Genomic DNA, 126,833 nt, shown 5'->3' with positions numbered 1-126,833 from the left:
CTTGGCAAATAATTCACTCCTATGATGTCACAAGCTCAGTCATCTTTAACTCTTAGTCATCACAGCAGTTTTACTCGGGCAAAAGATACATGTTAACATTTTTTTTTTTTTTTTTTTTTTTAACCCCCAATCATGTCAATACATTGATCGCCACAAAAGAGAATTGCGATTTATAACTGAATCAAACACCACCACCCTATCCCACAATCTCTACTACTGAATATAATCTACATGTTGTTTATACTGGTGTTCCTAATAAAGTGGACAGTGAGCATATATTTCCACCAAATACACATTTTGTTTAAACTGATATTGTATTTGTTGCTTGTTTAGATGTTCCTTCTGTTTTATTACTATACTTACAGTGCAGAAGAGGGCATTCACTATGACTACATATAAATAAATAACACTCACTAGTACAATAGATGTTAAATGACCAACTTTTTAGGTTTCTTTGTTCTGCTGTTCTGTCCTCTTTTTTTATTTTAAAATGCTTTTAACATTCCATTCGCTGTTCTCTCCTGCAGGCTCAGTCTCTGACTCCTCCGGATTACAGTCTGCGCTGGTCTGGTCTGCTCGTGACCATAGGCGAGGTTTTAGAGAGGACCGTGCCCAACGTTAGCCGTACAGACTGGCACCATGCCTTCACCGGAATGTCCCGTAGACAGATGATCTACAGCGCTGCCAAAGCTCTGGCGGGCACATACAAACTTCAGCTTCCCCGAAGGATGGTATAAGATGATCTAAACAATCCGACTCTGCTCTCACACCACTGCCTGACGGAAAGCGGCGCTTTTGTGAGCGTCTCAGTAGGGAAAGAGTCATCGACTAATATTTAATTCGAGACATAGAGTGCAGCGGAGTTGCCCAAGAATTCTGAGCAGGGTTGGTCCATCTTTTATGCACATATATTAAAACAAGTTTACCAACATTACAGTGGTGTAATAAGACTTCTATATGTGATAGAATTTATTAGACCCTGACAATCTCATATGTGGTTAGAGGTTATCGATGGGTTTATAGATACTTTGGAAAAGGAGCATGGTGAGATCAAACTGAAATTAGGACCTTAATAACAGACACGTTCATGCGAAATTCAAGTACAAATACCAAATACTGGTACCAGTTTCTTTCTTGATACATGAGCAAGTGTGCCATGTAACATGACAGAAAAAAACAAAACAGTTTAGTTACTTCTTTTGAAACATTCAGGAACAGATAAACTACTTTACGAACAAGGACAGAGGAAATTGATTCTGATCTATAGACTAGCTTTTGTTTATACCGATTATTCATCTATTCTATTCATAGTAGATTATATAACTACCAATCGTCATTGGTTAGACAACAAAAACCTTACAAAAAAAATTTGTTTGTATAAGATGATTAAGATGATCAAATATTTTCTAGCCAAAAACAAAAAAAAACCCTGCTTTGGTTATGCCCTGAATGTGTTTTCTATTAGATGTCTCAGTGGCCTAAAATGCTTTTATTTTCATATTTTATTTTCTTAAAATGTATTTAAATACATGAATTGGTTTCCATTTTGCCAGTTGTTGTATTTTATTGGCTGTTTTACCATGAGTAGAGTACTGGCTATAAAGCATCAAAGGTCTTTAACATTTGTAGACGTTTATACTGAGTCTTTGTCATCCAATTTGTCCATTTTGAATTATTGAACTCAGGATTGTACTTTTTGCCCATTTTAAAGCACAAATTGTGCAGTTTGTATAGAGTTAATATTCATTTTCTTTTACCAAAGGGCATGTAAACTGCTTCAGTGCAAATGTTTTTAAAGAAAAAAACAGATTTTGTTTTTCTTAGACGCTGAACGTCTGTCTGATGCATTATGTACAAAGTTGGAACTGTTCATTACATTTTTGTAAAATCCTAAATCAAAACACTTTTTTCCCTGGCGTGAAGGGTGGGTATTTTAACTTTTTGTTCAAATTGTGGGCTTTCCTTTTAAAGTAGATCTTGTATTGCATAGAAAAATATCGAGTACAATTTTAATGAGAATGGACGATCACTTTGCTCTGTCATGGCACCTTTTGCATATCTGACGCTGATATTCATGTTCAAAAGAAGACCTGACGTTATTTTTGGCATGTTGGGGTGTTTCACTTCTAATCCCGAAGAGCTAATGTAATAAAACCAAATTAGTTTTTGAAACATATCTAAACGTTAAACTTGTAAAATTTTGTGAAGCTTAGTGTTAGTTGTTCAGATTTCCTGTACTATTACTAAGATGGTCTAAACCCACTCAGAGTGATACAGATTCCTGGGAAATTTAAATATCTCTGTGTATGACCTCTGAGATTTTGTTTTGAGAACATGTGCGGTTATGTATTGTTGTTTGTCGAGGCCAAAATCACTGTAAGAATCAGGTTTATGATGTGTGATGTGAAAAAATGAAAAGATCTGAGAGCATGCAATGAAGTAGAAGAACAGATAATGCCTTTAAACATAATGCCATGTTGTTGTTTTTTGTTCTAAAACATATTTGGAACTCCATTTATTGTACTTCCTAAAGGTGCCTTCTGTCTGCAGAAGAGTAAAGAGATTTTCTGTAAACGTGCCTTATGTGGTTATTTTATTGGATTCTGTAGCAGTGTAGAATACCTGTGCCAAATCGGGTAAAGGGGAGCACATGTACTGTATCAGTTCAAGGTCAGTCTGTCTTTACTCTAATAACAACACAGCATGTAAAGATAAAATGTTGAGGTGAGCTGGACAAATATATTTTTTTAGACATAAAATGCTCTAGAGAAAAGCTTTCACGCTTGTCAGATTTCTGAGCATTTGAGTGGTTTGTACCACACCAGGTTAGATTTGCACATACTGTACTACACTTGGGGTGGTTGTCCTGATAGAAGCTGAACCTTTGCCTCTTACAGTAGTTTCAAGTCTCATGCACCCTGGAACCAGTATGCTTGGAAAACCTTGTTCTGTATCAGTCGCTGATCAGTTTTCCCACAACATTATGCTACAGTACCACCGCCATGAATCAGATTCAGAGATCAAGAGTATCTAGTATGCCTTTTATATGGCTTTTTTTTTATAATAAAAAAAACAGTTAATATTCATTAATAATTAGTTAATTAAAATTTGCTCTTGGGGGGTGGGGGGGGGGTTACTAACATCTGAGCTGTGGATCCTATCAGTATTATGGGTAGATTTGTGCAGGTTTATCACCTATAAGCAAAATTGTCCAGTTTAAGTTCCATGTCGAAATGCTATAAAATATGTAAAAATTTCAATGGGGTGAATTTTTATGTTAGGACCTGTATACGGACTAGGGATGGGAATTACCAATCACCTCCCTATACGATGTTATTACTATACCTAGGTTACAATTCTATAGGTATTGCAATTTTTTTTCTGTACAGGGGTGCGTTTCCCAAAAGCATCGTTAGCCAACTATGGTCGCAAGTTCCGTCGTTACCAACATAGTTCAACAATTCGGTGTTTCTCGAAACCATAGTTCAAACGAACAAACAGCGTCGCAAACTTACGTGGTTGGAACTACAGCCTTCGACCTGTGGTTAGAAGCATAGTTCCCTGCCGCGGCTGGGTGTGTTCTATTTACAGTTCATGACCCTACGCACTATAAGTTTCTAAATATTTTCCCAACCACTTTGAGCGATTTGGACAACTTAATGTTTTGGTGCTCAGGTATTAGGTTATTCATTTTTCGGTTATTTTAATTACAAATTCACTTTGAAACGATTTAACAGCGATACCATCGCAATTATTCCCCTTTCGAAGTGCCCTACGAAAGCATTATTTATGTTCCGGTTGGAACACAGCCTTGGTTTCGATTGTGCGAAGAAAAGGTGAGTTTTTAAGTGAGTTTTTTTGTTGTGCTCTCAGAAGTAGAAGTAGAATATGGACTATTCATAGGTTAAAAAAATAAAAATTTTATATATATATATATCCTCATCAGAAGTGTCATCTTTCTCATCCTCATCAGCAGCACCAGAAAGACCCCCTCTTTCTTATCAAAAAGCGGGAAATTTTCCTCGACTGCAATGTTGTGGAGAATTGCAGTAACTACAATTACATAGCAGCTTTTGGAGGGGTTCAGTTTCAGGCCACCACTGGACTTGCTTTTTTGGTCACACTTGCAAAGTCCCTTCACTTGTTTCTGACTTCCTCTGGGCTTCTCTCATAACCATTTCCAGAAGCATTAATTTTTTGTGCGATTTTATTCTATCTTTTTTTTTTTTTTTTTTGTCACAATTTGTAACTGTGTTTTTTAGTTTGGAGAAAAGCAAGATTTGATTGATTACCACCTCCTCCAAAAGAACTGCAAGCTCTTTTGTAGTAAATTGTGGTTTTCGTGTCATTTTTTTCACATCAACTCTCATTAAAACATGGTTTTATGTAAAGGGACTTATATAGGAAATGATTTTGAGCAAAATAGGTAACAGGTGTTCACAACACAATCCCAGCATTTTCAAAACCCATAATTTCTTTTTATTTTAACTGTACTTATGTATCAATACCAAATAAAAATGAGTTCAAATGAAATATAACTAAAGGTTTTAGACTTTGTTATTCGAAAAGAGCACATTAAAACTGTGTATGCCTATATAAGTTTTATTGTACAAATAATGAATGTTGCGTTCATGAAATTATTACACCACTTTTACATAACGTCACTGCGAAAGCGCATTGAATGCGAGCCGAAGAGAGAGAAAAAACACTTTACAGTAGGGGGCGATATGTGCTTATGGCACTACTCCGCCATAGTATCGAAGAAGAAGAAGAACGACAGATTAAACCAATATGGTACTTTTTCAAGCATACGTTTCGGTGTCTCACTATGGGATACGCCCCTTCCGCGTATTCTTCAGAAGCCCTATTACACTACGCCAGCCCCAATTGGCTGGCAGACGTGACGTTGTGTCTGGGAGTGGCCTCCCCCCCCTCCGTATAAAAGGGCAGCACAACGTCACTTCGCTATTCAAAAACCTCTTCTCGCTTCACACCAGAAGCCTATCTTTCGAAACGACTGGTCACCACACCGTCTTTCGCCTAGCTCCTTTTATTGACACTCCAGTTGATTCTAGGACCGTTTAAAAACAATATGGCTGCAGCAACGCAGACCGCCAAGGCTAGAGAGGGAGGAGACGTGCGTATTTGTGTTTGTGGGAACAAGATTTCGAGCAAAGACACACACCAGGTCTGCTTGTCGTGTCTTGGACTGAAACATGCGCAACTAGCGCTAGATAACCCGGGTTCATGCGAACACTGCGCACGCTTCACCGCGAAGAGCCTTCGTCGCAGGCTAGCGCGCCAAGCTAGCCTGTCGGGCCTCGACCCACTCCTCTCACCTAGCCCCACTCCAGCTGCCACCCCACGGGTATCCATCCCTGTGGAGCTGCCCACCACGGAAGCCTTATCCTGGGGTGAACAGCTCGACGTCTGCGCCCCTCTACCCAGTGTGCTCAGCACTGACGAAGAGGAAGGCGCGCTAGACTTCGAGGAAGAGGGTCAGTCCGACTTTCTCCTTTCTGAGGAAGAGGAGGATCTCGTGGACTCCCCTTTCCTTCCACCCGTGCACTCAGCACAGCCTCTTGCCGCGACAGGAGCCGCTGAAGCTACTGTATGGACGGGGCACCATACCCGCTCCTGAGCGTCGACCTGCAGGACGTGTGCAAACGCGCCGCGGGAAAGCTGAATATTCAGTGGCCGACTGTAGTGGCAAAGACTGCAAAGTCTCGCTATGAAGGTAAGAGGCTGCCGAGAGCGAAACGGGCGGCACGGCAGCTCCTTCCAGTCTTCCCAGAGCTCCTGGAGGAGCTCGCGGTGACATGGAAGGAAAAACCGTTTACAAGCAAGACGCCAGTGCAGGGGGGATCTGCACTCAACGTGGAGGGCATGGCCCGAGACACACGGCGGCTGCAAATCCGTCGTTGCCGTCGAAAACGGAGCGCTTCCAGTCAAACATGACGGAACGCGCATACAAAGCAGTCGCGCTCTGCGTCAGAGCTCTAAACGCGACCTCTCTGCTGACCGCGTACCAAGCGGAGCTGCAGGACGAAGCCTCGGCCACACCAGGTCAGACACAGTGGGAGGAGATCTGTATAGTGACAGATCTCTCTCTGAGGCTTCAGAGGTGCGCGGTACAAGCCGCGGGGAAAGCAATGGCCACGATGTTCATTCAGAAGAGAGGCCGGTGGCTCAACTTGGCGAATCTCTCCGACAGAGAGAAAGAATCTATCTTGGATGCACCAGTGGTGGCCGACGGAATCTTCGGCTCAGCACTCACCCTGATGCAAAAGAGATGTGAGGAGAAAAAGAGGGATGACGAGGCGCTACAGCTTTGTATGCCCAGGAAGGCACAGGCGGCACCCCCCCCGCCACTTAGGCAGACCTTCGCACAGGTCACAGCCCGCCCTTCCCCCAGTTATCGCATCCCCAAACGGCAGAGGCCGAACACAAGTTCAGCTGGCCAAGGCGGAGTCGCAGAGCAAAGATCTCCCTGGCAGAGAAGAAACTATCCGCCAGCGGCAACTCAGACGGCACAGCCTGCTCCTCAACCCCATCCTCATCCTCAACCCCATCTTCAGGATAATTCATTCCCAGGTGAGGGGGGAGTTGAAGCATGTCCTTCAGGAGGAGATTTCCTCTCTGTTGAACAAGAGGGCAATAAGAGTGGTTCCACCAGAGGAGAGCCACAGCGGGTTTTACTCGAGTTATTTTCTCGTTCCAAAGAAGGGAACCCAAGCCCTCTGCCCAATACTAGATCTACGTGCGCTGAACGTATACCTAAGGAGATACAAATTCAGAATGCTCACGCATTCTACACTCCTACAAATGGTGCGCCAGGGAGATTGGGTCACATCAATCGATCTGAAGGACGCATATTTTCACATAAAGATATACCCACCACACAGGAAGTTTCTAAGATTTGCCTTCCTTGGTGTGGTATACGAATATCTGGTGCTACCATTCGGCTTGTCCCTCAGCCCCAGAGTATTTATAAAATGTACAGAAGCGGCGCTTACCCCCCCGCTCAGGGAGAAAGGCATTCGTCTCGCTACTTACATAGACGATTGGCTTGTGACAGCTCGCTCGAAACAAGAAGCGAGAGAGCACACAGCGATACTTCTGGAACATATACAGAAACTGGGGCTAAGATTGAACACAGAAAAGAGTGTTTTAACTCCCACACGGTCCATAGTGTATCTGGGACTGTCGCTGGACTCAGTGAACTTCAGGGCGCGACTATCGGCAGACAGGGTGAAAAGATTCACCTGTTGCATGACCCACTTTCAGAGGGGAAACAAGGTTTCCTTTCGTACATGCCTCAGATTATTAGGACTGATGGCCTCAGCCCTGATAGTTATCCCGCTAGGGAGATTACATATGAGGGAATTCCAGCGCTGGGTAGCGTCCCAAGGGCTGGACCCGGTACGTCACTCACGGAAAAGGGTAAAAGTGACGTCAGAGGCAGTTCTAGCACTGCGCCAGTGGAAACACCCGAATTTCCTGACTCAAGGGGTATCCATGGGTGTAGTTCGGCACAAGAAGATAATAACGACGGACGCGTCGCTGTCCGGTTGGGGGGGCATTCACGAGGGCAGAATAGTGAATGGGAGATGGGGTCAGCATATGTCCAATCTTCACATAAACTATCTAGAAATGCTAGCTGTTTTTCTGACGCTAAAGCATTTTCTTCCTTTTCTGAAAGGAGAACATGTTCTTGTGAGAACGGACAACACGACAGTTGTAGCCTACATAAATCGTCAGGGAGGCCTCAGATCACTCCTTCTGCACACGTTAGCACGCAGACTGATCTTATGGGGCAGTGTCAACCTCCTATCCCTGAGAGCGACACACGTACAGGGTGTGATGAATCGGGGCGCGGATCTGCTGTCCAGGGGAAATCCCCTCTACGGGGAGTGGAAACTGAACAGCGAAGTGATCGAACAGATCTGGAGCATGTATGGCAGAGCGACAGTGGATCTGTTCGCGTCCCAAGACAATGCTCAATGTCACCTGTTCTTTTCCCTGAAGGACCAGAGCGCGCCCCTGGGAATAGACGCGCTAGCACACGAGTGGCCTCGCACTCTTCTATACGCATTCCCACCGATAGCGCTCATATCACCAACACTCTGCAGAGTAAGGGAGGAAGGTATGAGACTAATTCTAATAGCCCCGAGATGGCCGGGGAAACACTGGCTTGCAGAGATTATACATATGCTGTACGACGAGCCGTGGTCTCTCCCACAGCGCAGAGACCTTCTGTCACAAGAGGAGGGGGAAATCTTCCATCCTCATCCGGAACGGCTGGCACTATGGGCCTGGCCTGTGAGTGGTCCAATTTAAGTAAAACTGGTCTACCCGACAGTGTTATCAAAACCATACAGAATGCCAGGGCGGCATCAACTAGATCTCTTTATGACTGTAAATGGAATGTATTCGAGCGCTGGTGCGCAACTAGACACGAGATTCCTTTTCAGTGTTCAGTGGCAGTGGTTCTTTCATTCCTTCAGGAAATGATAGACAAAGGCAAAGCGTTCTCAACCATAAAAGTGTTTCTGGCTGCTATATCTGCTTGTCACATTGGTTTTGATGATAAAACAGTGGGACAACATCCTTTGATATGCAGATTCATGAGGGGCGCGTGCCGCGCCCTGCCGGTCTCTAAACCTTTTACCCCATCATGGGATTTGGGGTTGGTGCTTGATGCATTGTCTATGTCCCCATTGAACCACTAGACAAGGTTGATTTCAAGGCACTGTCTTTTAAGACTGCACTATTAATAGCTTTGGTCTCAGCGAAGCGCGTGAGTGAGATTCATGCTCTTTCTGTGCATCCAGCATGCTTACAGTTCATGTCCGGGGATGCAGGAGTAATTATGAAACCTAACCCGGCATTCATGCCTAAAGTCATTAATGCGATAAACCCTTTTGAGTTAAGGGCCTTCCATCCACCTCCTTTTGCTTCATCAGAGCAGCAAAAGTTAAATACGCTGTGCCCAGTGCGCGCTCTGCGCATCTATACAGAGCAGACCAGAGGTCTAAGGGAGAGTGATCAGCTGTTCGTTTCTTGGATGAAACCTCGTACAGGGAAGCCGATCACTAAGCAGCGTTTATCACATTGGATAGTGGAGGCGATTTCGTTGGCATATTCCAGCAAGGGTCTAGAACCCCCAACTGGCTTACGCGCGCACTCGACAAGGGGAATGTCAAGTTCCTGGGCTCTTTTTAAGGGAATCACATTACAGGATATATGTAAAGCGGCGAGCTGGTCATCTCCGCACACATTTGCCAGATTTTACAAACTGGATGTTACAGCTCAGACTTTAGCTCATGCAGTACTGAGCATAGGGACAGAATCTAAAGACTAAACTCGTTCAGCCCTGAATGCTTTGGGTATGGTTGGCAGAAGACTTCAAGACAGGCTATCTGACAATACGGGAGTTAGGATATCCCATAGTGAGACACCGAAACGTATGCTTGAAAGAGAACAATAGGTTACTTGCGTAACCCCGGTTCTCTGATAGCATTAAGTGAGGTGTCTCACCAGATGACCCTCCTTGCTGTGTGAAGCGAGAAAGAGGTTGCTTGTTTTGAATAGCGAAGTGACGTTGTGCTGCCCTTTTATACGGAGGGGGGGGAGGCCACTCCCAGACACAACGTCACGTCTGCCAGCCAATTGGGGCTGGCGTAGTGTAATAGGGCTTCTGAAGAATACGCGGAAGGGGCGTATCCCATAGTGAGACACCCCACTTAATGCTATCAGAGAACCGGGGTTACGCAAGTAACCTATTGTTTTACCGATGGAAGTGCGACACAGGTACTATGGTGTTGGGAAACAGTCGTGACTAGTTAGTTATTTTCTTCAACGTTGCATCGTACCACGGTGGTTAAGCAAAGAGCTACATCGTTGTACGGGAAACGCACCCCAGATCGGTTATATGTCTCCAGTCACGGCCAATCAAACCAAACTGAAAACCAGCCAATTCTGGTTACTGACCAGTTTATCTCTATTATAAATTTAAGAATAGTTTTAAAAAAAATCTATTTTGAAGTCAGTGTGGTGGTACGTAAATCACCACACACAAAGGAAAAATTCACATTTCATGACTGAAAACCCCTCCCCCCATCTCTAATTCAGACCTACCAAATACAGGTAGGGGGAAAAAAATTTTTAGTTACGTATCATGATTCTTGTTTGGCTATTTCAGTTATTGTTATTTTCAGTTATTGTTATTTTAAAATTTAAATGTGTGCAGCTGAGGTAAAACATTTCTGTTCCTCTAGAATCCTACAGGTGGAGCACTCTGAACTATTCACACTGCATTTGCCAGGTGGCTCAGTGTCACTTGTGGTAAAAGCAAATTATTTGCCAGGTTTGTTTAGAAGTGTAACAGAATCTGAAAACAAAAATAAATATTGAATAAGGATCTTTTATAAAATTGCAATACAAGTCAAATCGGCACCCAGGTATCGTGATATTGTATGGGGTGACCCATGGTGATTCCTGTCCCTACTACCAAACCACACAATATTTCATTTCCATGTCCTTTTTAAATCCACTCCACATTTTAATCTCCATCTCAAGCAAGCTGATACAATCAATAAGCACCATGCCTGATTCAAGAGAACTTTCATTGCTGAAGGTGTTTAAAATCTCTTGTTTTAAACATTGTCCTTCTTTTTCCTGTATTCTTTTTTTAGACTTTAATGTGCTTATGTCCCGTTTCGGCTGTGGTGCAGGCTGAACGTAAAATGGTCTGTAGCACAATGAAAATCTAAATTGAGTCATTTTTATAAGATGTACAGATATAATAGTATCACTATATAAACTGCAAATCGCCCTGAAGATATGTTTCCGAAAACACAAATCACTCGAGGTCGTTAAGTGAGTGACATTTCTAATCATAGTTCTTGCTACTCTTAAAGCCTCGAGGGCAATGCAGATAATGAATGATGTTTAGTTCACTCCTCAAAACGTTTGCTCGATTTAGGGCAGTGTTCTAACTGGGACAGTCCAGGAGAGGTTTTAGGTCCCTAGTCTCAGCTGTTTTTATGTGCTTTGGAGTCTTTCCAACTCTTTAATGCATAGGGCACTTCAGCTGTCTTTCAGATGAGCTACAGGTTTTTGTTTAGTTACATAATTCTTTTCCATCATGCTGGTATCAGTAACTGATGGTAGTAATCTTTATTCTAACATTTATTTCACCTAATAGTGTAGCAACTTCTTGATGTGAAGAACCCTGTCTGTACAAGAGGATGGGTTTTATTCATTCTTGTTTTGTTTGCATCAATTTCTTTTTTTTATTTGATTAAAAAAATATTAAGTTTAGAGTTTTGGGCACCAGAACTCTAAGACTTTGGGGCACCCTATATGCAAACACGCATACAAATAGAAGAGACACTATTTTTTATTATTTAATTTTTTAAAAATCTCACCAGTACATATTGTTTAAGTAGATGATTGAATTGGGACTAGGATCCCTCTGGACTATTTCCCAAGCAGGAGGTTTTTAATTTCATGCGGGTATGAGCAGGCATTCAGATATAAAGCTCATAGGACAATCTGACCACAATGCATTTACAGCATTAATTCATCCTTATTTTTAATTAGCTAATACACTGTATGAACAGCAAAAAAAAACTTCAATAAAATCACACACTCTAATATTACACTGAAATACCTTAAACTTTGGATTCCTTTTGCAGTCCTTGTTGCATAGTTTGGACAAGCTGATTTTTATTTTTATAGAGTTGCATTAATGTTTGTCTGAGATCTGAGATGATGGAAAATTTAAATTACTCCGTCAAGTATATATATATATATATATATATATATATATATATATATATATACACAAACATATTGAATATCTTTATATATTCATAGACTGTTGAAATATCATTATATGTATAAGTAAAGTTAACATATAATCACACAAACATGAAAAAAGTATTCCATACTTACCGCATGATTGTACTCTAACTAGAATTAGAGAAAGATGCAGAAAATTTCGTTTGCGCATGCGCAGACAGCGTATGTAGGACGGATTCACAGGTAGAATAAATGAACACCGGCTGAAAGATGTGGTTATTGTTATTGCAGCTGATTGGTCAAACGGAGTCATGTGATTATTGTTGCTGCGTCTGATTGGTGAAACAGTCATGCGGTAGACCTACCGGCTGCATGTGTGGTAGTGATGGGAAGTTATCAAAATGAACGAATCTTTTTTGAGTCATTTCGTTCTTTTAATCAGAAATAAAATTAAATGTTGCATTTTCAAAAAAAAGACCCCCAACACGTCTACATACACAAATTTTGGCTATAGTTCCAGGATTGAAAATATTATAATGCACCTAAGGACATATTATAATAAACAGAATGAGTAGCTCACCTCTCATATCTTCCAGTCCGAGTCGATCGTTCTTTTGATTCTATTGCACCGCATAGCATCTATGGAAGTCACGTGACAAAAAAAACTAACGACTCGGGACTTGAAGACTCATTGAGGAGAACCATTCAATTCTGTTTCCTGTGTAATGCAGTTGCATCGCGTGTATGGGAGTCACGTGGCAAAGGAACGAACGACTCGCGAAAGAGTCGCGTTTCTTCTTCGGCCTTTGGTAAAGTGCTCGGCATATCATCCGGGGATTGCTGGTTCGATCCCCAGGTGATGCTGTTACCTCTCACAGCCGGAGGTCTAGAGAGAGCTGATTGGCCGAGCTCTCTCAGAGGGTGGAGGGATTGAGAAGTACTCCCACATTAATCACGGCTTTACAGCCAATCAGGGGCGTCTGTGAGCTCGGGCATGCAGAAGGAGCGTCTAGCGCTTTCCTTCGAGTGTGTTACTCCGCCCCTAACGGTGCAAGCAGTTCGAAAAGATGCAGTCAGCTGGCGTCACGCGGTTCGGAGGAAACACGTGATAGTCTTTGGTCCTCCTGGCTAAATGGTAGTAGTAGTAGCCTTAATGTGGGAGCCCCCTAGTGACTGGGAGGAGTTGGCCATGACTAAATTAGGGAGAAAATCAGAAAATACTCCCCCCAAAAAATATATATATAAATTCTGTTTTCTGTGTACTGCTCTTGCATTGCGTCTATGTGAGTCATGTGGCGAAGGAACGAACAACTCGGAGTAGAAGAGTCATTTAGAAAGAATCGCATTTCTCCTTGATAAATCTACTCAAGTAAAAGTAAAACTACTCATACTCAGGTCACATCAGACAGCAAAACCACATGTTTACTGCTTTTTAATTTCTGCATGGAATTTTTATACAAACCTGTATAATAATAATCATATCTGCATTATCTTAACCTTCCTCATGGATTTAAAATAGTGTTTGTGATCAGTATTCACCTTGGTCCACTATTTAACAAATGATTAATCCTGGATGAGGATGGCTGGATATCCCTCACACGTTTTTTTTTTTAATGAGGGATTTGAAATAGCCAAGGCCTTTAAACCTTTGGTAAAATCCATCCAATTATTTATGCCTTTCCATAAATCTGTCCCTGAGGACTTTGGAAAGTTAGCTCCCCAAAGGAGCTGAATAGTCTCCAATTTAGCTAACTCAGCTTTTACTTTTAATTAATTTTTTTTTTTTTTACTTGAAACTGTTTTATTTGGGCTGTTCTGCAGGTCCCATCTGGTCTTTATGAAGCTAGGGGTCTTTTACAGGTTCAATGTACTGCTGTATATCATTTTATAAATGTCCTAACGAGCAGCTGCATAAGGTAAAGTGAATCATGCACCAAAGTAAATTGAGGTCCTGTCCTTTGGCCACTTCTTATATTCCATGTAACTTTTTTTTTTTTGGCAGGGTCAAAGCAAACAGAAGGTTGTGTTGAAGGACGGAGCATAAAAGCATTAATATTTGCACACCTTTAGGCAACTCATGAAGCGGCCTAAATTTAGTCAGGATATGGTACAACAGAATGATACACAGGGAGGGTATAATAGGGAGTAGTGGCCAGAGGATCATTACCTTTATGATCTAATGTCAAAAAAGCTTCACAGATGACCTTAACCAGTGGGAAATGCTCTGGACATTATAGAAGAAATTGGGCATCCTGGAAGGCCAGACACAGCAGCATGAAGCGAGCGGAGATAACCTAGCGCACTAAAAAAGCTGCAAGGGAAAGAAATAGATGCAGCGAAAGGTATCTGATAATATACTGTACAGTAGTGTAAATGTGTGAGGGTTGTTTTGTGGAAATTGAATGGGGACCTTTGATATTAAATAACTCTCTTTCGTCTTCCCTCTTTGCTCATGAGAAATTTCTGCTTTTTCATCATTACATTTCAAAATTGAGTCTTCTGATGCATCTGGAATATTTTTGGAAATTGTAAGGTGACTTTTTTGCAAGAGTGCTTCAAGCAGCTGATTAAAATTCCTTACAAATCTACAGTAATAGATGTGTCAAGGTGGGTGAATGATTCCTTGATGTAGGTATTTAAACATGTACTTTAATGCATATTTTATGCTTTACTGACTGTTAATTCCATCATGTTCAAGAATTCTTCTACAAACCTAAAACGCAATGTGACAGCTAGATATGACCACTTTTTACATACCTACAAAAATTAGCTGATTACGGTATTATTTTTAAGAAGTTAATACTTTAGGCTGCAAAATGGCGTAGTGATTAAGACTGTGACTGGTTTCCCCCGGGTACTCTGGTGTCCCCCACAGGAAAAATACATATTGATTAGATTAATTGGGATTCCCAAATTGCCCATAGTGTGTGTGCTTTGTAATGTATTGGCACCATGTTCAGGGTGTACCGCACTTGTGCCCAAAGTCTCCATGGTTAGGCTCCAGGCCTGCAGGATAAGCGTTGAATGAAAAAAAAAACGATTAATACTTTAGCTGTTTTTAACAAGTTTTATCTGGTTTGCTCACATTTCTTACTGAAATATGAGTCAATAACCAAGTTTAACCAATAACCAACTTTTGAAATTTCAAAAGTTAAAAAATAACTTTAATTTGAAAACGCATTTGAGGCTGTACTTTGACTTTTAGTTTTTTTTAAAGAGTATTTTTACTCTTTGCACACTATTATAATTTTCTGTACTTCTGCAACATTAAAATTCATAGATTCACAATTCACACTCGATTCTGATCATGGTACATCGCTTTTAAATGAATATGGATTATTTGGTCATCATCGAGTACTTTTAAGCTTGATGTTCTTAAAACAGAAAGAAATGAAGCATGATGCAGCAAATGCCAGAACAACAATATCTCCTTAATGGTAAGAGTAATCACCCAGAGGGTTGTGCATCACTTCTAACAGTATAAAAAGTTTTAAAGAAAATAAATGGAGACATTAAAATAAGTGTGGAGCTGAAGTGAAGAGGCATCAGCGAAAGAAAGCTTTCCATTCCAAGGGCAAACATCAGCATGTGGCTGAAAAGCTGCAGGAGAAAAATAACTATTAATGTAACATTCTTTGTTGGTTTGCTTTGATGCTATAAAGCATTGTGGTCTTACTGTACAGCTCCAAGACCAAGGTCCCTGGTTTGATAATGAGCTCAGGAGCTCATGCCAATGGGTTGGGTTGTCTACACCAAACCGCCCTTATATGTGTGTATGCAGTTTGCTCTATGATGTCATGGTGTAGCATCCATTAATCCCAGGATTGGTCATGACCCTGATTGGGGTAAAGCAGCACTTGAATGAATCATCCTCTCCACTGGATACTGGCAGAAGTACTAGCTACATGCTAACCACACCTACCCAGGATACCAGCTGTTCCCATACCTTTCCATGATAAGTGAAAAAATTACAGCATCAACACCACAGATGTTTTTACCAAGCAGATGAAATACTCTCTTCAAGTCCTAAAAACTGAAAACCGGATTTTTACATGTAATGAGTCTATTTTCGAGCAAGATGTTGTCTCACCAGCTTGCAGACAACAGGCACCCCGTCTCAGATTCGTGTCTTCTCTACTGCAGTAAATGAGACCTCAGGAGCATCATTGAAAGAGATGTGGCTGGCAGATGGAGTTTCGCTTCATATTCACCCATCTGTCAGTAAAAGTGTGAGTTGTGTAAATCCACTGACTGAAAGAGAAGCTCCAGGTGAGACTTTTTGGTCTCTGAAGGAACGAGACGCTTTCAGTCTTGTTCAGTCAGCTCAGTGAAGGTCAAACTGAAAACTATTTCTGAAATTTTCTTTATAGCTATTTTATTCTGACATCTCATTTCCTTTCTTGTCTCGCTCACGGATACAGTTCTTGCCACACAGGAATAGCGCTCGTACTGGATGAAATGATGAAATTTACAACATACTGGAGATCGTTTTGTGTGAATATTTCATAAATGCAATTAAATTATACTTTGATGGCCAGACATGTGATAGATGAATAATATGCTGCAAGGTGGAAAGTAACAAAATACTGTACATTAGTGCAAATGTCATATATTTGACACAAATGTAACATAAATTACATAATGACATCACAAGGGAATTAATGCAGCAAGTCATATGTAGTACAGGGGTTACAATGGCTTTGTGGTTCACACTGTTGCCTCGGATATCTAGGGCTTGGGGTTAAAATATCACCTCTGGTTTGTCTGTGGATGTTCTCACCGTACCTGGTGGGTTTCCTTTGGGTATTCCAGCTTCCTCTGACAGTCCAAAGATGTGATGTAGACTGATTGGTTTTAAATTGCCTGTAGTGTTTGATTGTGTGGGTGAGTGTGTGTGCTTTTGCTCGATAGGTTGGGGTGCCAGAAACCTCATAACCCTACGCAGGGTCAAATATTATTTAAGACTAGACTAGCTAATGATTGGTCTAAATGTTTAAATTTGGATAATTTCCACCATACAATGTGGCCTAAAAGTCTGGATCCAAGGTGTCTTTTTGGTACTTATTCTGAACATTCATGGACACTTATGGACACTGCACACCTGCACGTTCATGCACATTTACATATTTACATATTTCTATTTTATTTCTTTGCTCGTTGCACATACAGTAAGTCACTTTCAATAAGACACTTTCATGCATATTTGAAACCCCACCCCGGCCATTTCTATTTTAATTTCCCACTTCACCTCAACGCCGAATTTTTCCATATTTGTACAGCTAGGGTTTCTTATAAAAATGTATTATATTGTATATGTTGTCTTTTATAGATATATTGTTCTTATCTTAGCTAAATTTATTTTCTACAGTATGTTATTACTTTTTCTTCGTATATATTTCCTATTAATAATCTTTATTTTTTAAGGTCATGGGCGATTGTTTAAGCATTTCACAGCAATCGTACTGTGTATGACTGTGTATATGACCAATAAAATTTGACTTTGAATTTTGAACAACAACAAAAAAGTAAAGTATACATTGCAAATGTTGAAACTGACAGCCTGTGATTTCATGGCACTGACTGTTTCTTAATGTATTAGGACTGATGCTCTCACACGCAGACGAGATTTCCTCCTTTAATCAGTTAAAATACTGACCTTTGATGAGAAGAAAAAAAGTTAAGTGATGGGAGGTCTAACTTTATTCAATTCCCTACTTATTATGCAATCTATTGAGTATGGATGCTATCTCTTACTCACTCATTTATTGTCTGTACTGCTTTATCCTGTATTTAGGGTCACAGGAGGCCTGAAGCCTATCCCAGGATACGAGGCGGGGTACACCCTGGATAGGGCGCCAATCCACCGCAGGGCACACGCATACACTCACTTATGATGGTATTTTGAATCTAAAATAAAAAAAACCATAAAATTTCATTATGATTCATCTTGACTCCAAGTACATTTAAAGCATTTTTAAGGCCTCTAAAAGTGAAATAAGAAAGCACAAACTGCATTTAAACATTTCATTCCGACTGCAGTGCAGAAGCGTTGAATAGAAACAGAATAGATTAGGCTCTGTCCTTCTCAGATTGCAAATGCAAGAGTCTCACTGTATGAGAAAGTCAGACTCAGCCAGCAAGGTTTTAGACATCTTTAGACATAATACCTCAGTGGATATTAATTTTGCTCCGTTTTGATCTGTTTACATGCTAAATATGAACATCTGTCAAACAAACAAACTGATCGAATTCAACACTACATGCAAATCTGTGCAGATGTTGATGAAATATTAAGATTTCACTTAAGAGGAGGATCACTGACCATGAGTTCTGCATAGTGGACTTGTGCTTAACATTGCCATGGAAACAAGCTCAAGAGCTGAGCTGCGTTCACACATACACACACACACACACACAGCTCTGCAGTGTCGTCAAGCAGTGTTTCCCTCAAACACATAAAAGAAATGGGCAACCCGTGGCTATTTTTCCGTTATGTATGCCTATGACGCCTATGCGACAAATTCCAGTGAGAAAATGTATGCAGAAAGTGACCTGTCACACAACTCCAAGCTCACTCCTAATCCCTTGAGCATGATCACTTACTCAGGAGATAAGTCGCCCCTTATCTGAGGATGTCAGGAAGACTAAGTGTCTGTAAAACTAAACGCATCAAATAAATCCATCCCTACACCATCTGGACACGAAAGGATGCCATAAAGATGCTGATATGTTTGTGTAGCCATCAAAGGTTACTCAGAAAACTTTATCAGGATGGAGGTAAACAATTTTGGATTATACCCTGTTTTTATAATATTTTATTATAGAAATACACTATGTCACCAAATAAATGTAAATACCGTCCTACCACACCCTTATTAGTGTCTTTCCCAAACTGTTGCCATAGGTGTTGAAGCATACAGCTGTCTGAAATGATTTATGGATGCTGTAGCATTAAGAATTTCCCTTCACTGGAATTAAGAGGGATGAGGGTTTTGCTTGTATACTCCTGTGTCCTCCCCAGAGACCAAAGACATGCAGTATAAACTGATTAGCCTTTCCAATTTTACCTGTATGATTGGCGAGATATACCCTTTATGGCCTACCAACCCATCACAGGACACGAAGCATATATCCCGCCATGTGCATGAAGTTCCTTCCTACCTGGACGGATGGATAGATGGAGTTAATAGGCCCAAACCACAAGAGTGATCTTCAACCACAGGATGAAATGCTAGTTTTCAGCTTTATCGTGTATTGCCTTCTAAAACGTGCACTCCATTTGAATTTTGTTTCTCTCCACAAAGCTAAGCTTGAGCCTCTGAGACCCAAAAAATACAGGCATTTGTATGTATTCTGATTATTGGACAATAGAGGATCAGAGGCTTTCACTGGCTTCTGTGTTTGAACAGCACACTTTGCTTCTGTTGATCTGAGAGAGTAAACTGGCTTACTTTCTCTCTGGCTTCACAGAATGTAAGACTGAATCGGTAATATATCTCCGTCTGAATGGTTAACCTGCAGGATTTTCATTTGTGTGCATGCAAAATATTTCACTTACTCACGCACTATAGTGCTTATCCGGCACAGGGTCAGGGAAAGCCTACAGCGTATTTCAGGAGACTTGGGGCTCTAGGTGGGGTACACTTTGGACAAGGTGCCAATCCGCGGTGCGAATTAGCTTAGTGCTAATCTGCATATCTCTTTAATGTTGAAGGAAACTGGAGCACCTGGCGAAAACCTGCCAAGCATGTGTAGAACATAAAATTTTTAACATTTTATTAATTAACCTTAAAGAAGATGAGCTGCTAACTGACTCTTAAAGGCATAAGGAATTTAAATTTATTTTCATTTTTGTATAATATGCTTTATTCTAATTACATTATTGATTACATTACATACAAACACAGACTCTTGGTTTCAAGTTTAATGTTATGTCAATCGTATCACACTGCGATAGGCTAAAAGGTGTTGCTCAAATTTATTTTGGGAAAAATTCCAGCAAGATATTACTTTTACCCTCATTCCCTTTACACACAGTCCTTCATGTCTGCAGAAAAAAGATATTCATTTGGTGGGCTGAACCTTTCAGTCTCACATAGAGATGGAGGAAGCAAGCACATTTTTTTTCTGCCCTTATGGTGTTCACTCCCAATGGTGGTAATTTAGCCAGCAGCTACTTCTCCACATTCTGAGTGTCAGATCCGTCTGGCAGGCTGGAGGCTGCGACCCTAATGCAGGCGTCCTGAATGATCTCACCCTGTCAAATAAACCTCCCCGAGCACAGAGAGATAGAGGATGTCTTTGACTCTAATAGCTTTTTGACCTTTATCTATAAATGATTTTATACTTACAACCAATTGCTAAATTCTAAGCTGTTTCTTATGACTTTGATGGCTTTAACTGAAAATATAACCTAGTGTTGTCATGGCAATGGGAAAAAGCAAGGGTAGTAAATAGTCTAGTCTGGTAACCATCGGGTAATGCAAAAATAAAAATAACGATGACTCTTCCATCCAGTACACTGACTGTCGCCATATTGCTTAAAAGTAGAATTAGGGATTTTTAAATTGGAACATTTAGTGAAGATCTTTACCAGTTAAGTATCTACCAGCTTACGCAGAGAGAGAGAGAGAGAGAGACAGAGAAACAGATCTTTGTGCTGCACTGAAACACTGTCAATACAGAAGCTTGTTCTTGGACTAGCAGTAAGTGCTGCAGGTGAGGCAGTCGCAAGATTATATCTTTGGAATTAACCCTGAAGTAAAGGTGCTGTAAGGGACTTTGGTTAAATAAAAAAACCAAAGTTTGTGGTACTTTTAGTCACTGAATATTGTCTCACACTTGCACAGAAAATTCCATTCAAAATGACATAATTTCCTGTAGTCTGTCAGCAAACAATAACCGTATTAATGGAATTTATTGGCCGCTAACTGCTTCAAACCTAATTCTGAAATAAATTTTAAAGATGACATACATGTTTTTTTTTATCATTTTATGTGACTGTATCTTTCTCTCCTTTCTCATAAATATACATGTACAAATATTCATTTATGAGATTTTAAAAATGGCATATGCTCAGCAATAAGTGGACAGTAGAAGAATATGTGACTAAGGCCTAATCCAAGTACACAGATACTGTATGTTTTAAAAAAATTCCTTTACCTCACCTGTTCTCCAAAAAAAAAAAAACTTTATCCACATGAAAAAGAAACAATACTCAGTCGATGCACACAAACCATCTGGTGGCAATTGTGTATAACCGTACCTGTAAAACCATGCTGACCTATCATTTGCCTAAAAAACTTCTCCTTTCTTGGAAACCCTATACAGTTTACTTTATACTATATATATAATATTTTCAACTTGAAAGGAGTTACACATGTGCAAACACACATGGTCACCATGTTATAATAAACAGTACACACACACACACACACACACACACACACGCAGATGTTGACTGTACGAGTGACGCATGCAAACTGAGACTGAGCATGGGAGACGATTACCCATAATCCCGTAGCACATGAGAGAGAAGGACCATTGGCTCAGTCATCATGTGATGCTTGGCAGAAAAATGCATGCATACTATTCGTATATCAAGACCTCACTCGTTTATTAAGTTACAATTTATTTAAAATTTTTGCTTGTCGTACAAACACTCACAGACCAAGTTACTCACAGTCCAAGGTTTGACTTCCATGGTTTATTCTCCTTATCTTGTGGCTGGTGCAAATTTAAAACTACTTTCACCTCTGTTAATTAAACTATGGGTCGCTAACTGTCCATCACTAGCTCAGTGCTAGGTTTCAGAAGGATATGTATTAGCGGACCGAAATACCTGATTAAATAATCAAACAAATTTGAATCTGTTGGTAATGAATAGTGTTTGTAGAACTGTTGTGATTTGAGATTGTGCTGTTGCACTGAATATCAGTACAGCTGTGCTGATAAACAGTACAACAGCACTCCCTCTTGTGTGACATAGCATCAATATAAACATTAGAAAATAATGAAAATCTTTCTTATAGTACCTTTGAGGAAGGTTTAATATACTTACCTTCCTCTTGTGCTTTCAATCACAATAACATAAAGAGATGGAATATGATCCTTAGGGGAAAGATAAGAGCATGAATGCAATTAAATGCACTACATATTTTTTTTACAGACAGAATTCCTCAGTGAGATCCATCAGTCCCTATGCATTTTTTGCCTGTATGTTAAGCGATATGATTGTGTCCTAGATTTTATAACCTTGTGTGCTCCCTTTTAATGTGTTAACTTTCTTTCATGCTTATATGCTCTCTCTCTCTCTCTCTCTCTCTCTCTCGTGCGCTCTCCCTCATTTGCTAGTGGACAGAAAAGATGAGTTGATGCTGATGCTGATTTCGGGCTGGTATACAGGGCTTCGTATTCCTGTGGAGGAGACAGAAGGTCACAGTTCGAATCTGCAGATAAGATTCTGGGCAAGTGGGCAAGGAAAAAATACTCACATGACCTGATGCATTGAGCTCTTGATAGACCCTGACACTTTAAAGCAACCATAGCTGCAGAAACACCACTGCTATTACAGGTCATTGCACGTTATTACTGATCAATAGGAACAGAGTGCAAATGGACATGGACAAGAAATGGTGTACGCATATACTGTATGTGTATACAGTATATACTGCATGTTGAGGAAGGAGCAATCTGCCTCAATATCAAAAGTATTGCTAGCTAAGTGTGTTTTTCTCACATGGTGAGAATTAAGCTTTGATCAAGATGTTAGATAGCTACAATATGTGACATAGTGAACCGGAAATAAGCCTAAGCAACTCAGGCATCAAAATATTGATGCTCTGGTGCTGCATTCAGAAATGAAATCTAAAAACCATTTTTTAGTTTTGGATGTAATCAGATTTGAAAATGATAGAACTTGGCTGCTGATTGAGATACCTGTAATAGAGAAACATATGTGGTTTAAAAAGAGCCTGAATCAGCTACTGGAGATAAAATCATATGCAAGTGCAATTAAAATAGTTTGAAACTAAACACGACCTATGCAAGGTTTATAACCTTGTAAATTTAAAAATGTAAAGTGTGATTTATTAGCAAAAACATACTATGGTGGCCAAAAGTATTAATACAACATGTATTTTAGTTCTCCATGTGCATACACCAGTTGGTGAAGAATTAACTGAAAACTAGTTAAAAACTGTCTATGTGAGAATGGTATTCTCCTTCTGAAGTCATGGCCTGGTCATCTCCAGACCTAAACCCAGTAGAAAACTGTTGGACATTGGTAACTAAGGCAGTAGCAATCATGAAATCCCATCTTCTCTGCATGATCTTGGATGAGCAAGTAAGACCACAGTACTGCAGATGTCTTCTGGACTTCTAGAGAAAAACTAAACTAAAATATCACAATTTAATTGCAGAAAATAATGAATGATTCTTGTTACTTTACTTGTTATTATTTTCAATAACTGAGAATGTCATTAAAACACTGAATTTTACTTTTTCTTAATACTTTTGGTCAGCACTGTATTCTAGTGGGAAAAAATGGCAACGAAAGGAAAAAGAGAGATGATGAGCATGGTCCAAGATTACTGTACACCGTTATAAATGACGATGCTCATTTAACCAAACCATGGCTTGTGTGATGTGAGCCGGTAAGGTGCAGTGGCTCATGGAAATGAATTATCTTAGGAAATCTGAAGTGAAATATAAATATTATAAATGTCAGATCTTTCTATATATGAAACCAAACAGAAACTCAAATGTCTCTTCTTCTGTACAGTGCAGTTTGTGAGGATTTATTTTTTTCTCTTTTCTAATGGAAAAAGCCATTATTTGTCTTGTGACTTATTATTTTAGTCTGAAGGCTAGTTTTTTTCCTTTAATTAACATGCATTCTCCCAAAATATAATGCTAACATAATATGGTACAGTATACCGTATTATATGGTGATATGTGACCTTTACTGATCATTTTGATTTTAATAATAAAGCAGCTTCATAGGCAGTGTATGATTGCCTCTAATTAAAAGTTTGCTGATTGTTTAAATTACTTTAGCAATGAACACTTATGCTAAATCTAATACAAAAATAGACAAACCTACAGAATGTTATATTACAAAGAGATCAATGGAATAATAGAACAACCTTCATTTATAGCTTTTATAATTACCAACTAATATGAATCAGGCAGCAGGGTTTTATTGTCCATTAGCTTGAAAATGATATTATTCTAAGCCCTTATCATCCTAACACAACACTTTCATTATAAATTAATGATGTTTTGACCTGAAATTAATTGACGTTTCACTCACTGGGAGATGAGCTTGGTAATATTAACAGGGATGCGAAGAGATGAGTCTCAAATTCTGCAAAATGGACACGGTATGCATATTAACTATAGGAAGTCCCTGATCATTTTCCCTTACTGTAGACCCCATTAATTTACTGCATACCTCCTGGTCCCTCTGCTGCAGAATTTATGAAATCAGTTTTGATAATAAGGCTTTAATATTTAATATGCGCATACACACTCCACAGTAGGGGAGCGTATGAAGTAATTCTTTTTAATCATGAGAGCCTGTATATGACGCAAGGAACAAGGCAGAGGGGTAGAAAAGAACATTTCTGAAGTCTGTCCTTAGAACTTTTCAATTAAGGAAAGTGAAAAAAAAAGGGACTTCCTTGGGCGACACAGAAACGTGAAAAAGCCCATGCTGATAATTCCTGACAACCAAGAACATCACATTAAGAGGCTTTTTGAATTAAAAGAGTTTTGCATTAAGGTGGAATATGATCTCCACAGTGTCGTAGACACAGGACTGGCATGCATGCAGAGCATTAAAACAAGACAAAAGCCACCTCTCCACCAGAGGAAACACACACAGTTCCTTTATCAATGATTCACACCGTTAGCCTGGAGGAGAATGTGAACAAGTATCCATCATGATATCTCAGGCCACTGCACAGGGCTTTTTTGTCCAAGTGCACTCACAGAAGTGCTGTTTCAACTTTCTCCGATTTTAATAGCCAACATATATCTTGGTCTGTCTGTAGATTTCTGGCTGGCTCCAAATCCGTGCATGTATCTGTCTTTTCATCCTAGCCTGTAGACATAAACATAAACTTTGCAAGGCATTGAGTTTGTGCTCCTTCAAAACATTTTATTCCCTTTGGAAGCCTTTTAGGGTTATTATCTTCTTAAAAGCTCAATCTTACAGACAAGGTTTAACCATGCGGCAGAAGCACTTAGTTGAAGTCAGGACGGCATTAATCTTCACACGACTAGCCCCCAATTACTGGCAAAGTTTCAGATGAGAGATTTTTAAAAACTTTTTGTTATGGCACTTATTGTAATAAATGATAATTAAACTGATTATGTACCACCATTAACCATATGTCTCCTTTTTTTGGGTAGCTCGGTAGCACAGCAAAGTAGCATTGCTGCCTCACAGTTACTGTACTGTAAGTGTGGAGCTGTTTCTTGCCATCAGTAGCATTGCTGCCTCACATCATGTGAAATGTGGATACTACACCTATCTGTCCATCCATCCATCCATCAATCCATCTAGGAGCGTCTGGAGTCCAACCAGTAACCGTGGAGGCAGATAGTGACCATTATATTTATTCCATTTTGTATGAACATGGTAAGACTTACAATAAACATTTTTACACTATGGCCAATTTGAGAATGACAGTTAGCCTAATCTGGATGTTTTTAGACTGTGGGAGGAAACCAGAGAATATTCAAACTCCATGTAACACCCTTGATATTAACATAAATTTATTATTTAATTAGTTGTTACATTATAAAGAATAACCCTCAGTTTGTACTTAGTGAAACCTACTTAGTACTTTCCCTAACCTTTATGTTTAATTTTTTAAGGAGTTCCTTAAAGCTTATTGAGTTCACTGTGCAAGTAATATAATGTACAATTTTTCAAACACAAAGATATTTTTATAAATTTAAATGATTAGCTTGTTACATTGATGGGAAGTGACCTAAACCCCCTAATCCTAACTGACAGAAAAGAACTGTACTGTAGTGGCTGGACTAATATTAATTTAATTAAATGGCCAGGCAGTTGGCTGACTCACACATAGCTCGATAAAAAGGAGATTTCACAGGCCAGTGGATACATGTTTAAATTCTGGCTTTATAATCATGAATTCAGTATAGGGGACAGAATTTCCTTTAGGCTTTGGGGATATGGCAACCTGAACACAACAAAGAACTGCAGTAAAAAAAAAAAAAAATGCAGACTTTGGAAGTAAGGTTATATTGGTCTATGCACAAATTGAAAGGGGTTTTCTTTAAAGAAAACTGTAAGATTTGCTGTATAGAGATTTGCTTTATAGTTGGGTGACGGGAAATTACAGTAAAACACAAAGAGAACACAAAGAACTTTATGATTCATAGAAGTGCTCTGATAATTAGATATCTAAATCTGAAATCTATTTTCAGGAACACTGGGTAAGAATTAAAGAGACACATCCGAATCAGTAAGCCAGTTTGTCACAGGGTATCCGGCAGACATATATTCTGCAATTTAGTGAACAGCTGATGCATATTCATGGGAGCTTTGTGATGCGTAAGAAAATCTGAGAATCAGGAGGAAACTTCATATGGACACCAAAAAACCCCCACACACATACACAATAAGCTGACCTAAGCTAATACTTTAAACTAAGGACCGGAGGAGGCAGCAATTCTAGAGTATACCTGCTGCACCAATTTGCCACCCAGATGACATCTTATTAAAGCTAAAAATAGAACCGCAAACCATGGAGGCTGATATGCCTGCTAGAGTTGTGCAAAACAGATGGTAAGAAGTTTTTGAGCCCACATACTGTTGCATGAAGGCCAAATTTGACTTTCTGTTATAAAAGTGTCAGTGCACCAGGTTGGTATGTTCGCCTCAAGATCACTTGCGCTCTTAGCTGTATCCTGCTGACTTCCATCACCACCCCCAAGTCTACTGCACAGAGGGGTGGAAATGAGATCACTGGCTCTAATGCATGGATGAGTACTACCACCTGCTTTCTTACACTGTTTCTGATGGTACTCTGTAGGAGAAACACCAGGAAAACCAAAGCATTAGGAATTAAATCTGACAACTAACAAGTTTAGCAGGCAATGATCTCCAGTCCAGCAGAGGGAGGAACAGAGAGTGCTACCAAGGAGAAGCCCATTACTAATACTACGAATGCAGTACACTCATATGGTGTTGTTTAGAGCACAGTTACTATAGGTCAGGTTCTATGTTCAGTTTGCACTTCATAATGAGCCATGATAACTTTTTTTATTCCACCTTATAGATGTACTCTGGCCGATTTTCTGTTATTTTTTAATCTTTATACTGTATGCTGGTTTTTATCACCAGCAATAATTTTGATTCACTCGGCAGTACTGGAAACAAAAAAAACTGTTAAATCACGAACTTACAATAAATGTTTAAACGACTGTATGCAACTTTATAATGCAGATTCTAAATCATCACCGTTAAAAGTTAAGAAGATGAGAGAACGTTCTTTTAAAGCTCTCCTTTCTAAATAATACAGCTACCTTGAAATTTATATTCTGGATTTTCAAATAACATTTATAAAACAATTTATTCCACTGTTCAATAAAAAACTAATTAAACTAATAAAACTAATTTGAACCCACAGTCTCCAGATGATAAGGCAAAGATTTTCTGTTGCCCCACCCAGGAGTCCATACCTGTTTTTTGTCCCATTAAAAACACTGAAAGTTTTGGTTTGTTTTTATTCTGTGCTGATCAGTGTCAGTCTATGCATTGACTCTTGTGTGGTGCTACAGAAAATCATTTACATGTGGTGGGTTTTGCATTCTCATGTTGATCATGGCAATACTAACTAATCTCATAGCAGTCTAGGCAAATAGTGCTCTTGACAAAAGATTTTTCCAAAATCCTTGTTCTGTTTGACCAAATTGTTTGTGCTTGACCAAACAGTTAAAAGTTAAGTAATGTGAACAAAACTAAAACAAAAAAAACGAAAAGCTGATCATTTAACAAATTGTTTCAAACTTAAAACAGTACGTTAGGTTAAATGTTCTACAGCCGAGAAAACGTAAAAATGTTGCCTTAACATTTCAAGTTTTATCACCGTTGAAAAAAATTTTATGTTTAAACACCCACTTCTAAGATTCTACATTTCATGATAATGTTTTTGTCTGCATTAACAACTGCCCATAGACATACGGTGTGGTCCATTTAATTGGATATTTAGACCTTTCATTCCAAATTATGTTTTTGAAAATAACTTGGATATAAAAGAGAATATGTGAAATGTTTACATGATCTTAACATTTTGTTAGTATTTGTTATGTTTACTTTTCAGTTTCACAGTTTTTTTTATTTACAAGAGATTTAATATGTGGAAAATCTGACCTTTTGTACAAAGCAGTTAACATGATTAATATAACACACTTTCTTGTATTTAAATACAGACCTAGAAATAGTACATTTTGGATATTAAATTTTACGTAAACCTAAAATCGTTTATTAACTGCTACAGTTTATTTCCAAATTTAAATAAACGAGAAAGAAAACTCCCAGATTTTCAGTATTGTCTCATATTTCTGGATGCCACACTATATTATAAATTAGTTTTCCACATTTTTCTCATTATTGGAAAATACAGTGGGTATTTAAAAACAAACACACCCTCTGGTTGCGTTGCAGCCAGAAATGAAGTCAGACACACTTTTTGTTTTATCTAGCTGTATTTACTAAGTGCAACTTTTAACATCCAAGTAAAAGATATAATACCAACATGTCAGGGAAAAAAAGGAACAGAATCACTAATATGGAAAAGGATTAGCCCTCTCATAAAATGACGTGTAAACTTAACCAGGTGAAGGTAATCACCTTCTCAGTGTCACACAAAGCTATTTTACCTTTAACTGTGATCAACTGTGGTCATTTTGATTAACACAGCATAGAAAGCTGAAGCATTTGACTGCAAAGCAACAAAATGTGATTATTTTAAAGGGGGTGATTCTTTTCTATACCCACTGTATGTTGAAAATCTCGTCTATTCGGTATAATATGAACTCTACAGCTTTAATTGATAGCTTTTCCTTCAATATTGCAGTTTAATTTAAAACATGAGGTAATTTGCAATTTAAGTTCCTTTGTGTCTCTATTTTAAAGACCAGTTTAAGTTATCTGGTTGGTTCTGCATTTTGGTTTAAAATGAAAGAATAGTAATAACCCCTAGATAGTACCCTTATGCAAACATAGCATCATTTGTGTAACTGTGATTTATATGTTATTTACATGTGACTATGTGAGTGACAAGATGTTGAGTGATGGTTAATAAGTGAAAATCTATTTATTTATTCATGTTTTGTAACTGTTTTATCCTAATCAAATTCACAGGATGAATCCCTGAAACACGGAGCGCGAGGCAGGAGATTACAGATGGCACTGGCACTGCAGGGCACCATTCACACAAACACACACACACGTTTTTGGACAGTAGTAGGAAACCTTGGATCCCAGAGGGAAAGAAACACAAACAAGGGAAGAACCGCCACACAGAAAATAACCCAGCTTCGGCTTAAATGGGGAACCTGGAGCCAAAGAATGTTACCCTCATAAGAAAAATGAACATGTGAAAACACATCTGCAATATCTGGAATTTTAAGAAAGCATCCTTTGCAATTGGTTAAACCTAGTGTTATGTGCTAAAATGCCCTCGTTCCATGGACCCCCTGAACAGAACACATATTACAATATAATTTTATATCTTTATTAGAATAAAAAATATTATCTCCCTATTATAAAGAGCCCTCACATGCCATATAATAAGCCCTAGCTATTATTCACATTAATTAAAAAAAAATTAAAGTGGAAGTGTAGTCTTGCGAGCGGGCAGGCAGGCAACCAAAATAGAGTACAAGGGACAAACCACCAAACAGATTATTTTTTGCAAAAGCACATTTGTTTTTAATCTAATAATTTCTAATCATATTTCTAATTATTTATGCCTATACATATACAGTATATAAAAAAATCCTTAGGGGCCGTGCTACATCGTTTTAACATCTTTATATGTGAACTGTGAAAAGATTTAGAAAAATTATATAAAACAGATTTTAATACATAATATATGTTGTATAGGAAAACTATTGCATAAACTCAACCAGTTAAAAACATAATAAATATTTAATCATAATTGTGGTTCAGAGACATCAGGTCACAATAAACACATCACTAGAGATATTTCGTATGCCAGTGTTTCATTAATGTTCACAAAGGCTGTCACATGACTAGGGCTCATAGGAATATAATATTATTTTCATAACATTGAGTGTGATGTGAAAATACACCATTTAGTTAATACTAGTCTCTCTCTCTCTCTCTCTCTCTCTTACACACACCCACACACACTTATAACAATTGAGCACATCCACTACACATGTAGGATGTTTTCAGTAGATGGGATGAAACCAGAGAACCCTGACGAAACGTGTATATTGAGAGCATACACTTTTAACAGTGGTCATTGTTGCAAAGCAGCTTTACAGAATCAGAAGAAAATTAAGTAAATTAGTATGAAATATATGAGAAAATTCAAATCAATTAAATATTTTTTAAATAATGTTGAAATAAATCTAAATGATCAGATTGCAGATCAGATAAATGTAAATCACGTGTGAAATTCAACTGATCTGTATATATACTGTATATATTATAAATACTGTCTGTACAGTATATGGGTTGTGGGAATGTTTCCCAGATCCTAAAGAGAATAATATTTAAAAAAAAAAAAAAAAAAACGTCCATGAAGAGATGAAAAGTCATGGCACCCTGCCTCCCAGCATGCATTACAAATCGATCAGTCACAGCTTGATGTTTATTCTATATGGGTTTAGTATCACGAGGATAATTTCGGCACAAAAACGCCATTTTTACGTCCTAACCTCAGGGACTCCCTTTCTCTGGGGAGAAATCCGTCATTCTCCAGTTCTTTAATTCTCTATTTTATGTTTCCACGATCATATTTCAACAAGTAGGAGGTCTACAGGCTGGTAGTTATTATTATTTTTATGTACACCATGGATGGATAAGCTCTTCGCCGTGACAGTGGCATGTGAACGTGTAATGACGTAAAAACGGGGACCCCCGATTTTTTTTTTCCAGGTGCAGAAAATCCCGCGCCGTCATTCGCGTTTTTCATTGAGCAGCTCGCGCGCACACAGCGGAGGCGCGACTGTGGGGGAGCGCGCGCACACGCACGCACACGCGCGCACGCTTCATGCGGACGCGTTTGGAACGCCCGAGAAGCGTGTGCGCGTGTTTCTCGTCATTTATTTTATTTTATTTGTTTGTTTTTGTTTTCTTTCTTAACGATAAGATTGATCCGGTGAAGCACCAGTGCGTCTCCGTGCGGCGGAGCTGAGGGCGGTAGAGGTGACGGTAGAATGGGCGATCCCCTCCGGTTTCCACTGTAACTCTGGAAATGGAGCCCACATTCCCGCGGGGAGACAAAGGTACGAAACCTGACGCTTTGGTTCATTCCTTATTATCACCGCGCCCGCGCGTTCCAGACAGCGCACGCGACAGCTCCGTGTCTACCTCCGCGTGTCCACTCTTGTGGCTGCACTTGTTGAGCGAGCGTGAGCACGATGAGCCTGAAAGCGCAAGGTTACTGCAGTAGGTGCACCGATGGGGAAGAAATGCTCTGGAATGCGTGCTACCATTAACCAACCGTTCCCTCGATAAAGATACCTTCTGCTGCTCCTGCTGCTCCTGCTGCTGCAGGTTTGATTACGTTATATTACGTTGCCATGGCGACAGGAAGGTAGACTAATCATAATAATAAAAAAAAAACCCAACAAAGTATTAGCGTTAGGGCATGCGCTCTATCTTACCAGCTGGACTGTTTGGATTACTTTGACTAGTGCACTAATGCAGCAGCCTGCACTAACTCATCACAGTTTATTTTGACGATTAATCGACTGCATTACATCATGATCAGTGAAGAGGTAGGCTATCCTGGGATCCTGTATACAGTCTGGACTCTCTTTTTATTCTGCAGTGAAGCTTTTCCTTTTTCATCAGTCTGAAGGCGTGAACCTGCAGTTCAGTCCATGTATAGTAATTCATTATTCGATTATTTTTTTATTTTTATCTTTTTTCCAAACCTGGTGTTAAACTAACCCGCAACTTATCCTACAGAAGCAGGTAGATCACATTTCTCAACTTTTTGTAAATTACAGTATCGGCACTTGCTTTATTTTGAATTGTGTAGATTGCTTATTGCCTGTGTCACATATCATGCAAAATAATGTTTCCGGCCACTGCAGGTGATGCTATTTGTTGCATCCATACAGGATCTATTTATGGATACACACAGCCAGCTTTTGTATATAGAAAGAAAGGTGGTGTATCTCATATTGCAATGACTTACAACGAGTGCTGTTATAAGTACTGTTTTGAAACTGATCTTGAGGTTTTTGCAGTAACAGGATTCCATCACGTACTTCATATAGCACTGCAATGGCACTTTATTGCATGCAGTACTGCCGACAACACCCTTAATGTGCATCATCTGTAATAAAAATATACAATTAGACTGTCAGACTATCTCCAAGACTTTTTGATTGATAGCAGGGACTTCACTTTGACAGATCATCATAAGAAAAAAATATATACATTTTGTTATGTGTTATATGTGCATGGAAAATAGGAGCCTTCTGGCTATTAAAAGGTGTCAGGGCCTTAAGCAGTGTATGTGTTGAACAAGTGAACTATCACTGTTATTCCTATCTCTGATTTTAAGCTCGCCTTTCTGCTTTTAAAGCATTATGTTTTTTCCCTGAAACCACTGTTCATACAGTGATATGACATTTTAAAAAACATGTCCAAAACCAATTTCATGTTTATAACCATAGGGATTTAAAACTTGCGCAGTCCTTTAAATTTTATACTTAGAAAATATTATTGTGTGTCTCACTTCATCATTAATTCAAATAATCAGAGCGTAATAACATTAATTGCAGCTCACTGTTTGAGTGTTATTAATGGTGCACTCTTATTAAAGCCTGATTCTGAAATGAGAGTATTATCAGGAATTATGTCATTCAATTTTTTCACACAGTCTAATATGAAAATGGAGTGGCTGAATTTCAAAACTAAGACATCAGCAGAAAATTATAGTAAGGTACACCCATTTGTCATGGTATGCTGTCAGTTGTAATTAAAACCGATCTGAAACTGTGTGTGCATGGCAGCTCTCCTGTCTAGGTTTTTAGGTAAACTTAGGCCAGCATAATTATACCCTGTGCCAATTTTTGACACGTCCAAGCTCACGCTAATTTGCATAATCTTGGCAGTCAGAGACACATGTAATGAGCTCCTCTTACGCTATTCTATATATTAATGAAGCATCAGAATTAAGAATGTCCCTCGCTCACTGCCCTGAATGCAACGAACTGCTGGACAACTCATTTGTTTCTCTCTTTCTTTCATATCATGTGTGAGCGCCCACGCAATGCAGCAAGCTCTGCATTCACTTACCATTCCTACGGAGGAAATTAGAATCCACTAAATATTTCTCTCTATCTTTTTGTGGATTTCTGATATGCACAATAAATAATTATTGATTTTTACCGAATTGATTTTTTTCTTCTCTTTCATTATAAGATGTGTTTCATAAGGATTATAGAATTTGATGAACTTTGAAAATTTTGAAAATACACTGACTTACTGCAGAGTATACTGTTTATGTGTTATATAATGTAATGTAATGTAATATAATGTAATATAATAAAATTAAATATAATATAATATAATATAATATAATATAATATAATATAATATAATATAATATGTAATATAACACACAAACAGTATATTGTGCCATATGTCAGTTATTATATTATATTATATTATATTATATTATATTATATTATATTATATTATTTAGCAAAGCCCATTTAAAAAAAAAATTTAAACAGCCTTTTTTTATTCTTGGCTATTCATCATCTTTTATGCGCTAAATACACAAGGCTGATTTCTTCATCACGTAACAATATCCAACAATTTCAACAGAATGTCTCATACCTATAAAGACGCCATTATTCTGCGATTAAGCTGCAGTATACAGATACTGTAGATTGACATTATGAGAACACTGTGACATTCTAATAAATATGAAAACTTGAAAAGAAGAAGAAAAACAGCACAAATTTAGATCAGAATTATACACACACCAGTATTTGTATTTGGCTTCGCCACGGATTATGCTTGTCTTATTAAATAGCCAGCTGTCCTACATATTGCAGAGAACACTATAATACGACTCACAGCTGTCTTTTTATTCATTAAAGCCTGAAATCCATGTCATACAGATAAATAGCCTCTATTTCAGGTAGTGTGTGAGTGTGTGCACTTTTTTTAACAAACACTTAGATGCTTAAATTCAAGGTGACCATGAAAGGTATCTGCTGCTGCCACCCCAATGACCCATTCTTAAAGGGGGGCAGGTGTCTGCACTGAACTGGGTATCTGTGGCGCGGCTCAGTGTGAATTCTGTTTGACTTAACACTAACTAGACGGATGGAGGTGACAAATAAAAGTCATGTGTTCAGGACCTGCCTCAAGATGACGGCTTCTAATTTATAACTGTAATGTATCCGATTACGCAATACGAGTTACAGATTTATTTTGATATTAAAGAAAGAGGGTTTTTTTTTCTTTCTCTTTTTGAAATAGTAATCCTATATCCACACAATCTTTGCCCTTCAGTTGTTAAGAGGAAATAATAAATGGTTTTGCCAAGAGACATGCTCTCATCTAGAACTTTGCACCTAGTTTCTGTGTTGAATGTTTCACAGGGGGAAATTTATCATCACTATTGCCCAGACATGGGGTTGACACCAGCGCTGCAACACCAACAATTTACATTTAAATATTTTTTTGTGGTGATATAAGGAATAATTAACAGTAGTATTATCGATGTTACAAAAGTACATTTGTATTATTTTGTAATAATAAAATAAGGATAGCATTCAACACAGATACATGAAAATAATACAGAGGTTCAAAATTAGATAACCAATTATCATGTTTTAGGATAATAATGTAAAGTCAGTAAGTACTTACATTGTAGTTAACATAATGGTTTATTATTATGATTAGTAATTAGAATAATTATCTATTATAAATTCTTAATAAATAACTGCTAGACTTACTAACTACTATGGTACGACATGGCTTAGTAAGTAGTTAGGCATTAACTAAGGAAACTTACTTTAAAACTCACTTTCTAAGGGTAGTTACTAAATTCTGTCAGTTAACATAAAAAAATCTAACTACAAAAAGACATGAAACATGAAAATCATTATAGTCTAAAGTATTATATATAATAATACTAAGGTATTACAGTATATTAAATAATACAGTTTTTCCTTCCAGAATATTAGTATATTAGCGTTACTTACGCTATTTTCGAATTTTGTCATATCCATGTACATTCATACAAACCAACATAAAGAAAACTGTAAATCATAACTGGATATTCTTTACCAAGAAATAAAAAAATTATTTTGGAAAGAAAAGATATAGTTTGATTAAGAACATTCAAACGCTTGATTTAGAGTTAAATTTGCTATTTCAAAACCACTGTATATAAAAAGATAATAAAATAAAATATACGTCTCTAAAATGCCCATACATTTTTACTGAAAGCTCTGAGTAAATGAGTTTGTATTCTTTTTCTTATACAGGAACATATGTAAAACTTGTATGTACTTGTAGTAATCAAACATATGCAACAGGTGCAGATATTGTTTTGAACTGTTGCAGATTTTTTTTTTTATCCTTTTAATCAATGTAAAACTAACTCTGATTAAAAAAAAAGAAATCTCATGCTTTTCTGGGTGACACCAAATTGTGATATTTTCTAAATCCTTACTCTGCTATAGCTATGAAGTAGAAAGTCAAAACAGTATAAAGTTTGATGAAAGAATGTCCAGCGTAAGCACATTGTGAATGATCAGGATTACTGCAGCAGCTCTTGGATGCAAATCTAAGGCAGGATGAGATGAAACTGTTTGGGGACTATGTAAATGTTTTGCAGCACAGCTTCATAGCTCTGCAGAAGCAGCTATCACTGTTCATTGTTGCTTGGAGTCACTGGCACAGAAGCCTTCCGTCGATGCCGTACCTTAATATTCATTAACACACCGCACAGGGGAACTGTTCTTGTTGTTTGATTGCTATTCATTCATGATGCTTCTCCTTCCGTCTGTCTGGATACAGATCGGGATCCAGAGGTTGTAAGGTACACGCAGTGAATACATATATTTGTGCTTATCTTGGATTCCTGCTGAAACAGCGAATATGACATCCATGATAATGTAACAGAACAGAGCCAGGACACAAGATACGATACAGAAGGACTAATGCTATGTAATATAGTAAACTCATACACAAGGAGCAGAGCAACAGGTGTGTCCATGATCATGAATAGACTGAATGCACGGCCTGACGCTGATCAAGGACTGGCTGTTTAGTTTTTCTGTGATGGGGCCTCACGTATAACATGACTCGATCCTTCTCTATCGCCTTCATCTTGTTAATTTGTCTGTTAAACTGAGTGTCAGTTGATCTTCCATGCTTAGAGCTAATCATGAAGCATTCATGGACGTACAGTAGTATTCATCGTAAAATCTGTTTCTATATGATATATATTTAGATAGTTAAATATAGTTTGAATTCTCATCACAGATTTTTGTCTGTAGTCCTGATCAACATTTCTCATATGGAACTGTGTACTTGTTTTTGGATGGTAAACATGGAACCCATGGAATCTTTCTGTCATTGTACTGTTGTATATCAGCCTTGATGGTCAGCATTGCTTGTGTATTGTGATGCTTTTTTATCCGCGTGGTCGAACAGAGTGCCTTATTTGAGTTATTGTAGGCTTTTTTTTTTTGCCTGCTCCAATCTGCCCATTGTCTGCACTCTCTCTTTAATAATTAATAAAAAGGGCCTCACTGGAAGTTTTTTGCACCAATATGTGTAAATTCTAGAAGATATTTTGTGTTTAAATGCCAGAAAAATAGACTTTTCTAAAATACTCAAACAAGCCTGCTTATAATCAAGAACAACGAAACAGAAAAAGTCACTGAGATCACATTTGTTTTAAATATTTGACAAATAAATACTGATTAGATGATTGCAATGAGCAGATGTTCTTGTTAAAGTGGCTGGTAGGAATAAATAATTAAATAAATAGGAGCTTAGGTATGTGTGTGTATGTATAGTGAAATGTATGTGAATTAACTTTTAGTAAAGACAAATACATCATTTTTCAACATACCCTCCTTGCTTTTCAATACACTTTGTCTTTTAAGCTTTTATATTCCCTCATAAAAAAATGTTGAGCTGTAAGCCATAAATGCACCACTATCTTCACTTCTTCTTCAGAAGTGAATCTTCGTCCTTCCTGGCTGCTTTCAGGGGACCAAACAGGTGCAAGTCCAATGTGTCGACAGTCTGGGCGGAAGTGTGCAGATGTGCATTGTCATGCAAGATCACAACGCCCTTGGCCTCGAAATTTAGGCTTCAGCTCTTCAGTAAGTATCTCACTGTAACAAGCACTGTTAATCGTTGAGCCCTTTTCCTGATAATGTTCCAATACTGGCTCTTGAGAATCCCAGAAAACTGCAAGCATCAATTTTCCAGCTAATGTTTTGTCTCCAGTAATGCCCACTAGTAATTCTCTTTAAGAAACTTTTACCTTGCTTACAGAGTACTGTATCAGTTCAAAAACGATTCTGTTCATGCTTTTCCGTGATTTGTTTCGGCACAAGGTTTACCCTCAGACCACAAAAAACTAATCACTGCACGGAGCTCTTCTTTCGTGCAAATCACAAGTGGGCCATGCATTTTTGCTCACATTGCAGTTGTAAATACACTGATCTTAAACACTCACACCGACATAGCAGTGACTGGAAAGACAGTAGCCTTGAACGGAAAGACAGTGCCGCCAACAGACGTTTTAATAAAACCAGAGTCCTGATAATTTTGAAATAAATATAAATAAGTGTGTGTGTGCGCGCATACCGTTGCCAAAAAAGGCAAACCTTCTAGTTTCAAGGTCGGTATAAATACAAAAGTTTTTTAAGTCATGCCTGTAGGGTTAATATCTCATTTTGAAGTTGTCCTAAATTCCATTAGGGACTTCTATTCCTAGACACCTTAATCATGATAGAGTTGTGTTGTTTTGTGTGATGTCAAGGCCAATAAATCTTATAGGTCAGCTTAAGAGTTACCAGGATCAAATAAGAAAATTATGTATGTATGTATTCTTTTTATACTTTAAATATTTGCAACTTGATTATGAATTATGTCATTTATGCATAAAAAGAGAATAAATGGTAGGGGACAAAAGCAAATGATATTGCATAATGTCATTACTAATTACTAGCAGCTTGTGTGTGTGTGTGTGTGTGTGTGTGTGTGTGTGTGAGTGTGATGTGGGTTAACTAAACAAAAGATTATCCTTATTTTCTAATCTGACTTTATTAAGTCAGAAACTGATCATTCACTGAATCTACATCTTCTTTGTCTTTCGGCTGTTCCCTTTCAGGGGTCGCCACAGCGAATCATCTGCCTCCATCTAACCCTATCCTCTGCATCCTCTTCTCTTACACCAACTAACTTCATGTCCTCTCTCACTGCATCCATAAATCTCCTCTTTGGTCTTCCTCTAGACCTCCTGCCTGGCAGTTCCAACCTCAGCATCCTTCTACCGATATATTCACATATTTCACTGAATGTTTACCATAAACTAATTTAACAACGTATCTCAGGAAAGTGTTTGAATATGGTAAAAAAAAATAATACAACAGTCTGCAGACAAACATTTGTCATGTCTGGCACTTTCCAAATATATTTGGCTTTGAGAGAATCTGGCAGGAAAACTCCTCATAATCATAATCTGCTCATAACTCTTGCTAGCCACGCTATTCTGCACAAAACACTATGGCTGCTCGATTTTTTTCCAAAAATGTAAATTAAAATGTTTCTCCATAGGAAAAATCTGACATCCGGCTGCAGGGAAATAAATGCAAGTAACTTGCCGTCATTCACTAATAAGATTGTGTATATGTATTAATTTGAGATTGAATTTTTTTATTATTAATCATACAGCCGTACAACACACTAAAGTACCTTCTCAGTCAATAATGCAAACACAAATCTCTGCCATGCTGAATACAAGCAGCCTGATATTTGGCTCCAGCTGATGGACAGTGACATATTGATGACTTTAAAAGCACTAGCGACTGCCAACAGACAGCATTCCGCAATTAATCTCCACTAAATTAAGTGCTCTAAACTTTCGACCTGAAGTCCAGCAGCACTGCAAAGTTTAGAATGTATGCATCATTAACACCCAGGAATCACAGCAATCAAGACTTGAGAATAAGCTGATGAATATTAAATCGGAAGACAAAACTAACCAATTCAGCGCTGTGACTCTTAGAGACAACATTTTTTATTTTGTCATACATGCAGAATTATTTGTATTTGTATATTGCGCAATACAGTATATGCAGTAGTATCTGACCTACAAGAGAGAGAGAGAGAGAGAGAGAGAAAGCTGATGCTGGGAGAGCAGACCAGGTGATGAACAGATCCGTGACTAGGAGTTTTCAGGTTTGCTAACAATTAAAATAATAAAATTGAATATGGAATAAGAGTGGATTCCCATAGGATGTTGGTCAAATATATAGAATTACGTTTTAGAGAGAATCCCTATCAGTTTGTCAGCTTTAATAGCTTAAAACAACCACAAACAGGATTTTATGTAAATTGGTAAAAACAATTATAGCAGATGTTTTGTTCCACGAGGGTTAATTAGCAGGTTGCATGATTTACATACTTAACAAGTTTATTTGTAGTTTAATTTGCATTCATTTTTCCTTGTTTTCTTTGTCCTTAAAGCTCAGCTTGAAGCATTTGCTGTTTTTTTTTTTTAAATAAACATACTGTATATAGGAATCAGGATTGTGCAGTATAGAGTGCAATATCCTTTTTTTTTTCAGCACAAAATATTCAATATGATGAACTGAATTTTAGGTTATCTTAACTGACTACCCAAAAATGACTGAGCAAAATTTTTTTAAATGGGTTATATAGGCAAAGAAATAGCACAGATACACATGATCACATGTTTTTATAAATTTTTTTCGGTTGTTTCTATGACCAAAAAAAAAATCATAATACTGTAACATGCTAATACAAAAAAAAAGTTTGTCCGACATAATTCCAATATTCCGGTAGTGGGAAAATTTACCCTTTATAAAAGTAATGATTTTTTTTCTACCTGACATATCCAAAAACACACAATTTTTAACGCAAGACTTCCATATGAGCATTTAAAAAAATTATTGACCACCGATGCTGTGTTGCCGGCACATATTTGGTCCGTTTGAGCTTTAAGGGTTTTAACCAAGACAATCTTGTACTGAGCCTTTTAAGAGACATTAGAGAAGAAAAAACTTCCAAAAAACACATAAAACATACTGTAGAAGAAAAAACAAACAAATCCTTTTTTGTCGAGTATATTCGGGTCAAGGAAAAAAAAAGAATTAAAATGAATGCAAAGCCTGTGTGTTAGGTTGAGGAATCCCACCTTCTTATTGTTATATGATTGATTGGTTATGATTGCCATATCTATGACTGAACGTAACTTAAGACACGAAGGCAGGATTTACATCAGTGTGTGTAAAGCACAGTTTAACACAAGATTAGTTAATTAATAAATCTCAGTGTCAGACTAAACTACATACTCTATGCGGAATACCCAACCCGCACTACAACTTAGCACAGGTTTTACAGGACGCCCTTCCTGACGCAACCCTCCCATTTTATCTGGGAATCAAACCCGGGCCTCCTGCATGGCAGGCTAATCACAAATGATTGCAAAACTGTTAGCTAGATTGTGCGAGGTTATGAAATCCTGCATTTTGTGTTATGATGACTTTTCATTTTAGGTGTTAGTGGTCAAAAATAGGAACTGCAGCAAGTCCTTATAGAGACCCATTGGGGCAGGATTTGTGCTGCATCATGCTTGGGGTTTAGCAGTGGACAGAATAATTAATGACAGGATTCCCAAGTTAATTTAGTTTAAAAGCACTTGTTTTATAGTGTTTTTATACTTTATCTAATGGATTGTAAAAAGTGCACTTAAAGCAATCGTTACCTGCAGGAAGTGTGTATACAGTATGACTCACAAAACCATTTCTATTGTATGATATTGATGAAAACTGAGAGAATGAAAAGGTAATTTGTGGGGTGGATACTGTCTGTACATGAAATATGTATTAAATACTTGTTTCCCCAAGCAAAGGCTGAAACTAAAAAAATAATTCCATTATTTATTTATTTATTTATTTGTGTGTGTGTGTGTGTGTGTGTGTGTGTGTGTGTGTATGTGTGTGTTTGCTGAAATCTGTAATCCCTGGTTTATAATATTACTTTGAAGACAGTTGAACAAAGGTATGTCAAACCCTGATGAAAGCACCATGGACAGTTATTGCCTATTACAAACTAAAATAATTCATAACTATAAAAAAATACTATATAATATCGCATAACATGAATCAAGTGTGGCCCTGGATTATTTTCTTTGAGGCTATGTTGTTATTAATGCCCTCTTGTCCCACCAGAATCTATTGTGCTGAAACACAGTTACATAAAGTGACTGGTATTTATCACATTCTTAATTACAGGTGTACATTGAACACTTACTTTGAATAATTATATCGTCCACCGTCCATAAAACATAAAGCCAGATCCATATACAATATACAATAAATGAACTTTGCTTCACTGTGCTACTTTATATATCTGTACACACATATGAACACATCATTAGGAGGGAGCTGACTTTGCTCACTCCACCTGAATGAATAAAAAAATTCCTGTTTTTAACATATTTTGCAGTAAAGGTTTGTCTCGCCGCAGTGCATGTATCTTGCACTGTTAAATCGATGGAGTGCCAGTGGAGCTGTCATGTTTTGTGATGAAAGCAGGACCCCGTCTGCACCATGCCTCATGCAACAGACTGCAGGGTGTGGAAAAGCACTGAAACATCGCACCAGATGTCAGGCTTACTGATGCCTTTATTAAAAACTGAACAACCTTCTCAAGATAGAACTATATGTGTGCTGTGCTTCGGACATTTTCACATTTTCTTTGAGCACTGAGAAATAAATCCATCCCACTGGATGGAAAAAAAAGCATGACATTAAGAAGATGTTAATCAAGGGTATAACCCAAAATGGTATCAGGATTCACTACAGAGTTTGACAGCTCAAATACATTTCCTGACCGGTTTTTAAGAGCTTCCTGACACACTGCGGGTCTAGTTGATTTACCGGTGACATATGACTCTATGTAAACAAGCCCAAGTGAGGAAGATCTTTATTATTGAAGCGAAAATTACAGGTAGTAATTTCCAATTTATTTTTCGGTTTTTGTCCTTGCATTTTGTCTTGCATTGAAATTAAATTAATTTTAACTTTTCCTTAACTTTTTTCTAACATCATAATGTATAAATATATTTTTTATTGTGACAAAAAGTTTTACTAGGCTGTCGTTTAACTCCAACTGGTTTCCCAGTTCATGCTAATAAAAAGCTTTCCCACAATTTGATGCTACCACCACCATGCTGCACTATGTGGACACTGCGCATGACTAATTTGTTTATATCAGAACTGTACTGAAGGTTAAACGCACAATAACAGCACATACAGACCTCATAAATTTCTAAAATTACTTATCTCAAGAACTTTTATATTGGTTTGTCAGATTTGCCACTTAATCACTGATAACATAATCTCTTGTGTCAGCCAAAAGTACATTAAAGGTTGTCAACATGGAAATAAGGTGATTTATAAAGGGTGGAAGTGGCAGGCCTCCTCCAGCCGTTGCTGGCCATAGACCTAGAGCACAGAGTGAAGGGAAGAAAAAAAAACATTAAATTGTGTTGTGGATATTCTTTTATATCATTAAAGAGCTAGCCAGGTAGTGATGTGATTTGTGGTTTTTGATATTACTAGGGACAAAAGGGGATAGTAACTGTTGAGTAATTAGATACTAAAAGAACTATTGATGAATTGATGATCTATTGATGTGTGCTATAAAGTCATGATCATAATTGTGATAGTATTTTGTACTTGTACAGTGGAACCTTGGAGTGTGAGTAACTTGGTCTGTGAGCGTTTTGCAAGACAAGCAAAATTAAAAAAAATAAAATTAAACTTAATAACGAGCGAGGGCTTAATATATGAGAAGTACACATGTGCATGGTCTGCCGAGTGCCACGTGATCACAACTGAGCCAATAGTTCTTCTCTCTCATGCTGCGGTATTATGGGTAATTGTCTCCCATGCTCAGTCTCAGTGCATGTGCGTCACTTGTAAAGTCAACATCCGTGCAAGTGTGTACTGTTTATTATAACATTGTGTCAACGTGTGTGCCCGCACGTAAAGCAAAAAGTGTCATTAGAGAGGTTCCTGACATAGCAGTGTTTCCGTTAGTGCGTGTGTGTGTATGTGTGTGTGTGTGTGAAAGTCATCCTACACAGTAGCCCCCTCCGTCTCCTCTCCTTTCTCATCTAACTTCAGCTTCACAACAACTTCAGCTTCACACACGCGCAGACACACACTAACGGAAACACTGCTCTGTCGGGAATTTTTAAAAAAAATAAAGTGCAGGTCAATTTGTTCTATTTTTACTTTATATTTTGTATTAATTATTTTTATATTAATATTTTTGGGTTGTGGAACAAATCATCTGAGTTTCCATTATTTTCTATGGAGGAAATTCACTTTGATATACAAGCAGGCTTCTGGAATGAATTATGCTCGCAATCCAGGGTTTAACAGTATCCTGATATCATTGATCAAACTATTCATTCCAGAATAAAGTATTTTTAAAAAGATAAGCCAATCAATAATGAATATATTAGATAAGGCACTCAAATGATTAACACTTTTTCTGAGATAGTGAAAAAGTAGGGCTATTTCTGTGAAAATTTTAACAAGGGTTCTGTACCATTGAACAAAATATACTTACCACTTTTGGGGGGATACACAAACTTTTATAAATTGTGTAAACCGTTGCACCCAAAAAAAAAGCATTGAAAAGATTTTTCTTGTCTTATACTGTGTTTATGAGTAGATGAGGTCCATGTGGAGGAGCCGGGCCGTACGCGTGCCGTGAGGATGCGCGGTGAGGGGCTACTGTGGGACGACCCTCTGCACTTCTCGTGGCTGATGGAGGCCGAGTCGTTCACATCGTCAGTGCAGGCAGGTGGCCCCATGCCCGGCACAGCCATGACACTTGAGCAGAAGACCACCTTTGCCTTTGTCATCTTCCTCTTCGTCTTCCTCTGCATGCTGATTGTGCGCTGCTTCCGTATCCTGCTGGACCCCTACCGTAGCATGCCCACCTCCACCTGGGCAGATGGCCTCGACGGCCTCGAGAAGGGCCAGTTTGATTACACTCTAGCATAGGGGTGGCGCACACACACTCACACACGACAAAACAGTGACGAGATACTTCTAAATGAATCACAACCTTAAAGTGATTAATAATTACAGGCAAACATCCTGTGATGTATATTACACACTTAGCTAAAATACCATATACACACACTTTGGTAAAGAACCTAAATGTGACATGAAATATATATAGGTGCATGGCTATTAAAATGTCAAGCTTGACAAAAATATAAAAGCTTGAATCACACACACACACACACACACATACACATACACACAGGGTGTTTTCTGAAAGGAGCAGTCAGGGATTGTGAGTGCTGCCAGAGGCAGTTGTGGAACGGCGTGTGCTCCTCTGTGCCGCTGTGAGCCCGGTGACACTCATACAGGGTAACCCAAGCGCTGCTCCTTCAGCTTCCTGCAAACACCCAGCACTCGTTTCCTCTTCTCACTAACGTTATTAATGATATCTGCACTGTTGTATACTGCCAAGTAGTCATCTTTAGATCATATGTCCCTTTGAAGACCCTTTATAAGCACTTCATAAATACTACATAGGTTATTGCGTTTGTCTATAAAAGTGAGCCTTAAGGTGTGCACTGTTATTACGGACGTAGCTTCGTTTTGTCAGAGTTGGTGATTAGGATATGTTTGTGCAGTGCTTATGGCTTCCTCAATGGCCACTTATTAAATTATGCTAATTTTGACATAAGCAAGTTATTGGCAAATATTTGACGTAGATGCTGTAGATGACATCTCGGATTCGCTCGTAGCCCGGTGTCAAAATTAAAGACGACTGGAGTCTTATACGTATCTTAAACAAAAGCCGTTTTAAAAAGTGATCGTAACGTCAGCATATACTGCCTCATTAGCACAAGAAACTGAAATTCAGATCGGTTCCATTTTAATAACCGATCTGCCGCGATCCGCTTTGTCAGCCTTTCCATTTGAAGCTGTACCCGCAGGAACCATAATCGCTAATTTGCCTTGAGAAAATTCATCCCTAAGAGCAAACGGTGAGGAAAGGCCACTTTTCAGAGATACCTCTTTAGTCATTGATGAGGTGTTAAAAATGTCTTTGTCACATTTTTTCCGGGAATTTGGCTGAATTGCACTGGAGTCGTTCTCCTTTTTAGAGCTTTTAGTCTCTTTACCCATCAGCCTGCCAAATGATGTTCCTTTGCACTTTTATGTTGTCTCACCACTGTGAATGAGCCAGTGAGAACACTGAAGAGCACTTAAGCAGTGAGTTGAACTGCCAGCGACTTCGATTACGACTGCCACTGTTTTGCATGCACAAAGTCACGTATGAATATGTAAGGAAAGCTTCAAGCACCGAGTAGTGCAGTGGGACTCGAAAGACATTTTCAGTGCAAATGATGTTGTCAGTTATGATGAGTTCACTGTGAGGATCTGTTTGACTTCTCTGTGAAAAAAGGAAATCTGTTTGATGAGTACTGTATGTTTTATCATGTTTTAAATGTTCAAGTAAGATGTAAAAAAACAGAACGGTAGAAACTCGATCTGGAAGAAAATGAGGATATTTAGACATAAATATTCATAAACCAAGACAGAAATAAGAAGTAAGTACTTAGGAAGTTAAACATAGACACATGCACCCACACCTGTATTTGTCTTATAGAGAGCTAAAAATAAACTCTTACCAAAATCATTAACCGACTCATATTTTTTGATAAATTGATTTCTTGTGTGTCTTGTTGTATCATTATGTGTCAGGCCTGAATGGAGAATTTACAAATGGAAAAATGTTAGAATTGCCAGATGGTTAAGTTTTGTCATATGCTTATTTGTCCCCTCTGTGATTTTATTAATACAAGCTGTTACTGTATGTTTCTAAAATTTCTATAAATTTTGACTCATAAGGCTTAATTGTTTTTGGAACAATTTATCCTTTTTTCTTTCTGAGCAATATCTCATCCACCATTAAGATGCGAACACAGAGGATAGTTAATGACCCCCACACATGAAATCAATAAGTACCAATCTTTAACTATTTAAGTTTAATAAAGCCTTCATTTTTCTTTCAGGATGATAAAGCACACAAGACTCCTTCTTGATTTTAATCAATAACCTCAACTACAATACGACTCTCACAAGATGTTTTGAGGTCAGTGCTTCTTTGGTGTATAGAAGACACAAGTAATCATTATGTCCTCCAGCAAAGACACAATTATAAATCAGATGTTTCTTAGAGAATTGAATGGAATTTAGATTAATAACCTAATCTATCAAAGTGGTGTACTGCCTTATGGTATGTATAGATGAGCCAACAAGTCTAAGCTCTCCTGTATGTTAAGGCTGAAAACACATCCACATGTGTCTCAAATATTAAATTTTTCACATCCTCATCAGATAAGTTACTGTTTTAAGGCTGGATTTTGGAATCTTGGGCACATACTATGCACCACAACATCTAAAAGATTAGTTTGTAGGGTGAAGAAATGAGTCTGTGGCTGATTACATTCCAGCCCATACTGCAGATTCATGCAACTTATGTACAACATGTATGGTTAATATAGTTGCAGGGACTTCAACTTCAAAAGTCCTCTGGGCACTAGCCAGGGTACATCGTGGAGAGAGTGCCAATCCATCGTAGCATCGTAAAGAACACCCCCCCCCCCCCTACTATGCACCACAACATCTAAAAGATTAGTTTGTAGGGTGAAGAAATGAGTCTGTGGCTGATTACATTCCAGCCCATACTGCAGATTCATGCAACTTATGTACAACATGTATGGTTAATATAGTTGCAGGGACAACAACTTCAAAAGTCCTCTGGGCACTAGCCAGGGTACATCGTGGAGAGAGTGCCAATCCATCGTACCATCGTAAAAACACCCCCCCCCCCCCCCCCCCCCACACACACACACACACACACTATGGGCAAATTGGGAATAGCAGTTAGCCTCATCTAGATATCTTTGGACTGGTGGAGGAAACCTGCGTACATACAGTAAGTGCACACAGACACCAAGGCAGGAATCAAACCCTCGACCCTGGAGGTGAGCTCATCTCTGTGCCAGTGGATCTCTAATTTTCTAACTGGCAGACCACAGGCAGTAAGGATGGGCAGACATGTCTCAGCCTCCATCACTCTCAGCACTGGAGCCCCCCAGGGTTGTGTTCTGAGCCCCCTGCTGTACACTTTGTACACATATGACTGTGCGGCCACTTCCAGCTCCACCACCATCATTAAGTTTGCTGATGACACAGTCGTGTTGGGCCTAATCTCTGACAACGACGAGTCGGCCTACCTAAAGGAGATTGGGAATCTGGAATCTGGGGAACTGGTGCCAGAGGAACAATCTCCTCCTGAACGTCAGCAAGACAAAGGAGCTGATAGTGGACTTCAGCACTAAGCAGGAGAGGAACTACAAGACCCCCATCATCAACGAGAGCCCAGTGGAGAGAGTGGAGAGCTTCAAATACCTCTGTGTTCACATCACACGGGACCTGTCATGGTCCTGTCACATCAACACCGTGGTGAAAAAGGCCCGACAGCGTCTCTACCACCTCAGACGCTTGAGAGACTTCCGACTGCCTTCCAAGGTGCTCAGGAACTTTTACTCCTGCACCATTAGGGAGCATCCTGATGGAAAACATCTCAACCTGGTTCGGGAACAGCACCATGCAGGACAGACGAGCTCTACAGAGGGTGGTGCGATCTCAACATACCGCCTAGCCAAGTTTAATACACCAACACAAAACACGTTCTCTGTCCGGGCTGATAATTTTACATCAGACTTACCTGTTTTTTTGTCCCATTAAAACACTGAAAGTTTTGGTCTGTTTTTATTCTGTGTTGAACCGTTTGATCAGTGTCAGTCTATGCACTGACTCTTGTGTGGTGCTACAGAAAAGCATCTGCCCGTTCATCTGGTGTCTACAGTACATTTGAATCCCAGCTGGGCAGATTGGCTGTACTTGTGGTGGGTTTTGCATTCTCAGTTTTTTATTTACAAGAGATTTGATATGTGGAAAATTTGACTTTTTGTACAAAGCAGTTAACATGATCAATATAACACATTTTTTTAATTTAAATACAGACCTAGAAATAGTACATTTTGGATATTAAACTTTACATAAACCTAAAACTGTTTATTTACTGCTAATAGTTTATTTCCAAATTTAAATAAAACAACAACAACAACAGATTTTCAGTATTGTCAGTATTTTTAGTATTTCTGGATGCCACAGTATATTATGGGTTTGTTTTCCACCTTTTTCTCATTATTGGAAAATTCAGTGGGTATATACTGTAAAAAATCATCGCCTAACATCCAAATAAAAGATATAATACCAACATGTCAGGAAAAAAAAGAAACAGAATCACTAATATGGAAAAGGATCACCCCTCTCATAAAATGACTTGTGTTAACAAAATCAAACGTAAAACGAAAAGGCACAAACTGTCTGTTAAACAGACAAATAAAAGAAAAGACGGTTTCATAGTGTGGCGTGGGCGGAGCGGCAACTGACGACCATCATGCATTGCGGGGGGGTCTGCAATGTGATCACCCTGTTGGGGAAGTTTGTTTGGGCTGGGGGCTTCGGCCATGTTGTGTGTGGGATGTGAATAATTAGTTGAGTGATTTCCGGTTTATGCTTAGACTAAATTGGATGTGATTTAGTTGATTCACCTCATGTACCATGAAGGGCTACTCTACTGCTGCCGAGTACTCTGCGGGCATGTATAGTGAGTTTGGTGCATGGGTATTCCGGTACTTTGCGGCGTTTGCGCGCTCAGGTCTACTGGCCGGGTTGTCAAACTGACAGTAAACTCTTTGTCCACCGATGCGACCTTTGCTCGGCAAAGACGGGCCCCACTCTGCGCTCGCGAGCACCGTGGGTGCACCTATGGAGCGCATGGGCGTGGACACACGCCGGTGAAACGTCGAACTGCGGAGGCCGGACCGTCACAGGATAATGTTTGGGCCCGCCTCCACAAAAGGACCCCGACAGTCTTCACGCGTCCAAGACCGAGAGAGTCATGTTGCAATGTGTTCACCCTGTTGGGGAAGATTGTTTGGGCTGGGGGCTTCGGCCATGGTGTGTGTGACCTGTTGAATGTTCTCTGGTTTATGCTAGGGCTAAATTTGATGTGGTTTTCTCATTGTATTAGGCAGCAATTAAGCTCGCTCGTCTCTCCAACGGTAATTCCGGCGGCAAAACGCTACGATATGCTTGGTATTGAGCGAAATCATACCATAAACTACACGTGTGTGAATCAATCAATTATGTGAACTATTGTTGGTCACCTTTCCATTCAAAATCGATTTACACATTTATTTAGGTAAACTTGCAAATATTGCTCTAAATATATATGCTCTAAAATGTGTTAATTTATTCTGAACGTACAACAGCTTTTGCACAAATCACTTCTATTTAACCCAAATGCACGAGCATTGTTTTTTTTCCGGGTGTATAGGCAGTTGGTCCAACACTGCCACCTACTGGATTGGAGTGGGAGGCGGAAGATTGCAAGGCTTTGTACTATATAATACATAAAAACAATAGGTTCTACATAAGTTACACAGCATTTACACATTTTATTAGTTTTTTAACATTTCAGAAACTGTAAAAAAAAAAAAAAGGTGCTTGAGAATAATCAGACAATAAACTAAATAAAAAATAGCAATCTAACTCATTTGACAGTTTATCTATGATTCACGGCTTGAGCATAAGCCAAATACAGACCTTGAAAAATGCATAAAAACATTATAATTAAGTTTATTTTTTATCTACTACTACTACTACCACTAATGATAATAATAATAATAATTAAGTATGTGTGGGTGTATATACTATATACTATGCATACCAGCAGATCCTTTAAGTCCTGTAAATTGGGAGGTGGGGCCTTAATGGACTGTACTAGTGTGTCCAGTACAACCCACAGATCCCTGACTGGATTGAGATTTTGGGAAGGTCCAAAAAATCTGGGAGACACCCACGATATATACGTATGTACACACTGTATATACTGTGTGTACAAACCAAGTAAACACCTTGAACCCTTTGTCATGTTAAATTATTCCTGAATATGTTTTTTAGGTGATGCATGAAAAAGTAACATTATTTGACATAAATGGCTGGATCCGAGTTTTCAACGAAAAAACATTGTGCAGTGCACCACACGTCCTCCACCAGCTTGCCTCCTTCCCAAAGTGCATCTTGACATCTCTTGCATAGGTAAGTGACACACACACAGAGTTATATTATGTAAAAAAAGAAAGTGATTAACGAGACTAAGGCCACCTTCTTCCGTTGTTCCATGGGCCAGTTCTAATGCCAATTACAGTTACGCAGTCCTACAGGCAGAAACCTCTGATACACTGTGTGTTCTGACATCTTTATTTAATAGCAGAATAAACTCTTTAGCTATTTGTGATACAGTAGCTTTTCTGTGGAATTGGACCAGACAGGGTAACCTTTGCTCCTTACGCAAATAGGGACCATGAACCTGCGACCTCTATACGTCTTTGGGAAGGTCCAAAAAATCTGGGAGACACCCACGATACATACGTATGTACACACTGTGTGTGTGTGTGTGTGTGTATGTATGTATGCATATACACACACACACACACACACACACAATATTTGACAAGTGCCATTGGATTGTTTAAATGACTATTATATACTGTAAATAACCTATCAGTGGCTTTAGCGTTATGGCTGATCAGTTTATCTGCAGCCTTGTAAACAGTCATAATGTAAACACTTCTTTTGACCAGTAGATGGCAGAAGAATATAACACTGCAGTACAGCTCATCAACAGCATGGTTCTACTACTGATGTAACTTAAACACATTGACTTTAACTAGTTTTCCTTGCCATCTTAAGACCATTTAGTATCACTGTAGACTTTATTACAATAAAAATCTTTTATGTAATAATATAAATGATATAAAATAGGTGGCACAATGATGTGGTGGTTTGCACTGTGGCTTTGCACCTTCAGGTTCGAGAGTGCGATTTCTGCCTCAGGGTTTGTGTGTGGAATTTGCATGTTCTCCTTGGGTTTCCTCCTGGTTCTCCGAATTCCACCAACACTACAAAGAATGTGGATTAGGGTTGTGCATGTGTGTCTGTCCTGTGATGGATTGGAACCCTGTCCAGGGTGTAACCAGCCTCGTGCCCCAAGTCTCCAGGTCTTCGTGACCTGGAAGGCGGATGAACAAATAAAATAATCTACAATATTTGATTACTCAATCAATACGACAATTGAAGTAAGTTCATTGCTTCAGACAAGGCATGCTACGTAATTAATATGCTAATTAATAAACTAACTGCACATAGTTAGAAGAAAATTGGCTGTTCAAAAATACCAAGGATGGTAAAGTGTATGTGGGGAAAAAAACACTTCTCTTTCCTGATTTATTACACATCATTATTTCAGTTCCATGTACTGTACGTTTTAAAAGCAGGTTACCTTACCTTCTTTCCTTTGATTATTCAAATAACTTACCGTCCTGTTGGTTAGTGTAGCCAGGAATTATTATGTAAGGAATAAACACATTTGAGCATGCGGTTATGAGAACTATTACCGACAGAGTCCAAGTGGAGTTACTCTTTCCTATAGCAGATATAACCTGTTATTCCATTATCAGCCTTTTATTTCTTGATGTTTATAAGACAAACAAATGCAACTTGTCATGTTACTAAGAAACTGCAACGCATATAACAGAAACACCTCTATACTTTAGACACCTGACACTCCTTTCCAAAATGGGTCCTCAGAGGAAGCTTCAGTAAATCAATGATTATTCGTTTCTGTTCATTATTAGCTTATGTAGAAGTGAATTAACCGTTGCTATAGAGACAGCTGGCTTGATGGTCCTACCTGCTGACCAATCAGATTTGTGGTATAAAGCTGTTTAATGTAGAGAGGGTAATGCTTGGTTAGGCTTGTTTTATTTCTATGGGTTTATTATAGGTGTCAGTTATTCAGCAACAAGAGAGCAAATTACTGTAGTAAGTTCCTCCCCGCCCCTCGGAAACTTATGATCAGTATCTCAGAACCATAATAGTTGCAACACCACTGCTCGAGATGAGGACAAGATGAGATAGAATTAGTTCCATTAACCAGCGGAGAGTTGTGTGGGCTATTGTTGATATGATCCTTTTAAAACTACGGTATGTTGTTAAAGCTAGAGTTACAACATTTGACAAGCATAATGTTCTACCATATGGGGAAAAAGCTCAACTTTGGCCTAGTTGCACGAGTAATGGTGCAACAGACGTTTATGTGTTTAATGCATTTATAAAAATCACAATACATTTTTAAAAATGAAAGGTAATTTTCAATAGTTTTTTTGTGATTATTTGGTGAAAGATAAACAGATTATATTTTTATTGCTGAGTTCGTTCCTCCATCTAGTGGTCTACAGAGTAAAACCTCCAAAATGCACTCATATAGATTTAAGGTTAAGCTGACTAAAATGTAACCACACTTGTATTCAAGTTGTTGAGAAAAAGGGGTTTCAAAACTATTGCATGCTAATGTGTATTTCACCTTATTTAGTACAAATGACATACACAGCGGGTGAAAAGTAACAAGGCAATAAAGTAATTACTAGGTGATATAGTTCATATTTCTGATACAAATTCATTGAAACAAATTGTATGTTTACTTTATTACATAGAAAAATAAAAGCAAAACTCTAAACTTCAACGTAGGCAGCGGTGGCGTCAACCAGTTTCCTCAAACGGCCGAAGATGGAATGCACAGTCTTATGAAGGAAGTCATTTGGGGTATTTCTGAGAACCTCCTGAAGTCCTCCAGTGTGCGAGGCTTTGTCCTGTACAGCTCCTCCTTTGCGCAGCCCCACAGGAAAAAAATCACACGGAGTAAGATCTGGACTTCTTGGAGGCCGTTCATGAGTTGTGCATCGCCCCAGCCAACGTCCTGGAAAATGCTGATCTAACCACGCCACCGAAGTAAGAGCCAAATGGGGTGGTGCACCAACGGGTGGTGCTCCAGTGATACTACAAGTTCTACAGCCACTAAATATTGCCCAGTTCATTTTCATCTACTCTGTATATGCAAATACATACAGTATACAGCACACTGTATATACAGAGTAAGGCTTAAAGAATCAAAAGGTTGTTAATATTTCTGTGCGAAATGGCATATCACAAAAGTGTTTATAGAAAAAACATTCGAGGAATTGTTGGGTTTACACACTCATTTTTTCTTAAACATATAGATATTATGTATTTCTAATGCTGAGTTTCAAATGATAAAAAATAATACAAAAATAATACAAATAATAAATGATTTGCATGATTTATCTGTCACGCTCTGATATACTTGCTGGTCTTTTTTGACACTTGCTGACCCGAAGAGATATACACACACACACACGCACGCACGCACACACATACACAGAGCATGCATTATGTTATCTCTCTGGACTAATCCATTTCCTGAGTCTAGTACATGAAAATCATTTGCATGTTGTATAAAAATCCTGAAAAAACAAAAGGGAACAAAGAAAGTTAAAAAAATTAAGTTAATAGAGGGCCAGGAGATTTTATTGATGCTTGTTGTAGTTGATTGTCTTGGGTAGTTAATGCTCTCTGCGGTGCCTTCTTTAAAAACCCACTGTACAGTAGGTGCACTTCATCACCAGCTAAGGCCACATGAGTCTAAATGCATGCTCAGTATACAAAACTCTTGTTGCAACTTTAGCTACATTAGCCTTAATACACTAAAATGCATCAACAACTTTTCAACACAATCTGAAGCCACATAAGTGATTAATCAAACACACACACACACACACAACATTTTTTGCAATGACCACCTCTCATTTTTGTTCACATTTTTTAAAGATAAGAAAGGAAATAAAGATAGAAAGGCATGAGATATCATAAACTATGAAAATACAAGTGCAGGCTCAAACAAAACCTACAGCGATTATAATTTTACTACCAAATATTTTGAAAAGTACAACAGTTACACCTTGGGGTGTGGTCCAGAAAATAATCTCATGTATCTCATTAAACTTAGGTGTATAATACTGATTGGTTACTAAGAAAAAATCTGATCATTATGTATGATTTCAAATGAGCAGAAGATATGAACAAGTGGATAAGTAAATCAAGGGGATTGAATTATACTTAATTATAGACACATTAAGCTTGTTTACTTTAATAACTCAGATTAGATGCATACTTCAAGCTCGGTTAATTAAATTACTCTAATATACTGTATATCAAAGAAGTCTAAAAAAAACGGTAAGAATACTGTAATTTACACTTGGATGATCATGTGCGTGATCATGTGTATCTTGTTCCTGAGGACGACTCGGGAAATGGATCTTAGTGCTACATACTGAATCCATAAATCTCTCTATACCAAGGAAATCTAGACATTTATTAAAAACAAATATTGTAGTTAAACATTTGAATAACCAAAATGTGTGATCACAAATACAGCTGTTAGTATTGTGTCTTTCTACATTTCCTCTGAATGGTGTTAAATTTCCCAACCTTTTCTTTCCATAGTCCTCCCTCTTCTTCCTCATTCCTTATATGGTTATACTTACTTGGAACCCTTTTTGTTTCCCTGGATTTCTATAGCAGACTCAATCTGTTTTTCTGTGAAGAAACCAGAGAGAACCTTCAGACATCATTATACCTTCGGTGTGTGTGTGTGTGTGTTTGCTTTTGTCTCCTGGTCAGCAAATGTCAATGCTGTCCAATAAGTGTATCGAGTAGTTACTCATATTAAACCTAACAACTTATACATCTTATCACTCAGAAATCTACAGATAAAAAGCAGACGAGTGTAGATCTTACCTGTCTCATTAACACAAAAGACAGCACCTGAGTGACCATGTCCTGTATCTAACCCCTCTCCAGGAGGACTGAGAAGAGCTAATATTGCAGGTAGGTACGGTTCTGGAAAGCATTTTCTGTTGAAGTCACATCTCAACATTTCTCAAGACAGTGCCATGCTTCTGTGGTTGTAATTGAATGTCATGATGGAGGCATTGACGTCTAAGATTGAACAAAAACACATTCCATACTTGAAAAACAAACTTCAACATGTTACTTTTTTATTTTTCCTAGAACTAAAACCTTCAGCATTTAGCAGGATGCCATTGAAACATTCTCAGCCATGTTTAGAACGACAGCTTGTGCCTGCAATGTTGCATTAAAGGAACATCTAGCGTAGAGGGATGTAACAAATGTTTCTTTTCAGGGGATTTGCCCAGCACAGCTGATTAAACATCCCTGCAATGACTCCTCTATATTAAACAGCTGACATTAAAAGAACACGTCTCTTACTGTATTTGGTTTTATTATCAGTATACACTATACTATACGCCAGCTGCAATAAAGACAAACAGGATTAACCAATTGGGTTGAGCTAGCTACACTAAAGATATCACTGTGATAAAGTTTTTATTGCAGAAGCAGAATAAAGAAGGTAAAATCTGGTTTATAGGATAAGATATCAGACACAATTTTGCCATATTGCTTTCATCTGATTTTAATCATTTTCTCCTAGCATGTGCCTATCAAAAATTGTGCATTTGTTAATTGACGGAATTCAAAACAACATCATTGCTTTTTGGTATTCACATGTTATTACATGAGAGTGCTGCGTTTATCAATTTAATTGTAAGATCATGCTATGAATTTATTTACTATATACTACATGGCCAAAAAAGTATGTGGTCACCTAACTCTCACACTTACAGTATGTACCGTTCTACCCCCATAGTCCTGTTACAGTATAGAATGTCTTTGTATTCTGTAGCATTACAACTTTCCTTTAGACCTGTTTCAGCATGAAAATGCCCCAGGTCCATAAAGACACGAGAGCCCTGACCTCAACCCCACTGAACACCTTTGGGATGAACTGGAACGCCAATGTGCCCCAAGCGATATTGCCCAACATCAGTGCCTGACCTCTCTAATGCTCTTGTGGCTGAACAAGCATACTGTATCTGCATGGCCCTGCCCCAAAATCCAGTGTAAGCTTTTCCAGAAGAGTGGAGTTTATTATAGTAGTAAAGGAGAACTAAATCTTGAATGGAATTTTCAAGCACACATGGATGTGATGGTCAGGTATCAACAAACATTTGGTCTTCAAGTTTATCCCTGCTTGATCAACTGTATACAATATGTCTTTATGATTTGTTTGTGGTCTGAAAGATGTGACGTTGGAAAATGATAACCAATCAAAGTCAAAAATCACAGCTAAAATACTTTTATTTGTATTCTCCTAGGCTACAAGAGCCATTTCCCAGCAGACGATGTTTCTAGGACGTACATGTGAATATCCTGATAAAGCCTTTCCAGTTTATAACTGCAATGCTAAGCTCTGCCTGTCTTGCCACCAGGGCCCACTGACATGAAGCAAATAGTGGCATTTAAAGAGTAATTTGAGTGCATTCATGTGGCACAAATGGCTCCAGAACAGTTTCTGGACTGAAGATTAACAAGTAACTTGTATGTTTCATTGCGAACCTCCAAGGCATTCTGAATGCATTACATTATTTCTCCATTGGACAGGGATTTGGGCAAAATACAAATGTCTGCCAAACGACACATTTCGCTCCAATTTCTGTCACAGTCAGTTGACAGAATAGGTGCTTAAAAACATTTAAAACAGTGATACTACTGTTGACCAATGCAAAACATCACCCCTCAAAACTGCCTTGTCCAAAACACCATGCTATTAACTAAAACGGACCAATGTCAATGTGTATGCGATATTATTTGCATTAAAATATGACCTATTTTAAGACATTACATAATCAATTTCTAGTTTCCTACCAGCCTAGGCAGTTTTAGCTTTACTTTAATCATTTTAGGCCAACATGTTTGGATATTCGAATCTGATTGGTCAGAAGCTGTGAATTCATTTTGTATTGTCAGTGGCTGTTACATAAACTACAGGTTTATATTAATATTAAGAGGATCCTGCACATAATCTTAATGAACTGATTCTTTAGAAATTTCTGTATAATCATTAATGTGGTGACTTTTTATAAGTAGACATTTATGTAACATTTATGGATGGAAGGAAAGATGAATCTCAGTACTCTGTAACAGCCAATAAATTTCCACCTACTGAACACTAAGCCACATTTTTCTTGTCTTATATCAAATGCGCAAAAAAAAGAGAGAGAAAGAGAGAATGGCTAGTGATATAACAGCTCTAACTGCTACAAGTCAAAAAGCTTTGGTAACTATAAAATGTATTTAAAGCATTTACCTTACTTGTAGGCTTTTACTTGACTGAACACCATACTGTATAGCTTTTTTATTTTCATTAACCAGTTCTATAAAGTAGGTTCAATTTGGGGTCAAATATAATGAAATTCATTACACATACAGTATAACAGCTATTCATTGATATTATATACAGGTATACAGTATGTGTAGACACAAATTCACGTATCATCTATATCCTGATGACCGCTTTATCCTGTATTCGAGGTCGCGGGGGGGCTGGACAGGGTGGGAATCCATCACAGGGCACACACACTACGGGCAATAGTGTACAACGGGCTTCCAGTACACTTATCCTTCCTATAAAATAGCTTGCTCCATCCATTAGTGAATAAATAATTATTTATTGATCTAACAATCAAAAAACATGGCTCAGCCATAACATTCTTACCACCCACCTAATATTGAGTAGGTCCTCCTTTTGCCCATTAAAGTTCAGACACCTTCCTATGGGAACCAGCATTGATCTTTCAGCAATTTTGAGCTAGTATAGCTCTTCTATTGGATCGGACTACACGTGCCCGCCTTCTCTCCACATGTGCATCAGTGAGCGTGGGCCCCTCATGACAGTTACAATATCTTATTACAATGGCACCTGGAAAAGTGCCATATTTGTGTTTCTCTGAAGTTAATGTGTTGGAAGCAGGAAAAATGGGCAAGTATAAGGATTTAAGTGACTCTGACAAGGGCCGAATTGTGATAGCATGACACATTAAATGTATGTTTCAACTTAACATAAAATATTCTAATTAAACATTTTACATCACTTTTTTAATTAGAAGAATTTGATTTTACCTCAGTGTTTGTTTTTGTCTATTGAGCATGAGCAGTTATGCTCAAACAGTTTGGTTTTAGAAAGTGAGCACAGGGGCATATTTGTCTTCTTCACACGGTGTCAGTTAATTTTAAGAGCCTAACCTACAAATATGACACGCAGTCCACAGTTTACACTGGCCCCTTAATTTAACACGTTGCACTCGCAACTAAAAGAGAGGGACATGCTGTAAACCTTAATAATCTAACACAAGATTTTATGGGGAAAAGAAAACTGAGGTGCCAAAGAGTCTGCAAGTCGTTTTTATCAGAACCTTGGTGAGGTGTTTTTACCAAAAGAAGTACTGCTGATGGGATGGATGGATGGATGGATGGATGGATGGATGGATGGATGGATGGATAGATAGATAGATAGATAGATAGATAGATAGATAGATAGATAGATAGATAGATAGATAGATAGATAGATCGATCGATCGATCTTTGGATTCTATATTAAAAAATGACATTACAATGCCTTCAAAATTTTACTTTGATATTAACCAGATATACATTTGCAAGACAGTAATTTCCAAATTGAACCAAACATGAAGTGATTCTCCTGGGTCTCCTTTGACCTCACTGGAACAAACAGGTTAGTTACCAGAGAGCTCTATTTACTACCACTTGTGAATTCAATCTATAATCTCCTCCACATGGCTGTCCGGACACAAATCTCCTTTACTTTGTATTTATACACTTCTGAGACTATTCTTACTTAATCGGTCAACCAGATTACTAGATTATTGGGAAACATTTTAACCTGAAACATATTTGTCTATGCCAGAGTTCAGTGGAGTGAATAACAGCAGGTCTTAAAGAGCAGTTTGTGTGCATTCACGCAGTATAAATGGCCATTGAGTTGTTTCTACATCAACCAAATGAGTGTGCAAACAAAAATATGTCTACAGTGGCCAAACGTTTATCAGACATTTCAGACATACTGTATCACTTAACCTTTAATGATAGTAAAAATATACACATGGAATACTAGTCAGTAAACATTGCTGTATGAACCTTAATCTTAACCTATTTCAATCCAAAAAGGTTTATTATTTAGCTGATTATTTGCATCATGTATGAGTAGAGGAACTAGTGGTTCTCCAAGACACATTATACAAAACGTGTTTGAGGAAAAAACACACTCTTTTTCAGTGTTATTTATAAGGAAGCATTGGAACTGAGCGAGTGACAGTTTTGGGTCTGTAGCAGCTCTGGTTCTAGTGGATGACCCAGCACTCATGAATACACATACTGTAGTATCTACTTTCACCAGGTAAAAAGTGTCTCACTTAAACTCAACCCCATAGATAGTGGACAAGGATAAGCAAACATGTTGCATTCCGTTTTTTTGGGTGGGTTATGCAATGTGTCTTGTATTTCCACATTCTTTTTATGCAAAAGTACAAATAACAAGAAAAAAGAGCAAGTCTTAGCAAAACAAGAAAAAAAATAGGTGTTTAGATTGCTAAACTATTTACTTTTTAGTCAAGAATGGTATCACTGATGTGAACTCATTGAACTGAGCGTAAATCTCAGTCATCTCAGTTACACTGGGGGAAAGCTAGTAATTGTGGGAAAGAATAAAGCCAGGGAATGATTTGTCTATTCACTGCGGTGAGGCTTTGTTAATGTAAAATCCTCTCTTTTCCGCCCTCATCGACTCAAAACACCAATCTGCCTTCTCGCATCCACCAACAACAGCTCAAAGAAGCCTTTCAGTCCTTATGACGGGCTGAGCACGCGTCTGCTTTGCTTCACTTGCTGGAATCTAAAAACGCAGTGTACAGTACATGCTCTATGCATTATCGTCACAGGCAGAAAGTTTATAATGTGATACAATAAAAGAACTGGAGAATATCACACACATCTGCTTTAGCCAGCTGCGAAGAAGCTATGTTTGAGTGTTAATAGTATGTTCTGTGGCACGTGACTGACATCCAAGCAGATATGTGCTCAGGCTGTAGTGGAGACAAGCTGTGATTACTAACTGAAGGGTGAAAATGACTTTCTGAAAATGTGTTGCAAGTGAGAAATGAGAATGGCAGCTGCAGCCAGCCACACAGACTGGTCATTTTCTTTTTTCGCTTGACTACAGCCTACTGAACAGTTATTATGTGTTATTATGAAGCTTGCAAATAATTGACATCAGTCTGGAATCAATGTATACTTGTAGCTGTAGAAAGTTTTGGAGTTTGTAAAATAGCTTTAATTTCAACTATTTTAGATTAAATATTACTTATAAAGATGCTAACAATATGAAATAACGCATGTCCAGTGACTGAGAAAATGTAAAAATAAAATAAAATAAAAATAAAATAAAAAACTGATAGAGCTTTACTCAACTGTGCTCAGGCTTTGAAAGGTTTCCAAATAGTACTTATTTGAGAAGTTGTTGCCCTTTGCTCGAAAACGATTACATTTAAATTAAAACTACATTCTGATTCAGAAATACTTTTACATGTATCTGTATAAGAAAAAAAAAACATAAGTATTTTTAAAAATATACTTACGACACTGAACAAACAAATATTCAATTTATGTTTAAAATTTAGACTGGTAGTGTAAAAAATATCTTACACGTATTTGTATATACATAACATATGCATAAAATATGCCATAATGCTTCCTTAATAGCTTGGCCGTCCTTTACATATGAAAATAATTATTAAATAAAAAATAATTTCATGTATATTTCACTAACATATGTACAGTAGATAAAAGCAAACTGAAAGGCAATTAACAAATAAGTAAAGCTAGCAATCTGTATTATTATAATAATGCCTTTGTGTTAAGTGAATAAATAAGCTTATAGGAGTTGTTGTTTTGTGTGAGGGTGACGCTGCACAAATGGAAACCTGGAAACCTAATGAAGTCCCTGCTGGATTTCAATAGTATTAACAGGATTACTAAGCTCTAGCTGATGAGAGAGAGAGAGAGAGAGAGAGAGAATGAGAAAGGGCCCTCTCTCAAAAACAGGATGACGAGAGCAGGCAAGGTGAGACAAACTGAGAGAGCAAGAAAGAGGGAGAGAGAAAGAGGAGAAATCTTAGACACTTAATAAATTCTAAGAACTAGCTAATTCACCTCCACAAACCCAGAGCGGCAACATGATTCAGTAAAGCCGATGGTCAACTATGCAAAAAATAAATGATGCATGTAATGTAAACGTCTAAACGTTAATCTCTTAAATTTGGTGCTTTATTATAATTCTGCTTAAATGACATAGGGAATCATAAAAATAGCAATGCAATACATTTTATTATTTTATTTGGTCGCTTGGTTAAGTCTTCCTGAAGAGGTAAATAGAACAATACCAACATTGCTAGGTTATTTTTATACACTGCTCCAGCTGCAAGAATAACTGCACTCCAAAGAAAGTTATATAATATAGGACCACGTTCCATCTGCCTGAATATAAACAGATAGATTCACTAGCCCTTAGAGGACTGAAATCTTTTAAACAAAAGATCTTTATATTCCTAAAAGGAAATCATGTGATCTGATTCTTTCTTATCATGGTCATAAGTGAACGAAGTGTGGTCCACTTTCATTACAAAACAGAGAATTTACAATAAACAGAAAACAGATGGGAGGAGGGGAGGAAATTAGGTAGCTAAGAGAAAATGACCAAAGCCATGTATTACCTGACGGGACTGATTATGACCGCATCGTCCTTGTCTTTCATCATGCGATGAGAAGAACCTATTGTTTGCTTAATAACTGAAATGTAACTGAGCGAATAGAATTTCAGGAAATGGCCTTAGGAGATGGTATTAGGAAGTTTAACAAAGATTAAACAGGATACTGAATATAAATGTACAAAATCTCAGATGATGATAGATTTGAAACACGACACCATCTGTCCTGGTGATTTACTGGGTCAGTGAAGGTCAACATTCTGGGTCATTATGGGTCAACATCCTAGTGCTTCCCTGTTATTTACTGCATAGTTAGAATAAATGACAGGATAATGTCTAAAACGTTCAATCACAAGAGGATTGGTTTCTCTCAAGGATTATCCCTTATATAGTCTAACTTCTTCACTGACTTGGTGATCTGATATGAGTTGTTAATCTATATCTGTATTCCTGTGAAATTCCTTGCCACCTTACAGCTTCCCAGTCGAATTCTCATTTTGCTTGGTTCTGCATGGGTGTTCACATGGGTTCCACTTCTTGAAAACATGCAGGTGAGTGGATTGTTGACTCTAAATTTGCACGTAAGTGTAAATGAGTTTGTGAATATGTATGCATGTATACATATGTATACATGTGATGAACTGGTGTATTCTCACATCATACCCAGTGGTCCAAGCTTCAGATCCACTGTAACCTTGACAAGTATTTGATAACCTGGTTAATGAACTAATTTTTAACAGATTTTGTTTGAATTGAGGCTATGTGAAAGTGATGTGATGAGTGGTTCCACTACAATAAGTGCATAAAGCACACAAACACAAAAGCAGTTTTCACAAACACAAAAGCACTGTTCACTTTATCAAATTTTATCTTTACACCTGCATGGAAAAAATGCACCTTATCTGATTGCCCTAAATCTGATATTTTGTTAGGCTGCTCATACGGTACTATAGCAGCATGGTGGCTTAGTGGTTAACATTATCACCTTGCACCGTCAGGGTTCGATTCCTGTCTCGGGTCTGTGTGCAAGTTACATGTTCTCCTATGAAACTCCTTACCACCTCACAGATTCAGTGTTCCCAGTTTAATCCTAATTTTGTATGGAACTTCATGGTTGTTCACATGGGTTCCACTTCCTAAAAACATGCTCGTCAAAAGGATTGTCAAATCTAAATTGCACCCGAGACTTGCGGATTAAGCTAACTGGCATTGCCAAATTGCCAATAGTGTGAATGAGAGTGCGAGTGTGTGTACAGTACATGCGTGTACCCTGAGATGGATCGGCACTCTGTTCAGGTTTTCAATGTGACCTATAGCTGACTTTAGGCTTGTACGGTAGCAAAAATTGTGTTGCGTAAAGCGTCAAAGGTCGCTGAAAAATCTGATTGCATAAATTCTGAGTAGACTGAGGTAGTATTGCAATAAATAAATAAATAAATTAAAATAGACACATGACTGATTTACAGTAGAACCACTAATGGAAGCCCAAATAAAAGATGAATAGATCAGATTTAGTGTGATTTGTGCTGTTCACATTAAAAGACAGATTTGGGTGACTTTTGCCTGCAGTGTGAATGTAGCCTGAGACATGTGGTGATGTATGCAAATATCAAGCACTTCCTTCTTCTGGTTGTTTTGTGTGTGTGTGTGTGTTGTTTGTGCCTCTTAATTAAACTGGTCTGTGAATATGACACCAGGCTTTGAATAATGGCCATCAAGCCACCTAAATAAAAATAAAAACCCTCTAGACAATCTGCAATCAGAAGGGGACATGATTGACTCAGGATCTTCCCTCACACTGCTGTAGTCTCCACCCTGAACTCTTTTCTTTCTCTCTACTGTATTGTGGTACCCAAGATCTCGCGAGATTTCCTCTAAAGCACGGTCTGGATCCCGCCCCTGAAGCGATGCCCTACTGCAGTGTGTGTGTGAGAGAGAGAGTATGTGTGCGAGTGTGTATATAGCTGTGAAAGAGGCGCTGAAACGAGAGGAGGAGTTGCGGCAAGGTCGCTACAGCATCACGCGCGAACTAGCTTGCTATCTTCATCTTCATCACCATCTCCAACGGAACTGAATAATAACCGGAGCTCATCAGCCGCGCTCGAGCTTCACTGGGAGCTGATGCCTCGCGCCGAGTCTCGTGCGTTCGGCCGGTAGATAGGTAGGTAGCGTTTATCTCCGTTTGGGTCCGCGTGCGTGAAGTCGCAGACGCCCTGACTGCATCCGTGAGCGGAAACTAAGACGGTTAGCCGTGTGCGGGAGAGCTACCGCTGCGTGACCAGTGAGAACAGCGTGGCATCACCGCATTTTGCCGGGCCCTTTTCAGCATGTCTGCGCTTTCCGGCTCATCACCCGCGGCGACAGAGGCACCGCAGCAGGAGCAGGACTTCCTGGGCTTGTACGGCGGCAACGCGCCGTCCGGTCCGACCCCGAGTCAGAGCCGCTTCCAGGTCGATCTGGTGGCCGAGGCGGCCGGAGCTGATCACACCAGCACTACTAATGATGATGATGATGAGGGTAAGAGCGGCCGGGCGCGCGGGGATGAGGCGGGGGGCGGAGAGGAGGCGAAGGGCCGCTTCCGCGTGGTGAACTTCGCAGACGCCAGCGGGGCCCCGAGTCCAGACGCGGCGCCGGGAGACGGCCTGCAGAACGGCGACACGGCGCTTAGCGAGGGCAGCGTGCACTCCTCCACCGGCGGCCAGCAGCACTACCACTACGACACGCACACCAACACCTACTACCTGCGCACATTCGGACACAACACCATCGACGCCGTGCCCAAGATCGACTTCTACCGCCAGACCGCCGCACCGCTGGGCGAGAAGCTCATCAGACCCACCCTGTCCGAGCTGCACGATGAGCTGGATAAGGTAAGATGGGGAACTCTGACCTAACAGTCATGGTATGAACCGACCTTGTGAGGGTAGCTCTCAGCTTCAGGGTTGCCAGATTCCGCCGACTTATAACTCGAGTTTATGTGAACATCTATGCAGCGCTAAGAGTGACCAATCTGGCAACCTCTCTCGGTTGCCGTGATCACACTTGAATCTCTCTCTTTGTACCATTACACTTTGCCTTTACTGGAACTAAGACGTCCAGAACCTTGTCCCAACACGATAATGCAATTATCATTCAGCATGGAAGAGCTTTACTGTTCTGCTCAGAGCGACCCCTAAAAGCCTCGACCTCACTGAACACCTTAGGGATGACCTGGGACGCTGACATGCCCCCCATCACTAATGCTCCTGCAGCTGAATAAACTTCAAAATCTTAAAATCTAGAGAAATTGTATTAATTCAGGACAGGTTATTATAACAGTATAATATGGCTAAATTTGCAGATTTTTCAACATTGGTGTGATGGTGAGGTGTCCACATACTTTTGGCCACAGTGTAAAACAAAACAACAACTTTCACCAAAGTCTTACTTTGAGTTATAATAGGGCATTGGATAGGCTTCTTGGAGGTCCAGGTTCAATTCCCACCCAATACCCAAAGCCCAGCCACTGGATACACTGCTGGTCCCAGGCCTGGATAAAATGGGAGAGTTACGTCAGGAAGGGCATCTGGCGTAAAATCAGTTTTAAGTTGAGTGCAGATCGGATGGTCCACTGTGGCGACCTCTCTACGGGAGCTGCCGAAAGATTAACACACCATTCATACGTTCATTCTCACACACACAATTCATTGTGTTTTAAATGAAGCAAGAGAAATATAAACGGTGGAGGTATTTAAAAAAAAAAAATGCATGGATGTACAAATGACACTTAAACAAATAAATCAATATACTGTATATAGCTTATAAACCCACTAAGAAGTATGTATACAATGCATGCTGTAGTTTTCTTCATCATTTACATTAATGCTAATATGGGATTAGGTTAAGATTCTACTTTCTTTTTCCTAGTGGACAGTTCTATACGTGTTTTGCTGCCAATTTGAGACACTTTCTGATACTTACTTCTAGACTTATAGTATAGGCGCCATTCTCTAATTTCTATAAAGAGTAAAAAAAAAAATTGCGGCTTTTTTTTTATGTAATAAATTTTTTTTGACATCTTTGTATCAGTTCAGTGAAGAAGAAAAATTCATTCACCAGTCCTTCAGTGAAAAGAATTAAGCAGTTTTAAAGTTTGAAACTTTTCAATTTGTTCCAAATAATGAGCTGCTTCATTTTTTTCAACAACAAGGATTTGCACATTTAATTATTAATTAACCCGTTTCATTTTCAAAACTTAGATCTCCTCAAGTAACCTAATCCTTGAGTTACGCTAATAGCAGGTTAGATACATCATTTATTTCCCCCTCATATCTCACATATGTACTGCGTTTAATGGCATCTTGACGACGCACAACGGCAGGGAAATTATATACAACAGGACCACATACGGCTCTGGCATGCAAAGCATGCGACTGTATTTTTGAAGCCCCATAAGCAGTTATGTGTCACAAGCGGGTGGGAAAGTTCATGTCATTCTGCCAGTAATTAGCTTGCTTACCTTTACTATGTACTGAGATGTTTTGAAGGTTAGTAAGTGATGAAGGATCCTGTTTATTTTTCTGAAGGGCCGTAAGTGCACCGAGTCGAGTGCGAGTGATGAAGCGCAGGGTTTTAAGGTATTAGAAGTTCATATACAGATTCGCTTGTGGCTTTTAATAGCGTGCACTTCTGGACGAATGGATGGGTGTACGGAAGAGAGCACGCATGCTAGCGTTTAAATGTTAGTGCTTCCCCGGGTTTGGCAAGAGCGCCAGTTTGGGATTTTTAGACTGTTGAATGTTACTGGAAGGTTTAAGTAATGTCGTGACAAGTCGTGCGATGTTGACATTCCAGCTGAAGTTTTGTTTTGCGGTTGAGGCGGAAGAATAATTCTGTCTGCGTTCCTTTTCCCTTTCTTAGTGCTTTTTTTATTTTAAGATTCTTCTCTCCTCCTCTCTACTCAGTGAATCCACTTTAACCTGCCACTGAGATGTAGTATCTCAGGATTGGTGCCGAACGCCATCCTACTGTATGTCCTAAGTGCATAAGGCTTTGCATGCGAGTGAGAAATCTCTGACCTGAATGTCCAGTGGCATTTCGCTCTGTTCCTGATAGGCATACCGCGCTGTTATCACGTGCAGCATAATGAACACGAAATAGGGCACACGTGGGTGTTACAGACCAATCAATACATTCTCGGTGTCAAAGGATCGCTCTCTCTCTCTCTCTCTCTCTCTCTCTATCTATCGGTCATTACGACAACACAGACCGTCCTTTACTTTGTCAGCAAGGTTTTTGTTCCTTTTTTTTTTTTTTAGGTCTCCTGTTTCACAGCTGTCGGTAACCTGATATGTATTTGTAGACACTCGAATGCCTTGTGTTTTGAAATGACACACAGTCGCTGTTACTTTAGCGTCTATCTTTATTAGGATCTTACCAGACATTTTCCGGCTTTATTAATCAAGCGATGCCAGTAATGTGCACTTGATTAATTTTGCCACTCATCCTTGCTCGCTACCAAAGAAACATTTCTTCTCCAGGAGCGTTACATAACCACGTCCTCCTGTGTCATTTGGTCAGCATCGGTTCAGTTAAAAGGCACTCTATATATTTATTTATTTATTTATTTTTTTACATAAGCTTGCTGCTTGAATTTACATTACAACCAGGATCACTGCCTTCCCCCCCAAACCCCCCCCCCCTTTCCTTTGATGGAACCATATTTTTCTACTGTACCCAACGGCCAAATGTTACAGTGCTACAAATCCATGAATCGACGGAAGTTCCTCTTGCCCCTGGTGGATCCGAAACAGAAATTCGATGTGCGTGCCAATACAGTTATGTCCAGTCTGTTGAGTGGGGCTGACTGTCACACGTCATCCGTGTTTACCCGCTCGTGGTTTAGATTTCCCATAATAATGTGATAGCAGGTCGCTAGCGATGCCTGGTTGTGTGTATGAACTGAGTGAGGTGCTGCATGATATTGACCAGTCTGAGGGAAACCTTGACAGAGCAGCTTCATTCAGTGCCGTGCAGCCGAGCAGAATCAAATCGTGCTGAAATATTGATGCTCTCACTGCTGAGAGAAAAGACAGCTGAAAATTTATATATATTATTTTTAAATGTCATGAGCACAGCGTGGACTTATGAACTTGCTAAGGCTGTCTATTGAGGACGGTACAGAGTGAGAAGTCAGTCCAAAAAAATTTCCATTTTAAAAAAGTCCAGTGTGTTAGACCTGACATGGCACAATGAGTGACTGAGAAACGATTTAAAACAGAGGTATTTATGTCTCTGTTGTGTGTACTGAGAATTACAACTCATTGTACAGGTTTTATGTGCCTGGTAGTAATTGGACAATTAGCCGCTCGGTTGTTTTTCTGGCTGCAACCATGCTGGCCTTCTTGGCTCATGCAATAGACCTAATAAATTTTGGCCTAAAGTTTATTGTGCGCGCTGGCTTCACATACTGTATGCAATGGAGGTTGTGGTTAAAGACTATACTTTTTAATAATAAATTAAATAAATATATAAATGCAGTCCTTCATGCACAGAATAACTTGATTTGCTCTGGTATGCAGTAAATCTGTAAGTACGTGACTGTCCTTCGGTGGAATTTGTTTTAATGGTATTCATGAATGCTGTGCATTATACTAATCACGACGTGAAGAAAGGTTCTTAGTTGAAGATGGAGAAGAGAAATACTTCTGTTTTGGGATGATTAGTGCAACAATGACTCAAACTTTTTTGTGTCATTAACACATTAACATTAATTTTCAATGATATACCGGTAAACTGGTGACAGGATCGTAGGCAAATAAGGCTCACCCGTGTCCACTGGGACCAAAGGCCAGTCCGTGCCGTCTGATCCCATAGAAAAGCCAATGCAGCACAAATCGCCGATAAAGAAAGCCACTTGTTGCACTGATAGAAAGGCACCAGAACACCAGTGCATCGCAGCTCGCTGCACACACTGCACACCCAGCAGGCAAAGCGTTCAATGAGGGATCTCGCTCCGGTCGAGCGCCCGTGAGCTGCACCAGATAAACAAGTCTGATCTGCACTTAAAGGATCCACCGCCAACATCCTAGACACCACAGCACACGCCAGAGATCATATGGAGTCATGTTTAGAGGGCCAGAGCTGCCCTGTATTTTTCACTATGGATACATATAGTCTTGTGCAACTTCATCATGATAGACGCGTTGAATATGGAATCGTTTACTGAAATCATTATCGTTTACTACCGAGCAGTAAATTTCCAACTGAGGTATGTACTGGACCATGACTTTTGCGCACCGTTACTCCCCTAATGTTGACGCACATCTTGATTCTGTGTCTGTGCTTTTCTGAATCCTGTCACTTGCTGCATTAGTCACATCAGGAGAATTGTGATCAGGTTGATTTATTTTTTTAGCCGATTAATTAGTGAAACCTACTGAAATAAAGTTTGCTGCAAAGCTGGAAGATAATCCTGCCGCGACATGCACAAAACGTTGCTTCACCATTCGACGTATCGTGGGAAGATGCTAACCAGACTCGCAATGATAGTTTTACGCAACAGAAAACCGACTTCCATAAAAGAAATCTTGGCCTAAGACCTAAGTATTTTATCAAGACTGTAAACCACACTGTTAGAAACTTTGCGAGTATAATGATTTGTCCCGCTGTCCGTATTAATGCACTTAATAAGCCCAGCTCACTCTTCCATCAGCTACCTTCAGTTAATGACCACTTTAGGTTGCTTAGGTTTCTGATCTTGAAAACACAGGAAACTTTACTTTTCCTTGCCTGGTGGGGAAGCTAGTTAATGTGTAACGTGTCCACCAATGTGTGATTCGAGAAGAAGAATAAGAAGAAAAAAGGAAAAATGCCACAATAGAATATCAGTTAACACATTTCTTACTCAAATGCACAAATTAGTTTTATTACAAAAACGAAAAACAATCTAAATAAATAAATAAAGTTTGTCCTGATAGTAACCCTGAATGCTCCATGCTTGGAAAAAATGTTGTTCAAAGAAACCAAATCTCAGCTGTGGGAGACGTCTGTTCCACCCCATGTCGCGTCCACTAGGCTGTCGTCCTCGACATGGGGTGAACTCCAAATATCAGTTGTAAAACTGAGTAGGCAGATGTCTTGTAGCATGCTGTTAATGTATGTTTATATTGTCCAGTAAGATTCCAGTAGAGCAGCATGTTCCAGTAGAGTCCTCGTACCCTGGCTGAGTCAATGGCTCACAATAGACCAGATGTCTTCCTCAGCTCAGTGTCCGCATGTCTAGGTATATGATTACATTACTTTACTGGTTAAACTGTATAGTTGGCCGCCTTGCTATTTTGCGGAACTTGCATGCATTTAATTGTTGGTTGTTGTTTTTTTTTTTATTTATTTTTTTTTTTATTTCTTGATATGTTGGTTGCAAAGGAAAAATATAATGAACTTTTAGCCAGCAGCTTATTTGTATGCTCTCAACTCCAGAGACTTGGACGTTACAGATGGAATTTTTTTTTTTATGGTACCCCAAAAAATAATAAAAATTAAAGCTCAGAAAGTAAAAATCAGAAGGTAACATTAACATGAGCTGTTAATGTTAGGTTTGGTCCTTCTCGAACACCACATGCATGATGCTTATTGGACGTCCCCCAGATTAGAAAACAGATTTAATGTGAAGTTAATTGTGTTTATTATAGTGAGTCATCTCAACAAACCAGCTTCCTTTATTTTTTCAGCTCTCGTTGTTTGCACTCTCGTATTAATGCAGTCCAGAGCGTAAAAGCATGGATAAAATACTATATGAATGCCCCTGATGATGATGAGGGTTATGAGCATGAATAAAAGCATTAGTAGGTTTATTCAGGCTCATATTTTCTCTTATTGCAAACATCCTGCAGCTTTCCCTTTCCTGCAGTCATTCAGCCTGACGTGCTGTAGCCCATCAGCCGCGTCCTTATAGACCTGCATCCTTCGCTTTTAAGCTAGTATTACAGTTTTTGTGAATCTTCTGTTGTTGTGCTTCTGATTTGCTTGTGTACTAAAACAGTCCATTATTACCTTTCTGCCCTTTTTTCTTATCAACGTGGTTTTCTGGTCCTGGTGCAGAGCTGAAATCTGAGCTCCACTGGATTTTCCAGGTGACTTCCTTCTGTTAAAGAGAATGACATGACGTAAAACCTAAATCTACCAGAGAGGACACACACACACACACACACACACACACACACACACACACACACACACACACACACACACACACACACACACAGTTGAAGTAGGAAGGGATGAATGAATCATATTCTTCTTATTTCTTTTTTCCCCTTCTTACTATAGTTGAGTATTAAGGGTCACATGACGCACGGCTGGTACTTGAGTTTGACTGTCGTCTGTAAACACCATATTGTGTTGTAGAGGGTTTAAGCATTCTTCTATCCAGCATTTTTTTTTTCTTTCCCTTTCTTAATTTATACTTGTCATACTTTAGAAATGTGTTAATCATCCAAAAAAGGGGGAAAAATGGAGCATCATAAGAGACTTTCTGAGTTGATGATAATCATTTGATGGTGCTAGCGTTCAGTCGACTAAACAGGATGTTCTGACTTTCATTTTAACTACATCTTATTCAGTTACAGATAATTTGCTGATGATTACGCCACACAAAGCATGACCTGAGTGATAATGAAGCTCATCTTTCCTCCCTTAATGTTACTAACATGCACATATGTAAAGGTATGACAGTAAAGGGTAAAGATACAGTATTTCTCCATCAACAGAAACACGTACAGCTGCATTTATCCACAAGTGCAGTTTGACAGCGTAAATACTTGAGTACAAATTTTATTAGTTTAGTGATTTTAATAATAGACACGGCCATAAAAGAGGAATTTAGGGAATTAGCATTTACTGATATCATTAGATATTGATCGTGATATCTTAATTATCTCTTTAATCAGTTTATTAAAAGTAGTGTTAATTTTGTCAACGAAAATAATGAGTGACAGCGATGAAATCAGCATGCAATATCGTTGATGAAAAAAGATGAGACTAAAATGTGGTTTAAAAAAAAATTCAAACAAATAAAATGCCGGTCTTTATTTTCGTCGTCATTTAATTTTCGTCACACTCCGCTGTGATGCGTCGTTCATTTATTATGGCGCGAGTTGGCTAATGTTTCCTTGGTCACGGGTGCGCGGCCAAAAAGAAGAGATGATATTTGGGAGCATTTTTATGAGGCGCCGTATACGGCTTAAATCTCGCACACACACAGAAACTGTTTTATATAGAGCACTGTGCAGCAAGCTCAGTAAAACAGTTGTTTTCTTATAAAACTGCACAAATCTGTATCACTCCAAATATTAACTGTTTATTTTATTGCTCTTTATATAAGTTTCTTTTATGCAGAAATGTTTTCAAAAGCATCTTTTGCTTATGCTGTATTTTTGTATGTGCCCAAGACTTTTGCACAGTAATATAAGTAAAACAGGTGTTAGGTTTTACTGAGCTTGCTGGAGAATATGAGTTTATCTGGTAACTTAGTCACTCTCGCTCCTTTCTATTTTTATGCAAATCCCAGGAGCGAACATTAGGTTTTTGTTTCCATCTGAAAACTGGTTTGTCTTGTACATGCATATATTCTCCTGTAATGTTATTTATTTATTAAGTTTTAAGTTATATATGGAAATACTGAATATTTTGTACATAATTATGCAGACATGATAAAGATATAACAAAATTGGTACAGCATATAATATGGTTCCTAAGACTTTTGCACAGCACTGTGTACGTGTGTGCATGAGTGAAGTTTCATTAAAATAAATATAATTAGCTGAAAACATCAGATGAAAAGATACATTTTAAATGTTAAGATAATTATTTTGTGAAAAACCCTAAAGGGTTTTGGCTAGACTAGACTGACGGTAGTGTTAATTAATAATAATCTTATTGCTAAATGTTATGTTTTCATTGTATAAAACTTGACTAAAATGTCCAGACTTTAAGTCAACTAAAACTTGACTAAACAAAAATAGGGTAAGACTAAATATGATAAAAAAAATAATAATAACAGTAACATTTATCCTGGGACTAAGGCTAAAATTGAAAATAGCTGACAAAATTAACGCTAGTTAAAACAATGTTGAGTGAGGAGTCCTGGAACGAGCACAGGATGATATTTACGATTACCGCAGCAGGTCTTCACTATGGGTTTACAGTATCCAGGTGAGATCAGGTGCACTGACGCTAGGCTAAAACTAGGCACAGACTGTTTTTCGGGGAGTGCGGCTCATTAGGGTGTTCACATGGGACCGTCCACGGCAGCAGAAGATGAGTCACAAGTGCAGACGCTCCAAGCAGAATTAGAGCATCAGGATAAATCAGGCAGATTTCTATGGCAAGTCGAGCTATGTTGCACTGCCAGCCAAGCCATACTGATGGACTTGTTGAATCTGACAGATTTCACTTTTACACTGTTGCTTCGGAATGTAAAGCCGATAAAATATTAATCAATCAATACCTAGACAGCCATGGATATTTTCTAATGAGAAAAAATTCTTATTTATGTTGTTCAGTTATTTCTAATTAGTTTTCTAGTTAGTTCATGGTTTTGAGTCAAATTTTCCTCTAGGCTAAGAGATGCTCAAAACCTTTAGTCTGTTGGAGAGAGTGAAGTTTAGTTATTGATAGAACAGACCCAATGATTTCTATTTTTGATTTATTTTTTGCGTAACTGTAACAGATAAAAAAAAAAAAAAACTAAAACTGTGCCCCAGTTTGCCTTGATTACATCATTTAGAAAGATGAATATGTTCAAGTTTAAGTGCATCAATTATTCTTGTGTGTACTCAATTAACCCCTGTAAATTATAGGCAGATAAAAATTTATTTATTTTTTTCTTTATTCGAAACGGTCAGTAAACAGTTATAACGGATAGTTGTTTGTTTATGCGTCACTGATGGAGCTGCACGTACCAGGTGTGCCTTTAAAGAACAGACCAGACGGGGGAAAAAGGGGAGGGGTGGGGTTAAAAAAAAAAAAAAAACAGCTTTGGTTTCCTAGCACCCGGCTCTCCATGTCTCCATAGCGATGCCAGTCTCTTGGGCAGATGAGAAGAAAGCAGTGTACAGTGGGCAGGACACAACGGTCTCCAGCGGCCAAGCCCAGTAAAGCTCACGTGACGGGCCAATTTTCTTTAGAGATTTATTTATTTATTTTATTTAAAAAAAAATACATCACAGGTTGACGTTAAATGCGAGCGACGAAGATGCTTCCGCGTTACTCCTAATACTTTGTGAGAATTTGAGAAACAATCAAGCAGGTGTGCGTTTGTGCGTGCTTGGCTGGTGAACTCCCACCGCAGCCGCAAACCAGATGGTGCGCGGTGCTTTTGTGTATCTTAGATGGAGACTTTAACCTCCAAACAGTAGGACAAGTCTTTTGGAAAACAAGAAGGATTGAAAAAGTCAGCAAGCAATACAACCCCTGATGCCTGTCTGAAGATCAACATCCAGACAGCTGGAGCTAGAATCAAATTCTAGGATAATTTTAGGAACAGCAGGATGACTTTGAAAGCCTCGTAATTCTGTAACGATCAAAGATTAACACCGGATCCTGAATGATCTAATAATCAGGATCCAGAAGATGATCATTAAATGCTGGCTTGTGGCGCTGACGAGGAGTTCATGTGGCTGGATATGGTGTATGGAATAGCACTCGCAGCTTGTTGTATGACAGCTGACTGACTCTGTGTTTGTGTGTGCAGTGACGCACACTGTCTGCTGCCTGTCAGTTTAGCTTTTTAAAAGTGAGATCAGGAGCAGAGGGCACGATCACTCATCGTCTAGAAAATGTGACCTTTGCATGTGGAGGAAAAATTAGCGATGCGTCGATTTGAAATTCTCTTGACTGATTCCGATTTCCTCTAAGTAAGAATGTGCTCCAGGTTCTTGGACAGAACCGTTTTTTTGTGCCGCTGAGGCGGCAGCTGTCAGCCAGGAGGACAACGGATCTGTCTCCGAGTCATGCGACATCGGCCAACAACAAAGCAACAGCTTTGGTTGGAAAGAAAGCTTGACTGGATAGTGTCACTATAATTCATTTGAGGGCAGGCATATGCTAACCCTTTTTAATTTTTTTTTATTAAATTCTGATTTTGAATTTTATAGTTTTATAGTAAACGTCTTTCACTGAAATGTTATAAACCGTGTAAAAAAAAAACAAAACTGTAGAGCAAATGTTAGAGATTTAACAAATCAGTGTCTGCTCAAACAGATCATCATCCTTTATGCTAACACCGCCCCATCCGTAACTCCATGCTAGTGTTAAAAGTAGGGATGCACCGAAATGAAAATTCTGGGCCGAAAACGAAACCGAAATTTTTGGATGCACTTGGCCGAAAACCGATACCGAAACCGAAAATGGCTTCATTAAAAAACATGTTTAAAATATTTTCTTTTTGTTTGTATAAAAAAAAACTACAAATTAATTAAGCAATCAAACTTTTATTGATAATAAATAACAGTATTAAGGCTGTTTAACAATAACAAAACTAAATAAAATTTCTTTCTGTAACAAAATTGTGCAAAAAAATGCTAGCTGCTTTTTTACTTCAATTTTAAATTACTGTACCAAACAACAGTGCACAAACAGAAGAAAAATAAATAAATCCAACCTCTTACTGTAAACAACATAATGATACACACTAAATACACTAAATACTGCAAAATACCGTCTGCTTGGCAGTGTGTAACGCGGCTCAATGTGGTGTATTAGCCTACGAAATCCGATGTCCTCCACGACTGAAAACGGCTGGTCATCTAAAGCAATGAATTCCATTACTTTCTCTGTTATGTCACGTGCTTTAGCACTGTCATTTGCAAATTTCTTAATTTTTTTTTGAAAACTGTGGCAACCGAGGGTGTTGATGTGCTAGTTGGCTTAGTTTTAACCAACGTTGTTTGATGGTATTCCTCAAATTAAATTGCGTGTCTTGACTTAAGGTGGTGTATTAAACCTGTAGTCGAAAATGTCTTTGCTGTTGAACCCCCTCTTGAAACTTTTGCAGAGCAAATGTTGCATATTGCAACTTTGCTGTCCTCATCTGAAACTTTGAAGTGCTTCCAAACCGCCGACATACTCCGTGTTTGATGTGTAATGACCGCGCGAACGAGACGGGAGGATGGGAGAGGCGTGGCGACAATTTCGGCTTTTATTTTCGGCGCTTTCTTACGTTTCGGCCAAAACCGATAATGCTATTTCGGCCGAAAATTTTCGGCAGCCGAAATTTTGGTGCATCCCTAGTTAAAAGTTTTTCTTTTCTTTTATCATTGTTTTTTGTTTTATTTGATTTGCCATGGTGTTTAAGACAGTTTGTGAATTGAAGGATAATGTTGAAGCAAAATTCTAGAAAGTTCTAACAATGTGTCAGAAATTCCTACCTAATCCTAGAAAAGTGTTACAGTATATTGTGTTGTTGCAGTGCTAGTGATCATTAAATACTAAAAGTAGGATAAACTAGCACAGATGGATTGATTTGATATGTTAATAAATATCTGGAATTTCCTTCAGAATTAATAAAGTATCTGTCTCTGTCTGTCTAAATATACAGTAATTGTTCTTTGCTACTGGTAGTAAATTCTGACAGGACAAGATGAACAGTGAAGGGCTTGCTACAAAAAAAAGTGTAATATTACTTATTACTCTTTTCAAAAGTAATATTATTATGGTTAGTTATATTAATCCCTTGTAATATAACTTCAAAGTATGAATTCATAAACGTTACATTTTAGAGAAACACATACAGGCTTTTTGACTTCAATCAAAGCATATTCCTTCTCTAGATAGTCTGCAAGTGTTTTTTTAACCTGGGGCTCCACTAGTGCATGTGACCAGAATTTTTTCCCAAGGATCAGTCTGAAAAACAGCGAGTCAGTAATGGATATATGCAACATTGTATCCACCACATATCCAGCTACAAACCTTATCAGGTCTATGTTGCTTGTTGTAGTTTGCTGTGATGATTAAAATCCAGTTTTTGGTTGTTTTAATAAAAAAATATACAAAAATCATGTCTTATCACCTTTTGTTTTGATAAAATCAAAGTAGTGGAGGTCTTTCCAGCTGTTGAACATGGACACTTCCAAGCTAGCTTGACTGCTTATGGTGCTGTTAGTAGTGACACGTGCATGCGCAAGGACTATGAATATTAAATGTTAGATTTTGGACCAGTCTTACAATTAAATTAATGTTGTAATAAGTTGTTTCTGGAGCAAGTAAGTGTAATATTATTAGTGAAAATTTTATTTATAACTTTTTACACCACGCATTACTGCCGAAAGTAATACACACAGTAATTACAGTAGCGCAACACTGCTAATAATGGAATTTTGGATGTGAGCTGTGATTGTGGTCTTTTTTTATTTTATAAAACACTATTGTCACCAGCATTGTCAGTGCAATTTACACTACTGTATTTATAAAAACAAGAAGAAATTATCGCAAAAAAAAAAAAACTCACCTATTCTTAAGGGTGATTGTATGTATTTTTGAGTGTGTTAACTTTCACCCTGTGTTTCACATTAAAGTGTTATGATGTTAGGGAAACAGTTTTTAATATATATATTTTTTTCTTCCCAATTTGTGTACTTTATTTCATGACTATATCGTTAATGTCGTGGCTCTATTCACAGTAAGTTGTTTTTGTGTCGAATTCCACAGCAGTGGTGAAGTCTGGATGAAAATGCACCGTTTATCGTAAAAGGAAGCAAGATTGTAATCAGTATAAGCTTGTAAGGTTTTTATCTCTTTAATGCTAATGTTTCCTAAGTAAATACTGACTGCAGCAGAACGGTCAGTGTGTCGGTTAGGCACTAAGCCCGGGCAACTAAGGAAAGGGCCTGAGTATGAAACTGATTATAGCTCCGCTCCACATGCTTCAGTGTTTATCTTTCTCCCTCCTCCCCCTCACCCCCCCAGTCCATCTTACCATTACGGGGCTTTATGCAAACTGTCGTCAGAAGCAGGAAAGCAGCAGGCCACAAGTCTCCTCTCACTGCCATGTTTGAGCAAGATTGAGATTGGTATAGTGGTGAAGCCGGTAAAATGTCAACACTTTGGTGTTTTAAAGGGTCATTTTGAAGACTGTTTCTCATATGGTTTCTAATTTTTCAAGATTATGGGCATTTTTACATTAAGGCTACGGGAGTGTTTTCGAGAGCACTTGACCCCAACGTCTGGTTGATTTGTAATAAATGAGTAAAAGGTTCAGGAACCATGTCCAAGTCTGCTTGGGAAGGTGGAGTCGGGCACGGTACAGCGTACTCGGGCACGGATCAAATCAGATATAAAAGCCATTCATACTGTACCTGAACATGGAAGTAGACGCGACGTCCTTGGTGACGTCAATCTCCTCAAAATCTCTGAGTGTAGCACGCGCCAGTCTCCCCTTTTGACCTACACAGTCTGATAAAGTAGAAAGGCAAACGAGAGCGATACTCTTGATGTTGTTTCCAATATATAATTTTTTTTTAGAACTATGTAATCTGCTTCCTTTAATAAACTTACTTGTTCTTTTCTTCTCTTGTATTTAATGGCTGCTCACAAACCAAGTAGTTGTATACTGCAACCTGATGTATCGGAGAGTGTAAAATACGCAAGTGCACCCGAGTACAGAGAGAAAAAAACTATTTAAACGCTGGCCAATCAATATGAGTGTGTGAGGGGGGGTCGGTACAAATCAATTGTGCCTAATGCAAAAACGCCCTATGACCAGTGACTGGTGAACTGAACAACACTGATCACCAACTATACTCCAGTAAACTGGTGACAGGATCATGGTTCACCCATGCATGAGGTCTGCGGTGCATCATCTTCCACAGACATGTTGTCCTTTTTATAGGACAAGATTACATTTGTTCTAATTTAAGGGCTGGTCTTATTTGTCTTAACTTGTATATTTTTCCACATAAGTTATTAACGTAAAACAAAAATTCATTAAAATGAAATCTGAATCAAAGTTTGTATTAATTCAACCACAGTAACATAACTTCAGTCGAGGGTCTCCTTTAATGTAAGAGCTCTTGTAAGATATAAAGACTTTTATTTCCAGTGTAAAAGCTTATATAAATGATTTTGGATTATATATGTTTGTAATTGTTTTGATGAATAAGGCTTAAGATTAATGAAACTTTGGAAAACCGAAACAATGATATATTTTACACATCTATAATCTTACACTGAGATGATGTACACACGTGAGATGTGACATAATGTAATGCAACATCAGACCAAGAGAAGAATACGACATAAAGATAAGAAACACACAAATTTGTTACATCATGCTTATGTCTGAACCGCAGTCCTATCGGCTATTTTTAAAGCAGTAACACCTTAAAACTCGAGGCACGTACGAACCGAGCCTAGCCAAGACGAGCACAAAACCAGTCTGTGACCTTGCTCGGTGCTGGCTGTGGTTATATATTTGATTTGAGATCACTCAGATAATACTTTTCCTACTAGAAGAAAACAACGTAGCATGTGCTACTCGTTCTTCTAGTTATTTCGAAGCAGTTCGGAGTGGAGCTGTCTGAGAGAGACTGTGTCTACTGAAACGCAGCACTTTATCAGTTCCTCTTCTCGGAAGGGAACGCGTCTGATCTGCTCCGTTTGAGCAAAACTCTCCAGCTTCATGTTACTGGCTGGATTTTTGGCTTTTGAATCGTTTTAAGTTCATGGTTTGATCACGGCGCTGTAGCCAGTAATGGGTGAACTCTCTGTAACGATGAAAGGCTTTGATGCTTGGACAGGGAGTCTGATTATCTGTAAAAGACATGAGCTTGGATTGCGTGATGATGTTTTGTTTTTTTCCTCCTTCATTTCTTCACTCCATGCACTTCGATTATACGAGTGTGAATGCTTTAATAGTTTTATCCTCCTTGAATTGGCTTTATATTCCAAATATGGATCCAAACTTTTTAGAATTTAAAGTGCAGCTGAACATTAGACTTGTTTGTACGCTCTGACAGAACTGTCCAGAGTGGTCAATGCTCTCATACAGAAAGACCCCCCACCACCGCCTTTGACAATGCTATACACATTCACTGCACGTCAGGTGATTGTAGTTAACAATGATTCTTTCGGAACATAAACACACTTTCCACAAATTGTCTGGTCGCCAGCACGGGCGTGTGTTTACACGTGTACGTCTGCTTCCCTTTTGTCTGCTGTGACCTCAGTGACTGGCCCCGATGCGCTCTGTCTTAATTCAGTCACGCTGGATTGTGCTAGCAACCGTGGGCGAGGCCTGAGAGGTTACACAGAGGTTTCAGTGTTGTGTGCGTGTGTGTGTATGTGGTTTATCCACAGCCAGCTGGGTTACTGCTTTGGATTTGTGGTTCTGGCTCGTCACAGACTATGACACTGTTTTCCCAGTCTTGTTGACCGAACCACATTTGCTGGATTCAAGACCGTGTAAGAATAACTTTAAGCAGATTTTGGTATTTTTGTACAAAGGATGGATGATTGATTTAGTAATTAGCTAACTCACTATTCAAGTTCTGCTCAGAAATGTAATTGTAATAAAATAACAATGTCAGCTGCTTAAATAGATGCAGTAAGTGCATTAATAATGGAGATCACATCTCTGTGTAAGGTACAGATCAGATCATATAGAATGCTCGGCTCAGTGTGCATCGTGAGCTGAGGAAATACAGGACGCTTTTACACTGGGGTCCGGGAAACGTTTCCGAGAACACTCGGCCCCGGGACCAGTTAATTTTGGTCAGTGTAAACGCAATCGTTCCGAGCGCGGGAACCAATCCCTGGACCGATGTTAGAGGTGGTCTCTGGAACGGGACAGGCGTGTACGCACTCGTGCTCTAAAGAGGAAGTGACCTAATCACTATTTAACTTTTTTTATTTGAAGTAATGCTGAAGTACAGTGTTTGGACGAAATCTGCACACACAATCATTCACGAACACCACTTGCACATTACAGGAACTCAGCTGGGAGTTATAGCCACATCCCCTATATAGTCCTGACCTCGCTCAGAGCCATTTCCACATGGGTGTGATATTAAAGGAGTTCCAGGGAGGCCGGCGTTTCAGATGAGATCATGGCTCACGCGTACTGAAAGAACTTTCTACCTTGATGGTGTCCAAGCACTAGTGAAACACTGGGAGGAGAGCATTAGTGTAGCAGGGGATTATATGGAGAAATAATAAAGGTTGTTTTTACTCTCGGAAATGGTTTCTGTTTTCTGCACAATCGAACGAACTCCACTTGTATGTTATTATTACCTTTTAAAAATGCAGCACTGCAAGTCACTAAGCAACATTTCCATTATTAGCTGTTCTCACATCACATGAGATATTTTGCTCGAGGCGGGCTGAGGTCTTTAGGTCTCCTTATCATCAAGAAATGATGTGTTGAAAGCAGTGAGGGATATAAAGACTTTTTCCTTTCACTGCAGTTTAAACTTTGTTGTTCTGAAACCTAAAAAGATATCCTGGCACACTGATTAATCCCAGAAGAGGAAAGTATGGCACCTCGGTCGATGGGTGTAGTGCAGCAGGTGGTTGGATTTAAAACGAGCTCATTACATTTAAATATCCATTCCACATAAGCTTATTTTTTTAATAAAATTGAAGGCACCCTGGCTAGTCCTTTTTCAGAAGCAGTATTTTGGCTCATGCAGTAACTGTGATCGAATATAATAAGTACAATGACTCTGGATCATGCTTGTTTAGCGACTGTTTCAGCTTGTGCGTTAGGTCTTGGGGGAACGTTCCTGGTTGGACATGCAAACATAAAAACTTTGCATAAAACTGAGTAATAAAGTTTTATAGGAAGAAACGGTCAATATACTGTACAGACCATCAAGAGCATCTTTATTCAGCGATATTCCACCAACATGTGTAAAGTCTTGTCCGTTTGTCTTCTTTCTTTTTTACAGAAGTATTTGGTGTGTGTTTTTTAATGAATAAATAAACATGCACAGGAAGAAGTGGTTTGTTTCCCTGAGGAAAGCAGCAGCACGTTCTGCACAGACGGAACAAGGAAAGTTACTGTGATCCAAATGATACGGTGAACAGCACCACCACCATATAGTACGTGCACAGTCCTGGACAGGATCGTGCCGTTTCATTAACGTGCCCAGGTGAAACCCGATCGGAGAGCCGCAGACACAAGCAGGTGACTTATAACAGGGTTCCTGTATCAGGTTATCGTGAACAAAGTGCATTTCAGGAGGCACTGGCTGCTTGTGCAACGCTAAACCCAAATAGCATTTTCCAAACAAAAGCCTCTTTCTATGTTTTAAGGGGAGGGACCGATCTCCACCTCTACCTCTCTCTTCAAGGTGAACTATTCATGTAGGCTTGGATGTTTACGAAAAATTGTGCTGAGGGGCTTCTGTTGGAGTGGAGGTTGAGAAAGTGCTCTTTTCCTGTTTGGAAATGAATCTGGCTTTCGTTGCGTTACAGTCAGAATTAAAACTCAACCTGGCGGAGGAGCTTCCACAGACAGCCAGACAGGAGTGCAGTATAGTTTTTTATAGTGGTGTTTATAATCCGAAAGGATATTGGGGAAAAATCTGGATCCATACTCTTGAATTAGAAATGTTGTGCCGTGTTTTCCGATGAGAGACGTGATGAAACGTCTCATGGCAACCAAATCAAACATGGATGTCTGGAAAGAGCCATGATTTTTATTACATTTTTTGCTAAATCGTAATTTTTGAATTGGCAGTTTAAGTTGTCATTTTTCAGAACCAATAGATTAAACTAAATCTTAAACCTATACATACCCTGGACAGGGTGTCAATCTATCGCAGGGCGAGGCAAGGATGTTACAAGAATATATATAAAGCTTTATTGAGGACATTCAGGGGTTAAGAGGATATAAAGGGTCTTTAGTTGTGCAGAACAGAAGAGGAAAAACAAAACAAAATGGGCAAATGTAAGAAAAAAATTAAATATATATTGCAGTGTCATCCATAATCAATATAGTGAACTGTTATTAAATACACTTTTCTCTAACATCATCACAAGTCAAAGGTTCGCTTTAATTTACCCAAAACACTTTTTATTTAATTTGATTGAAAGCTTGAACACTGTGCAGATTTCAGTGATAATGTGTGAGATTGTGGGAAAAGAGGCAGGAGGGAGGGGGCTTTCAGGACGTATCCATTACTATCGGAGAGCCGCGCAGATCATTTCCGATTCGTACGTCGATCAGGAAGTGCTAGTTCTTTTCTCGATTTCCTGCTGAAACCCAAACAAATCCATGTAATTGTCAGGTATGACGGTCTTAGTGACTAAAACAGTATTCGGACAAAAATCCTGTTTGTTTTTTTAAGTAGAAATGGATCCTGCATACTAGATCTGACCTCATGCACTTATACATGTTTTCATACTAGTTTGCTAGGTTTACTTTGGAATCGATGCTCATAAGTCTGTTCCTCATCAAGAGCATCTACAGCACTGTTCTGTTCGCTTTCATGTTGTTCTTGATGTACTGTATGATCGGGGCACGGGTAAAAGATAAAGGATACTACTGGTCGGAAGGTGTCAGGTTCAAGTCCCAGCACTACCAAGCTGCTCCTGTTGTGCCCTCGGGTAAGGCCCTGAACCCTCAACTGCTTGGTTGTGTTATAGGACAAACGAAAGTTGCTCTGGATGATGACGTCTGCCAAATCCCACTAATGTAACTGTATGATCCTCTCTGATGTGTTGCAGAATTTACAAAGCAGTCGTGATCAGTTAGTCTTGTACACACATTCTCTTTTAATCTTTTCTAGTGGTAACGTCGGATTTTGTAGCTGAAGCCAAAGCAAAACTCATGAAAGTCTATGCACAAATGTTGATTATTCAACCCTAACTGCAACATTTTAACAGCAAAAAAAGTCCCGACGCCCAGCATGTTCGGTGCTTATCAGAGACGTCCTTGGAGACTAAACAGTAAGAAATGACCTCCGCTACTTCAGTTCTGGTTTGAACTATGAATACTGATATGTACCATCTCTAAATACAGACCTTCAGTACTTGAAGGCTTGGCTAGCTTTATTATTATACAAACAATTAAAAGGTTTATTAAGGATAGCTGACCACTTTTTATACCACTTTTATACCACAAGTGCCTGCTGTGTGTGTGTGTGTGTGTGTGTGTGTGTGTGCATGATGTGAGAGAGTCATCTTTATTAATTACTTGCGTCCTTCAGCCATAATCAGGTTGCACTAGTTTTGCATGTGAAGGTGAGATAATGTAATAATCATCATAGTGTCTCTGGTATTTTTAGTCCTGTCCAAATCAGAATTTTAAACCGAACCAAAGTTTTTGGTGCTATTTCTCTTCAGCGTACAGACATTCCAGGAAGTGCTCGCTCTTTTCTCGATTTCCTGCTGAAACCCAAACAAATCCATGTTAATTGTCAGGTATGACGATGTTTCTGACTGAAACAGAATTTGGACAGGAATGCGACGAGTCCTTTTAGTCGTGGTCTATTTCACTGTTCTGCGCTTTTAAATGAGCTGGTTGGAATTTAATCATCCTGACTGACTGAAATCTGTCTGGGAATTTTAAACATGCTTGATTCACTAATCTTCTGTCCAAAAAAAAAAAAAAATCTTTTATTTAGTGATATTTAAGTCTAGTCTATGAAAAGTAGACTCATTCATTCATTTATTGTCTATACCACTTATCATGTACAGGGTCACAGGAAGCCTGGAACCTATCCCAGGGGAATTTCGGCACGATCTATGGTATGTTCTAGGCAAGTTGCCAGTCCATCACAGGGCGCACACACACACACTAACACACACACATACTATGGGCAAATTTGGAACGCCAATTAGCCTGATATGCGTATCTTTGGACTGTGGGAGGAAACCGAAGTACCTGGAGGAAACCCACCAAGCACAGGGAGAACATGCAAAATCCATGCACAGACAGAGAGAGAGGAGGTGAGGTGACCTAAACACTTTGGCTTGAACCCTTAGCCTTGGAGGTGCGAGGCCACAGTGCGCTAACCGCTAAGCCACTGTGCCAAAAAAATAAAAATATACAGTATAGATGTTGGAAAAACTTTGTCTGTAATGAAACATATCCTGATAATGTTATATGTATAATATAATATACCTTATCAAATCTACTTATAAGCCACATGAACTGTGAAACACATCAGGCGTAACTTTAAAAGCACTGACGGGTGAAGTGAGGAATACAGTATATAGTCCGAGTTAATATCTTAAAACAGTTGGTTCTCAATGCTGATGTGTTGGAAGCAGGAAAAATGGGCAAGTGTAGGGATCTGAATGATCTATACAAGGGCCAATTTCAGAGCATCTCTAGAGCTGTATGTCTTTTTGGGTGTTCCCGGTGTATGGTGGTCAGTACCTACCAAAAAAGGGCGAACGGTGAATCGGTCACATGGTCTCATGACAAAATCCCCAAATCTCACCAGTTGAAGGATTAACTAATGCAGCTATACTCATGACAGTCAGCACTTGTACAGTATGTCGTGAACCAGATACTGTCCCAGTTCCTCATTTTCATTTGTGTAAAGGCAAGATGAATTGCACCAAGTGTATGATTTAAAGCCAGGTAATAGTAGTAGTGGTACTGTACGTGTGTTGCATGTCTCGACTAAGGTTCCAGTTTCACTCTTTTACATTAGATGTGTCTGATATGTGAAAGTGCTGTTGTGCAGAAGAACACACAGGAAGCAGAGGAAGTCTGCTTTTTGCAGGATCAGTGATTTATTGCACTGGTTCTCAGTTTCACTTTAGGGAACCACACACACATTCTTATTCATTTATAGTATACGAAAAGGCCACTGTAGATTCTAAACCAAGGCCATAAGAGAATTAAAAACTACCTTTATTTCGCTGCTACACTTAGTTTCACTAGTGCTTGGATACCAATGTTTTCCCAGGAACTCCTATAATGGCCCTTTCTTTTAATAATAATAAAAAGCCTGGCTTGATCACAAAATACAATGCACAACCTCATTCTGTCCACTGCACCACTTGCACATTACAGGAGCTGTATGAGGATGATGGATGTAATTCAGGAGTCAGGTTATTGACGCATCCACCATACAGTGGCCTGAATTCACGGCTGTGATTTCCACACGGTTGGTGCATTAAAGGAGTTCCCGGGAGGCCAGCGTTTCAGCAGTGATGGTGAAGTAGACAAGCTTGATCACGGCTCATGACTGTTTTGTTATCCTGCGCTATAAAAATTCCTGGTTTGACTTGAACGTCCCTCATATTAGCCTAAAGCTTGTTATATTTGGCTATGTAGATGTCAGCCAGTGCCTTTTTGTGACTGTTGCAGCATAGAAAACAGCTTTTGTTTATTCTTCAGCTGTCAGACATCTTTCATAAGACATGTCAGAATCTTAGACTTTTCTTCTAGGTGTTTTTTTATTTTTTATTTTTTTATTTGTTTTTAGGCCTGATGTTTGGTAAAGGGTGAATCATATGAGGAATTAAATTGTAATTTTGACATTTCTGCACTAACACAACCCCATAAATTTAATGTCTGATCACGTGTTAAATAAATAAAAATGAATTCCAGCTGCCACTCATTACCTGATGAGAGAAATATGCTGTATATAATACGAGCACGAACACCGGCATGGTTGCAGCTCGCCTTGTATGATCTGTGCTCATCGATAATTCACAGCGTTCATCTAGAACAGGATGTACCTTTCATTATGTTTGTAAAGCAATGCGTAATGGAACAAGGGCAGATCGGTTGTCCTACTGGACACTTTCAAATTATTCTAATATGCTCATTATGTAAGAACAGAATTGACTGCTTGGCATGAACGCCACACTTTTCCCCTCCTCTGTCTCGTTTCTCAGTTATTCAAGATGTACCGCGGATCTCACCGTGATCCCCCGAGGCAGCGCCAGTCAGTGGCGCACGAAGCGTGAATCTGTTCTATTTCTGTCCTCGGGCATTGTGTAGTCTCTGCTATAGTATGTGACAATCTCAGTAACGCTTGTGCTTATGCTTGAGGTCACTTGGTGTGATGGCTGAAATGCTCGGCTTTGGTGGCACTTGCTGATGAAATATGTAGGATTGGAGGTGTCATTTGTCAGAAATGTTCACGCTGTGATTTCGACTATGGTGCATTCTTGCGTCTCTAGAGAATATTAAATGTTTTACCTGGTGAGATTTAGACTGTTATCTTACTCCAAGAACCAGGAAAATGGACACAAGGCACAGAAGGAAGGTACATTTACAGGATTATGTCTGGACCAGCCTGTGAGATTGCTCTGGGGTGGCTGATATTAATGAGCTAAAGGGGATAAGCCTTCTGTCTCTGGAAGATTAAAAGTCCTAATTGTCATGTTTCATATTTGACATTTAACATCATATTATTTGTTAATATCGTAATAAAAAATTACACAATAACCCAGATAAAGTAACAGGTTACACATGGACATTACAGATGTTTTTGTCCTTTAGGTGTTAGCTGTGAGATTCACCCAGGATAAAAAAATCATAATTTTTTTTTCTTCACATGAATACAGAATAATGCATCATGCCAGTTTAAGACAAGGTATAAACCGGGACAACTTTTCCGCCAGCCACAATCATTTTGAATGTCCTGTACTTTGGTCCAGGCATTGCACAAGAGCTCCATGCGTTCACAAAGGCACACTTGTCTGTATTTTTTTCCCCTCTTCTTCTTGCACATACATAAATGTTATTCCCAATGTGAAAGGCTTAGCCGTCTCTAATTAACTGCTATTTAGTTCCTGGAAGATTAGAACCAAATCCCTACAGTCTGCTTATTTTAACTAGACATACAGTATTGTAGTCGGTTACAACCTTCAGTTGTCAAAGTCCCCTTCAGGTCTTTCCAAGCCTTATACATATGCTCTATGCGATGCTTTCCCCCTTCTCACCTGGCGCCCTGGAACGGTGTTGACAAGCTCCGAAGCCGTAACAAAGCAGCTCTTTCTTCCTGCTTTTCTCCCTCTTAATAGCCTAGTGTCCCTGGTGTAAGGGGAGCTTGGCGGGGCTGTTAATGACGTTATGCATGCAGGTACGGAGCTCATGTAGACAGATGGCTCAGGTGATGATGCGCCCCAGTGCCCCGGCCACATGCTGGAGCGCATGCCAAAGACGCCATGTTTTATAATTCATACGTCCTTTGTTTCCGCAGTGGACCTTTAATCTGCAGACCTAATACATACTGCTCTTTTTTATAATATCCTTCTGCTAATCATAAGGTTACAGAAATCTACAAAATCAAATGCACGGCACATAGTTTTCACTGTACACCCATCAGTCATAACATTACAATTCAAAACATTATGTCCAATGTGTAGGTTTCCTTCGTGTCACCTGGGTTGATCTGGCCCTTCGGGACGTGGCTTCACGAGACGTCTGGGGGTGTGCTGTGTCTGGCCTTTGTTCACTGCGGGCATGGGTGAACCATGGTTGCCCATGATCATATCACCAGTTTACTGTTGTTATATAATTGATAATCAATATTAATGTGTTCATGGGTATAATTGTTAGGACATGTGTAAAGATCTGTCCAATAAAGGAAGCACTGGATAGGAGCATCTGCCAAATAGCCTAAATGCGCTTTAATTGTTAATTTATGGCTGATTGGTGTATTAACACACCAATATTGGTGTATTAACACATTAATCAATAGCCAATAGCCTCACCTGAACTGGACAGTTGTGGGTCTTTGAGGGGTCGCCACAGTGGACCAACTTGTCTGCACAACAACTTGGCACCGGTTTTATACCAGATACCCTTCCAGGCTTGGTACCTGCTCTGCATCCAGTGGCTGAGGTTTGGGAATCGTCAGGAGAAACCTACCATGGAGCCACCAATACCCCACCTGAATTGGACAGAATAACATTGGATAATTATCATCTGGACTTTTTACTCTATTTACTATTGTTCAGTGTGAAGAACCTGCACCCAATGTCCCCTCAGATTTCTGTTGTAGTCCATCTCCCTGATCTTTTGTTCTGAAATGCTTTTCTGGCAGATTAAACAGTCTGGCTATTCTGCTTTGTACACGCAGAAATCCTGCTAACATCATTTGTGAACTATTTTGTGTGTAAAAATCCCAGGAGATGATGAGCAGTTTCTAAAGTTCTTAAACCAGCAGCCATGCCAAGAACAGAAAACATGATCTTAAGATCTTGTTTGTTCAAAATGTTGGTTAAAACTCATCAAAACAGACTATATGTTGGTCTCGCTTTTCTGAGATGGTCTTCATGAGAGCCAGTTTCATTGTGGTGCTTAATAGGTTTTTCAGATGCACTTGACAATGCTGTACTGTTCTTGCAAGAACTATTCCAGGACGACTGACCTTCATGTCTTAAAACAACCATTTGTTCCTTAATTTCCTGATTTCCTATGTGTTGTTTCATTATTTAAAATCTCCAGTATTGTTCTTTATATATTTTAACCAGACCAGAAAAAGAAGTGATCACGCCTGAGCGATATGTCTGGAAGTAAAGGCCTCTTGATGGTTTTGTCTACCCTAATCCACATCTGAAGTTGTAGATCTGCTAGCTTTTATTAGATCCATGATGTCTTAATGTGGAGGTAGTTAGCAACTGCTTGGACAGCGTATATATACGTTTCCCCCAAAAGAAAAAAAAATAGACCCATTCTTTAAATTTGGACTAAAATGATGACATTAGATGATCTGTTGCTTTGCGGGGTTTTTTTGTTTGTTTTTTAAGCTGGTGAAGGTTTTGGTGAACTGTAGCCCCCTGCATAAAGATAAGAAATAATGTATTGCGGATTCCTATCATAAAACCTTTGAGAAAATGCCAAAATGTTTAACGTTGGCTGGAAGTTGAGGAAGCCTTCTAACAGCCATACCCAACAAGTGCATGTCTTTACCAAGGTCGTTTATATTCGCAATAAATAGCTGATGTCATTACTGTAATGGTGGTTTGGAGTCTGATGAGAATTACTGCCAGGTAGTGTGCCAACTTCCTTTAAATGAATCAGTGCAGGAAATGCTTTTGAAGTTGCGGGTTTGTTGCACTCTAGTTTGCCCTTTAATATCACACACACATTTGTATTGAACCATGGCAACAGATGCTACATCCTCACGGCAACTGTGGCACGTTTGCATCATCCATTGATCAATAGTAAAGTTTCCATTCAAATGTAAAAATATTGACAACGCAATCTGCTGAGTGGACATTCACAGAAACGATGGTGCTCCTCTTTCGACTGCTCTTGTTTGGGGACACCGCAGTGGATCGATTGACCCGCGTATACAGTACGTTTTGGCACAGGTTTTTACGACGGTTTCACTGTCATCCTGGCCTGTGAGTTGTGGTTGAAATTCTTTATCATGGATTTGAAGCCTGTTCTTCTGCAAGGCAGGTGGAAATATTGGCACCGTAAATATGGGTCACGTTCATTTAAAATGATGATTGATTGATTGTTGGCCCAAAGTAGGTGTGTGTGTGTTGGTGGCCTGGTGGCCCCGCCCATCCCACGAGAAGCCCTGGTGAGTTCACCGCTCCGTGCTTTGCCTTATTGTCTGAGTCTCTTTTATTTTTTTTTAATGAGACTGAGAGACAAACTTCGTTTTTATAGAGCGTGGCTGTAAAAGAGGCGTCCCCTTGTGTGTTGTTGCCAGGAGACAGTTTTATTAGGAGTGCAGGGCCATCATTTCTTGCATACAGTGGTGCTCCCAGAGGGGCAGGAGCTCAGCTGCCGACGTCAGAGCATTGTCCCGGCACAGGAGGGAGTCTTCCTGTGTTTGACCTTCTGCAGATCCCAGGATGGATAACCTTGCCTGCGTGTGTGTGTGTGTGGTGGTGACTCTGACAAAGAAGGAAGGACGGAAGTGGCAGCGGGTGGATGGAATGAGCCTGAGGAAGCTGTGAGAGAATGAGAAGAATCTCCAAGCTATTTTTGAGAATTAGTTTGACAGCAGTGCTTTTATTAAGGGCCGTGTTTAAACACAAACTAAGCCTGATTTTGGTGTGAGCTGAATGCCTGTGGCAGTGGGGATCCTCCACACAAATACCTTTTAGTCTAAGAATAGGTTTCATCTGATCTGGAACATACACTGAATATATGAGTATGGTTCTCTCTGTGGTGATGAATGGAGTTTGGTTTGGTTCTGGTTTGTCCGCTCATGAATCCAGTTATATAAGCACAACCTTATCTGGATTTAAAACCATTTAAACCATTATTTGTAAATTCATTGTTTCTTTTTGTACATTTACCAACTAAAGAAGAGAGACAGACTTGAGCATTTTTTATTAATTGTTGCTTTTTCTAATCTTTAGTATATAGTCTTTTATGGGAAAGAAGGTCCACCTGGTGTGCTATTTTACATTTTTTAACACCTGATACACAGGTGGTCTTAAGCTCATAATCGGTTGAAGAGACACATTTGGTAACTTACATGGGCATCCACAGTACCGTACAGTACTACATGAAACAAAGCACCTTTGTAGAAAGGAAGTATTTTTGTACGTTTTTATGTTAAAATACATTTAACTTTGTATTTTTGTGTATATACACTTAAAAAAAAAGTATATATTACCATAGATGTGCAAAGAATCGTACTGTATATGGCAACTTCGCTGACCTTCATGTGCAACAGTAAATTTAACAGTAAAAAAGTTTAAAGTGAACTTTTATGATTTTGCAAAACAAGACTTGATATTTAGAATTTCCAAGTATTCCAGTGAGTGCTCAATGAAAGTTTATGGTCCAATTACATGCCTTAAATTATTGAAATTTACATACATTATGACCGTGTATTGAAAAGTATTTATTAAAGACACAAAATATCTAAAACTTAACTTTGATTGATTTTAAATTTGAATCCTCTCCACCCCCTTATAATCCGTTATCGGCTTGTGAAGTCTTCCAATGACATTAGTCGATGCTGTTTGTCACAATATAAACAGATTAGTAATTTAAACCACGGCCGCCCTTTTAAGGATAATGTGTGCACTCTAACCTTAATGGACATTTGAGATGGGGAGAAAATTGATTCGTCTATGCAGTCGCAATTTTTTTGCGTGGCAGTTAATGCATTGCCATACGGACTCTTTTCTTTTTCTTTTTTCTTTTCTTACTTTGCTGTTTTTGTGCATTTTTTCCCCCGATTTTTCTCCCTAACTTAGTAATGTCCAATTCCTCCCAGGCACTAGGGGGCCCCCACATTAGGCCTTTACCACCATTCAGTCGGGAGGGTGCCATACGGACTCTTAACCTTAATGGATCTTAATCTTAATGGATTTTTATTATTTTTTAAATTATTTTTTAATTTATTTTTGTTTGAAAATATTTGGATATTTATAAAATTTAAATGCTTATAGAATCGCAATAGAAATTGTATCGGCCCCTGGGTATCGGGGTGATATCGTATTGGGTGATTCTCTGGTGATTCCTGTCCCTAATGAGTTTCCTGAAACTTTTTGATTGGTATCACAGATTCCAGTCCTAATACTAACCGTCAGGACTAGGTTTCACTCCTCATGCTTCCCGTATCACTTTTTATTACTGGTGCAGTAATTTCATTATTCATTGTTTCATTGTTGTTAATACTGGAAACCCCCTCCACCTTCTTCTTGTTCTAGGAGCCGTTTGAGGACGGATTTGCCAACGGTGATGAGCTGACTCCTGCTGAAGAGGCTGCGGCCAAAGAGGCAGCCGAGCCCAAAGGGGTGGTGAAGTTTGGATGGGTCAAAGGAGTGCTGGTAAATGTCTCTACGTCAGCTTATACTGTAGCATCCAAAAATATCTGAATGGAAATAGAAACTTGAGCTGAAAATACAAACAAACAAAAAAAATGCTTTGATGTTTTAACAGCCTTTTAATTCCGAGTGTGTGATCTTTGTTTTGTAGTTCTAACACACTCATGGTAGAAGTGTTGTGGAGATGAGCTGCTTTAAAAAGCTCTGCAGTATGAATGAGTGTGAGTCGCACGCTACTTAGGATTATTATTATTTTTTTGGCCCCTGATGGGAATTACGCTACTCATCAGAACCACTTGTTCCGTCTTGCTCAGAGCTGATGCTAGAAGTTTGTGTTATTATTATTTTAGACTTGCTAATTGTTTGGCAAGGTGCGTTCAGTCTAATATACTTATGAGATCCGGTGTGGTTTGATTGCAAAAAGAACAAGACTCGATTCTGTAATGACTCAATAGCAGGAAGGAAGCACAACATTTTGGATTGTAGGAGTTAGAGAATTTCTTTTTGTTTATATGTTCGAGCTTCTGTATCGAAATCTCCGATCAAATGAACATGATGTGATGCACAAAATATTTAAATAATTCAATTTGTTTTTAACTTAACTGTAAATGTGCATTTGTACAAATGGTGATAAATCTGACTAATGAATACAAAGTGTGTTATGAATACATTTTCAGCGTCATGCATGTTTGTACCTCAGCCAAGTTTTTTTTCTTGGTTTGTTTAATTAAAAACCTGATGAAACTAAAGCAAACCAAATAGCAAAGGAATGCCGAATAGAAATTTTGCTTGGACAATCGACTAATGGTCTGAAAATAGGCAGAAGTTGTTTAAAAAAAAAAAAAAAAAGAAATCCTTTATTTAAGACTGTGAGAAAGAGAGAAAGAACAGAGCTTAAGCTCGACTTGTCAAGGACGAGTATAATCTCTGGGTTTTGTCACCCTTTTTTATTTTGACATTTGCAGGCCATGCTTCCTCTTGTTAATAACATCACCCTCATTTCCACCTACTCACTCAAACACTAAAACCAGATCAAGGCGATGGAAAAAAAAAAAACGCACAAAAAAAAGAGGCACTATTTAAAGTCTTCGGGAGCAAGTGATCATGTCTGACGTCATACCATTCCAAATGCAACACATCATCATGGGGTGTATAGGACGGGACACGTTTTCAGGTTTGGGGGGGGGGGGGGGCGGACGGACAAAAGAAGGGCTTTGCTTGGTTGTCTGCATTAAAACCTAACCGCCATCCTTCCTCTGCGCAGGTCCGCTGCATGTTGAACATTTGGGGTGTGATGCTCTTCATCCGCATGACATGGATCGTGGGCCAGGCTGGAATTGGTAGGTTTCGCTGTCTCCGTACAGCTCTTGTGAATTAGCATCTTAATTCACACAACCTCCATGGCCTTCCATCACCCTGTCACTGTTCTGCATTCCCATGCTAAACGTTGCTCTAAGGTGACACCTGTAGCTGAATTTCAAACACGTTCCCTAGCTGAGACAGCAACTTGGAGAAAGTGTGATTTGCTGGAAGCTGCACAAGTATAAGAAGTGTTCGATGTGCTGCGCAGGAAAAAATATTATTTATAAATTTTTCGTCTTAAGAAATTCATCACTTGTTTTATTTATCTTCTTTATTAAAGGACCCAAAAATGCTTTATTAACAGCCAATCAATCGCAGATTAATATCCTTTAAAATTCCTGGCCATTCTTTGGAAAGACTTGTGTCCCTCCATGCTCTGATACTAATACAACTACGTTCCTTTATTTTTTTATTTCCTCTCCACAGTGTGCACCTGCATCATCATCACCATGGCAACCGTCGTGACCTCCATCACAGGCTGCTCCACCTCAGCCATAGCGACCAACGGTTTTGTGCGAGGAGGTATTTAAGCTCACAGTGCACTATCACGCTACGTTTGACATGACGTCCGAAACTGCAGAGCTAGCAGCAGGACTTTCACAGATCATTCACTATGAGGTCTTGTACAAGACGTATAGCGATGGTTAAGGGCATTTAATCCACTCGCAGTAAGGCTTTGTAAATGTCATGCTGCTCAGTGATTTGAGTGATGGCTCAGTGTTCAGGATCTTTATGTTCTTGGTTAGTTATGAATCATTTTCAAGGATCATATCCAAGCTGATCCTTATGGTGCACACGATTTATTAGGCCGAGAGTTGTTTGTGTGTCAGTCAATCTCTTTATTTATATATACTGTATGAATATAAATACTAATGTTTCCCTTGGCTCTCTGTCATTCACAGTGGTTGATTATTTATTTTCTTCTTTTTATTAATTTATTTTTTTGCAAGCTGAGGTTGGAGGCGGCAGATATATGGCAGTTGACGTCACTGTTAAACTTTCTCATTGCTCATGCTGCTCACGTCACTTTTCCGTCCCCGCAGAATTTCATTTAAAATATATGCTGATGTTTATGGGAAAAAAAAAATGCATGGAAGTATGTGAGATCAGTTCACATGCTCTATATTTATTATATGTAAAAATACATCTCAGAATTTCTCATCTGTAAAACCTTACTCACCGGCCACTTCATTAGGTATACCTTGGTAGTACTGGGTTGGACCCCTTTGTAGTCAGAACTGCGTTAATTCTTCATGGCATGAAAACATTCCATGAGATCTGGTGTGATTTAATTGCAATAAGGACAAGACTTGATCCTGAATCGTCTCAACAGCAGGAAGGAAGAAAGCAAAACATTTTGGTTTGTAGGAGTTGTAGCTTTAAAAAAATAACAATTTTATACGTCTGAGCTTCTGAATTGAAATGCCATGTGCTGGTGACCAGCAATCTCCGAGCAAATGATTCCTTCAGTTTTTTTTTTTTTTGGTCCGTCATCACCTTGCTGCAGATTCATCAGTTAGACGTCCATGATGCGGATCAATTTTGGTGAGCCCATCCTAATTGTACCCTTAGTTTGCTGTTTTTAGCTGACAGGAGTGGCTCATCTGCTTCGAGGTTCGACGTGTTGTGCGTTCAGAGATGCTCTTTGGGATACCTCAGTTGTAATGAGATGTTATCGGAGTTACTCTATCAGCTCGAACCAGTCTGGCTCTGCCTCTGACCTCTAGAATCAACACGGCAGTCTCGCCCAGAGGTCTGACCCTCACTGGATATCATCTCTCTTTCCATTATCTGTAAACCCTAGAGATGGTGGTGTGTGTGAAAATCCCAGAAGAACAGCAGGTTCAGAAAAACTCAGCCTGTCTAGCGCTAACAACAATGCCATGTTCAAAGTCATTTAATCACCACCTCTCCCCCGTCTACATGCAAATGCGATTTGATTGAAGTGGTTAAAAAGTTGTACCTAATGAAGTAGCCGATAAGTTCATACTGTATATGGTATTTTATTACAGTATATTATTTCTGCAGCAGTTTAGTGCCCGGTTTTTACGGAAAATATGTATAAAACTTCTACCCCGTGTTTGTAATCCAGTAAATTTAATTATTGTGCTGAAATCCAGCATGTCATCACGTCCTTCAGGTAAGTCAGACTATTGCATAAGCACAAGTATGCGTGTCTAAGGTCAAGTACAGAATGAATAAGCCCCTGTCTTTGTAGTCGACACCAGGTCATTCTGCTCTAAATTACACTGCCGCAGTGCTGATGGACGAAGCCGGGTTAAGGTGTGCATTTACTTTGTGGCATGTGATAAGGATATTTTCATAAGGCAACATATCAATTGAGGAAGTGTTTAGGCTTCGAGAGGAGGAGACGATGTACTGGGCATGCGGCACTGGGTGAAACGTGAAAGGACAGCGGGTCATGGCTGAGGCTGAGGTCAATACTACACTAATAGGAAGATCATGAGAACGGCATAGTGACCTCTGATATACTGGAGCACACTGTATCCCATTCACAACTGAGATACACTGAACATGGCTGCCGCTAAAGTACTGTTTATGTAGTATGAGATTTCTGGGTATACAGTATTGCCTAGTGAATAGGGTTACCAAAGGATTTTGGATTCTTGATTGACCTTATACTATATAAATTGATGGAATGGATTTTGTTTTTCAAGTATCTGCATTTTCTCAGGCTCTGAATAATAAGACAAACTAACAATCAGAATTATCCAATTATTTTCAATCCTTTGACGCAGAACATTTGGCATCACTGACTGTCTGAAGTCACGGACCATGCCATGGAAACCAGCAAATGTGTTTGCCGAGTTTCCTGTCTGTACTTTGCCAGATTTTCAGCTTGTTTGTGGGGCTTTCTACCAACTGAAGGTTTGTTTTGTCATCAAGCATGCTCAGTTGGCTTGAGATCATGTGACTAACTCAGTCTTTTGGGAACATTCTCTTTCTTGGTCTTTGGTCGTTTCTGCAGTTATCACCTTGTCTTTCATGGACTTTGGGGTTTTTACATTTTTTTCCTTTAAAGAAAAATTGAGATTCATATAAGTACTGTAGATTATAGTCCCATTGAGTTAGATCAGACTAGTAAACCCTAAACTATCACTTTAAGACCTTCTGGTGATACTGAGCTCATTGTTGCATTCCTACTTTTTTTAAGAATGCACCAAAGTGCTGATTTGGCAACTCCCAAAGTTTCTCCTCTCTCTCCGATAGGTCTGATTTATATTCTAACCTAATGCTTCCTAAGGCCTCCATCACTTGCATTGACACCTAATGGGTCTGCATCCTGAGCTTTCCCTTTGGACTTGAGATGAAATGGCAGACTAACATCAGTAGACTTTATAGAAGGAAAGCTGGACATCTGTTTCTTTACATTAATAGATTTTTGGGCACCTTTCTATTCTGTACTTTTATCAGCGTTTCATTCATTATCGGCAAAATTCAGTTCACTTTAATCTCTTTTTGGCAAGATTTGACACTCGGCTCCAGTTCTGTTAGCATTACTACTGTATAATTATTTACTTCAAGACCCTCACAGGCTGGGGCATGAGGTGACTTGCTTGCTGTAACTTGCCTAGAGGAAAAGGGAAGCACATGGATTTTGGTTTTGTGGGAAACATCAACGGGGTGTTGCCGAACCTCTTCTGTTGCAGTACTCAACCCTGAAACCGATATCACTCACTCCGTGACAGATTTTTGTTTTTGTTTTCAGCACGGTAGTGTAACCATATCGTAACAGGAATATTTATATTTTCTAAGATTACAGCACGATCTGTTCATCCATCAGGTCAGGTTTTGTATGGACAGGACCAGTTTTGGTTTCAGCCGGTACTGTTAGTGTTTTGTCTGCAGGGTTCAGTTTGCAAGATGTTAAAACTCTTAGCAAAGCTGCAGGACAAGTATGTTAATAAAATGTAACATTCGCTATGATCACATACACCCTGTGATAGATGATGGTGCTTACAGAGGGTTTTCTCAAACACGAGACAGTGGGCTAAAAGTAATTTTTTTTTTTTTTTTTTTTTTGCATATTTATTCATTTATTTACTTTTTAAAAGGTTTAAACACACCTTTTAATTTAATGTTTTTCTCCTTAGTGTTTTTTTTTTTTTCTACATTCTAGACTAATACTGAAGATTTCAAAACTATGAAATAACCCGTATGGAATTAAAAAAATTAATGTAGTTAATTAAAACAAAAATGATCTATCATTATATTAAGGACATGAAGTTCAGCTGTTCCAGTATTGTGTCAACTGCATTTAAAAAAAAAAAAACCATCAAGCACAATGATGAACCTGGCTCTCATAGTTTTAGTTTAGAAATTATACTAATTTTAATTAGGTGTTTGGTGTTTTTCTCTTTGTCTGCAGGAGGGGCATATTATTTGATATCTCGAAGTTTAGGCCCCGAGTTTGGTGGCTCTATTGGGCTCATCTTTGCTTTTGCCAACGCTGTGGCAGTGGCCATGTACGTCGTGGGCTTTGCTGAGACTGTCGTTGAGCTGCTTCATGTAAGAAATTTGACATTTCTTTTTTTCTTTCTATAATAATAAAGGATGAATAAAGGGTTGACTTATCTGCGATTTCATCGTTCCAGGAAGCGAATCTCGTCATGCTCGATCAGATTAATGACATCCGAATCGTAGGAATCCTCACCGTCATTATCCTGCTTGGGATCTCCGTGGCAGGCATGGAGTGGGAGGCCAAGGTGAGAATCTTTGGTTCTATGAGTACATGAAAGGGACACGTAAAGAGAAAACAAACATGTACCGTTATGCTTTTTCAATCACAGGCTCAGATCTTCCTGCTGGTCATCTTAATCACTGCCATCTTCAACTACTTTATCGGCTTATTCATTCCAACTGAAGTGAAGAATTATCAAGGATTCTTCGGCTATAATTGTATGACAGTCTTTTTTTTATCCACAAACTTAGCTCGTAATAATAATCGCAAAAGTTTTCTCTTGACACGTATTCATGTTATTTTTCTGTCCTTTACAGCTGGTATCATGCTGGAAAATTTAATACCAGACTTCAGAGGAGAAACCTTCTTCTCTGTCTTTGCCATCTTCTTCCCAGCAGCTACTGGCATTCTGGCTGGTGCTAACATCTCAGGAGATCTTGCGGTGAGTCTAAAAAACGGCTCTAGGCAAATTAGGAGAGCTGCTTGGCAAAGACCTGGCCGAGCGTTTGCATTATTTATGCTTGTTTTTTTTTTTTTTCCTTTTAGGATCCACAAATGGCGATCCCGAGGGGAACACTTTTAGCCATTGTTATTACAGGCATCGTCTACATAGGTGTTGCTATAAGTGCAGGTAAATGGCATCCAGTGGAGCTTGCACTATATTCTATCCATGTGTTTAAATACAACTGAAGTGATGTTCAAGTCAAAACAGGACTTTTGATTTCGCAGAATCAATGAATGGGTAGTTTTTACACACATAAATTTCTTTCTCTATGTAATCCCCTGCTACACTAAAGCACTTCTCAAAGTGTTTCACTGGTACTTGAATACCATCAAGGCAGAGTTTTCTCAGTACGCTAGAGCCAGATCGGACTGCCGTCTGAAACGCTGGCCTCCCAGGAACTCCTTTAATGGCCCTAACTTTTAAAAATTCCCACAGACAGATGTGTCACTTCTGTAAGTTTGTGACAAGTTATCCATCGATTATCAAGGTTCAGACGCTCCACTCGCTGCTTGTTCACATGAACGACTGCAGTCGGCTCCGAGTCACCTCGGCTGGGGTCATTATTTAAGGACATACGCATTCATTAAACGTATGCACCACTAAAATGTTGTAATTCGGTTAAGAGTCTTATCACTGTACTGTGATTGAGGTCTTCTGTAAAGGTCATCCAGATTAATGCTTTCAATGAGTCCCTGTTTGACTCGAACACCCCTTATAACTGTATGCATTAAATATTAATATCTGGATTTTTGTGTCGTATGTTCATTGTTAAAATCGTTAAAAAAAAATTAAATTGATTGCCAGTACAGTAATTGTAATTTGTTTTATTTCCCTTAAAAGGAGCCTGCATTGTGAGAGATGCCACAGGTTTTAAGGTCAACGATACAAGGCCAAACTGCACTGGTGCTGAATGCTCATTTGGTTATGACTTTTCCTCCTGCAAGCCTTTTAACACAACTGAGTCCATTTGTAAGTATGGACTCCACAATGATTTTCAGGTAAGATTATGCCACGCGTATTGGTGAGAGAAAAATAAACATAGTTTAAATGAGATGAAATTAATATCCCTGTCTTTCTCCCCCAAAAAAAGATTATGAGTGTGGTCTCAGGTTTCGGGCCCCTCATCACAGCCGGCATTTTCTCCGCAACTCTTTCCTCTGCCTTGGCCTCTCTGGTCAGCGCTCCCAAAGTGTTCCAGGTAAGCATTTAATTTCTCTGCAGCTGTACTATAATACTGTCATGGGGCGAATGATCTGGGTTTTTCTATGGACGATGCCGATTTTTAGAAATCCGAGCACTTTGACCACTTTTGTCCTCTTTATCTAATAAAACATAACAGTTTAATAACTATAAATGATGCACAAAAGTGTTCAACTTAAATATACATTTGTTAAAGACTGTAGGTCAAGGTTGGTATTTTTAAGTATTTCTTTATTCCATGCGCATTACAGTCGAATACTATCCTGTCCTTGCTAGGGAGTGAGCAGGCTGCTGGTAGTCTGACACTTCGACTCTTCGACAGATTTAAAATACGTATTTGGAATTCATCACACGTAATATAACGTTTATTTACGGATATAGAGTACCAGTCAGTCTTTCTAATTTAGTGTTCAGTAAGAAATAAAAACCAGGAAAACCAATGGGATTAGAAGGTGTGTCCAAACTTTTGACGGGTGCTGTATGTTCTTTAGGGACTAATAAAAAGTAAAGGAGAAAAAAAACAACAGCTACATCTGTACAGCGCTGGGCTGCCTGCAGATGTGCCTGTTTGTTAATTGGATTCATATGCTCAGGCATCTGCCGATGCTTATTATTAAAAATGAGATATTATATGTTGGTCGTCTGGATGCTCCTATCGAGGAGCCAGGGTCGCCACAGTGGACCATCTGATATGAACACAGCTTGGCACAGGTTTTACACTGTGAATTTGTGAATACATTTGTGAATAGTCAGATATCTGCTTAATATAATTTACCTTGTAGTTAAAGTATAAAGACATAAAATATATGGCAAAGTGCTGGTGACAAAATTTAGCTTGCTGAGTCAAATCAGCAGCATGATAGTGACTGAAGTGTCCTTTTTGGAAACGCTGTGTTGCATCACAACCTGACAGACTTAACATCAGCACAGGAAGCATCTGCTCAGTGTCGGAGGTTAACATGACAACATGAAGTCTGTGCTCCTGTGATCGGAAGCAGACACGATTTTACGTCATCGGTTAATAATCCAAAGTGACTCTATAGTAAGAAAAAAGTAAATAAAATAGCATTCATCTGTTCCCTCAAAATCTTTTATCTAATGTTTATCTTTATTTAAAATATTGCTTTTTATATCACAAGTTGATGCTCTTGTTTCTTCAGGCTTTATGCAAGGACAATATTTACCCTGGCATTGCTGGTTTTGGTAAAGGCTACGGCAAGAACAATGAACCCTTGCGTGGCTACTTTCTTACATTTGGCATTGCCATAGCCTTCATCCTTATTGGTATGTAGACTGTCTACTACTGTAGGTTGCAGGTTTAAGCCTCATACTTAAAAATATCCTCTACAAATGTGTCCTTTTTCCGTTTTTTTTTCCTCCATCCAGCCGAGCTGAATGTCATTGCACCAATCATTTCGAACTTCTTCCTGGCCTCATATGCCCTGATCAACTTCTCAGTGTTCCACGCCTCTTTGGCAAACTCTCCCGGTAAGTCTGGTTTGTGATGAGCTGCCTGTTACCCAAACACTGAATATTTCCTAAAAAGACGCGACACTTGAATGTGACTTCGTCTTAAAATTCCACCAGCTTATTATCAAGAAAAATTAAAATCTTAGGTTGCATTTGTTGATAGGATTTTTTTTTTTTTTTTTTTAAGAATTTTTAACAAAATTTTTGTGTAAATTTAGGAAGTCCCTTAATAATAAATATTTATTTTTGTTAAAAGCAGTATAATTTTGATCTGTTTATAGTTATGAATAATCATACAAAACAAATTGGTTCCTGTTACTGCTTACATTAGAATAATAATTAAAAGCAGAACATCCTTCTCTTATATATCTTCCTTTTTCCTTCTCTAGAAGTTAAACAGCAAAAAGCAAACTTATGTTACTAAGAAACTTTATAATGTTGTTAATGTTGGAAGGTTTTAGGGAACAATTTGACCTCTGTGGAACCTCCCATCAAAAAATTAAATCAAAGTTATTTAATATTAAACAAAAAGAAATAGCAGACAGTTAAATTATTCAGTGTGATTTGTTGCAATAACTATATTAAGCTAAGTTTTTTTTGGGTTTTTTTTTTTTTTTGTAAAAATAGAGCAATAAGTGCTTTAGTTTTCGGGTGTCCAGAACTTTAAATAGTTGAAGGGCTGCATTTATGAATGTGTACAATGTGCTATAATTCAGATTTTATTAACTCTTAATTAAGTCTTAATTAAGGATTTTCTTGTTCCTTCTTGTTTCTTTAATGATTTTCTTGTTCTCTATAGACATAGATATCCCATGAGTACTGGAAAATACATTTAGTTTAATTTCTTTTTCATTTAATAATTTAATAGTCAACTTTGTTCAGGCAAGAATAAATAAGAATAATAGAGTTACCTAGTATTAAAATTAAGTATATCATTACGTTCTGTATGGATATCTTACATCCAAAAATATTGGTTTTATAAAGTTTGTGGTCTTTAAAGTTCTGAGTTCACAAGTATTTTGATTTTAAAAATCTGCGGTCTCTTTTACCTTGTATCAATGTTTTTCTAAGTAAACTTTTCAGGTTTTATTGCACAGAAAATTATGGTACAATGTGAAAGCAGTGTTTGATGTCTATTTGTAATATATTTCTATAGGAAAGTACTATATTATAGTTTTATATATATTAAAAAAGTTTTTTTTTAGTTACATTAGCTGATCTTTAATTTTTTATAAAAACCAAACTACCCACCCTTTTATCAGGGAATATATGAGGGCTGTTCAAGTCAAACCGGAACTTTTGATTGTGCGGGATAACAGAACACAGTTATGAGAGTAAAAACTACCATTATATCTTTATATAATCCCTGGCTACACTATTGCCTTATCCAAGTGTCTTACTAGCGCTTGGACATCAAGGAAAAAAATTCCAGCACCTGGAGCCATAATTGGGGTGGCTGCTTCACGTCTGAAAGGCTGGCTTCCCAGGAACTCCTTTAATGGCTCAAGCTTGTGGAAATGGCATGTGGAACGAAGTCAGGACAGTACGGGGGATGTGGCAATAACTCCCAGCCGAGTTCCTGTAATGTACAAGTTGTGTTCTAGGATGAAAACAATGTTTTCATCCTAGAAGTTGCAGATTCGGATGTTTTACTACGACCCATCGCCTCAAGTGTTCTGTAAACGTCAAACATTTTTCTGCCTTCATTCCTGAAAAATTTCCTTACAAGTCCCAGTTTGACTTGAACGATGCCTGTATTATAATGTCTATAGTTTTTACTTTTGTGGTTCAAACAGCCTAGATGATAACAGTAGCATAGAGCAGATTTTGCGCAGTATCATATTATATATATATATATATATATATATATATAATATATATATAAAATATATATATATATAAAATATATATTGAAATGGTTGTCAATGTTGTATTTGTCTTTCAAGCATATTTTAAGTACACATTTATTCCTTGTGTAAAGAGGTTTGTTCTACCTCCAATACCAAAGCTCTAGAAGACCACCAGGTATATACCTTCATTCTAACTATGACGTTTATATGTCCACAGTTTCATGCACGTAAAGGGTACATTACTATTTTTTTTTTATTATTATTATTTTTTTTATTGGTACAGCATTTACTGGAGAGCTCTTATTCAGCTTTTTTTCCCCCCAACCACATGTACCCTTTATGTCATGTATCTCTCGTAGCATTATTGTATAACAGTTCAGCTGTGTAATTGCTTGACCTTACTAAAAAAGAAAAAAAAAAATCCCATTAGCCTAGTACTAGCTCCTTGTCGAAGAAACCCATTTATTTACTGTAACCTCTCATATATCCTAACTGATGCTAACTCATTTTAATCCAAATCCGTATTCATGCTTATGCAAATTGTGGCACTGATATATTAAACTGTCGCAGTCTGATGATACATTTGTCGGAACAGCTAACTACATATTATATCACACAGTCTGAATCTATTCTTTTAAGGATCAGTCTGATGGAAAGAAAGACATGCGATGTTTACAGCAGGAGATCATTTAATCTGGCGTACACTACTTTGGTTTTATTTTGTGGAACATTAGATTGCAGCAATTAATCACTGTCCTTAATAGTAAAAAAAAATTAACTGTATATGTGTGTATTGATTAGTTCAGCAGTCATTGCAGTGAGAGAGGAAAAAGATTTAAAAAGTAGTTAAAAGATTGTCATGCAAGATAGAAGTTGTCTGAAGTGCATGAGCAGGTTACAGTATGTTAAGTGATCCTCGAACATCCTTGATCCTTGAACATGATCCTCACCGTAGCGAAGTTAACTTGAGTGACAACTGTAGCATGCAAGGCTGTAAAAGTTTAAATAGTTATACAGTTATTTGTTTAAGAATATATCCAGTTAGTTTTATAGTTATGCATTTAATTAGTTATCCTGCAGCTGCACAGTTAGTTTTTTATAGTTATGTTGATAGTTTAATGCACATGCACAGATAGATGCATAAAGTTAGGCGTGTATATAGATGGATGGATGGATGAATAGATAGATAGATGGATAGATTGATTTAGGTTTTTAGTTCTGCATTTATATCGTCATATATTTATAAAGGCGTACATTTTTAACAGTTATGTATTTATAGTTGTAACCCTATGATTATACAGATATATCATGCAACTATATCATTAGTTAGAATACTGTATGTGACCCTGCCTGTGAAAAGCCAGCCAAAGTCATTGAATCATTGACTTTAGTCGACTTAAAATAATAGGAAAAAAATCTTAACATACAGTACTTTAGCTGTTTTGTTTTTTTTACACACAATCCAGGTAACAATTATTTATGGTACTCTCTTTAGGTTAATTATCTAGTAAAATGCAGAAGAAAAGTTTCAGAGCCCACTGTGGCACAAAAAATAAGCTTGTAGTAATATGTTATGAGGAGGCAGGATGCATGGCTGAATATCTACGTACGTACTAATTGGTGCGTGCGTTGGACAGGATGGAGGCCGAGCTTTAAGTACTACAACATGTGGGTGTCTCTGGCTGGAGCTGTGCTCTGCTGCGTAGTTATGTTCGTCATCAACTGGTGGGCTGCGCTCCTGACCAACGTCATCGTCTTATCCCTCTACATCTACGTCAACTACAAAAAGCCAGGTCAGTCTAACTAGTTATTTCTCTCCCCATGCATAAGAATCAGGAGTATAATCAAGCCTTGTTCATGTGGATTAATTATTCATGTTCTCCATATTCCCAGTGTGTTTTTATATTGTAATTCTGAATGTTTAATCCAGTTTCTGTTCAGCTGCTCAACTGGGTCAGTTTGTTAGATTGGCTAAGTCAATGCTTTTTGTCCTTCAGGATTTTTTTTCTCAGCAGCCAGTGTTTGAGCTTGAGCACATATTGATGCATCAGACTATATTTTAATATATTTAATATTTTTTTTCCTGGCTGATATGAGTTTCATCATTATCTGCTGCTCTCTCAATGCAGCAGCATAGCACTTTCTCTCTCTCTCTCTCTCTCTCTCTCTCTCTCTCTCTCTCTCTCTCTCTCGTTCTCTCACTCTCTCTTTCACACACACACACACACACACACACACACACACACACACACACTGCAGTGGAGTCAATGTTCTATTTTTGGTTGTAGATGCAGTCAGGGGAAGGACAGAAATAGATCTTATAGTATAGACTCATTCTATGGCTAGCGTTTTGTGTAATCTTTATCGGGATGTGGAAAGAAATGAATGAAAGAATAAGAAAGTGAAAGGGGAATGAGTATGAATGAAATTATATGAATCAAAAAAAGAATAAATGAATAAAAAGAATGAACAAAGGTAAATTTATGATTGAATCAAAAATTCATTGTTTTTTTTATAAATGCAATTTTAGCTCTGTGTTCTAGAACCATTAAATATTAGGATTAATTAGTTATGGTGATTTAAAAAAGAAAAAGGAGGAAGCCTTTGAGGCAGGGCGCGCAGGGACGCCTTTGACGCAGGGCGAGATTTATAATTAAATTTGTTAAATGTTTGTCAAACACTTATCAGTTTGAGTTTTAATCAATAAAAATTTTGTCAAAATATTCCTAACAAAAATGTTCAAACTTAAAATGATATTTAAAGTTGTGGATTTGACTCGAAACCAACTATAGATTACTTTTTTACTTATTAAAATAGGCTTGAAAATAAGTAGACTTCTTGAAAAATCATATATGAGGGAAACAATAGAATAAGAAATGTGATTGATTATTGTATCAGATAAGAGGAAGCGAGAGAATTAGTTATGAGGGAATGAGAAATACTACTAGAGTATACACCCATTGTAGGTATAATTAAAATGTATACATAATAAACAACTAAATCCGTGAGCTGTGCCTAAAATATTCACATAAAATTCATATTGAACGTCCGCAGTGAACCTTTGATTTTGATTACAGTAAACACCGCAAGCCTGAAAAACATCTTTTAGGAGCTGAGATCAAATGTGTCATGCCACCGAGTTTTTAAAAGGTAATTAGTGACAACATTTCTAGTGTTGTAAAGGAACACTTTAAGCTGCTTTTGCAGCACTTGATGTGTGTGAGAGCGGTGCCCACACTAACAGAGGAGCTGGGCTCTGCCTGGTGCAGACTACCACAGGAGGAAGGGCAGGAGTCTGGCACGCAGCCTCTACCACCTGCTGTGGCAGTCTGAGGGTCATCCGCCCTCCAGGTCACCAGCATGCTGAGGCCACAGATGCTGCGACGTCTCATGTGGCGCGTGCGTGTGTGCACACGTGTGGATGCGGTGTCTCTACGTGTGTGTGTACGTGCAGTCTTACGTAATGGAAAGGTCATTTGTGCGCAAGTCCACAAGCACACAAACAGAGTTATATAAATGTCAGGATTAGGAAAATAGGTGTCTTGGTTGCTAACCGGGTCAACATTAAATGTGTTTCCATTTGCAGATGTGAACTGGGGCTCTTCGACCCAGGCGCTGACCTACCACCAGGCCCTCACACACAGCTTGCAGCTCTGCGGCGTCGCCGACCACATAAAGACCTTCAGGTACACCCAAACGTCCGAGTTTACACCTTTTTGAAAATGCACGATGATGTCATTTTCTACTTGATTTAAATGAACATTGCAGGAATTTGTGAAGCTTCATTTCCTTTCTGGTTGCCTGATTTAGTTTTTAACAATTGCAGGTTGCTTGCACATGTGCCGACCTTTTTTTTTTTTTTCTTTTTTTTTTTAGTGTTTGCAGGTGTGTAGTCAAGTTGTGCTCGCTTTGTAGTTTGTTGATTTTGGTAGAGCCACATTTTATCAAAGTTCAAAGCCACTCCGTCTACGCTAGCGTGTTTGTCGCTGATAATGGGTTTAACATTTGAATGACTTTCATCGCTGTTTAAGACTGGAGTTGAAAAATCTGTTATAAAAAACATTTTTGAAGGCTACAGTGCATGGTACCCTGCGTTCTGCAGTGCAGACAGTTTGATACATTTACACACACACACACACACACACACACACACACACACACACACACACACAGACAGAATGAATATAGGTTTAGAATTCTGAGAGTTCTAGAATTCTAATTAATCCTAAAAATAACTGACAGTCCGTGTATAGTATTTATTTGTCATGTACAGTATTTACATTGGGTAGCTCAGTGGTTAAGACATTGGACTATGGTTCTAAAGGTCCAAGGTTCAGAACCCACGACCACCTAGTTACCATTGTTGGGCCCTAGAGCCTTTAAGGCCCCTAACTCTCAACTGCTCAGATCTATAATCAGATAAAATGTAAGTCGCTCTGGATAAGGGCGTCTACCAAATACCTGCCTGTAAATAACCAGTATTCACCAATGTGACCTGCCCCTGCCTAGCCTTATCATAATAATAATACATAGTAAATTCTATTTTATGTGAAGTCTAATGGCGGTATGGTGGCTTAGTGGTTAATGCTGTCGTCTAGCACCTCCAGGTCCTGGGTTCAATTCTCGTGTCGGGTCTGTATGTGCATGGAGTTTGCATGTTCTCCCTGTGCTTGGTGGGTTTCCTCCGGGTTGTCCGGTTTCCCTCCAAAATCCAATGACATGCAGATTAGACTAATTGCTTTTCCCAAATTGCCTGTGGTTTGTGAGCGTTAACCGGAGGTCCTGCCACGGTCGTAGAAATGGACGTAAAATACACTGGCCTCCATGGTTCCTAATTGGACTAAAGAGGATCCTGGATGGATGGATGGATGGATGGATGGAAAAGTCTAATAATGTTACCTACAGATGTGACGAGCATTTCACCACACATCCTACTGTGCATGATTGTGTGTGTCTAAAAAGTAAACTTTGAAATTAATACCAATACAAGAAGCCACTTGGTTCAGGCATTGGCTATAATCCTCACTGATCATCAGTGAACTTGTCTAATATTCTCTTCAGTACAGCAGTAGATACATAACAGGCCTAATAGGCAGATTTATAAGAGATACTATCACTTGGGTTACATCCCTGATTTACATTGTTTATGCTCAACTCTACTTTCTGCATGCAGTTGACCAAGGTTTTTTTTTTTCAGTCTGTCTTATTTATGACATCATTAAACAACACTAAACACAAACAGGCTATGTAATACCTACATGGATGAGTTGAGACAAAGCGTTGGCCATAACAGATGATTTACATCATTTTCGTCATACTCACCAAACTAATCACTAGATGTGTGTTTCGCTAATAATAGGAATAATAGACCTTTCAGATTAAAACTGCATCATGTAAACAGCTCCATATGAACTGTCTGACCCGATTCACCCCAATTACAATGAATTTTTCAATCAGAAGCATTGCATAAACCTTGGTGGAGGAAACACTACACTGATCAGCCATGACATTATGACCACTAAGTGAATAACGTTGATTATCACATTACAGCAGTACCTGGAAGTGGGTGGGATATTATTAGGCAGCAGCTGAACCTGAACATTTTGTCCCTGAAGTTGATGTGTTGAAAGCAGAAAAAGTTATTAAGCGATTATGGATTAAATTGACTTTGACAAGGGCTGGATTCTGCTGGCTAGACAACTACAGTAGGTCAGCGCATTTCAAAAACTGTAGCTCTTGTGGGATTTTCCTGGTCTGCAGTGATCGGGATCTACCAAAATTGATCCACAAAAAAAGGAAAACTGGTGAATCAGCAACATGGTCATGGGCTGCCAAGGCTCATTTATGGGTGTGAGGAGTGAAGGCTGTTCTGGCGTAGCTGGCGAAGACAGTAAGATGCTTTTGACCAATGTTTTGATGAGAATCTTGGGTCTCGCCTTTTATGTGGATATTACTTTTACAGTTACCACTGACCAAGTACACCCCTTTATGGAAACAGTATTCACTGATGGCAGTGGTCTTTCTTTTTTCCATGTAAACATATCTAGTGAGCTCTTCTGCCCTTTGCATGGGGTGAGGTCATCCTGGACAAGAGACCAACCCCATAGGATGAGAAACATTTCAGGATAGTGTAAATCCAGGTTAGGATGACTTAAAAGATGATACTGGACCAAGTGGACCCAAACCATGCCAAGGAAAAAGGCACAATCCCTCTTAATTTGTCACCTATTTGTAACATATTTTACACTTTTTGTTGAATTAATCTACTTAGCCAAGACCATAGAAAGATAGACTAGATTTGATGCAAGGCAAGGGACTATGATTTTAATTTTTTCCCCGCCCCAGCACAAACAACCTGTTGTAGCTGTAAGTGCACATTACATCCAAGTGAACCGGAACCCTGATTCCTCCGGTTTAATTGGTTTAACTTGCATTTAAGTCGTTTGATCATGTGTTCCTCCTGCTGGCTTGGATAAAATTAAACCTCTGGTGTGAAAGAATGTAGACATGTTTGTGGCTGCTGTCTTTAGGGTCTCCTGTAGATGAATAGTTATGCTGGAAAGACGGTTTAGATCAAGTATCATATGACTCTTTATAATGTGGAACAGTAATCAAACTACTCACTATATGTACTTAGTCTAACAAGATTAGATTTTCCCCAAGCTTATCTTCCAACACACATCAAACCTTCCCTCTGCCTGAGGTAGTCACCCACACTGATCACATTCTGAATCCTGGGAGATGCATGCACTTCTTGTTATTCGAACAGTTTTGGGGGAAAAGAAACACATTTATTTGGATTAATGCAGAATGACTGTAATCTCATTAAGATTAGGCCAGTATTCAGCTGGCACACACTGTAGGAGCTGAAATGGAGGAAACTTTACCCAGCATGTGGGCGCCCGTTAGTGTTCCCATGGCAATAAGTCCTTGGAGGATTAGGGACCGTCTGATAATGCCACGATAATCAAATGAGCTACTCTTAGCCTTTGCTTAGCCATAATCCCTTTTTCTTACAGTATGTGCTTTGAAGTATATTAATCTAAATTTCTCACATTCTATACTTGACCAAAAAGATGATCTTTTAAGGTCATGTGAAAAGAAAAAAAATAGTTCTGAGGCAAGCGTGTAGTGCTAAGAGTAATGATATTCCACCATAAGAGCGCGTGGAGTCTCTTGAATTTGATTTCCTAATGGAGCATTTTCCTGCACATAGATTGAGCTAACCACATAATTGGGCAAACAATCTGGCACTCTCGTCTAGCCAAAGTTGCACACACAGATTTTCCACAATCACCATCATGTCCACGCTGGACCGGACAACCATTATCCAATGCACGTTTGTGTTCAGAGGAATGTGTCAGTAATACATTTAATAAAATCCACAGCAGATGACCTGACCCCGAAATCACTAGTTTTGCTTGTATACTTGTGTTTGTGACTCTCGCCATACGCTTCCTCTGCCTTACAGAATTACATACCACTTCTAATATCATGGATGCGGTGAAACAGCAGTAGCTAACGTCAGTATGGGATGTTGTACCCACTGATGTGTGTACCTGTCTTGGGTGCCAAGACTTATGAGTATCAAAGACATTTCATATACTAATACTACGAGGAGGAACAAACAGGAAATAAAGATGTATCTCATGAATGCATTTATGTATTTGTACCAAACTTCATGCCTATCTTGGGCATCATGATCTAAAAGAAGATACTGTTAAGGGATATTAAAAGCAACAGGAAGTGAAACCATATCAAGTATGCTTTTGTTTATTGACACCAAACTATCTGCCTTAGGCATCATGACAAACGCATTCCCGACCACGTCCATCAAAAGTTTTATGCCAAACTTTGTACGTGTCTTTTTTCTGACCTACCTACAGTAAGAACTGTTTTCTGACCAATATCACTCTATAGTGAGGTCAGATTTAGTATTTGTTTATCAACATCCAGCAGAGTGCTCGGTATTAATGCCATGCTGTCAGGGAAAATAAGTCGTTTAGTGTCCAATTACCGGCGGTGTGGTGGCCAAAAGGAAATCAGGCCGGCGTCTAAGTGAAGAGTAAACATCAGATCAATGAAATATTGCGAGTTTGAATCAGACAAAGCTCCAGCTCGGTGTGCCCAGGGCCTGAGGGAGCAGAACTGACACTGTCCTGTCAGTCACATCGACACTAGCTTAGGGATGTAGAAGACACTAGATAATGCATTTTTTCAAGCAGCATTTAAAAAAAAAATGCAATGGTTAATCTGAAATGGCAAAATCATGACAAAACTGCTAGAAAATAAGGTCAACATTTTTCCAAAGGCATACCCTGGACAGGGTGCCAATCCATCGCAGGGCACACACACACACACACACACACACACACACGCTCAATCACACACTATGCGCAATTTGGGAATGCCAATTAGCCTAACCTGCATATCTTTGGACTGAAACCGGAGTACCCGGAGGAAACCCACCAAGAACGGGAAGAACATGCAAACTCCATGGACATAGAGACGGGAATCGACCCTGGTCGGGAATTGACCCTGGAGGTGCAAGACTAGAGTGCTAACCACTACACCACCGTGCCGCCAAAGTCAGCTTAGTGTTAGTGTTTTTTTATATCAAACTTGGACTCTGTCTTTGACAAGATATCCTTACGGAGTCATAACCTAACCTCTGACGACCTGAATGTCCTCATACAGTATAAGGCTGACATTTTGTCTCTACTACATGTATGATGCTTGTGAGAACTGTTAGATCTAATTCTTTTGACAAACCTTTTCCAGTTTAAATACATTGATCAAGTCCACAGTTATCAGGTGCTTATAAAGAGAAACTGCTATGTACTGTACAAGTCTAAGTGTCGGGTGGTTGAGATGTGTTTTTTGATGAAGGCAGCATACCGATCTTGTTTGGCATTATCAGCTGAACATGCTCATGTTCTGTGTCAAGTTCTTATAATCAGAAAAGATTAATTTGTCCTAATTTGACATACATCTCTCTTAATTTCATTAGGCAAATTTATAAGGCCAAGTTATTGACTTAATTAGTGCCTATTGGTGAGGCAAGTGCTCGGGGACTGAAATGCATGGATCAATAACGGGTGCTAATTAGGACCCACTTTACAGAGTAGTGCTTAGACATGAAAGGCCTTGGCTTATATTATATTATATAATATATTTTTTGAAACATATAATTTTATCAGGTTTAACATTTGTAGCATTTCTCTATCCTGTACAGAAACTTTACGGATTGCGTACCTTTTAAAAATACAGTGGGATGTTTAAAGCTTTCACACACTCACAGGCTCATGAACATCCATTTGTTTCGACTTCACAGGCCACAGTGTTTGGTGATGACCGGAGCCCCTAACTCTCGGCCTGCTCTGCTTCATCTGGTCCATGCCTTCACCAAGAATGTTGGCCTGTTGATGTGTGGCCACGTGCGAACTGTAAGTTCTTTTGCAGTATGTTGCACTCCTTTGCTGCTGTATCTATGAAGTTGCATCATACATTTCCTTTTATCAGTTTATAAATCATTTATGTGGATTTTAAATATGAAATGTTCCACACGCATGTTTGTGTTTTATATGTTGTAATAGTCCTACATGGATCAATAAAGCATCCATTATGCCAGCGCTGGGAACAGCCATGATGTAAGAGTTAGACGTGAAAAGCTCTTTACAGCCGTTCTTTTGCCAGACCCTGCAGACCACAGTAATCAAAAACACACTTTTACCCACAACTGGACCCAAAAGAACACGGCACCCTTCCGCTGGCTCGCACCGCTCCGTCTTCCATTACAAAACCAAACACTGGGCTGACTGTCCACTTTCCTGGCACCTACTAGAGACAAACAGGACTCAATCGGTCATAAATGTACCGCTGGATTTATTATTCTGCCCATTTCGTGTCATGGGACCCGTTATTAAAAAAAAAAAAAAAGACTCCTAGTTAGGGTTTGGTGATTACCACTGCTGAAAGCTTTGAGGTTTGTGGATCAATTAACGGCACATAATGAGTAGTGATGTCATCTTTTTTTGTCATGTTTTTTTTCCCCCGGTCTCATCATCAGAGCTCTCGGAGGCCCAACTTTAAGGAGTTGAACAATGACATGCTGCGCTACCAGCGCTGGCTTCTCAACAACACTAAAGCTTTTTACACCCCCGTTATTGCTGAGGACCTCCGCTTGGGCACCCAGTACCTTCTGCAGGTGTGTGTTTATCTACGGTTATTTGCTATAATTTTGCAGCTTTATAGTTTTTACGTTTAAAGCAGTTCTTTCATTTTATTTACAGTTATTATTCTGTGTGTGTTAGCTGGTGTGTTGCAGCTCCATCATTTTCTAGCTTTCTGAGCTTACTTCTGTCTGTGTGTTAGGCTGCCGGACTCGGGAGACTGAGACCAAACACACTGGTGCTGGGCTTTAAGAACGACTGGATGAATGCGGATATGAAGGATACAGAGACCTACGTCAATATGATGCAGTAAGTCGAGTCTCTTTACACACATGAAATTTCTGGGTGGAAGTACTAGTGGTATTACAGAGGGGGCTGTTGGTATACAGTACTGTCAAGTCTTCCGCCCCCCCTTATATCTTTGTTTGGTTTTCTACTGTATGTAACAACTTTAGCAGCAACCTCATTTCCCCTTTCGTACGTTCCAACCACTTAGCATTCAGCATCAGCGATATTCAAATCACCGGCCTGAACATCTCTCTTCATCTGCACCAGTTTCTCACTGGTTCATGGTTTAAGTTTTTTTTTTTTTTATATTTAAAAGATAAGTTTGTCTGTCTGTTTAAAAAAAAAAATACAAGGAAGTCTGGCAGCAAAATATGCAGAAATGAGTGGTGTCTCAAGACCTTTTTGACAGTACTGTATATGCTGGTACATACTGTTTACTACATATATTATGCGATGGCTTATAATTGAATCAATTGTCATTGTTTAAATCATAAAATAGTCAAATTGCTGTTGTGTACAGAGAATACATCTCCCTACGAGGTTAATGAAAAATCATCAGTGTTTTGGGGAAAAAACTAATATTTTCCTTTTCATAGCAGCCTCACTGTCTCTTACTTATCTGTACTTATCCACTGCATTATAATTTCGGTTTCTCTTTAATTGAAGTGTTTGGGCTACAGTGCATTATTGTCCACTGCTAAATAGATAACTATAATAAAATATAAAAAAATCGAAATTGAAAAATCACATGCTCAAGGCTACATAATAATTATTACCGAAACATAAGCCTAAGCCGTTACTTCTTCAAAGCATAATACACACAATGTGGAGGCATCTGTTAAAAATATGTAGACGATTCTTCAAATGCTCTCAGTCCTTCTTTAAGCCGTATCCAAGTTCTGCCCCGTCGTTCACCGTAACACGTGCTCGCACTCGTTTGTTTGCACGTTCAGCCGCAGTATTTACACTAATTGTTCCGATCTGGTGGAAAAGCGCAGTTCTAACGTAGACTTGTGGTGAACTGATCCGGTTGTTGTCCAACATCCTCCCACGAGACACTAACTAATCGTTATTTGTGTATTTTTTTAGTGATGCTTTCGACTTCCAGTACGGCGTGGTCATTCTCAGACTGAGAGAAGGGCTTGATATTTCTCATATTCAAGGCCAAGGTAGAGTGCAGCTCATATTTTTTTCTATAATTTTTGATTAATCATAAAAAATGATTATATTGTAAATCTGCATGCATTTTTCTAGGTCATTGATTCTTATTGAAAAAAGGTCATTAAATTGTTTAGTGCAACTAACAACATGCAAGCTCGGCTCAAAAGACACAAATGTGGTACATTTTTAAAGTGGTGCGTATCAAATTTACCGCTTTAAAGACAGCCGTCTTTTGTTTATTTGAAAGAAAGTGGGCTTGTAATGAGGCGGTGTGCCGTTAACAGACTATTTACTGTTCACGCTAAATTCCTTTTCGTAACTGTTTTGACCTTGGTGCCTTGCACGGGAGCATAAAAGAATACTGCCTAATGCACATGTGATGCTTCTGTGCCCAAAGACGATACCTCAGGCATGAAGGACGTAGTGGTGTCCATCGACCTGAGCAAAGACTCAGACGGAGACTCGTCCAAGCTCTCCTCGAAGACCACGAGCGTGCAGAACAGCCCAGCTGTCCAAAAAGGTTAGCACTTATACTTCTTTTTAAAAACAGGTAAAGACATTTATTGGTTTGAAACAGAATAAAGATTTTCCTCATCTTTATTGTTAAAAATAACCTTCGAATGTTTTCTACTAAGGGTGTTCAAGTCAAACCGGGACTGGTACACCTTTGGTTGATAAAAATTGTAAAATTTTAATAAGCTATAATACTTAATGCAAGGGGTGTTCAAGTCAAACCGGGACTTTTGTCCTGAAAGGAGGATTGACATTAAATAAGACTTTAAGTTAAGAGTCCAAACATGTGGAAATGGCTTGGAGTGAGGTCAGGACTGTACGTCTGAGATTAACGAACCTGCTGAGGTGACTCAGAGCCCACTGCAGTCATCCATGTGCACATTCAGTGTTTTTAAATTAAAATCATGATCCTTAAAAATCGATAGATAACTTGTCTCCAACAAATAATTTAGAAAACGCCACTTGCACATTACAGGAACTCCGCTATTGCTACATCTCGTAAACTCTAAGCCATTTTTACATGTTTGTGCCATTTAGAGTTCCTGGGAGGCCAGTGTTTCAAACATGTGTCATGGAAATCTTTCTAATTTGATGGTATCCAAGCAGTAGTGAAACGCTGGGATAAGTGCATTGGTGTAGCGGGGGAATTATAAAGAGAGATAAAGGTAGTTTTTACTCTCATAACCGTTCTGTAAGAGTCCCGATTTGACTTGAACGACCCTTCTTATGAAATAACTTTTTTTTTTTTTTTTTTTTCCTCAAGGGCTCGATCTTTTTCGCATTGCTGACATTTTTAGTACGCATGTCTTAGGCTCTTCACAGAGGAAGTGGTGTATCCCAGACCCCTGTGATCCCGACCGTCCAACTGGGACCATGTGTTCCAGTCACTAACACACACTTACACAAACACACACATCCCCCACAGCTGGGTGACAAACAAACCAGGATTTAATTCCTACAAACAGGAAGCAGCGAGGATGGGAAAACAGTGCAACCACAGTATTTTCGTGAGATGTCACGATGAGTTGGGTAGCTGAGAAACTCTAGAAAGGGACAGATTTCCTTTTAACTGTACGTGTTGACCCCAAGCAAGGGTCAAGAGGAGGAGGGCCTGGGGGGGCAGTTCTCATAAGGGGAAACGAGCTGTGAGAGTTTTAGGGACGAGGCAGCTTCTACTCATTAAGCGTCCAGATGGAGAGTCGGGGATCTGTTCCATCAGTCCGTCTCTACATCCAGCTACAAACTGCACCATAATGATGTTTAGACTGAGAGAGAGACGGCGCGTTTCGTTCCATCCGGCGTCTGCTGTCGTCACTACAGACTTTACAGCCGGCCAATCAGCAGCTCCGATTGACACACAGATGCATGTGCATACACACACACACATGGTGCAGGTATACACTGTAATACCTCGCCTCTCTCCCCAACACACTCTCCTATTCATTTCTTTACTAAATCCACATTATATTTTGTTCCTTTTTCCTCTTCATTGTTTTCCTCAACTTTGTTTCTCACTTTTTTTATTCTCTTCCTTATTGTCTGAAATTTCTTAAATTCTCAAATTCTTTTTCTCTCAACCAACCATCCCTCTCCTTATTTCGTTTTTTTTATAACTTGTTTTTCATTCTGTCTTGTCATTTTTCTTTTTTTTATTTCTGTCTTTTTATTTACTTTTTTTCTTTTCAGTTCATTTCTTATACTTTTTCGGTTTTATAAAAAAAAAAATTCTTCTACATATTCATGTCCGTTTCCCTTTCTTCCTTTTTTTTTTCACCCTTAAACCCTTTCTTGCTTCCTCTTTCTTTCTTTCTTTCTTTCTTTCTTTCTTTTTTCAATTAGGTTTTTCTTTCATCTTTCTTTTCCCTCTCTTCCCTTGTCTTTTTTCTTTCAACTTCTGCCCTTCATTCCGTCTTCTCTCAACTTTTTTCCCTTTCTCTCTCTGCTTTTTTTTCTCTCTTTCCAAGTTTTTTTTATTCTTTCTAATAATTTCCTCCTTTTTCACCTATAATAGTTCTATAATTTTTTTATTTACTTTTTCGAATTCTTTCATCACCCTTCACTCTTTTTTTCCCTTTTTTCTCACATTCTTTTTTTTTCACAATCATTCTTTTATCAAAGTTTTCTGATCACATTTTCTTTTTCTCTTTCTCACCTTCCACACCCTTTTACTCTTGCTGTCTCTCTCTCTTTTCTCTTTCTTTTTTCCTTTGCATTTAATTTCTCCGCCCGTCTCTGCTTCTCACATGGGAAGTGTATTTCCTGTTTCATATGTAAATATGACTGTATTTATAGCGCACATGCTCCTGCTGCAGCTCTGATTGCAGTCGATGTGTGTGTTAGTGTTAATGTTATGACCGAGATAGCTGCAGCAGTGTTCGTTACAGCTGTTGCATGCTGTTATTACAGAACGTGTATTCAGTACTCATCTCGACAGACTCGTGAACATTCATACGGTGATCAGACGTGGGTTAAGGATTCTATTGGCCTAATCCCAGCTTCAGTCTCTCTCTCACAAACACACGTGCACACACACCAATGTTGTAGTTTAAGGGAAAAATTAACCTTTTTCATCATCACCGTTCATTCGTGTCTCCTCACCATCACCGCATGCTGTCATTAAACTTAAGCACCAAAGTGACCCTGAAGATCTTTCACTACAACACCAGTTTGTGTTCCTAAACACCCCGAGGTGTGCCAGAGTCATTCCTGAGAATTTCACCTGCTGAAGGATGAATTCGAGATTGAGATGATTATCAGATTGACTCGCAGATGTGCTTAAGTTCTTACGAGGCTTATCTTTGTGTGTGTGTGTGTGTGTAAAAATTGTATAATGTACATTGCGTTGATCTGATTGGATTTAGTTTGTTTGTTTGTTTGTTTGTTTGTTTATTATCTCCCCTGTATCGAGAGCAGCGTGGTTTCATTGGGAACCATGATGTTAACAAAACAGACGTCTCATTGTACCTCGCATGTGTTTCTTATCACGACAGCAGCTGGCATTAAACCTCCTCTGTTTTTTGTTTTGTTTTTTTCTCTCCATCTCTCTCCCTCTCCCTCTTTTTTTCACTTCATCCAGAAGATGATGAGGATGGCAAAGCTCCTACACAGCCCCTATTGAAAAAAGGCAGGCAGTGCATCTTAGGTTTTGTTTTCTATCCATCTTTCTCTGTGTGTGTGTGTGTGTGTGTGTGTGTCTCTCTCTCTTTTTTATACCTTATCTACCTACTGTAGTTGACAGTCCGTTAAGAATAACTCTTCTCTTCCTTCAGTTTTCATGCTGTTTTTTCTCGCCCTCCTCCGCTGGCTTCTATTCCTGTACACCACCATGCACTCCATAATAGCTGGAGAAATCTGTCTCTCTCTCCCTGTGTGTGTTTTCTAATGAATCGTCTTCCTTTCTCTCCTGGATTCCTCCTGCTGCACCTCACTGCTAGATCTGCTTCCAAAAAAAGAAAAAAAAAAAAGAAAAGAAATCTATAAAAACTCCACAAATCTGTGCAAACACTAGAGCTTGTAATGTGGTGATGAGCTCTGAATGACAGTAGCACTTACTGGCAGTACAGTATGCGCGTAATCATACTGTGTGATCAGTGCAGTGTGTGTGCTTGGAGGTGTGTAAAGCTCTCTCTTCAGGGACTTCATTATTCTGTGCCTCAAGATAAAAGCCCCTGCATTTTCCTCTCTTGCTCTTTTTTTCTATTTCGATATGCTTCACCCTGCAATCAGATTTAATAACGCAGCATGTTTTGTGTGTCGCTTCTTTACAAGTATGTGTGTGGTGCTGTGTTTTTGTTTAGATAAAGCGAGTCCCACAGCGCCCCTGAATGTGGACGATCAGAAGTTGCTGGAGGCCAGTCAGCAGTTTCAGAAGAAGCAGGGAAAAGGAACAGTGGATGTCTGGTGGCTGTTCGACGACGGTGGTGTGTTAGAAAACTGAAACGTTACTTTGCTTACCAAAAAAAAAAAGATTTATGAATTGATTTAGTTTTTTTTTTTTTTTTTCCATTTACACTACATTTCAAGTGCAATATCGGGATATTATTTACTTTTTAGTGCAATATGTAACTTACTGCGTGCTATATTTAATTCTATTTTTACTTTTATTTATTGTTTTTTATTTTATTTATTTTTTATTTAATTTACATTTTTTTCCTTGTCTAATCAAATTTTTTACTTTCTTCCCGATAAATTAATCAACGCAACCGTATAACCAAGACAAAGCAATTTCTCTCTGGGTTTAATAAAGTTCTTTGAATCTTGAATACATGTTTTGCTCTGGCAGGTCTCACGCTGCTCATCCCGTATTTGCTTACCAACAAGAAAAAGTGGAAGGATTGTAAGATCCGCGTGTTCATCGGCGGGAAGATCAACAGGATCGATCATGACCGCAGATCGTTAGTATCTTATTACAATAATCTTATTATAATATTCATAATAATAATTTACTGTAATTATTTTAGAGGTGTACATTTATTTTCCAAGGCTTGCAAGGCTGAATTTTTCTAAATAAGAAATTTCTCTGATCTTGTATAGTACAAGGGCTGTTTAAGTTAAACCAGGACTTTTGATCACGCAAATTAACACTGTTATGAAAGGAAAAACTACCCTTATTTCTCTATATAACCCCCTGCTACACAATGCACTTATCCCAGTGTTTCACTAGCGCTTGGATACCATCAAGGTAGAAAGTTTTCTCAGTACACTGGAGCCATGCATCACGTCTGAAGCACTTCTTAGGAACACACTTTTTTGTGTGCATTTTTCCCCAGATTTTTTCCCTAATTTAGTCGTTTCCAATTCCTCCCAACCAGTAGGGGGCTCCCACATTAAGGCTACTACTACCACTCAGTTAGGAGGGCCGAAGACCCATCACGTGTTTCCTCTGAACCATGTGATGCCACCTGACCGCATCTTTTTCAAACTGCTCCATTGGGGCCGGCGTAACACACTCTGCGCTACTCCTTCTTGCATGAGCTCACGGACGCCCCTGATTGGCTGTAGAGCCGTGATTAATGTGAGTGCACTAAGTACCTCTCATCCCTTGGCCAATCAGCTCTCTCTAGACCTCCAGCCTTTAATGTCCCAAACATGTGGATGGGATCAGCAGGGATCGAGTCGCCTCAGCCGGGATTGTCATTCGCAGACGTACAGCGGTCTCATTACGCCACCTGTGCTTAAATTCTTCAATCAGTTTTACACCTTCCTTCATGCTTGATGATTAAGTTAAATGACCGTAAGTCCCGGTTTGACTTAAACACTTGTTGTATTCAGTAAAGCATTAAACTAACTGTAAGGAGTGTCAACTTGTACACATCAGGTCATGAAAGCTACAGTTATACTTTATATACTACAGTTATCTCGTCCGCTGTAAAAGCCAATAGAAAGCAAGAAGGCGGGACTGTAGTCTCTTTTGGTTTGCTTAAAAATAGTGGATCTACTCCTCAAATTTTTTTTTTTTCTTTTTTTTTTTTTTTTTTTTTTGCATTTTTAGGCTAATTGTTTTTCACTCGAATGTACACATCCATCCCCATCCGTATATAAACTGCAGATTGGGCAGATCAGCAAATTATCCTGGACCGCTTGACAGCTGTAGGGGACATCCCAGAAAACCCACCCCCTATCTTACGAATTGACCATTAGTAATCTATTTCCTGTGTAAGGTCCGTCTTCGCCTTCCAGCAGGGGTAAATAGAGAATGTTTGAGGTTGATTAAAGGAAATAAAAACCCATTATTGTGTCAGTGAACCCACAAGTGAATAATGAATATCAGCTTATTATTTATTAGCATTAATGTTGATCGATTTGGGCTAAGGGTTTTAGGTTCCATGATCAAAAGCTGCAATTAAACAACCAAAAGATTAACTAGTACTACATTTAAAATTGCAGAAGGCTGGGGAAAAAAAATTAAGTTTTTTTTTTTATATTCTTTTTAACAGTACAGTAGAAGTTTGTGTGCACTTTTTATTTTTTTCAAGAATATTTGAAAAGTAAGTAAAGTGCATTACTGCATATAAAGGCTGCATTTGGTCTGAAACAGACTAGCTGGTCTTTACGGTGTATCCCTGTATCCATGAACTGTACACTACAGTTTGACATTAATTTGTAAAAAGAATGAAAGGTTGGTCAGTATGCTGTTATTTATGCCACTAATATACACTCCCTTCCTCCGGGGTATTTTATAAGCTACTTGCCTCAGTGCAGACTAATAAGCTTCCAGACTGACCCTTAAATAAAGAACATTAATAATGCCATTTCTCTTCAGATAACAACAATTTACACATAGTGTTTGTCACTATCGCTCTCTTTCCGTGTGTGTCAAATAGTGCTCTGAACCCACGTGGCCGCTTTGTCCAACACAAATGTTTCCCATTGTCCTGTGCAGCTGCTTGCTGCTCCTTTGTTTGCTAAATTTAGCGGCGTGCCGGCGCTCGCTCCTTTCACAGCGTGCCCGAGGCCGCTCGCTTCCAATGAACTGCCTGCTGTATATAAAACTCTAATTGTCTGCCTCGGATTGTTGTTTTTATTTATTTATTATTATTTTTTTTACGTTAAGTGGCTGATCAAATGCAGCCGAACGGAGTGATGGTTTTATGTATTCCTTTATTGGAGAGTGGTTTATACTTCATAGTGCATCGGTGGACGTGATGGAAAATAATGTGGAAGGAATCCAACTGTGGATCTCTGGCATCACCATAAGCGCATAAGCGCCGGGTGTTTTATTTTATGCTTTTATTAAAGTCCTTTTCTGTTTGTTTTTCAACAAATTGTCTTATTTTGCATAATATTTATTGCCTTAAGATGGACGGAGATGAAATGAGTCATCGTGATTTGTTCTTAAAATTGTACCTAATTCCATTGTAAAAACTCCCCTAAGCATTACTTTGATGGTGTTATCATTAAAAACATTTATATGTATGTATGTATGTATGTAATATATATATATCAAGGTCTTCAGCTTTGTCCAAAACTTTCTCCTGATGTTCCATCAGCTTACTTTATCCTGGGTTTTTTTTTTTTGTTTGTTTAGTTTTTTTTTTCCCTCCCTTGGTTCTATTTAAAGACCTAAAGAAATTGCTCTCTAGGGAGATTCCTGCACATGATCTCCTTCAAAGCAACTGACATTTTTTCAACTAATTCAGATTTCAATTCACAGCAAGCTATCACATTCTTTATTGTGAATCTCACGCTTTCACAATACTACAGTATGTTGACCAGAATGGCTTACTAAACAGTGTTTAGTAATCTGCTTTGTTTTTTGTCTTTTACTTTCTTCAGGATGGCCACGCTGCTCAGCAAGTTCAGGATAGACTTCTCTGATATCACAGTTCTTGGGGACATCAATACAAAACCCAAGACTGAGAGGTAGGACCACAGCTTCCTATTTGCTGAACATACAGTACAAGATTATGTTAAAGATTCTCATTAATTTAATCCCAGTTTTTTAGTGGGGAAAAAAACAATAGCCTTTGGAAATATTAATGCACGAGTTATTATATCCTATTGTATTATATAATTAACAGTGATCACTTGGATATCAATGTAATATCACGTTATGTAGCCGACAAGGTTTGCACATGAAATGATTAACAGAGAAAGGACTTCATCTTTGTGTACATCACATATATATATATATATATATATATATATATATTGTGTGTGTATTTTGCAGACTAGAAGAGTTTTCCCAAATGATTGAGCCGTATAGGCTGAGAGAAGATGACATGGAGCAGGAGGCAGCGGATAAGTTAAAGGCCGACGAGCCCTGGAGGATCACCGATAACGAGATAGAGCTTTACAAGGCCAAGGTGGGGATGAAACCGCAATCTCAATGCAACTAACACAGACACCATTAGTCTTGCTTATTTAAACTATTCCTATGACTAAATCTGACCTTCAACTCTCAGTACACTTTTGGCTCTTTAAATTTATGAGCCTCCTGAGATCCAGACTTTAATGTTTAGTATATTGTAATTTTTCTCCTGGCCGTTTCTGTTTGTTTGGAAATTATTAGATGTGAGTATTGTTTTTTAACAGGAAAAAGTTTGGCACAAGAGTTAAACACAGCAGTCCTCATATGAGGATCTTACAAGTAGATACAGTAGATACGGTGTAACTGCAGGTTTTGGGAGCAAAGTCCACCTTCCTCGTGATGATCAAACGATTATGTTTTGTTTTCTTTTTAGAGAGATCCGTCAGATATTCCTCTCCTTATCAGCCCCTACCAAAATATACTGTAATAACCTTCCTTCATGTCTTGTACTCCTAAACCTAAAACAATTTTTTTAATAAAAACTTTACGGTTTATAGGTGAGGGATTACTGAATGGGATTTCACTACAGGAAATGTGCTGCACATACAGTACACCGATCAGCCATAAGATTAAAACCATTAACATACAGTAATAACTTTTCGTGTTCCCCCTGGCCGTCTCTGTGCCCTCGTGGGTGGCCCTATACATATATACAGGACGGATTCTGTGGGGTCTCCATGGGTCAGACTTGTTTGTCTGGTGCTTGATCAGATGGGGATCTCCGGCATCAATTTTTTTTTTTTTTTACATTAATTAATTAATTAACTAATAAATAAATAAATTAATTAATTAATAATTTGTTCTTTCTTTTCTGTGTGATCAGACCGGACAGGCTTTTCTTTGGTCCCTTGAGCCTCGGGTGCTCATGATCCTGTTTACTTGCATATAATTGCTAATTAATATTAATGTTATTTGGTGGTAATGTTATGGCTGATCGGAGTTTCATTAACTATAGTTTGTTTTGTCATCCGAGAGGCCTATCAGCTTCCCCAGACATACAGAGAGATGACCTGAAATAAGAACAGCATCGTAATTGCTCTCGTTGTATACAGGACGGGTTGTATGCGTGGGACATTAGCAGTCATAGCAGCCATGATTTACTGGATAAAAGATAGATGCAGGTAAAATAAGGGTGTTTGTAACCCGACACCAGTGTTTCATGCTAACCTGCTTCTTTCGTGTTTGTGTGTTTGCTTTGCAGAGTAATCGTCAAATCCGACTGAACGAGCTTTTGAAGGAGCACTCAAGCACAGCCAACCTCATTGTCATGTAAGTAGAGCTGACTACTGGACATCTGCAGGAGTCATTCAGCAGTTCAGTTGTGTGCGCTCCTAGTATTTTATTTATTTATTTCACCCGTTTAGGGGCGGGGCCAAGCTTAGAGAGAACGAGCACCGTAACCCCGAGATAGTGATCTTGGTAGTCGTAGTAGTCTGGAGCTAAACTTAATACACTCAGGGCTTGAGAATCTCACTGATCACTTTTAAAGGAAAGAAAACACTTTACTATTGTACGTCTCATTGTTATTCAGCTTTGTTTTACTCTCGCGACCTTTACACACCTCTGCTCAGTGATGAATGAAAATGATACTTATCCTTTTTCTGTAGTAAGGAATTGCTCAGTCAGTTCAGAGTGTGTGTAGAGCAGGGCACATAAGGTCATCAGTATGCTATTACATTCAGCGTGAAAAACCTGCAACTACACGCAGCCATTCATTATTTTTTTCCTCTACTTAACAGCACTTTGATATCACTTCTCTTTTACTGGACACTGCTTGGGTCTCGACGTGCCGATAGTGGGTTAGTGGTTAAAGCGCTGGAATGCAGGTCGGACGGTTACGAATTAATATCACGGTATTGGCCAGTTGCCACTTTTGGGCTTTTAGCGATATCAAGTGTTAGTGATTGTTTTGTTCCAGCTCCTATCGTTCAAGACGACACCGTTTCTCTTTTGATGGTAATCTTGTTGTCTTTGTATTTTTCAACTTAAGCCTATTATTATTACTTGGATCAAAAACAAATCTAATAAAAGTTTTTTTTTTTTTTTTTTTTTTTTTACAAAACCAGCATTTTATTTGGATTAGTAATACCACGTCAGTGTTAGTTTTATAAAGCTGAAGAAGGGAAAAGTAATTATGCGTGAATAAGAAATTATGCAATTCAAGCTGCCTTTTTTTTCACTTTAGGCTGAGTATTATATTTGATTGCTCTTTTTTTTTCCCCTCTTTGTCTAATAGGAGTATGCCCTTGGCCAGAAAAGGGGCAGTCTCCAGTGCTATGTACATGTCCTGGCTGGACACCCTGTCCAAGGACCTCCCTCCCATCCTCTTGGTTCGTGGCAACCATCAGAGCGTCCTCACGTTCTACTCTTAAACGTTCCGATTCTCACCGATCCTGTAAAGCACACCTTGATGATAAGCAGACACTCAACACAAATCTGCACACACCAACACAAACAGCGTAGATTACCTTGGACTGTCGGGTAATGAGTGTGACGGACAAGTGGACAGTACAGAGACTGAGAGCATCTTCTTCGTGTTTGTAGCTCAGTGATGTTTGCCACTGAGAGATCACACGGAAAACTGAAAATGAGAATTTTGGGAAATGCTTCATCCAGGCATCGGGAGGGGAAAATATATATATACATCTGAGAAACCGTTCAGTGATTTTAAGGTCACGTTTCTGACTTTTCTTTTTTGGCTCACAGGTAAATCTGAGCATGTTGTTCTGAGCACCATTAGCATCACTAGAATTATGACAATAAATTGTGAATATATTGTTGTAGTTTTTTTTTTTTTTTTTTGCTTTACGAAGCAGCAATAATCACCCTGTTCCTTTTTTCCTTTTTTTTCCTTACTTGGGAGAAAACCATGCACAATGCTTTGCAACACCTTTTATAGCCTTATAGATGTGCCTTCTTGCAGTTAAATGAAATTAGATTATTAAACTTGCGTGCCCTGGTGTATATTCAACCAAATGCAGGTATATTAGAGGACCTTTCAGATTGGC

The 126,833-nt window shown here is 38.8% G+C and overlaps 3 protein-coding genes and 1 long non-coding RNA gene across 5 annotated transcripts in view; all 4 read left to right on the top strand.

The window, feature by feature from the left end:
• Nucleotides 1-1,184, top strand: part of prrc1 (proline-rich coiled-coil 1) — a 16,332-nt gene extending 15,148 nt beyond the window's left edge. Inside the window, exon 9 of the mRNA XM_053476248.1 lies at nucleotides 528-1,184. Coding sequence (XP_053332223.1) covers nucleotides 528-737 — 210 coding nt within the window. The 3' untranslated portion in view covers nucleotides 738-1,184. The remainder of the gene's footprint in view (nucleotides 1-527) is intronic.
• Nucleotides 1,185-31,072: 29,888 nt separating this feature from the next.
• LOC128505595 (cortexin-3) lies at nucleotides 31,073-46,000 on the top strand. The gene is made up of 2 exons (XM_053476109.1): nucleotides 31,073-31,329; nucleotides 44,042-46,000. The coding sequence occupies exons 1-2, from the start codon at nucleotides 31,299-31,301 to the stop codon at nucleotides 44,374-44,376; spliced, it is 366 nt and encodes a 121-aa protein (XP_053332084.1). The 5' UTR covers nucleotides 31,073-31,298; the 3' UTR covers nucleotides 44,377-46,000.
• A 4,219-nt stretch (nucleotides 46,001-50,219) lies between these two features.
• Nucleotides 50,220-53,705, top strand: LOC128505731 (uncharacterized). Its single transcript, XR_008355608.1, has 3 exons — nucleotides 50,220-50,345; nucleotides 50,437-50,574; nucleotides 53,065-53,705. It is a non-coding gene; the product is annotated as an uncharacterized LOC128505731 (long non-coding RNA).
• Nucleotides 53,706-64,420: 10,715 nt separating this feature from the next.
• Nucleotides 64,421-126,601, top strand: slc12a2 (solute carrier family 12 member 2). 2 transcript variants are annotated; one of them, XM_053515965.1, is made up of 27 exons: nucleotides 64,421-64,963; nucleotides 92,676-92,795; nucleotides 94,057-94,132; nucleotides 94,581-94,676; nucleotides 98,545-98,684; nucleotides 98,771-98,881; nucleotides 98,966-99,074; nucleotides 99,174-99,298; nucleotides 99,403-99,487; nucleotides 100,202-100,359; nucleotides 100,452-100,559; nucleotides 101,722-101,845; nucleotides 101,948-102,049; nucleotides 105,519-105,674; nucleotides 107,468-107,567; nucleotides 113,216-113,327; nucleotides 113,951-114,088; nucleotides 114,256-114,362; nucleotides 115,431-115,510; nucleotides 115,900-116,022; nucleotides 119,092-119,139; nucleotides 119,813-119,935; nucleotides 120,298-120,409; nucleotides 123,291-123,377; nucleotides 123,685-123,820; nucleotides 125,027-125,094; nucleotides 126,062-126,601. In XM_053515965.1, exons 1-27 carry the CDS (start codon nucleotides 64,421-64,423, stop codon nucleotides 126,195-126,197), a joined length of 3,423 nt encoding a protein of 1,140 aa, XP_053371940.1. In that variant the 3' UTR covers nucleotides 126,198-126,601. The 2 variants fall into 2 exon arrangements, with proteins under 2 accessions (XP_053371940.1, XP_053371941.1); XM_053515966.1 differs by lacking the exon at nucleotides 119,092-119,139.
• Nucleotides 126,602-126,833: the final 232 nt, after the last annotated feature.

This window comes from Clarias gariepinus, chromosome 17, assembly GCF_024256425.1.
Source record: "Clarias gariepinus isolate MV-2021 ecotype Netherlands chromosome 17, CGAR_prim_01v2, whole genome shotgun sequence".
NCBI lineage: Eukaryota > Metazoa > Chordata > Actinopteri > Siluriformes > Clariidae > Clarias > Clarias gariepinus.
The sequence above is the reverse complement of the archived record's forward strand: the minus strand, read 5'-3'. Positions and strand labels throughout refer to the sequence as shown.

Excerpts from the sequence above, each read along its gene's own strand:
- LOC128505595 (XM_053476109.1), top strand. The coding sequence starts at position 31,299 with ATGGAGCCCACATTCCCGCGGGGAGACAAAG. Across the intron at positions 31,330-44,041 it reads ATTCCCGCGGGGAGACAAAG|ATGAGGTCCATGTGGAGGAG; the intron begins GTACGAAACCTG and ends GTTTATGAGTAG.
- slc12a2 (XM_053515965.1), top strand. The coding sequence starts at position 64,421 with ATGTCTGCGCTTTCCGGCTCATCACCCGCGGCGACAGAGGCACCGCAG. Across the intron at positions 107,568-113,215 it reads GACCACATAAAGACCTTCAG|GCCACAGTGTTTGGTGATGA; the intron begins GTACACCCAAAC and ends TCGACTTCACAG. Across the intron at positions 120,410-123,290 it reads ATCGATCATGACCGCAGATC|GATGGCCACGCTGCTCAGCA; the intron begins GTTAGTATCTTA and ends TACTTTCTTCAG.